Source organism: Garra rufa, chromosome 1 (assembly GCF_049309525.1).
Source record: "Garra rufa chromosome 1, GarRuf1.0, whole genome shotgun sequence".
NCBI lineage: Eukaryota > Metazoa > Chordata > Actinopteri > Cypriniformes > Cyprinidae > Garra > Garra rufa.
Window position 1 is genome coordinate 41,382,041 of NC_133361.1, and position 115,617 is coordinate 41,497,657.

The 115,617-nt window shown below is 36.6% G+C and overlaps 2 protein-coding genes across 2 annotated transcripts in view; both read left to right on the forward strand.

Annotated features, from left to right (window-relative positions):
* The window catches only part of LOC141295348 (protein kinase C and casein kinase substrate in neurons protein 3), a 23,610-nt gene extending 9,709 nt beyond the window's left edge, over positions 1-13,901 (forward strand). The window contains exons 3-10 of the mRNA XM_073826593.1: positions 469-625; positions 3,153-3,388; positions 3,565-3,720; positions 8,857-9,032; positions 9,128-9,248; positions 10,178-10,251; positions 12,318-12,397; positions 12,930-13,901. Coding sequence (XP_073682694.1) covers positions 469-625; positions 3,153-3,388; positions 3,565-3,720; positions 8,857-9,032; positions 9,128-9,248; positions 10,178-10,251; positions 12,318-12,397; positions 12,930-13,039 — 1,110 coding nt within the window. The 3' untranslated portion in view covers positions 13,040-13,901. The remainder of the gene's footprint in view (positions 1-468; positions 626-3,152; positions 3,389-3,564; positions 3,721-8,856; positions 9,033-9,127; positions 9,249-10,177; positions 10,252-12,317; positions 12,398-12,929) is intronic.
* A 27,056-nt stretch (positions 13,902-40,957) lies between these two features.
* syt3 (synaptotagmin III) lies at positions 40,958-108,850 on the forward strand. The gene is made up of 13 exons (XM_073840761.1): positions 40,958-41,095; positions 51,184-51,548; positions 51,691-52,114; positions 70,833-71,237; positions 71,382-71,490; positions 74,254-74,433; positions 82,594-82,720; positions 83,055-83,273; positions 89,003-89,123; positions 89,637-89,808; positions 97,184-97,313; positions 102,602-102,692; positions 104,220-108,850. The coding sequence occupies exons 3-12, from the start codon at positions 51,967-51,969 to the stop codon at positions 102,686-102,688; spliced, it is 1,698 nt and encodes a 565-aa protein (XP_073696862.1). The 5' UTR covers positions 40,958-41,095; positions 51,184-51,548; positions 51,691-51,966; the 3' UTR covers positions 102,689-102,692; positions 104,220-108,850.
* The last annotated feature ends 6,767 nt before the right edge of the window (positions 108,851-115,617 follow it).

A 115,617-nucleotide genomic window follows, 5' to 3' on the forward strand; every position in this document is an offset into this window, starting at 1 on the left:
TGTCATTATGTTCGCCCTCCTCCCTCATTCTCTCTCATTTATCGTGTTATTGCAGTTAATCAACCCTTTTCACTGCGCTGTCCATGTGATGCCCCACTTACCGTGGCCTGAATTCTCTCGACTCGTTGGTACTCATCGAGTCACAGATGTTTTTTTCGAGGGAATAATGTTTGAATTGTGCTCTGCTTTTCCACACCACATGTTGTCTTCAGGCGTTTATATTAAAAACAAACCTTACGCTATACTGATAGCTTGTCTAACAAACTCGGTGACCCTGCCGGAAAAGAAATGAGGCCATTCCCTCAGAGAAGAGAGGGACATTTTCCCTGTGTCGTTCAATAAATTCCTCACTCCTGACCTCTTAAACAGCCTATAAACCTTTAGCGCCAAGTCTTTCATTTTCTTTTCCCTCTATATTTTGCAGTTAACCTTACAGTTTTATCCATGTTCTGTCTGTCTTTTTCATAGCCAGGGAACTACCACCGGACAGTGAAGAGGACTGAAGATGCCTTTCAGGCATGTAATGATATAGTGGCGTGTTTCCAGGAAAGGGCCAGGGTCGAGAGACAGTATGCGCAGCAACTTAGTGAGTGGAGTACCAAGTGGAAACCCCTAGTGGATGCCAGTGAGTACTGCAGTTTTGATTAAAATGTTCTGAACGTATTGCTTCCTGCATACTGTGCATTATGTACTGTATATTGCGATTTTATTGAAAAAATTAGGGTAACACTTTACAATAAGGTGTCATTTGTTAAGATTAGTTAATGTATTAACTATTATGAATGAACAATACATTTATTACATTATTTAATAAGTAAGGGATAATGTACAGGCAGCCGGTAGTTATCGCAGAAATAAGCCCCGACAGTGTGATCAGGACCCGACGCGAAGTGGAGGGTCTTGTATCACACTGAAGGGGCTTATTTCGCGATAACTACAGGCTGCCTGTACATTATCCCGCTTATTACACGGCTACTTGCCACATAATGAAGAAAACTGGACATGAATATGAATTTGAAATCTTTTATTGGCATATTTGTTTTAAATTAACATTTTTATCCTTCCGCGAAACGATATAGTACCACGTGACTAACATTCAAACTATGTACGTTAGTAAGACAATTTAAATAGATTAATGTCGAAATTTTCCATTGTTAATTGTGTTTGTCACAAGATGGCGCCAAACGGTAATCTTTGTTGGCACGGAGGGATTTTAAACATACAAGTAGTACCGGCTATGCGTTATTACTTTGGAGCGGTGATTATTTGAAAAGAACGAACCTGCAAATGTCTCAACTGACCAATCAGAATCAAGCATTCCAAAGAGCCGTGTAATAATCTTTGTTAATGTTAGTTAATAAAAATAATCTTTCATTGTTCATTTTAGTTCACAATGCATTAACTAATGTTAACAAACACAACTTTTGATTTTAATAATGCATTAGGAAATGTTGAAATTAACATTAACTAAGATTAATCAATTCTGTAGAAGTATTGTTCATTCTTAGTTCGTGTTAACTAAGGAACCTTGTGAAATGTTACCAAAATTAGCATGCAGAATAGTAAATAATTGTAAATGATTTATGCCATGTTTACTTATGTTGTTTTCTTAGAACATTACAACAGTTCTAATTAAATGCTAAATTGTTTTAACATGACATTATATTATTTATTTCAAGTTGAGGTACAATCAATCAGTTTATTGATTATTTTATTACAAAAAAATTCTAAATAATACAAAAAAAGATTATTTAGAATTTTCAATCAGAATTTCTTATTGCATACTGTGCAGTATAGACTGTATATGGGATGTGTTTAAAAAAAACAGTATGCATAATAATAAATAATTGTAAATGTTTTATGTTTACTTTTCAACATATTAATAATGCTAATAGTATGCTAAATGATTGTGACATGACCTCACTGTTTTTTTAATTAGTATTTATAGAGTTAATATGCATTTACAAATTTTTATCTTATATTTAACAATAGTATGCAATAAATAACAGTAAGGTTATGTTTACATTTAATTAATAAACTTTGCTAAGCGTATGCTATAATGTTGTCATGTGACTTTACTATGTTGTTCAACGTTCATCAATAAGAATAAACATTTTATATACATTTTATTATTTAATCAGATTTTGTCTAAGAATAAGTTCAGTTTTGACAGAATGATCATATAATAAGTAAATAAAGAGAAGGAGAATGTATTTATTCAGAACACAAATTAAGATATTGTTGATGAAATTCGAGAACTTTCTGAGCCTGCATAGACAGCAATGCTATTACCATGTTTAAGGACCAGAAAGGTAATAAGGACATTAATAAAATAGTCCATGTGACATCAGTGGTTCAACCATAATTTTATGAAGCTACGAGAATAGTTTATGTGCGCAAAGAAAACAAAAATAACAACTTTATTCAACAAATCTTCTCTTCCCTGTCTCTGTCTGTCGCCATTCACAAGAGTATCACAACGCATGGTTGTGGCTGACACGAAAGAGAAGAAATTGTTCAGTAAATTCGTTATTTTAGGTTTTTTTTTGCGTACAAAAGGTATTCTCGTCGCTTCATAAAATTACAATTGACTCACTGAGAGGCAGTCCTGGCCCAATAGTTAGAGAGTCAGACTCGTAACCCGAAGGTTGCGGGTTCGACTCTCAGGTCCAGCAGGAATTGACGGTGGGGCGAGTAAATAACCAGTGCTCTCTCCACCCTCAATACCACGACTGAGGTGTTCACTACTGTGTATGTGCACTTGGATGGGTTAAATCCAAAGCACAAATCCCGAGTATGGGTTACCATACTTGGCCACACATCACGTCCTTTCCTTTCCTGACGTCACATGGACTATTTTAACAATGTCCTTACTATCTTTCTAGGATTTGAACATGGTAACTACGTTGCTGTCTATGCAGGGTCAAAAAGCTCTCGGATTTCATCAAAATATCTTAATGTGTGTTTTGAAAGGTTTCAGGGTGAGTGATTGACTTTTCATTTTTGGGTGAACTATCCCTTTAAGGAGCTATGACCTGCATTTTACATAAGATGCCCACGTCTTTAGTTTAGTTTCTGATGAAGACGTTTCTGTGATCTGAAATAGTCCTCTCATTTATTTGATGAATATGTTTGTCTTCATCTTTGTCCAGGTCCTCTCTACGGCTCTCTGTTACAAGCATGGCAGTGTTTCCTCTCTTCTGCTGACCGCCTCTCCTCACTGCACTCCTCCATCTGCCGTGCTTTGGTGTCAGAAGACGGAGATCGCATCCGGACGTGGCAGAAAGAAACTTTCCATAAGAAGATGTTTGGAGGTTTCAAGGAGTCCCAGGATTTTGAAACTGGTTTCTCACGTGCTCAGAAGCCCTGGGCCAAGAGACTGAAGAAGGTAATGCAAGCCTTGCAGTTCTTGGGTTAAAATTTCACTTGTTTTATTTGTTCTGTATTTATCTCAAGATAAATGTTTACATATGGTAATTGTTGGATGACTTACTGTTGAATTTTTGAAAATGAGTGAGACCTCTGGCCTACATGAAACTGACCTGGGTGTGTTTTTTGTGGCAGCTAGAGAAGGCCAAGTCAGCATTTCACAAAGCTTGCCGTAAGGAACATATGGCTCGTGAGCGGGAGGCCCATGCCCAAGGCAACCCTGACATTGCTATTGAGAAACAGAGGAAGATCCAGGAAGAGACTGAACTGGCTCACCAGGAGACAGAGAAAGTGAGTGCCGTGTGGGGGAGACAGAAAGAAAACAGAAAAAGAGAAAGAAAATAATGTTCAAATAGCCTTTTATCATTCGAATCAGTAAAAGGAAGCAGGAAAAACGTTGTTTACATTTACAAGCTGCGTAACGATGCAGTGAAACCTTGCAATATGTTGCACACTTAATGATCAAGAACTAATCTACAGCACACAACAGAAAAGAGAGGATGTGGAGAATCAACTCAGGTGCAAAGTAAACAAAACAGATGGCTGTACTTGTGTTCAGTAATCCATAGTATGTGTAAATCTAGTCTTATTTGTTGTGTGATTGGCATGTGTGTATATATATATATATATATATATATATATATATATATATATATATATATATATATATATATATATATATACAGTCGTGGCCAAAAGTTTTGAGAATTACATAAATATTGGAAATTGGAAAAGTTGCTGCTTAAGTTTTTATAATAGCAATTTGCATATACTCCAGAATGTTATGAAGAGTGATCAGATGAATTGCATAGTCCTTCTTTGCCATGAAAATTAACTTAATCCCAAAAAAAACTTTCCACTGCATTTCATTGCTGTCATCATTTCAGTAATCGTCTTGTTAACTCAGGTGAGAATGTTGATGAGCACAAGGCTGGAGATCATTATGTCAGGCTGATTGGGTTAGAATGGCAGACTTGACATGTTAAAAGGAAGGTGATGCTTGAAATCATTGTTCTTCCATTGTTAACCATGGTGACCTGCAAAGGAACGCATGCAGCCATCATTGCGTTGCATAAAAATGGCTTCACAGGCAAGGATATTGTGGCTACTAAGATTGCACCTAAATCAACAATTTATAGGATCATCAAGAACTTCAAGGAAAGAGGTTCAATTCTTGTTAAGAAGGCTTCAGGGCGTCCAAGAAAGTCCAGCAAGTGCCAGGATCGTCTCCTAAAGAGGATTCAGCTGCGGGATCGGAGTGGCACCAGTGCAGAGCTTGCTCAGGAATGGCAGCAGGCGGGTGTGAGCGCATCTGCACCCACAGTGAGGCCAAGACTTTTGGAAGATGGCCTGGTGTCAAGAAGGGCTGCAAAGAAGCCACTTCTTTCCAAAAAAAAACATCAGGGACAGATTGATCTTCTGCAAAAAGTATGGCGAATGGACTGCTGAGGACTGGGGCAAAGTCATATTCTCTGATGAAGCCTCTTTCCGATTGTTTGGGGCATCTGGAAAAAGGCTTGTCCGGAGAAGAAAAGGTGAGCGCTACCATCAGTCCTGTGTCATGCCAACAGTAAAGCATCCTGAGACCATTCATGTGTGGGGTTGCTTCTCATCCAAGGGAGTGGGCTCACTCACAATTTTGCCCAAAAACACAGCCATGAATAAAGAATGGTACCAAAACACCCTCCAACAGCAACTTCTTCCAACAATCCAACAACAGTTTGGTGAAGAACAATGCATTTTCCAGCATGATGGAGCACCGTGCCATAAGGCAAAAGTGATAACTAAGTGGCTCGGGGACCAAAACGTTGAAATTTTGGGTCCATGGCCTGGAAACTCCACAGATCTTAATCCCATTGAGAATTTGTGGTCAATCCTCAAGAGGCGGGTGGACAAACAAAAAGCCACTAATTCTGACAAACTCCAAGAAGTGATTATGAAAGAATGGGTTGCTATCAGTCAGGATTTGGCCCAGAAGTTGATTGAGAGCATGCCCAGTCGAATTGCAGAGGTCCTGAAAAAGAAGGGCCAACACTGCAAATACTGACTAAATGTCATGTAATTGTCGATAAAAGCCTTTGAAACGTATGAAGTGCTTGTAATTATAGTTCAGTACATCACAGAAACAACTGAAACAAAGATCTAAAAGCAGTTGAGCAGCAAACTTTGTGAAAAATAATATTTGTGTCATTCTCAAAACTTTTGGCCACGACTGTGTGTGTGTGTGTGTGTGTGTGTGTGTATATATATATATATATATAATATTTTTTTATTTGATACAGTAAAAAATTTTATATTGTCAAATATTATTATTACTTATAAATGTTTTCTATTTAAATATTTTTAATGTAATTTATTCCATGCTGATTTGGTGCTCAATAATGTTTTTGGGGAAAAGTGTTGATTATTTATTTATTTATTTTGTTCTAAAGAACAGCATTTGTATTAATTTATTATACAATCAATAATCATACACTATGAGTCAAAAGTTTTTTTTAAAGAAGCCTGCATTTATTTATTCCAAAGTACAGTAAAACATTTTTTTTACTATTTAAAAATTATTATTTGAATATATTTTATAATGTAATTAGGGGCCAAGCACCGAAGGTGCGATGGCACCTATTGTATCCGTTGGCGTTCTTATTCTTCTTCGTCCGTTTCTTCCGCCATTGCGTCTATGGCAGCCCATAGAACCGCTTGCGGGAAAGTTGTATAATTTGGCACACTGATAGAGGACAGTCTGAAATCTCACTGAAGCTAATTTGGAGTCACTAACTCAAACTCTCTAGCGCCACCACTTGTCCAAAGTTTCACTTTCTTTTTGGTAATAACTTTTGAACCGTAAGCCACAAAATCAAAATTCCTTTTTTTCTCTGAATCCTTGGGTCATGCCGAGTCGGATGAATATCAAAATCGCAAGGTTTAGTTTTTTTCAATAATTAATTGTTTGTAAAACCTACTTTTTCGAACTCGTCCTAGACGGTTTGTTTGATTTTCACCAAAATTGGCTCAGATCATCTTCAGACTATGCTGGCAAAAAGTTATGGAATTCAAGTTGATTGGACAAACCGTTCTTGAATAACGCGCTAATTAATTCTACAAAAAGCGTGCAAAAATGGATGTGAGGCCATATCTCCACAACGCTTTGGAGTATTGAGACCAAACTTGGTTTGTGTTATTACAAGCATGACTTGAGGCTACCTGCAGTGTTTCATCACACTGACACCTAGTTGTCAGGAGATATGAAAATTGGATATTTTTGCTTTTAACTTTGCAGTGCTTTGGCCAAAAATCTCGAAATCCGTGCCGTTAGATTCGGAGGAGCATGCCGAGTCGAACCATATCCAATTTTCCCATCTCAGCCATTTTGGGCATCAGCCATTTTGAATTTTGTTATAAAATGCTATATTTTACGAACGCATTAGTGTTTAACAAACTCTGTATGTATCTTTGTCACCATGCCCTGACAGTACTCAAAGTTTGGTGGCAAAAGTTATAAGGAAATTTCGAAAAATGCTAATAACTTATGTGAAAAAATGGCTTATTGTAATGTAATTGATCTCAAAATATTCCTTGGGTCAGGCCGAGAACATTGATACCAATTTTGCCAATTTTGGCCGAACTTCTTGTCCGCCATTTTGATTTATGTAAAAAAACCTACTTTTTCGAACTCCTCCTAGAACGTTTGTCGGATTTTCACCAAATTTGACTCGAATCATCTTCAGATCATGCTGACAAAAAGTTATGGATTTTGTGTCGATATTCGAAACCGCTTTCATTTAACGCATCAACGAATTTGCTGAAAAGATGCCAAAGTGCATCTGAAGCTGTATCTCTGCAAAGCTTTGGGATATTTGCACCAAATTTTGTACGTGGCATTATCACCTCACACTGATTACACCACATCAATTTGGTAACATCGCCACCTATTGGTCAAGAGTAATAAACCATTCATTAACTATCAATTATAAATTGTCCAAAAATGCTAATAACTGTAGATAGCATTAGCCTAGTGCAATGAAATTAGTCTCAAATTATTCCTTGGGTCATGCTGACAACATAGATACCAAATATGCCACAGTTGGTCAAACTTCCTGTCCGCCATTTTGATTTATGTTGAAAACCTACTTTTTCGAACTAGTCCTAGACCGTTAGTCCGATTTTCACCAAAATCGAGTCAGATCATCTTCAGACTGTGCTGACAAAAAGTTATGGATTTCATGTTGATAGATGAAACCGTTTTCGTACAGCGCCTTTACAAATTTTAGGCTTGATGCCAAAATGATTCTGAGGCTTTATCCCTGCAAAGCTTTGACATAATGACACCAAACTTTGTGTGTGCCTTCGACACCTCACACTAAACACACCACATCGATTTGATTACAGCGCCACCTGTTGGTCAAACTTAAAGAGCCATTAAATCATATCAGTAGGCGTTCTACATAATTTTTCTGTCGTTTTGACTAAAATCATCCTGAAATGGCTTCTTTTTACTTATTGTTGCAGTTGGTCTGCTGTTCCTGCCATCCTTAGCTCCTCATTTTCCCCTTTGAATGCTTGGCCCTGTAATTGCTGCTTGCAGCTATATTTTATCCCTGTGATTTTAAAGCTGAATTTTTAACATCATTACTTCAGTCACGTGATCCTTCAGAAATCATTTTAATATTCTGATTTGCTGCTCAAAAAACATTTATTATTATTATGTTGAAAACAGCTAAGTAGGTTAATTTTTTTAGGTTTCTTTGATAGAAAGTTCAAAAGAACAGCATTTATTTGAAATAGAAATATTTTTGCTGAATAAAAATATTCATTTCTATAATTTCTTTATGAGCTCCAAGCCTTTGAATGGTGTAGTGTATAATGTTACAAAAGCTTTTTATTTCAGATAAATGCTGATCTTTGGATCTTTCTATTCATCAAATAATCCTAAAAAAATTACTCAACTGTTTTTAATATTGATAATAATAAGAATAAAAGTGTTTCAGCAAATCAGCATATTAGAATGATTTCTATAAGATCATGTGACACTGAAGACTGGAGTAATGATGCTGAAAATTTAGATTTGAAATCACAGGAATAAATTACATTTTAAAATATGTTCAAGTAGAAAATAGTTTTTTAAATAGTAAAAAAATATTTCAAAATTGTACTGTTTTTGCAGTACTTTGGATCAAATAAATTCAGGCTTGGTGAGCAGAAGAGACTTTTTTTAAACATTAAAAACCGTAAAAAAAAAAAAAAAACTAAACTTTTGACTGGTTGTTATAGTTATCTATAAGAAGTTGACCATGCATTTTCATTGTTTGGAAAGTAACCACCTGGGCAATATGAAAATTGTTCTGAGATTCCATTTCCATTATCCATTTGAGTCTGAAGAGGCACATACACGACACATCTGACTAACTGGCTGAAAATTTCTGTTTGCAGGTGCGAGCCCGCTATGAGAAGGTTCTTGAGGAAGTGACGCGTTATGCTCCACGCTACATGGAGGAAATGGAGTCTATCTTTGACCAATCGCAAGAGGAGGAGAGGAAGAGGATAAGCTTCCTCAAACAGGCTTTCCTGTCCATCCACAGACACTTGGATGTCACCAATAATGAAAGGTGTGTGAAGGGTACTGGTCAAATCTCAGTTTCTGTGCATTTCAGTATTTCTCGCAATGAGTAAATTATACAAGTTCTTTCTCTCTCTTTGTTAGCGTAAAAGCTGTGTACAATGAGCTCCATAACACTCTGATGTCCATCAGCGAGCAGGAAGATTTGCGCTGTTGGAAGAATACACATGGGCCAGGAATGCCTACCGACTGGCCTCAATTTCAGGTGATTACGTGTGGTTCATATTGCAAATCAGCTAAAACTTAATTTTTAGATTTTCTAAAGGAAATCTGAGTGATGATTGCACAACTCACTGCCATGAGGTTATCGTATATGATAACAAATGTGACCCTGGACCACAAAACCAATCTTAAGCAGCACAGGTATATTTTTGTAGCAATATCCTAAAAGACATTATATGGGTCAAAATGATTGATTGAATCATTAGGATATTAAGTAAAGATCATGTTTCATGCAGATATTTTGTACATTTCTTACTGTAAATATATCAAAACTTAAATTAGTAATATGCATTGCTAAGAACTAGCAACTTTAAAGGCGATTTTCTTAATATTTAGATGTTTTTGCACCTACAGATTCCAGATTTTCAAATAGTTCAAATCTCGGCCGAATATTGTCCTATTTTAACAAACCATACATCAATAGAAATCTTATTTATTCAGCTTTCGGATTATATATATGAATCTCAATTTCAACTGGAATTATGACTGGTTTTATGGTCCAGGGTCACAAATATCATTTTGCAGTATCAAGCAGCAGACAGTTTTTGCACAGCTAAAATAAATGGAAGCAACTGACATCGGAAGCCTTGCATTCAAGTTACTAATGATCGCACCCGGTCTTATATTAAAAATACGGTGTATTATCTGCAATGAGAAATGTGCAGTAAGCCACATTCATATCACTCAGGTCTGTAGCAAAAACAAACTGTACCACTTTATGCTTCAGGTTTGTTTTAAAGTATAGTTTTGAGGTTAATGCATTCTTGAGGGTGTTAGAATGATGACTTTGTTGTTATCTGTGATATTTATGTATCTCACAGAGGCACTTCTTCAAATAGACTGTGTTTTGTTGTGCCAAAACCCACATTTACTCCTTCACTCACTCCGTCTCTCGCTCTCTTTCTATTTCAGGAGTGGACTCCAGACAAGAAGCATAAAAAGGGAAGGAAGGAGGTGGAGCAGAAAGCAGTAGTGATGGAGAGAAGGTCAGTTTACTACAGTGGTATTTGCTGTGGGGCTTCACAGCGCTAGGCTGCCTGACTATTATTCACTACAAACCAAACTGGACCTTTTTTGAACTTCAGGCCTTGTTATTGTTTGCTGGTGTGTATTGACCCATTGCAAAGCTCAGTCCCCTTGGTTACTATTGCTCAGGCAAGCTTGACAAGAGATGAGTTGGAAATTATACAGTGTGATTTGCAGTTAAATACAAAAGCAAACATTGATTGGATAATAATACTGATATGAGTTCTGACATTGCAAAACATTTCGGCTGTTTTCTTTACAAAAATCAATTTATGCAATATTGTGAATCAGATTTGAGGTACAGTCAACTTAAAGGGATAGTATACCCATAAAGGAAAAGTCTGCTATTAATTACTCATCCTCATGTTGCTCCAAACCCACAAGACCTTTGTTCATCTTCAGAACACAAATTAAGATATTTTTTATGAAATCTGAGAGCTTTCCGAGCCTGCATAGGCAGCAATGTAATAGTAAGGACATTGTTAAAATAGTCCATTTGGCATCAGTGGTTCAACTGTAATTTTATGAAGCTACAGGAATACTTTTTGTGCATGAAGAAAATTAAAATAGTGACTTTATTCAACAATTCTTCTCTTCCGCATCACTGTTCTCCAACATTATCGAGAGTACCACGATCACGATGCATGCGCATGCATTCTTCTGTTTGTTGTATTCTCAAAAATGGCCTAGGATGGTGACACAGAAAAGAAGAATTGTTGAATAAAATCATTATTTTTCTTTTCTTTTCTTTACTACCTTTCTGGGTCTTGAATGTGTCGGTTTTGTTGCTGCCTATACAGGGTCAGAAAGCTCTCAGATTTCATCAAAAATATTTTAATTTGTGTTTTGAAGATGAACAAAGGTCTTACAGGTTTGGAACAACATGAGGGTGAGTACTTAATGACAAAATTTTTATTTTTGGGTGTACTATCCCTTTAAAAGACATTATTTACATGTGATAACATTACATTAGTTCCTAATGTTTCTATAACACATTCACTAGGGTACTGTGAACCCTTTAATTGCCACCGAAATACAGTACAATAAACTGAATCAATATGTAAATCAAATTATGCTAAGATAGTAACATTAATATCCTTGGAACAAATCTTTATTCTGTGTATTATAAGTGCTCTAGCAACAACAAATTGTACAGTATTTTTGAATAAATTCTGTTTAAACCTATCCAAACACAGTAATAGTCCAAAATGTTTTAGTATTTGGTATCCTTTTCAGTCAGATGTGGAAAATTAGACCCTAAAATTGTCTTATGCTCATAAACTTATTTTACTATCCTTCTTTTTCTGGTCTAGTGTTTTACAGTATTAGATTTGTTATATGGTTATATGGTTCTTAAAATATATTTAAGAAATAAACAAACAGGCATTTCTTTAATGTATTATATAATGGAAGCCCATTCTTGACACATAAGGAAAATAGCATGCTTTGGTTAATCAAAATTATCACATAAAAAGTCAATTACAATTATGACAAACACACTGAATCATAATTATGAGTGAGAACTCAAAATGTAACAGTGGAAATTGTTAGATGAAAAGTCAGTTATTTGAAGATTTGTTTATAATTATTACTTGTTTTGTAGTACTTGTGACTTTTAATCTCAGAACTTGGACTTTTTATCTCTTACTTAAAGGGATAGTTCACCCAAAAATGAAAATTCTGTCATTAATAACTCACCCGCATGTCGTTTCCAAACCTGTGAGACCTTTGTTCATCTTTGGAGCACAAATTAAGATATTTTTGATGAAATCCGAGAGCTTTTCCGACAGGCCCAGAAAGGTAGTAAGGACATTGTTAAAATAGTCCATGTGACATTAGTGGTTCAACCATAATGTTATGAAGCTACGAGAAAACTTTTTGTGTGCAGAGAAAACAAAATAACGATTGTATTCAACAATTTCCTCACTTCCCTGTTATTCTTTGACTTGCGTTTACGACAGCACCGTGACACTTAAGATGGGGCTTGTTTTAGTGATTGTTTGTCTGTTTTTCCTCCTCATCTCAGTGTAATGATTGGAGGAGTGAGAGTCAGAGCTCTCTATGACTATGTTGGACAGGAGACAGATGAACTGTCCTTCAAAGCAGGTAAGCTGTCCTTGTTTATGTTTGTGTATTCATATATGTGACCCTGGACCACAAAACCAGTCATAAGGTTAAATTTTACAAAACTGAGATGTATACATCATATGAAAGCTCAATAAATAAGCTTTCTATTGATATATGGTTTGTTAGGATAGGACAATATTTGGCCGAGATACAACTATTTGAAAATCTGGAATCTGAGGGTGCAAAAAAAATCAAAATACTGAGAAAATCACCTTTAAAGTTGTCCAAATTGAGCTCTTAACAATGCATATTACTAATCAAAAATTACATTTTGATATGTTTGCAGTAGGAATTTTACAAAAAATCTTCATGGAACATGATCTTTACTTAATTTCTTAATGATTTTTGGCATAAAAGAAAAATCAATAATTTTGCCCCATACAATGTATTTTTGGCTATTACTACAAATATACCCCAGCGACTTAAGACTGGTTTTGTGGTCCAGGGTCACATATTATGTATGTATGTGTGCCAGCTCTGACACTTTATGTTTGTGTGTGTCTATGTTCAGGTGAGGAGTTTCTGAAGATCGAAGATGAGGATGATCAGGGTTGGTGCAGAGGCATGATGGACGGAGGAAAAGAGGGCCTTTACCCAGCTAACTACGTGGAGGTGGTGTAAAACCACAAGACAGCATCGAGCTCCAGCTCTGGGGTCCGTGAATGCCTACAGGCAACCAGGTTTAGGCCTGTTCCGCAGCCATGTTTTTTGAGGATTGCTTTGTTTTCTCTAAACAGATGACAGATGGTACACAGGTACGGTTGTAGAGTTGAATTAAGTGTGTTAAGTTGGGATCAGAACGAGAAAATGCTTCCAAAGTTCTTTCATTAAGATCTTACTTGAGAACATTGTAATGTTATATTTTATTGTGTGTCACATTGTAGCTTTAAGTCAAAATATGCAGAGGTTTTCATACGTTATAAGATGATTAGATACCAAGATCCTCTAATATATAGAGAGAAAGAATTTAAACTGCATTGTCTTGATGCTTGCATGAACCTACAGAGTATTTTAAGGACAATGTCTCACACCAAAGACTTCAGTGCTTATTTACGTTTTAGCGATGACATATTTCTTCTGACGAGAATTACGTTGTATCTGAAGCCTGTGTAAAAGGGGCCAGATGGTTATGATGCCAACTACAGCTGCGGATTTCACGCAAGGTGTTAATAGGTATGATAATATGCTATATTTTATCCGCTTTGGTCTTGTTGTTAAATGTCACGTGTCTCACATTTAGTAATTTTAGTTACACAAAGGCAGTACTAATCAACACCACTTTAAAGTGATAGCCATGGGACCCATTATGGTCTCTTCTTGTGTGTGTTTTAAGATGTCAATCTAACCAAAGAAAATGTATGCAAATGAGCACAATGTTTGTTTGTGCCGGAGTGCGAGTAAATTACATTGGATCAGGGCAGTATTTTATGCACCATCACTAATCTAATGCGAACGCTAGCAGTATTAAAAGGGATACATATTACTGTGAGTCTTGTTCTTATTAATCATCTTGAAAAAACTTTCAGTATGCACATACGCATTATTATACGGAGACATTTTATTTTTACTGTTCATATTTCACTGTGTTCACATCCTGAGGCCACATGCTGATGCAAATATATGGGGCTGTAAATAAATATTGGTGTGTGTGGGTGTAACTCTACACTGTAATTTGGGGACAATATTTTCTAAAAAGAATTCTAGAAAAAATGATCTGATGCTCACCAAGGCTGCATTTATATGATCAAAAATATGGTAAAAATAGTAATACTGTAAAATATCATCACAATTACAGTAACTTTTTCATTTTAAATATTTTATTGCATTTTATTGTATTTGATACAAGTCTCTTATGATCAGAAATACAATAAAAAAGTGTGATATTGCAATTTAAAATAACTGCTTTCTATTTTAATATATTATAAAATGTAATTTTTTCTTGTGATGGAAAAGCTGATTTTTCAGCATCATTACTCCAGTCTTCAGAAATCATTCTAATATGCAGATGTGCAGCTCAAGAAGCATTTATTAGCATTGTTCAGAAGCGTTGTGCTTAAAGGGATAGTTTACTCAAAAATGAAAATTCTGTCATTAATTACTCACCCTCATGTCGTTCCAAACCCACAAGACCTTTGTTCGTCTTTATATTTTTTAGTAGTTAATGACAGAATTTTTAATTTTTGGGTGAACTATCTTTTTAATATTTTGGTGGAAACTACAATCTATTTACAGGTTGTATGTGTGTGGACTCATAGATGAGTCAGTCTGCTCACGTATATCTCAGGATTTCAGCTCCACTGGACCCCGCAGCGCATCTTTTAATAGTGTCAGATCATTCAGTGTGTTGCCCTGAGTGGTTGTCGCACACATTCTCGCTCACATACATGCTTATCGTGCATCATGAGTACATGAGTCAGAAATGTTCCCGCTCTGAGCCTGATTCCTTTCCCACAGTTTTGAGCAACATTAATCTTTCCCATTTGCAAAAATAAGCAGAGCCCATAAATGTGCTGATTACTGCTGCCCGTCCGCATAAAATTCCTCACAGGGAAAATAATCACGCTCAGGCTAAGTAAATCTGGCATAGGCTATGAGTAGGTCAGTGACGCAACTAATTTCACCCCAAAAATGTGCTTTTACTTTAGAGTTACACAGACACACTGTTTGCCAAGCAGAAATTTGGATTTAAGTGCTTACTTGCTTTCACTGCATGTGTCACAGTAACTATAGTCAATACATACCTGAGAACAGTGATAAGGAGGATGCCTACTTATAAGGCCTAGTTTAGAAGCCAAAAGAAGAAATGTGCAGCAGGGTTAGAAATTTACTTTTTCATTAAGGGGCAATAATTACATTTTTACATTTGTGAGGGCAATTTGTATAATCACCTTATTATTATAAAAACCATATGTGACCCTGGACCACAAAACCAGTCTTAAGTCGCTGGGGTATATTTGTAGCAATAGCCAAAAATACATTGTATGGGTCAAAATTATTGATTTTTCTTTTATGCCAAAAATCATTAGCAAATTAAGTAAAGATCATGTTCCATGAAGATTGTTTGAAAAATTCCTACTGTAAACATATCAAAATGTAATTTTTGATTAGTAATATGCATTGTTAAGAACCTAATTTGGACAACTTTAAAGGTGATTTTCTCAGTATTTTGATTTTTTTGCACCCTCAGATTCCAGATTTCAAATAGATGTATCTCGGCCAAATATTGTCCTATCCTAACAAACCATATATCAATAGAAAGCTTATTTATTGAGCTTTCATATGATGTATACATCTCAGTTTTGTAAAATTTAACCTTATGACTGGTTTTGTGGTCCAGGGTCACATATGTTGTTTTTAATGTTAAATACTTCAATTTACCCAGTTACTTTAATCAGTATTTTAAATTGTTGTCATTAACAATACAGTTGAGGCTGTTTTTTTTTTTTTTAGTTTGTTTGTTTAGTGATTGTTGTTCATGAGTCCCATGTTTGTCCTAAACGGTTAAACTGCCTGCTGTTCTTCAGAAAAATCTTCTTTTCAAATTCTTTGGTTTTTCCGCATTTTTGTGTATTTGAACCCTTCCTAACAATGACTGGATGATTTTGAGATCCATCTTTTCACACTGAGGACAACTGAGGGACTCATATGCAACTATTACAGAAGGTTCAAACACTTCACAGGGAAACACGATGCATTAAGAGCTGGGGGGGTGAAAACTTTTGAACAGAATGAAGATGTGTACATTTTTCTTATTTTGCCTAAATATCGTATTATTTTCATTTAGTACTGCCCTTCAGAAGCTACAGAAGATACATGTTTCCCAGAAGACAAAATAATTTACCCTAATATTCAAATTCAAAAATGTTCACCCCCGGCTCTTGATGCATCGTGTTTTCTTCTGAAGCATCAGTGAATGTTTGAACCTTTTGTTTTGTTCATTTTTGTCCCTCATTCATTTCCAACCCTTGTGTAGAAACCATTAATTTTATCTATATTTGTTAAATCCCAGATGCCAGGACAATTGCCACCCTACTGGCTATCCTTATGTAGCACCTCCAGCACTGTGGTCAGTGCTAGCAGCACTTTTTGCTACTTTAAACCCAGCAGGACACTCAAGGGTTTGAAACTTCTCCACTAGCAGCTTTAGAGTTATTTTGAACAAAAAGGGCTTCTATTGATGGTAAGTGAAAGCTTTTTGAAATCATTTTCCTGCTGGTAGGTACATTTCTGCAGGGTTCCTGAGGAAAGAAGAAAATATGGCTTATTTAAAAAAAGGAACATTTACTGCCAATACTATCACTACAGGGTTTTACAAAGACATCATGAAAAACTGTATGTGAATACTACTAAAATTGGCTAAGATCATATTATTGTAATGCTATACTAATTTTGTACACATAGATGGATTACTAGTGTTACTTATGTTTTATATCTGTGACATGAATTCACACACAGATCATGAAGCTGATTGATATTCAAGGTCTTAATATTTATTCAGTGAGAACTAAACATCAAATAGCACTTTTTCTGCAGAACATGGCAATAATCACAGTCTAAGCAAAGAGAATTAAGGTATTTATATATGCTGTGAACGCTGTGTTCCGCTGTCTATCAGAAAGAACAGTGTATCCTAAACTAAGCCATGCTAGTCGTGGAAGGTTTTATAGATCGATATTATTTTCAACGGACATCAAGCGCCTCTCGAATTTCATCATTTGGCTGCCAGCATGTTCTCATAAGCCGATTATCTTACAATACTGATGTGCTCTATTTATCATTTCAAGTGGGTAATTGTTATGTAACTTCTTTAGAAATACATAGCAAGGCCTACATTCGGTGGTGTGAGCCAGTAGAGGGCGCTGTTGGTTTATGGAGCAATTAGCTCTGATGACTGATGGTTTGTTTCTGCTGAAGCCATAAACGCTGACATCTAACACAACTGGGTCTCGACCGGTTTTGCTTCGAGACCTAGATTTTATATTGGACATGCAACCCAGTATCATAATGTTTGTTTTTGAACAAAGGTAAGTAGATATTTTATTGAAAACAAACACTGGAATGTATAAATACAATCGTGAATTACTAGTAGGCTACCCAAAATATGCTAAACGATTAACTTAAAAAAAGAAAAGACTGAAAAAGAACACCGTTTTTGTAGACACACAAACAACAGAAGTGTAATTTTAGGCCTAAAATATTGAATTATCATTAGCCATATTTCTACGTGATAAATGAATCTGCTCCAAAATGCCAAGTTTTGTACCTATTTGCCTGTTTTATCTATTTGCTACACGCTTCTTGTTCTCGCTGTGCACAGTCGTAGCTCACTAGAATGACTAGATAGTAGAATCTTTTCATTGTTAGATTACACTGACCCATTTTTTTCCATCCACCAGTTGAAACACTGACACGTTAACCCTCGCACCGACAGACAGCCGCTTAAATACAGTCATTATATTTTAAACAGGATCACGCATCGGAGCACGTTGTTTTCAGAAAGCTTCTTGTCATGACTATGGAGGTCTATATTTATGTTTATTTCAATCAAGTCTACTAATGCTTTATGCAAACAAACATGCGTGGATGTATGTTGATGATTTGAATTCCATGCGTCTGTGATAAATGCATATAAATGTGTATGGATATGTGTGTGGGGGGTGACTCACGCTCTTCCAGCGAGGCGCACAGCATATGAGCAGTTCAGCAATCTGTCATTCACAGGCTCCCCCTCACTGTCGTGTGTGTGTATGTAAGAAAGAGAGAGAGAGAAATAGACCGACAAAAGGGAAACAGTCACCCAGAGACATGGAGATTATATCCTTCTGTATTTGAGTAGCTCTGTCTGAGTTGAACCAAATACTGTAGATATTTTAGTAGGCTATGTGTTTCTGTGTTACATTTTACACTGGCGCATGTTGCTAAATAATACTACTGCAAATTATTGCACTGATCTCTGGAACACTTGATTCACCCAAAAATGAAAATTCTGTCATAATTTACCCAAGTGGTTCCAAACCTGTATGACTGTCTGGTAGCTGTTGGACACAGTTTCTTTCTTCTGTTGAGCACATAATATTAAGAAGTCAATAGCTACCGTCAACTCTTTGGTTACCACCATTTTTCAAAACGACTTCTTTTGAAGAAAGAAACTCATACAGGTTTAGAACAACTTGAAGATGAGTAAATGCTGACAATACCTCTTTAATTGTGGCATTCAATTGATATGTGACCCTGGACCACAAAACCGGTAGCACGGGTATATTTGTATCAATAGGCAAAAATACATTGTATGGGTCAAAATTATCGATCTTTTTTAATGCCAAAAATCATTGGGATATTAAGTCAAGATCATGCTCCATGAAGATATTTTGTAAATCTTCTACCTTAAATATATCAAAACTTAATTTTTGATTAGTAATATGCATTGCTAGGAACTTCATCTGGACAATTTTAAAGGTGATTTTCTTAATATTTAGATTTTTTCTCATTTGTTCAATAGTTGTATCTTGGCCAAATATTGTTCTATCCTAACAAACCATACATCAATGGAAAGCTTCTCTTAACCTCTGGGCCATATGCGCACATCATGTCTTATTTGTTTCATGCAAACATATAATTGTGTCTCAATTACTGACTGTATAATAAAAATGACCTTGTTAGTATTAATATGACTAATATTGTTAAGAAGTGTTTATTATGTTGCTAGGCTGACTTTTTTTGTTTTTTTTTTACATTGTAGTTGAGGTCCTTTTCCGCCACTGAATACATTTTTTTTTTTGTGGCTTTATATCTTAAAATTCTTTTTTTTTTTTTTTTCAGAACTGTGTTATAAATTCACAATTGCGAGATATAAATTTGCAATTCTTAGAAAAAAATCACAATTGCGAGATTTTACACTTGCAAACCATAAGAAAAAAAGTCACAATTGCGAGACACTGAAAAAAAGTCACAATTGAGAGATATAAACTCGCAATCCTGAGGAAAAAGTCACAATTGTGAAGTATAAACTCACAATTCTGAGAAAAAAAGTCATAATCGCGAGATCTAAACTTGCAATTCTAAGAAAAAAGTCACAATTGTTAGATATAAACTCTCAATCCTAAAAAAAAATCACAATTGCAAGATGTAAACTCACAATCCTAAAAAAAGCCACAATTGCAAGATATAAACTCACAATTCTAAGAAAAAAATGTAAATTGCGAGATATAAACTCGCAATTCTGAGAAAAAAGTTACAATTGTGAGATATAAACTTGCAATTCTGAGAAAAAAGTTACAATTGTGAGATATAAACTTGCAATTCTAAGAAAAAAATGTAAATTGCGAGATATAAACTCGCAATTCAGAGAAAAAAAATGTAAATTGCGAGATATAAACTTGCAATTCTGAGAAAAAAGTCAAAACTGTGAGGTATATATAAAAAATGTAAATTGCGAGATATAAACTCGCAATTCTGAGAAAAAAGTTAAAATTGCGAGATATAAACTTACTATTCTGAGAAAAAAAGTTACAATTGTGAGACAAACTCTTAATCCTGAGGAAAAAAGTCATAAATGCGAGTTTGTATCAAGCAATTCTAAGAAAAAAATAATAAAATAATTTTAGCTTAGATCAATATTTCATGTCCTCATGTTTTTTTTTATTATTTTGTGAGAAGCCATGTAAGTGGGAATAATGTACAGTCAGTCAGTCATTATTGCAAAATAAACCTCTTCAGGGTGATACCAGGTCACCCTGCCTGGGCTTATTTTCCGATAATGATCAGCTGGCTGGTCATAACACCTCCTTACAGCATATGTTCATAACCCCATTCGGAAAAAAGCATAGTGACTAATCCAAAAAAAAATCTACCATAAGAAAGCTTTGAAATACTGAAAGAAAAGCTTCAATTTAAAGCAAGACATTAGTCTTCACTGGTGTACAGCAAAACTGCCTGACCCCTATCTGCTACCATTATTTAAAAAATACAAAAGATTTTAGGCTGAAATTGGCATCCAAAGAAAATTTCCACCAAGAGGACAAGTTCATCAGTCACCCTGACCCTGGAGCTGTGCAGAGAAAGAGAAGAGTTATAAGACTACGAAATGTGTCATCCAATCACACTTCCAGCATAATTCTACCTAGCCCAGTTAGGAGCAAATAAATGGTGTTGCAGGGGTGATTGAGATATCAGCACAGACATGATGAGTTTTCTGTTGGTTGTTTATTATTAGCAAATCTGTGACGTAAAGCCCACACTGATGGCAGGGAAAATACTGACTGGTTAACTCACCCAAAAACAAACATCCTGTAAATTTGTGTTACTCACCCTCATGTTATCTGAAACCTTAAACTTGGAACATATTGGCCTTTTTTGTTTTTGTTGCTATCCACTTTTGTTGGAGTGTATAAATGATGATTTGTTTCATTTTCCTTCAGCTGCAGAAAATTTGTAATGACCTCAAGAGAGCATTTCTCACCAGACATCCCAAAGATATTGATGAACGGAAACACTTTTGTTGAGAGGAATGGGGCAAAATTTCTCTTAATCTTTTTGTCTCTCAACAGCAATTACGAGAAACATTTTGTGGAGGTTATTGAGGGTCAACCAGTTATTAAATCTAAGGGTTCACAAACTTTTTCCACCCTGCACTATCCAACCTTTTCCTTTAATGCAGAAGACTATGGACGAGACTTCCGGTTCATTAGCCGGTACAGGAAAATAATGAGAAGAATAACAATGTGTGTTCATAATTAAGATAATAGATTAAAATAACATGGTAAGACACATCAATTTGCAATATCAAGCAGCAAAACGAGTTTTGTGCAGCTAAAAATAGCTAGATGTGGATAAGACCGGAAGCCAGGCCCATAAAATTTACAAATGGCCAGGCCCACTCTTACGGGAAAATAAAGGTGGATAAACCTAATTGCGGATATCTAATATGTGACCCTGGACCACAAAACCAGTCTTAAGTCGCTGGGGTATATTTGTAGCAATAGCCAAAAATACATTGCATGGGTCAAAATTTTAGATTTTTCTTTTATGCCAAAAATCATTAAGAAATTAAGTAAAGTTCATGTTCCATGAAGATTTTTTGTAAAATTCCTACTGTAAACATATCAAAATGTAATTTTTGATTTGTAATATGCATTGTTAAGAACCTAATTTGGACAACTTTAAAGGTGATTTTCTCAGTCTTTTTGATTTTTTTGCATCCTCAGATTTCTGATTTCAAATAGATGTATCTCAGTCAAATATTGTCCTATCCTAACAAACCATACATCAATAGAAAGATTATTTATTGAGCTTTCATATGATGTATAAATCTCAGTTTTGTCAAATTTAACCTTATGACTGGTTTTGTGGTCCAGGGTCACATATCTCATCCAGTACCATCTCTTAAGCTCCTGAATAGCCTTTATCTGGTGTTGAAACTATTAGTGCTGTTGAACTACCAGCAATACCACTGGATCGCTTAAATATCTGGATATGTAGACATCTAAAAGCCTGTGAATTGAGGAAGGTTTGGTCTGGGTCTCCTATCCTCGTTGTTTGGTTTTCCCCATACTTCAGAAATGGAGTCCATTAACTCCATGTGTTAAGGAGCTTATTGTGTCACATCATATAAAACCTCTGACAGAAAGAAGTGGAGCTTCAAGTCATCCTTCACACTAACAGCATGAGTGGGAGAGACAGCAAGAAAGTGTGTGTGTACTGGGTCAGTTGAGGAAAATGAAGAGACTTGTGCCGGCTTCATTTGTCTGCTCAATTCTTTAACGCACAAAATTATGAGTAATCAGGAAAATGGTTATTCTAGCTTTTTAATTAGCCTAATTAAATAAGAGTTTGGCTGGCCGCAGAGAAGAGGGACTTAATCTAGTGTTTGTGTGCGTGTGTGCAATATTCTGAGACGAGCTGAAGGCTTAGATGGGCAGTATGCTCTGATGGATATGTGAGTGTGTTTGCATGTGTGAACGTATTGGGAAAACTGGGGCTACATAGCACTCTTTTTAATTATTTCTCAGGGTAGATTTATTTTAAAAGAGTTCTGTCCAGGCACATACCCTAATGTCTTGGCTAGAAAAAGCGATTCCGCATTTCAGCTGTCATTGCCCCAAAGAAAAAGGATGCAGTTCATTGAACCATGCCATTCAGAAATGAAATGAGAATACCTTTTAATTTCCAATTAATTTCAATTTAATTTGAATCAAGGTAGCAAACAGAATGCAGAGTTGCAATTCACTTTTTAATGTAAGAAAATAGATTTTAAAATGCTGTAATTATAACTAATTTAAGATAACTAAGCAATGTTTGTAAAGATAAACTTTGGATGTTAGTTTGATGGGCTACTCTTAACATTTTGAAAAAGGTTTAAAAGTCCTCAAGGTTAGGTAGATAAATTAATGGGGGAAAGTCACTTGGTGAAATCAGCTTGGTGAAATTTAAAGTAAATCACTGTAACTGTGACCAATATTTACGCAAGCTTTGATGACTGATGAGCCAAAAAATTCAAAAATAGTTAAAGGTTAACTATTAAAAGAATAGCTGAACACAAATAACATATATTGTTTAAACTGTTACTGCCTCGAGTTATTATTTTGGAATAAATGTAAAATGCTTAACTACTACTATACTTGGCTTTAATAAATAGAATATTAATTATTTTGTTAATGTAAAAAAAAAAATCTGATTTCTTTTTCTGATAGTGTAAGTAATGTTTATTTAACCAAGAAAGTTTGGGGCATGGGGCATGCATTTACCTTTTTTTTTTATTTAATTTAATTTAATTTAATTTAATTTAATTTAATTAATAAATATGTGGACAAAGGATTATTTTCAACCCTCACTCTTAAAAAGGATGTGTTAAAAACAACACAGCCTGTGTTGTTTCTTAACACACCTTTGTGTCTAGTTAAGGACAACACATTTTGTGTTAGTTTTAACTCAACCAGTGTGTTATTCCAGCTAACACAGAAAATGTGTTGTTTTTTTCTACACACTATTGTGTTATAAATACACAATTTGTGTCAAGTATGTGTTATTTTTTAACAAATTTTGTATGCAATAAAGACACTGCAAACTAATGTATAGTAAACACAATTTATTAAACATGCTACTAACAATTACATAAAAACTCAAAAAAGTAAAAAAAAGAGAGGTAAACAATCGCAATACAGTCATTTCAACATTTTAATTGTTCCTTGAGTGAAAAGTCTCGTTCGTCTCCTGTCTCGTCAGTAACTGCCCCAAGCGCTTCAGGAGTGTCTTCCATTCAAAGCTGCAAGAGTAAAATAAAGATACTTTTGTTATTTATAGGCTACACATAGCGAATATTGTAAAATAGCGATAGCTAAAAAGGCAAGAAAAGCTTAAGCACCAGAGATTATGTTAGCGTTAGGGCAATTTGCACAATACATGGCACCACGAATGTTCATTTTCAAAGAGAAAGACGCGACGAACGAATGCATTTCCTCATGTGAAGCACTACAACGTGTCAATGATTAATTAAAAGCGGTTCTGTTCACAATTAATCTAACAAAAGAAACTATAATGCATGTTAAAATAAGCTCCCACCGTCGAGATGTGCAGCGGGCGCAGGCACAGCTCGCATTGCCATTCGTGAGGCAGTTTTCCGGCTATCATGTATATGTGCCAAATGCCCCTCGACCGTCTTCAAACCATCACAAAAGACATTTTAAAAAAGTATAATGGCAAATACAAACATTTCTTACCTTCACACATCGAAGTTATGTCCTGACGATGAAAACTTGAAGCACAAGGAAATTTGCTTGTCTCAGTAGAATAACGGCTCATGAAGTGAGGCAAGCAGCAATGTGATTGGCTGATATTTAACACATATTGTGTTGGACACACTGTGTTGGATATTTTCTTTTTTCTTTTTCGTTTTTAACACACATTTAACACAAAGTAACACAAAATGTGCTAAAATAGACATAACACAAATAATGTGTTAAAAATTAACACATCCTTTTTGAGAGTGCTCATTCTGACCCTCTGTCTCAAAACAACCTGTTTTAAAGGAGAAGTTGACTTCCAAACAAAAATTTACACATTATGTACTCACCTTGTCATCCAAGATTTACATGTCTGTCTTTCTTCAGTTGTAAAGAAATTATGTTTTTTTGAGGAAAGCATTTCAGGATTTTTCTCCATATAGTGGACTTCTATGGTGCCCTGAGTTTTAACTTTCAAAATGCAGTTTAAATGTGGCTTCAAACGATCCCAAGTGCGATTGTAAACGATCCCAGCTGAGGAAGAAGGGTCTTGCGTAGCAAAATGATCAGATTTTTTAAATTATTATTATAATTTATGTGCTTTTTAACCTCAAAAGCATGTCTTGCTCTGCCTGAACTCTGTGTTTTCCGGTTCATGACAGTTAGGGTTTGTTGAAAAACTCATCTCATTGTCTCCCTCAACTTTAAAATCATCCAACATCGCTGTTTTACCTTTTTTTTTTTTTTTGTTAAGGGTGTTTGATCTTCTTTGCATGCTCACTTTGCAAACACTTGAGTCGTTACTTCTGCAATGATGTAGGATGATTTTGAAATTATTTTTGAAGTTGAGGAACAAAATAAGACGGGAGTTTTTCGACATACCCTAACTGTCTTGAGGGCAAAGCAGGCAGAGCAAGACAAGATGATCATTTGAGGTTAAAAAGTATATAAATTGTAATTTAAAAAATAATTTTGCTAGATAAGATACTTCTTCCTCGGCTGGGATCATTTACAACATAATTTGAAAGAACATAATTTCTTTACGACTGAGGAAAGAAAGACATCAACATCTTGGATGAAAAGGAGGTGAGTACATTATCTGTAAATTTTTGTTCTGAAAGTGAACTCCTTTAAGGGGCTGGTCCTTTAAGGCTTTTCGATAATCAGACACTGTTATGATAGACTAAAGTCATTGCATAGCAAACAGCAGGGGCGTAGCAGCCAATTTAAAAGTGGGGGGGACAGTATGGTGATGTGACCCAAAGGTGATGTTCATACAGTATAATAAATTCTAAATAGAAGAACAATGGGCATTTTACAGCACCAAAGTGGCAATTTGAGGATGCCCAAGAGATTTGCGCTGTGATTGGTTAAGTGTTAGTTCACTCAAATCAAAGTAACAAATTCAGAGAACATGAGCGGAAATATTGGCGCTAGGTCAAAAAAGTGCAGGGGACAGAATCACCCCCCCCCCACACACACACACACCCCCGGTTGCTACGCCCCTGGCAAACAGTATCAACACCCCCTCATTATTGCATGTGAGTGTTTTGACAACATGATCCAAAAAAAAAGAGTCATTTCCAGACAAAGAATTTCGAAATCATTTCACTTACAGTTTGTGATGCAGCTGCAACCTGATGTAGTACTGCTTCTTCTTTCAACAAATGTTTTTCAACAGTGACACTGTGCCTCAATTACAAAAAAAAATTCTCAGATCAATCCTTAGACATGATCTGGGATGCCATTTACAATAAACTATCCACTTGTTCCTTTGACTTGCATCCTTCTAATATCTGTACAAACATGCAAACAGGCTGTTTAAACCAAATGCGTCAAAGTCAATGTTCCTTCACTCCATTTGTCCTATTGACGACAGACTCAAGTGTGTGGACTGTGTCCAAAAGCGAACGCACATTTGTATACTGTATCCAGTGTAGACAAGACAGCGGCAGTGGTTGTAGTTTCTATTTGCTTTTGATGTGTCACGACACTTGCATTCAGCATGTCAGCCGTTAAGCAACTGAATGCCAGTAAGCAGGGCCTATGGTGAGAAGATGACTGTTTGTCAATATCTTACTCCGGAGGCTGTTTATGCAAATATTTGTGCCCAGGTGACGTTACCTTGCACCTCAGATCCAAACGAGACGTTTTTTGTTGCTTGATTAAATAAATGCTTTGTTTTTAATGAGGAATACGTTTAAAGCTATATGAAACTTCCAGGATGTTTTAATGGTACAAAGACCTTGTATATGCCAAAAGATCAAGGCCAATTAGATTTCTCATGTCATGACCCCTTTAAATATCAACATTTAAAACACATGTGACAACTTGCCCCATCTGGACATGGGATAAAAAAACATCTGTGTTAAAAATCTAGCTCTGGCCTCCCCTATAATTACGGTTGTACACCCTTAGACACCCATCAGTTCAATCTCTCTGAGTGACCAGTCTCGGGTAGCAGCAGGAGGGGGAAGGGCCACAAGAGGGACAGAGAGAGAGGGAGAGAGAAATAGCCTCCATTAGCAGAGAGCTGGAGCGCTGTAGAGGTTAATCATTACTTCAGCATCACTTCTTCAGCTGAGAGCCAGATGGCTGAGTGGAACCCTCACAGAGACAGAGCAAGAACCGAGAGTAGCACCCCCTGCTGGACTACATGTACACAAACACACACACACACACACACACATAATACACACAAATAGACGCGCTTGTCTCCAGATTTCTGCTCCTCCACAGTGTGAGTGTTCCGCCTGAAGAGTGGAGCGCTCCCCAGCGCCGGGCACAACGGCTGACTGAGCATGTAGCTTATCCGCCACAGTGATGGCTCTGTTTCCACAACTCCAACATGTTAAGGGAGATATCATGCACATGGGTTTCACATTGACTGACCAACAGCACTCAGAGTGTTTGCATTCGGGTGGCCCTGAGGGCTCCTTGTTTACGGACAGAGATAAACACTCTAGCGCTTTGTTAGGTTTCCAGAAGTTTCTGTCTGTAATAATTACTTTCGGTGTTTTTTCTTCCCTAAAGCCCAACCATCTCCTGTCACTGTGCTTCCATCCCTCATCAGTATTTCTGTCTTTTCCCCATCCTCTCAGTCACAGTCTAATGGTCATGCTTAATTGGCAGCTGTCTAATTGCTTCTCATTAGCTTGTGAAACCAAACATCCCTGACACAACAAATAAACAAAGCCTTTTTTCATTTGCTTCATTTTTTTTTCTCCCAATTCCTTTAGGTCCCACACCACCCCGTCTTCTCCCTCCTTCTCCTTGAGATTTTTTCTCTCAAAATGTTTGTCTTTTATCTCCTTGGTTTTGATCTGTTTCTTTAGGTTCAACACAAAGACTCTTGTCTGCATTGCTTTTAATATGGCCATTTTTAGGAGTGTCCCGTTGTCAAAATCGTTCCAGTTCACTGGAATTGAAATTCCCAGAATGCACCTAAATAGAGAGACAGACGAGGAAACACAATTCCCAGGTGAGGGCTATCATTGTAGTGACGCGTGACGTGGGCCGATGACGTAAAACAGTAAGTGCTGTCAGTCGTGACTATGTATCGCAAGATAGACAGTGTCATACGATCTGCTTCGACTTTTTCACCTGGGTTACACAGTCTGATGAAGAGCAGTCATAAAGGACTCACATCATCAGAGAATTAGTGGAAATGATGTTTTATCCCTCATATGTATGCAAGAGAAACAATGCTGCAAACTGCAAAGTATTCTACAACAATTTGAGTTGCTAGATTAAAAGAGAAGACCAAAAATTCTCCTCACACATCTTTTGATTTATTTATTTTTTGTTCGTTTATGTATGTTCTGTAGTTTTATGTGTATTATATTTTATTATATTAAAGGGGTCATGAACTGCACTTATAATGTCAATAGTTTAACATAATTTAGCAATAATAGGCTATTTTCTGTCTTTTTTTGACCCCCTCATCAGAACGCTCTTTGAATAGTCGTGGCAAATTGACTCAGAAGTAAATGCCCACTGCAATGATTGGCTTACCGTTGTGTATGTTTGACAGCCTACATCCTTCACAGATGAATGCTGATTTAGGTTAAAAACACATAAATACTAGGGCTGCCCTCTACTAAAAATTAGTTGACTATTAGTTGCACATTTATTAATAAACCAAATAAATCATAATAATGAGCCTTTAATTGCCTACATAGTCTAATAAGCATTCAAGTGCACGCAAAAAAAAACTTGCCACAGTGCACCGGCAGATCTAATAATTATGAATGTGTCAGGGAAAAACAGCAAGGAGACTGCATTAACGTTTTAATAATTTATAGATAAACTAGTACTTTCTTTTTTTCGGCTTAAGAGATGGAAGTCGACGACACTGACTTGTCATCGCCAGTAGATGCGCCTGTATGCATGTTTCATATGGATTACATAATCTGAAAATATTTGTTTTCTATTTGAATTGGTCCATTTAAAAATAGGCATTTCACTCTTTATAGATATCATTTTTTATGTCTGTAAGGCAAGTATACACAGAGTTTTGAAGTTTTGTGCTCAAGTTCAGAAAAACAGACGGCAGAAAGTGCATCCTGTTTACTTTTAGTATTTTACAAAAGCACAACGTTTCATTGTTATTGTGAGTGCACAGAAATAAACCTAGAATCTTTACAGATTCGAAAGATGTATTATTTTTATCTGTGTGTCCAAAAATCTATTTTAAGAGAAAGTGACTGCACTGGCGCCTCCATCTGTAATGCAGTAAGCATGCTACTATTCAGCTTCCACACTCCACACAGATGCTTAAATAGTGCACATTTTTCTAGGTTAACATTAGATTGAGCAGCCATCTAAAGTTGCTACTACCTAAATACTTTTTTTATGAAAAGCCATGTCAAAGTCGATGAATGATAGGTGAGGGTTTGGATGTCCTGCCCGATGTATTGTATTACCACATAGACCAGCCTTTAATGACGTAAACTACATGACTTTGCCATTTCCTGTGGAAATTTTTTTTTGCAACTAAGCGACTAATAACATTGTCGTTGACCAAGCCTTTTCTCGTCGACTAACGGTTAGTCGACTATTAGAATCTGTAACTAGAACAATCTGTAATAACAGACAAAGCAATAGTGACCACAGAATGAAAACAGTTACTCACACTTGTGTGGTGCAACATTATTGTTGGATTCAATATAGTAGGCACAGCATTGTTTTTAGTTTCAAACTTTCTGAAAATTCTACATCAAATTGTGCCTTGTTTGTAAGCGAATCTGTGGTCAAAATGAAGTGAACAAAGGACAGAATTCTTACCTATGCGGCCTTAAGTTCATCCTTGTTCCTAATGTTGGGATCAGAAGAAAAAGCAATGCAAAGACTGTTTTTTTACAACATGGCACTGCACAGCATCTTCATGTCTTTATCCAAAAAAAACATCTTTATCGTTTGGTTTCTGTGTAGACCTACATTTGCCTCTCTCTCTATTTACACTACATGCGCAAATCAGTGGGCGGGGCCAAACAGGCAGTGATGTAGAAGCAGGCGTTGATCTTCCTCTGTTTTTAGGATGTTTTTATAGTACAGTGACCTGTCAAAAGATCCAGGGTATTTTAATTGCAGTTCATGACCCCTTTAAAAAATTCAGGATAAATGGCAGGCACACTTGAATGTGTTACTTCATAATGAGATCATGTGACATGAGAGCTCTAGTGTTTAGTAGATCAAGGCCCTCATAGCAAAAAGGGATGGTTGACATAAAAATGATATATCAGGATTCTTTGATGAATTGACAGTTCAAAAGAACAGCATTTATTTGAAATAGAAGTCTTTGGTCAAATTATAAACTTCTTTGTCACTCTTAGTCAATTTAATGCATACATAAAAAATGTAAAGAAAAAAATGTAGACCAAACTTTTGTACAGTAAATATTTAATTATTTATGCATGGATGCATGCACTGTATGTTCTGCGCTTTAGCAGTTTGTACAGTTTCAACCCTCTTAGACAAGTCGCATTTTTAATTTCATTCCCGTTAAGGCACCACACACAATCAGCTGGAAATGTCATGTTAAAAATAGTCTGGTTTAATAGACCCCTTCATTGTGTTCCATTATATTGCACTTTGTCTGCTTGTTTTTCTGGTTGTCTTATGATTAAGAGTTGAGTCAACCAACCGGCTAGTCTATATTTTTAAAAATATGTAGTTTTCCTTCTCCCTGCTTGCAAATTGGTGTTCACAATCTACTGATTCACAACACGGGCAACTAGAAAGTAGAATGCAACCCAGCCTCTCTCTTCAATCATCTACCTTCCTGCATCTCTTTGAATTTGGCAGTGTCTGAGTGTCTGGTAACCTGTGTCACCTTTAAATCTATCCTCTGTGTACTTTCATAGAACTCCCGATTCTAATTCCCTTCTCCTTGCAGAGTGCTTTAGCGGCCTGCTGGCCAACTCCATACAGTCAGCAATGCATCAAGCTTTAAAATGGACATCTGAACAGCAGAGCAGTTTAGCCAGAGCAGCGTGATATATAGAGCCCCTTGTTTCAGTGGTGAAAAACATCAGGCCATGCGAACGCAGACGCCTCCCTATGCCACCACTCTGCCTTTGCCACAGCGTGCCCCTGGGGTGTGAGAAATGTGTGAACAACAGTATTTGCTTTGAAGAGAGACGCTGAAGAGATGACTGCTTCGGGTGAAGTGCACTCGCTGGTTTTTTTAGCCACTCTATCACTCCCATGCAAACAGCCACATGCGAAGTATGCCAGAGGATTGAATATTCATCACTTTTCTCTTTAGCTTAAAAGGAAAGGGACATAATCCTGCCAAATAAGTCTGAGGGATGCATTCTCTATTTTTCTAACGCAACATAATGCAACCAGACAAGCTGTGTATTTCTTGTAGATTCACATAGGCATGACTTTTTTGCAACATAGGGTACTTTTATACTGTCATTTCGTGCATTTTAAACGATTAATTGTGATTCAATTTGGAATGCATTATCAGTTTACACTCGGCCAAAAAAATCTACTATTATATACTAAATTCTGAAGCAAACTTTTCAGTTCAACAATCTCTTTGCCCCATATAGCAATAAGCATTTACTGTAAGATTTGCAATTGCTCTATTCATGACTGCATTTCGAATGCAGTTTACGGCATTCCCAAACGTCCATATGGTGATGATGTTGATAATGCTAATGCCAGGCAGCAACATTTTTCACTGAAAGATTTCTGAGGCCCATAGGGCAAATAGTTTCATGCTTACTTCATTAGTGCATCTCATTCATGATTGCTCGTTCAAGTGTGTATTCTTCACTTACAGACTTCTGGATGGTGAAGTTGGGATTTTAAAAAGGCAGCTAATGTTCAGCAGTATTTTCATGTAACTGCACTGACACGTTTTAATGAACTGAACTATGGAACTGAATTAAACCCGTAAGACCTTCGCTCATCTTCAGAACACAAATTAAGATATTTTTGATGAAATCCAAGAGAAAATATTCTTGTAACTTCATAAGATTAACCACTGGAGTCACATGGGCTATTTGAACAATCTTCTTACTACCTTTCTGGGCCTTGATCGTGTCAGTTGTGTTGCTGTCTATGCAGGGCCAGAAAGCCCTCGAATTTCATCAAAAACATCTTAATTTGTGTTCTGAGGATGAATGTGTTTTACGGGTTTGGAACGACATGAGGGTGAGAAATTAATGACAGAATTTTCATTTTGAGGTAAACTAACCCTTTAACACTGTTATTGATATGAATTAAATAAACACTGAATCAACTGACTTTGAATTGAATCAACTGACAACCAAATAATGACACTATTGCCTTATTGAGCTTGTTTCATAATTGACACAATGTTTTCACAACCTGACACATTTATTGAATTGACACTTTCATTGAACTGAATTGAAAAAAAAAACACTGAAGTAAATTGAGCTGAATAATGTTATTATTGTCCTCTGTAGAGCTGCTTTACAGCTGAAACTGAATTAAATAACTACTCCGTTTTAAACAGTGACACTATTATTATTTTTCTGTTTATAAATGCAAATCTGCTTTGAAAGAATTTGTATTATATAAATGTGACTTGACTGAAGGGATAGTTCACCCGGAAATTCATTCAATCATTCATTTAATTCCAGATGTGCAAAAAGTACGAACAATCCTGTTTTATACAGGAATTGAAGTTGCTAAATTGCAAAAAAAAGGCCCTACATAAGTTTTCATTTTATTCATTTATGTAAAGTATGTTCTGCAGTTTTAGTAGTATTATTGTTAGAATGTCATTATATTATATCAGTTTGTTTAAAAATGCAGGAATTGAAAGCCATCTGGGATAAGTGAAGTTTACTTATGTCAATGTTCCATGAAGATAAATTTCCTTTCGTAAATGTATTAAAACCTAGATTTTTGATTAGTAATATGCATTGCTAAAAACTTAATTTGGACAACTTTAAAAGCAATTTTCCACAATATTTTCTTTCTTTCTTTTTTTTTTTTTTTTTTTGCACCCTCAGATTCCAGATGTTCAAATAGTTGTATCTCGGCCAAATATTGTCCAATCCTAACAAACCATACATCAATGGAAATGGAAAAAAAATAAATAAATAAAAATGGACCCTTATGACTGGTCCGGAGTCACATATATTTAAACTTCGATATGTTGGATCTTATTCCACTCAAACCACATCTGTTGGATTGCTATCTACTGTATCTTAATACATCTTGGAGGGCATTTACTTTTTAACTTTTTATGATTGGATAGCTAACTGATTAGTAAAAAGCTTGAAGTAAGTACTACCATAAAGAATAAAGAATAATCTTTTTTCCTGCTGCATGTTTGTTTTGATGTCAATTTAGGTGATGTATTTGATGTTTAATCTGGTAGAAACATATTTTTCACAGCTTTTGGTTATTGATCTTTGTCATTCTGCCAATAAGCTTTTATTAAAGTCTGTTTGGTTGCAGTTTTAGACAGACATTATGTCAGGAAGAAGAAGAGCCAGACAAAAAAAAAAGCCAAAAGCACCTCAGCACCCATCTAAAACTCTATATGGTGGAGATGTTTGGAATGAAGCATAAATATTTTATAGCAGACTGTAGTGAGGAAGACTGAACATAAATCTGTACCACATATTACAGTGGTACAGAGAAAGAGAAAAAATTGGGGTAAGCCTGAAGAGTGGGAACTGAGAGTCACAGTGATGGTGCAAGAAAGAGTAGGGGAATGAGTCGAGAAGACAGAAAGATGAAAGTCACTGCGAGGAAAGTAAAAAATGAAAGAGGAAAGGGAGCGAGAGATGTGGGCGACTCACTTAGAGATGGTTGTCATGGTAACAAAATAAAATGGAGAACTCAAAAAGGAGCAATCCAGCGAAAGAGGGCAGACAAACTGTTGCGGATGAGAGGGGTGAACTTGGGCAATGAGGCTTGAGACGTTATCAGTATTTCCACGGTGCGCCACCTTGCTGTACCTCTCAAGTCTGGTGCGAGATTTTACCGACAGAGAGTCAGGAGTCAAAATAGATAAAAATAAGGTCAAACGTCACTTTAGATGGCTCTTCACGCTTAACATGATTCACACAAGTAGGGCATGTTCTTGGATCAACATCACCCATTTATTGCTCTCTGATTTTAAAGGTGGTGTTGCGGCTATATTGGTAGACAGTAATCCTGTTCCATTAGCAATAAAAGATGTTGATCCAAGAATAGTGATGGGGAATTTAAGAATTTACATCATTCCAATTACTTGACAATTCCATTACAGATTCGTTTAGTACTTGAAGAAGGCCGATTCAGTCAGTGAGTCAGAGTCATTAGACTTAATAGAATCAGAGTCACATTACCGATGCTTTTAACAAATGACGACAGATTCAGTCAATGAATGGGTCGTTACACTCATTTATATACAAATTCTATGTATGAATAAAACAGTAGGGCAATTCAATCAGTCAATGAGTCGTTAGACTGGTTCACATGAGTACTATATACATTTTCATAACTCAAGAATTTAGAGCTGATTACTTTTTGACATAAAATGTGACCCTGGACCACAAAACCAGTCATAAGGTTAAATTTTACAAAACAGAGATGTTTACATCATATGAAAGCTCAATAAATAAGCTTTCTATTGATATATGGTTTGTTAGGATGGGCCAATATTTGGCCGAGTTACATCTATTTGAAAATCTGGAATCTGAGGATGCAAAAAAATCAAAATACTGAGAAAATCACCTTTAAAGTTCTCCAAATTAAGTTCTTAACAATGCATATTACTAATCAAAAATTAAATTTTGAAATATTTATAGTAGGAATTTTAAAAAAATCTTCTTGGAACATGATCTTTACTTAATTTCCTACTGATTTTTGGCATAAAATAAAAATCAATAATTTTGACCCATACAATGTATTTTTGGTTATTGCTACAAATATACCCCAGCGACTTAAGACTGGTTTTGTGGTCCAGGGTCACAAATAGTCTGGTCAAAAAGACTGATTCATTTAACAAATGAATGAGTTGTTAGACTGGTTATATACAGTATACAAACTCTATATATGAGTAACTGAACTTAATTAAAAAGAACTGACTTAAAAGAGTCATTCATATGAGTACTATATAAACTGAATCATAACTCAAGAGTTCAGGGCTGATTATTTGAGTCTTTTTGATCAATTAATCAAAAGTACAGACTTAAAATTGTGATTCAGACTCTTTTAAGTCAGTTCTTTTTAATTTGGGGGCAGTCATGGCCTAATGGTTAGCAAGTCAGACATATAACCCAGTGAATGTCAAAGTCAATCATATTGACTAGGGCTGATTATTTGAGTCTTTAAAAAATCTGACTTAAAGGAGTCAGAATCACAGACTATTGTAAGTCAGTTCTTTTTAATAAATTGGCCAAAAAAGACTGATTCTTTTTACACATGAAGACATATTCAGTCAATACATGGGTCATTAGTCTTGTTCATAAACAAATTCTATATATGAATAACTCAATAAAAAAGAACTGACTTAAAAAAAAGAGTAAGTCATTAGACTGATTCATATGAGTACTATACATTTAATCATAACTCAATAGTTCAGGGCTGATTATTTGAGTCTTTTTAAAGCTTTTTTCTAATTTATTAATTAATTACAAAGAACTGACTTAAAATAGTCTGTGATTCCGACTCTTTTTGCAAAGTTCTTTTTAATTAATTGGCCAAAAAGATTGAGTCACTTAACTTAATATTTTTGGAGATTAATGAAGACATATTCAGTCAGTGAATGAGTTATTAGACTGGTTCATATATATTCTATACATAAATAACTCGTTATAATTCACTTAAAAGAACAGACTAAAAGAGTCACCTAAAATTAATTTGTTACTTGAAGAAGAATTCACAAAATAAATGAGCTACAATTAAATCAACAGTGAACAATTTGAGCAATCAAGTCAACTGTTTGCAATTATTTGAAAAATTACTGAAGGAGTCAATCATATCAATTCCTTTGGTACTTGAAGGTCGATTCAGTCAATAAATGAATCGTTAGGTTCTTACATTAACTCATGCAATCAGAAAGTTATTCATTGGTGAATCGTACTACACTGGTTGAGTAGCATTGGTGGAGGAATGTAGACATTGAAAAAAAAATTTTGGAACAGAATGTCATGACAACTTTTGGTTCCAGTATTTTTTGTACCCATTTCTGAATAAGAATATCCAGGAACACTTCCTACTTGTATAAATCACATTGTGCAGCTCTTCACGGGCTCATTATTTTAGGCAACACTTTGATTACTGAACACCTCCCCACAGCTGAATTGTGGCATTTCCTCTGCCAGAAATGAGTGTCCAAGAATACGTACATCTCTGTGTGCATGAGTGTGTGTAAATATAATTTCCTAGTAGGAAACAGGAGCAGTGCCAGTACATGTTCCCTCAGTGACACAAACTCAGTAAGGACAGCGGCTGCCGCCTGAGGCCAAGCTTTCAGTTTCCTTTCTCTGAACCCTTTTTTGTCTCAGATCTCCTCTTCTCTCTAACCTGCCTCTCTCTCTTTTAGTCTGTCTTTAAGTCTGCCCTCTCCCTCCCTTTTTTTCTTGATAGCCTTGCTGCTGTGCTCCCTCGCTCTCTGCCCTGTCCTCTCCTGTTGTCTCCCTCTGTCTCTCAGTGTGCACTGCTCTGACAGTTAGCAGAGGCAGCTGTTTACACTCATTTATACCCCAATCATCGTGCTCAACGCTTCAGGCTACTTCTCTACGTGCCCTTTATTTCAACAGAATCCTCATCAATACTGTATATGATAGAAAATAAATCATCAGGAGGCATTCATGTTTCTGAAACAGCTTGATTACATGGATTCATAATGACAGCTAAACAGCTGCTACTATTGTATAAACTATTTGCAGTACTAAATAGTGTCAAAATGAGGGATTTCAGAGCACAGGCATCCTGTGCTTCACACTGTTTGAATTTTCAGTGCAGCTGTACATGTGTGAGATCCTGTCATCATCTCATCGATGACGGAATATGATCAGCCAGTTCAAGCAGCTGATTGGCTTTCCCAATAGCTTCAATAATCTCCGATTAGTACTGCATTGTATGGGCATTTGTATTCGTTGTGTGTTGACAGATGCTCATATTTCATTATTAGCAGGATTATAGCACCTTTAGTAATGATTATCATGGTGTCTGTAGTAATGCCCCTGGAGGACTGTAATATTTGACAAGTTTACACAGAGTGATTTGCATACAGGGTGCTCAGGTTATGCTGTACCCTAACTAATTTTCATCTGATCACAAAAATGCCTTTGGCTGTATGCTGAATATATTAATACAACCCACATTTTTATCCCATCTGAAATAATTACATAGGAAGTGTTGTAGTTAATGAGTCCAAATATAGGAGATTATCCTGTCAGTCTAATTTATATAATACAGGGGTATTATATAAATTAGAGTGGCAGGATAATCTTATATCAGTGCATCAATTATACAGTAATTTTCATGAGGTTGACTATTTTAGAGGGTAAAAAGAATTTTAAACATCTATTTATTTATAGAGGGTTTGCACTTACTGTACGTCACGGTTTGGTCAGTTACCCGGATGCGCAGCCATATTTGAGATACTCAGATGTAAACAACAGCATGGATTACACAGTTAATGTACTACTGAATACGTTGTTCTGCAAATTTATCTTGTCTAAACCATGTGGAAACTGCTATATCATATAGAGAAAAACTTAGTAAGCAAGAAAAGGGGGCAATATTTTGACAAACTGAAGTTAATAGGTTGTAAAAATACATAGAAGCAGCACACATTATGATATTAGCCTATTATTTCACCTACCTGACCGGAAATGATAAGAACAAACACAAATATTGTCAAGATTCTTGCTCTGGAAAGCCTGGTTGAGTTTGGCCAACCACAAACGGCTTTTGTTCCTCAGACAGTTTTTCGCACACTTTTCCTTAATTTGTTATAACTTATGGCAGTCTGTGGTACTCCAAATGTTTTTTACTGGTCCGATCGATTAGTACAGCTCAAAACATGACAATTATTGACATTATCAATAGCAATAATCAGCAAAATTCTGCCAATATGGCCAATTGATGATACGTCATGAAAAAACTCTTATTACATTTTTAGAGGGCAATCTGCACAGTAAGTGAAACATATATCTAAAACTATAAAACTAAATGCTACAACACTTTTTGTGATTTACAGTGAAGTAATAAATAAGGCCAGTAGGTCTATAGTGTTTCATCAGATAACCGCCTAAAGAAAGTCGCAAAAGAATGAGGCCTATGCAAACTGCTTTCTGTTGTTGTAGTCACCTATAGAGTGTTTTCATGACGTGTCATTAATCGGCCATATTGGAGGCACTGAATGTGAACATTGCCATTGAACTAAACGAAACTTGCATATTTTGCTGATTATTACTGCTGAAAATGGTCAATTGTTGTCATGTTATGGGCTGTACTAATCGGTCAGACCGGAAAAAATATTTGGAGTAATATAGACTGCCAAAAGGTATAACAAATCAAGGAGAAGAATGCAAAAGACAAGGAAAAGGCGTTACCTTGGTTGGCCAAACTGAACCAGGAATTACAGGTCAAGAATCTTGACAACATGTTTGTTCTTATAATTTCCGATCAGGTAGGTCAAATATTAGGCTAATATCTTAATTAATACTACTCATATGTATCTTTACATCCTTTTAACTTCAGCTTGTCTCAATATTGTGCCCCTTCCTGCTTACTAAGTCCTTCTCTATATGATTTAGCAGCTTTCACACATTTTTTTCCCATGGTTTAGACAGCATAAATTAGTAGAACAACGCACACATACACACGGAGACATCTATTTGACATCTACATTTACATCTGGAAGACATATTTTTAGAGTGTTTGCAGTCATCTGCAATGTCTATAGGATGTTTCCTATCAGATGTCAAATAGACATCTATTAGATGTCTTTAAAGGAGAACTCCGGTGTGATATTGACCTAAAGTGTATTGAATCATGATACCGAGTGTGAACGTACCTTGCATATCTCATCTCGGTTTGTGTCCTGCTGTCCGAAATCTGGGGTCAGTTAGCCGATGCTCACAACAGGTTGTCAATGAAAGTCAACAGGGCATCGGAATAGTCATGTAAATAAATCACTGTTTTACGCCATTTACGAGGCACAAAGTAGCTCCACACTTCATTGGTAGACTTCCAAGGACCCTGACATTTAAAACGAGACATTGAGAACTCAGAAAAAGCACCGGTAGTTTATTTACAAGAAGATTTATACAGACAGTACCTGGGAAAGAAAATAGGGTAGCCGCCATCCTGAACTTAGTCACGATAAGTCGAGTGTCGAGCACCAAGGAATTTATCAGGTTATCAACGTATCAGGTTGTAGTTTCCTTCGTGCTCGACACTCGACTTATCGTGACTACATTTAAGATGGCGGTGACCGGTCTGTTCCTGGTGGAACATGTCTGTATAAATCTACTTGTAAATAAACTACCAGTGCTTTTTCTGAGTTCTCAATGTCTCGTTTTAAATGTCAGGGCCCTTGGAAGTCTACCAATGAAGTGTGGAGCTACTTTGTGCCTCGTAAATGGCGTAAAACAGTGATTTATTTACATGGCTATTCCGATGCCCTGTTGACTCTCATTGACAGCCTGTTGTGAGCATCGGCTAACTGACCCCAGATTTCGGACAGCAGGACACAAACCGAGATGAGATATGCAAGGTACGTTCACACTCGGTATCATGATTCAATACACTTTAGGTCAATATCACACCGGAGTTCTCCTTTAAGATGTTCATGATTTAGAATGGATGTAAAACTGACATCTTACAGACGTCTTTCAAATGTTTGTACACAGCAGATGCTTTCCAGATCAAGTAATCTTTAACAGACCTCTTGCAGATGTACATGTGCTATCTGGGTAGAGTCAGACCAAAAACAAAATGGCCACGTGTGAAAATATATGCACTGACAATTAGTGTATTTAAACAAATATTTTGAGTAGACCATTGTCAGTCAAACAATCACTTTTACTTTTAATCATGTTTTTTTTTTTTTTTTTTTGCAGCGCTTGACTGTTTTTTCTGCCTTCATAAAGTAAACAAACTGGAATATTTAGTTTGTTGACATGGAACATCTGACAGACTGAACACAGGGTGATGTCATGTCATTCATTTAGTACAATCTTTTTCACAACATAAAGAGAAGGGTGGTGTAAGAATTATTTGAATAAAAAAATCTATTCAGTAAATAAATGACCCAGATAGCACAGGTATGTCTGCAAGATGTCTGTTAAAGATCACTTGATCTGGAAAGTATCTGCTGTGTATAAACATCTGGCAGATGTCTGTAAGATGTCAGTTTTACATACATTCTAAATCAGAAACATCTTAAAGACGTCTAATAGACGTCTATTCCCTGCTGAAAAAAACAGCATATGCTGTTGGGTAGGTTTTGGTGCTGGGATGCTGGTTTTAGCTGGTTTATGCTGGTCCTTTGCTGGTCCTTTGCTGGTTTATGCTAGCCATTTGCTGGTTTATGCTGGTCCTTGACCAGCAACATGACCAGCATAAACCAGCAAAGGACCAGCATTAACCAGCTAAGGACCAGCATAAACCAGCTAAAACCAGCATCCCAGCACCAAAACCTACCTAACAGCATATGCAGTTTTTTTCAGCATGGTTTGACATCTGATAGGAAACGTTCTATTGATGTATCGCAGATGAGCAAACAATCTAAAAAATACATCTTGCAGATGTAAATGCAGACATCAAATAGACATCTCTGAGATGTACCTGTGCTAGAGGAAGAAAAAAAAAGTGTGCGGAGAAAATGCTTATGAAGCTTAAACATTCTTTCTGTAGTATATTTATAGAGCGTTTTTTGTTTTGATTGTGAGTGACTTGTGAATCCTTGAGTGAATGATTCAGTAAGTGATTAGCTCAAACAAAAAGACTCAAAGTATTGCTACCTACTGGCTCAGCGATTAAACCTGCAAAAACGAGTGAATGAACTAATTATTAAACTATTCTTTTTATTGAATGCAGATTCGCGACACTGAAACTCCAATTCGCCACTATAGCTTGTAATCTAAATTGTATGTTTATTGAAACGTTTGAAGACGTTATAATTGTATAACTTGTTCATGCAATTGAATTAAGGGAGGTCTCACCCCTCCGCCCAATATTCTTCATCCATCCTCTCTCTCTCTCTCTCTCTCTCTCTCGCCATACATCAGTATGTGTTTAGCACTGCACGCACACTGGAGCCCGTGAGCGGAGACGAGGCTCGTTTAGTATTCCATGCACAAGGCGAAGGAGGGAGAAGGGAGGGAGGGCAGAGAGTGAAATAGAGAGAAAAAAACGAGGCTGTGAAGACAGGCGAAAACACAGAAAGAGAGGAGGAAGAGGGGAGCCGAGAGATACCTCCTCTGTCCCTCTCGGTCTACCCTTTGGCATCCGTCTGTCCCAGGTGCGGTATTTCAGCCTTTATCTGTCTTTGGGTGTGCGGGGCGGATGTTATGATGTTGCCGTTGTAACGCGTCGCATGAGAAAATTAATGTTTGGGATGAATGTGAGCTCGGGAGAGAGAGTGTGGATATGATGTAGACAGTCGTTCCGTTCGAGATCTGCATTGCTTGAAACGGTACAGACTCTCTACGGATTGTTGTGTCCAGGTTATCCATAATATATCTGGCTATTTGTGAGCGCGCCTATGTGGTGTAAAGGTCTGCACGTCTGTCCGGCATCGTCGTGCAGATCCTCTCAGCTGCTTCAGTAATCTTCATTTATTTACTGCAAAATCATGCATGGATATGTGCTGAGCATCGTGACCTCGCATTTTCAGATGTGCATATGTGTGTGTGTGTGCAACAATGTATAGAGGGATAATCAGTCACTTAGACTCTGTCACTTATGTAATTCTGCTCTTAACTTCCATATTTCCTACTCTACATGCTTAATCTGCATATGCATATGTAATTCATGAGGAAAGGATGTGAGATGTGCATATGAAGCTGCTTCCCTCCTTCTTCAACCCCTTATCAGTGTTCCTTCCCCTCCAAACCCCACCCCTCCCCACAGTCTTCAAAGGCAGGCTTACATGGGCTTCTATCAGGCACAGGACCATAATTATGCAAATATTAATACATCCATATGGAACCGTCACTGGAATCCTCTCCTTCGCTCACTGACAGCATATAACGACACTGGTAAAAGCCATATGAGGGGGCGATTCGTTCCCCCCACAATGTGACGGAGCGGGTGATGACGTTGCCTGGCTGTCGGGCTGCCGAGAGCTTCCCTCTACGTTCTATCTGTGTGGGAGCTGAATCTTAAGGGCTGGCACAGAGCGTCACCAGTATCCCAGGGTTCCTCGCATCGCTCACTGCTCTTTCTTTTGCCTGTGTTTTCCTGTGTGGTGTTATAGATAATTTAGATACTCTCAGGGCCTGGACAGCGGAGCCGAGGAGAGAGAGGATGGGAGGGGAAAACCAGGCCCACATGAAATCTGCAGATTTCCTCGGAACTGGGACACGTGTCATTCATAGAATTCTGGAAGTGTATTTGTTTATTAATCACTTGGGCTAATTTGATTATGCTTTCCACAGAATTCCCTGAAATCCGTGCTGAAAAAGTCTGCATATTCTGTCTGGGCCTGAGGGTAACTTGAAGCAGGCTTTGCAACCATTCTATACAGTTTTTGAATAGGACCGAACTCCTTTTAGACATTGAAAACAATGTTACTACATACTACCTCAGCTTGCAGCCACAAGCCGCAAAGGCCGAAAGTATCTTTTTTTTACAGCGATATGTAATATCAGCCCTGTCTTTGGCCAGCGGCGGAGGTCCGGTTGTGTAAATGACAGCAGACGTTGGCAGGGCAGTTTTGATGTGTGTTTAGTGGCCGGTGAATAGGCTGGACACCAGAGAGGATGGAGAAAGTGTCTAGGAACTCACAGATATGAGCAAGACGGTGAGATGACGCAGTGATCCGGCTGAGTGTCCGTAAGCAGAGGTTGTGACCGCGCTGAAGGCCGTTTAGCCTGGTTTCCTCTTCCAGTGCATGAGATCAGTGCATGATTTAAGGGAGTGGAATGGTAACAGGCGACAAAAGAGGTAGAAAAGGTTAGAAAAGCAAGAGTACGACGGCATTGGCGAGAGCTAGGGAGATGAAGAGAAATTGCTACACGAGTCTACTAAAACAGCGTTGTTATCATTTATTCATTCATTCCCACTTTGCAGGATGTCTGGAAACATTTTGCTTTGAAGCCAGAGGGGTAAAGAAAATTACCGTTATCTTCCAACAGGTTAAGAAAGGGAGGAAAAAAACGCAACAGCCTTACAGAAAACAAAAGCAGATTAGACTCCCGATGACATTGCAGATAAGACCACAGGAATGGAGGTGATACAGTGAGTGTGGGGGAAAAAAGAAGGAGAGAAAGAAAAACCACAACGGCTTCATTAAGAAATTACTCTAATATCCTATTGGTTATACTTAATGGATTTACATCCCTTGTCAATAGAAGTGTTCAAATTCATTGCCTCAGTAGAGAAGAAAAGGATTAGCCATCATTTTTCTTTTACAATTAGTCTCAGTCACATCTATCAATTTCAGGGGAATAAGGGAAGTTGTGAGGCAGGTTTCCATTGAGTAAAGAGGAAAGACGGGAAAAACTTCAAAAGGAGGGAGGCAATTGTGAAAACTACAATTGCTTTGTGGAACGTGTCTCAGATTTGCCTAGAATGTACATTTGTTATTCTCAATGTATCTTAAAGGTGCTTTAAAGGGACAGTACAGCCAAAAATGAAACTTTTGTCATTAATTGCTCACCCTTATGTCGTCTTCAATATTTCTGATGAAATCCAAGAGCTCTCTGATCCTGCATAGACAGCAGTGAAACTGAAACATTTCCAGGCCCAGAAAGGTAGTAAGAACATTGTTGAAATAGTCCATGTGACCTCAACCCTCAACTGTCTATCCAACAATTTCTGCTTGCGCTGTGGTTCTGTCGTGAACGTGTCGAAGACTAACATTGAAGAGAAGAAATTGTTGAATAAAGTCGTTATTTTTGCTTTCTTTGTGCACAAAAAGTATTGTCGTAGCTTCATAAAATTAAGGTTGAATTTTAACAGTGTCCTTACTACCTTTCTGGGACTTGAATGTGTCAGTTGTGTTGCTTTTTTATGAAGGGTCAGAAAGGTCTTGCATTTCATCGAAAAATATCTTTATTTTTGTTCTGAAGATGAACAAAGTTCTTACAGGTTAATTAATGATGGAAATTTCATTTGTGGGTGAACTCTCTCTTTAAGCTAAAACAAACAATGTCAATAAGCTGCCACATATACGCACATCACATTATATACTTAATGGATTTGTTAGAAGGGTTTAAATTTATAGCCTAAGACAAGTCTTATATATCTTGCATATCTTCTATGCAAAATGAATAAATTTACACATTTAATTTAGTTTGGTTTCATTTGGAAATGGATTACATGGATCAGCGTTGGTTAGCATCTTGTGACACCTCTGATTTCCATTACACAGCAGCTGAAACATTTGTTAAGACTTATATATCTGCATATTTAAACACTAGATTTGAGACTGGAGGATGGCTCAAAGTGTTGCAACACTGAAGCAGACTGCCAAACAAAAAAGCAACACATTTTATAAGCTATAAACTTTTATCATTGTGCATCCTCATTAAAATGTAGCATGGTTTGAGTGATGTGCATATATCTGATCCTGTGTATCTTCATGTAATGCCAGATTCTTTACGAGCAGAATGGAAGACCCTGCTTCCAGGCATGTCGAGGTTTGTCATCTTTTGCAGACTTTACAGCAACTTAACCATTAGCCTACAAACCGGACAACTTAAATAGGACATTGGACGTTGCCTGTGGGACAAAACGAATTGCATCATTCTTCATTGGCTTGAATAATTTCACCCCGGGTCCGAGGACGGAACCTCAGACCCATCTGCTCTCTGCTGTAGAAACAGGCAGTGACCTGAGCGACTGCTGCTGATCTGTGGTGTTGACGGACAGCCCCTCTGACAGATCTCGACTTAGGACACCTGACAGTTATGCAGCGAATGCCAGGTGTTTTATGTATGAACAGTCAGTGACATTATCATTGTCAGTAACTTGCCTCATGACTACACACATTTGTGAGTGTGGGCCGCAGTTATTTAGAGGTTATTAGGACCCGTTGTATTGTAGGACGGCCTCATTTGTCACGCTAGCTCATGCCCGCCAAAACGTCTGCAAATCCGCTTGAATGGATCAAACTGGTGGAAATAGACAGACTAATTACAAATTTAAAAATTCATCCACTCGGACATCATCGCTTTCAGTCACGTCCGATTTAATATGGACGTGAAATGATGATCTGTGAGCCATTTCTAGAGGACTAAATTAAAGCAGCACCTCTGTGCCTGTGACCTTTATTACGCTTGCAGTGTTTTACAAGGATTTATTGACTGATAGTCAAAAAAAGGTGATTATTAATGACATCTAACAAAAAAGCTAAACCAAAGTTGTTTTTGTATTGTATTGTTGTAATTATTATTTTTGAAGTACTAGAAAATGCTTTAACTGATTTGTTCATAAAATTAATTAACGTTTTAAAATATACAGTTGAGGTCAGAATATGCAAAATGTAAATTTTACCAAAATAAGAGGGATCTGACCTGAATAAAATATTTTACACAAAAGATGTTTACATATAGTCCACAAGAGAAAATAATAGTTACATTTATAAAAATGACTCTCTTCAAAAGTTTACATACATTAGATTCTTACTGTGTTGTTATCTGAATGATCCACAGCTTTGTTTTTTTGTTTAGTCATAGTTGTTCATGAGTCCCTTGTTTGTCCTGAACAGTAAAGACTGCCTGCTGTTCTTCAGAAAATCTTTCAGGTCCCACAAATTCTCTGGTTTTCCAGCATTTTTGTGTATTTGAACCCTTTCCAACAATGACTGTATGATTTTGGGATCCATCTTTTCACACTGAGGACAACTGGGGGACTTATAAGCAACTATTACAGAAGGTTCAAACACTCGCTGATGCTCCAGAAGGAAAAACAATGCATTAAGAGCCGAGGAGTGAAAACTTTTTGAATTTGAATATCAGGGTTTAATGCATGGTTTTTCCTCCTGGAGCATCAGTGAGTGTTTGAACCTTTTGTAATAGTTGCAAATCAGTCCCTCAGTTGTCCTCAATGTGAAAAGATGGATCTCAAAATCATACAGTCGTTGTTGAAAAAGGTTCACATACACAAAATGCTGGAAAACCGAAGATTTTGTGGGACCTGAAGGATTTTTTCTGAAGAACAGCAGGCTGTTCAGGACAAACAAGGGACTCATGAACGACTATCACTAAACAAAAAACACAGCTGTGGATCATTCAGGTAACAACACAGCTAAGAATCAAGGGGATGTAAACTTTTGAAACTCATTATTATAAATTCAACTATTATTTTTTTCTTGTGTAAAATATCTTATTCAGGTGAGCACTAAATAAACAGTAACATGCATTGTATGATCCCTCTTACAGTATTTTGGTAAAATAATTAACATTTTGCAGATTCTGAACCCTTTCATGTAAACTTCTGACCTCAACGGTAAATATTATGCATTTGCTTGTTGGTAGTGATTTTTTTTGTTTGGTGATAAGGTGATTCAAACTGATTACATTCATTTTGTGATTAAACAGAATTCACAAAGGATCATTTTTAGTTGTAATGTAAAATGTTGTTATTGATTTCGTTTTTATTTTTTATTTTTTGTCATCATCAAGTTCTCATCTGAGATCATCTCTCCTGCTTGGAATCGCTTACTGTTGTCCGTCATTCAATGACACGGCGACCTGATCTAGTCTTTCTGCTTTCCGGGTGAAATTGGACGTCTGGGTGTTGTGTGAGTTGTCTAGACACCAAACTGAGCTGCAACCTTCAAATGTTTCCGTACGTAACGTCAGTGCAATTATGGCCATTTTGATGGATGTCACTGTACATTGACCTTTCTGGTTGTTTGTGTCTGTGTGCATATCCGTATAATCATTGCATTTTATTATAGGTTTTCATTTCTAGTGTGTGATTGGACAGGGGCTTTTGTGGCCTTTATTGCTTGATTGGACTGTGGCAATTCCGTCTGGCTTGCGAGTGATTGGACAGTGACCATACAGGTTGCTGGGGTCCCTGTTGTGGGGTATTGCTTTTCCTGGAGATATTGATTGAGACCTGGGCAGTAGTCAATGGAATGTCTGAGACAGGTTTCATGTTCTGTTGTCCGCGTGTTTCATGTCGGTGTCACTTGCATGGATTTTACCACCACATTATGCTATTCCGGCTTTTTTCTGGCCTATAACGCCCCAGAGCGTCGGTGTAGTTTTATTACAGCATATCACTTGTAAATGCCTGTCCTCTAGACATTTACGCTTGCACCAAGACGCTTTGGGCTCCAAGGCCGCATGCTATATGCCCTTCTGACTTTCTTTTTTCTTCCAAGCATTATAGTTTATGTCTCGCTCTTGCTTTCTCTTTCATTGCCTCTTTCTTTCACCTGCTCAGTTCCTCTCTAACTTCGTTCTCAATCGACCTGGCATGTCTGGACAGTGACACTGTAGTTCACTGCCAGACGGCCATCTTTCAGATTGAGATATGCAGCGTTTTTAAGTCAAACTCAGACAGATTTACAGGCTGAACTGTGGTGAGGAGAGCAGACAAGAGTTTTGAGGGGGGAAGTGCTTTTTTATGAGCTAATCTAAGGCTCATTTTTACAATGGGCCGAAGATCTGAGATAGACAGATAAATGGACCTCATTCTGTTTGTGTTTCTTTTGAATGACGCTCTGGACTAATGGACCGCTTGGGCACGCTGATTAGGCAACTCCAAAGGAAGGATTGAATGAGTGTGTGTGGGTGAACATCTTGACCTGAGCCCTGCTCCAAAAGACTTATAGCTGTACTTAAGCCTTTGACTGATTGATTGATTGAAAAGACAGATGGAAAAGACACTAGCTAGAAAAAAAAAACATCCACAATGAAACTCCAATGACATTTTACAGACCTAAAAAGCATGAAAGAATAGTGTAGCACAATGATAGATGGACGATCGGCACAATAACAGGAGGTATCCTGTCGGAGAGTAATGGATCAGACTTCTTGGAGGGATTTAGCTGGCTTGAAAAACTCAGATGAAGGCAGGCGATCGTTGAATCGATTCAGATATTGATAGATTTGCTCACTTTTTCTGGGCTTGCACCGTTTCAGCTGACGCAGAGAGGGGTGGAAAGAAACACTTGGAGGAGGGCTGAGACAGAGCGAAAGAGAAGGGAAATGAAAGGTGGAGCTTTGACCTGGTTTTGTGAGACAGAATGAGCACAGAACAAAGGAGGAATACTGAGAGATCTCATAGATATAGAACTTCATGCTGACAAATTATACACACCCAGTCCCTCAGCAGATAAATAGCTACCATGTTTTTCCTCAGTGCTGTCTGATTGTTGAAAATAGATTTGTAACATATGTGACCATGGACCACAAAACCAGTCTCATAAGGGTCAATTCTTTGAAACTGAGATTTATAGATAATCTGAAAGCTGAATAAATTAGATTTTGCAATGATGTATGGTTTGTTAGGATATGACAATATTTGGCTGAGATACAACTATTTTAAAATCTAGAATCTGAGGGTGCAAAAAATCTAAATATTGAGAAAATTGCCTTTAAAGTTGTCCAAATTAACTTCTTAGCAATGCATATTACTAATCAAAAATTAAGTTTTGATATGTTTATGGTAAGAAATTTACAAAATATCTTCATGGAACATGATCTTTACTTACGGTTTTTCCCGATCATTTTGACCCTTAAAATGTATTTTTGGCTATTGCTACAAATATACCCGTGCTACTTAAGACTGGTTTTGTGGTCCTGGGTCACATACTGTATGTATTTTAGGTTATTTGTAATTCAAAAATCATAAAATTTTAATCATTCTAGACTTGATAGCAAAAATGTAATTACTGTGGTCTTTATGGTAACGCTGCATTAAAGTCCTCTTTATGGAAAAAGTGCTGGTAGCTAGCTGTGCTCCTTAGTGTAGATCTGACCTTTATTCTAATCCATTAACGAAAAGCTTCTTGGAATTACAAATTGATGAACTATGTCTAGTGCTGTGCTGTTGATGTAATAAAATGTTGTGAATATAGGCCTGCTTAACGTGAACCTTAAGTGCTTTTATCCTCTATGTGAGGGTTCAAAGGTCAATTCAAAAGCATGAAAAAGCAAGGTCTGTTTTCTTAGTGTTTTCTGTGCTCTTCGTCTGCAGTGTGCTGTGAGTGTGAGAACTGTTCTGTGTTGTGTCACGCCCTATTTTCACATTTGGTGTGGACAGACAAATTGCCTGTCACTAGAATCTTGTTGCGTTGCACCCGGTTAGGACACAGTGTTAACCTTAAAGGTGAAGTGTCTCTACCGAACTACAATGTTGAAATGCTGTCTTTGATTATTTTTTGCTGTTCTTTTTGGCAAGGATACTACCATATGGTGTCAGTGAAAAAAATATTAATGGCTTAAAATTAAAAATAAATGGCTGCTAAAAATTCAGCTTTGCCATCACTAGAATAAACTACATTACAAAATACAGTCAAATCAAAATTATTTACACATGATTCATTTTTGATATTTTTTTACTAGTGGGTGCAGGACACTAAAGTTCATTCATGTAATTGAGGATAGCGAAATAAAGTAAACTGTGACATATTATACCCCAAAATCCCTCATACAGTGGACTACCAGTAAACTTGATAAAAAAAATTTGGGACAGACAATTATTTAGACACTTTGACCTGTCAATGTTTTGCTTAAGTTTTTTTTTTTTTTTTTTGCTAATTTGACCTTTTTACACCACAGACTGAACAACATCAAGCATTGCTTGGTAATTGGCCAACAAAGTATTCATAGTTGTGTAAATATTGTCTGAATAATATTTGGTTGATTGTAACCCATTACATACCTTTCTATCAAAGTTATTTGAGATCAATATTATTTTTTTCTGACACAGTTTAACTGAGTTCTTGTCATATTTTATTACCATTTTCTAAACTATAGTGGATAAACTGTGATAATGTGAGAAAGATTAATGGTGTCTGAATAAATTTTGGTTTGGCTCTACATTAAAATAGAAACAGAAATATTTCACAATATTATTATTTCACCACATTTTTGGTCAAATAAATGACCTATTTCAAAAACATAAATCATACGGACCATAGTAGCATGTGTTTTGTCTGCAATACTTATCTGGATTGAGTATAATATTAATAAAACTAATCCCAGATTATAAAAAGGTATTATTATGTCAACCTGACACAACATTTTCACAGCCAATAGTGTGAGTTTGGGTGGGGCTATCATTAGTTCAGCCAAAAATGAAAATTACCCCATGATTTACTCACCCTCATGCTATCCTAGGTGTATACGACTTTCTTCTTTCAGACGAATACAATCTGAGTTATATTAAAAAATGTCCAGGCTCTTTAAAATCAGTTTATAATGGCGATGAATGGCTGTTGTGATTTTAGGTGAAATAAAGTGCATCCATCCATCATTAAAAATGCTCTACACAGTTTTGGTGGGTTTAATGCGTTTTTGTAAAAATACATATTTCTAAAGCTTGGAAGAGCCAACTCCGATTGAATTCTTCTGAAAGAAAAAAGTCATATACACCTAGGATGGCTTGAGGATGAGTAAATCATGGGGTAATTTTCATTGTTGGCTGAACTATCCCTTTAATCCCTGTAAAAACATTAATTATTGTGGTGCAGAAATTATACACTTCAGCTGTAAAGATACTAAACAGAATGGCAAAAAAAAAAGACTACCATAATTATTATTCAAACATGTAGCGCCGCCCAAACCTCACATCATTGGTTTAGCCGATGTATCGGGCAGCTCAAATTAACGTTACAAGTTTAGCATCGAAATTACTTGTCACCTTTAATCTTGAGAGTATCATGCAACAACAGCTTACTGTCAGGGTTTGTGTGCTGGACTGACGAGACGGGACACGAGATAACAAACAAAAGTGAAATTTAATGTAAATCTTCAAGTGTGACAAGCAGAACAGGCAGGAACATCCACACACACGTAAAACATCTAAACAATATAAAGACCGACAGGGACCTCAAGACAAAGACAGACTTATAAAGGAAGATAATTAATTAAACACAGGTGATGAGGATGACAGGTTGATGAGGGTGAAACCAATAATGACAAAATGACAGGGGGAGACCAGATGAACAGACAGGACTGTGACACTTACAAGATAAACTTGTTTTGTGGTTGACCACATCCTCATTCCCGAGAAGCGCTGTACAAGAAGAGCTGTTTGTCTTTGAGAAGAAACAGATAGGTTCTTCTCTGCATGCTGTTGAGCTCTGCGAGCCCAGCGGGTTGCCTTTATAATTTAACCATAATTTTACAGCAGTGTTTTTAATGATGTGTGCCTCATTTTCTCCCTCTCTCACACACTCTCCCTCTCTTCCTCTCATTTCAGGCAGTTTCAAAGCTCCTGTAGAACATTCCAGAAATACAGCCATGGACCACAATGAACAGTAAAGCTTGAATGGAGAAAACAAATAGAGAAGCCTAGTGGAACTAGACCGTACATCTCAAATACAACCCTGCCCTGATGCTGCTTTAAGGACTGAGTCTGCAAACACTTTCCTCTTCCCTGACTGATGATTTAACTGAGAGTAATAGCCCACGAAATCTAGGCTATGCTTTCTGAACAACAGACCTAAATATAGTCACACTGTTTATCCATTGAGCAAATTCTTAACATTTATGTGAATTGAATTGCTTTCGACCTTCTTCACCATGACAAGGACTCAGGGATGTCATTGTCATCCTTTATAACAAGTATGTGCACAAAAACATCTCGTAAGCAAAGCACATTCAATTCAATAATGGATTTTACATTATAAATGTATGCATTGTCTTCTCCTCCCTTGCTCTCATTTCTTCTTTTTTTCCCTTTCTCTTGTTTTTTTTCCCCCTCCAGGAGCCAATGTTATTATTGAAACGAGTGATTGTGGCACACTTACCAATGAGTTCAGCAACCATTAAGGCTTTCAATTAACGGTCATAAAGAGACCGTCTCTGCTTTTTGTCGAAACGTTGTCCTTCAGAATCCAAAACGACCCCCTGTATTGTTGGAAATCGGCAGAAAGTGGCCAGACGCACCCTCTCCGTTCAGGCGCCGTCCAGTTGGTGCGGGCGGTGAGAGCCGCACCTCGATTGGTTGAGTGCGGGCTGGGTGTGCGATGCGGATTGGAGGATGTCGGGGGACTGGGAAGACGACCTTTGTAAGAAGGCGTTGGTGCTGGTGGAGGAACTGTGCTTCCGATCTGGAGGCTTGAGCCAGAGCGCCAGCTGTCAAGAGTTCAGCTACATGATGAGAGGACCTAACAGACAGCTGAACACAGGTAAGAGCACAGCGCAACCTGGTTAAAGAATGACTGACCTGAAATTTAGCATTCGGACATCATTTACTCACTTTCATGTTGTTACAAATCAGGATTATTTTACTTGCAGAATAAAAAATTTCCTTATAAATTACTCACCCCATGTCATCCAAGTTGTTCATGTCTTTCTTTCTTCAGTTGGAAAGATTTGAAAAGGTAAGTTTAGTAAGGATAACATTCAAGGATTTCTCTCCATACAGTGGACTTCAATGAGGATCATTGGGTTGAAGGTCTAAATTGCAGTTTTATTGCAGCTTCAAAGGGCTCTACGTGATGCCAGCCGAGGAATAAAGGGTCTTATCTAGTGAAACGATTGTTCATTTTCTAAAAAAAAATGTATATACTTTTTAACCACAAATGTTTGTCTTGCACTAACTCGACTTCACATATTACATAGTCATGTTGAAAAGGTCTCTCGTTTAAAAAGCGAATACACAAAGAAAGTCAAACGTCCTTTACAAAAAAGGTAAAACAATGATGTTGGATGATTTTGAAGTTGGAGAGGAAAATGAGATGGTGTTTTTTGTCCTTTTAGATAAGACCCAGTGTTTCCCCTAGGTTTACAGCTTTGGGGGGTACCGGTAGCCAACGGTATTTTTTTCAATACTTTGTGTAATAACGAAAACATTTATTTCAGTTAAAAAAATAAGTCTAAAACTCTCAACTTCAACATTTTGAACAATAGGGCCCTACAATCTTTTTCTTTTTTTTTTCAGAAATTCTTGTGCTTAAATTTTTCTGATCATTTATTTATTTTTTCTGATAAACATTTATTTATTTTTAATCAAATGAAAATGAAACCCTTTTATTTTCTGACAAACAAACAGAGGTTTACTGGTAAAATGTATACATTGTTTGAATATTCAGTTAAAAAGTCTTAATAATATTTTTTTTTCTACAGTTAAAGGCTGTATCAGCGATTCTAGGCTGAAACATAAAGTTTCACATTCAGCTGACCTTTCTTCACGGTCCGCTCGCTGCCTGCCCCATAAATTGTCTGTAAAAAAAAACGTGTCTCTGTGGTCAGCCTAGGCTCCGAGGTAAGGTTGGTAGCACCGATTGTTTTTTTGGCATATCTCGGACTCTAGGCTGACCACAGAGACACGTTTTTTTTTACAGGCAATTTATGGGGCAGGCAGCGAGCGGATCGTGAAGAAAGGTCAGCTGAATGTGACACTTTATGTTTCAGCCTAGAATCGCTGATACAGCCTTTAAGTGATTCATCTTGTTGTAACATTTATTTTTTATCATTTAATTGTTGTATTTAAATTAGCTAGAAATAGAAATATATAAACACCTACATTATACTGTACAAAAATAATATGACTAATATAGTTCTGTTACATTTTACAAACTGTTACAAACTGTTAAATTCGCATGAAGTGACACTCACAGCAGCTCTGGAGATTGAGATTATCTGTGAGGCAAAGGCTGAAAATCACCGGGAGCATAACGCTTGCTTCAGTATGTATGTAGTAAACAAAACCACCTCTCCGACATTCATACATACAGAGGCAAACGTAACATGCAGTATTCATGTTTAAACCATTTAAATATTTAAAGCATTTTAATATTCACAGACACTAGTGCATATCGCGATTCGAATTAAGTGACAGACCAACTTTAGATTTATTCATCCTAAAAACGACAAATTCAGTGGCATTCTGTGCTATAGAGTAAATTCCATTTTTATTAATGGACTCTGTGATCCCATCAGTGTTTTTGTGAAGGAGAAATTGTAGACGCGCGACCATGTAGAGACAGAAATGACATGTCGACATGTAAATAAGATATATAAGAACCAGGTATAGACCTGTTCGTTAGAAACGGTAACCTTAAATTACTTCTATTGTGATCTGGCACTATATAGAAAATAAAATTAACTTGACCTTGAATGGCAGGGGAAACACTGAGACCCTTAATCCTTGGCTGGGATCATGTATAGCCCTTTGAAGCTGTGTTGAAACTGCAATTAGGACCTTCAACTTGTTGTTTTAACCCCATTGAAGTCCACTATATAGAGAAAAATCCTGGTTTTCCTCAAAAACCTTTATTTCTTTTCAACTGAAGAAAGAAAGACATGAACATCTTGGATGACATGGAGGTGAGTAAATTTTCAGGAAATTTTAATTCGGGAAGTTAACAAATTCCTTAATTGAATACAAAATGAGCCATTGTACCAGTCGCTCTCCCGTCCATGCAGTAACAATGAATGGGGACCGGAGCTTTCAAACTGCAAAATGGACACAAAGGCATCATAAAAGTGATCCATATGACCTTAATCTAAATCTTCTGAAGTTTTACTGAAGAAAGTCTTACAGGTTTGGAATGGCAGGAGTGCGAGTCGTAAATGATGACAGAATTTACATTTTTGGCTCAATTGTCTCTTTAAAGCTTATTCAAAGCATGAATTGCTATGATTTATGCCTGACTTCTAACCAAAATATTGACTTGGACCTGACAAATGGCCTAAAAGGGTAATTTTCATCATCAACCCACCTCAGTGAGTCATGAGACCAGAAAAGAGCCTCTCTGGAAAAAGCTGCTCATTCATGTAATTGCGCCTGGCCGTTTTGTATTTGTATTCACGCCATGCCCACCACAGGTGTTATGGCTGGATGCTGTGTTCAGAGTGAGACTGTCCTGTTTACAGATTTAGTCATTATTGTTTAAATTCCCAAGTGGCCAGTGATTGAAATGGAATTGGACTTGCATTCTCTTTAATATGAAATGGCACAACCGCAGGTAATTGAAATGGCTCTAAGCTCCTTGTGAAAAGAAGGAGAAGAAATGAAGTTGCGTAGGCTTTCTTTCCTAGGGTCTCCAAACGCCCAACAATCACACAAATGGAGGAGGCTGGCGGTTAAAACGAATCAGTGTTTTGCTTACTTAAAGGGATAGCTCATCCAAAAATGAAAGTGTTTTCATTATTTACAAACCTGTTTGACTTTATTTCCTTGGTGGACACCAATGGAATTTTTTATTGTCTGTATCAACAAAGTCAACGGGAGTCTATTTTATTTGAATGGACAAAAACATTTAAAATATTCTTTTAAAAAAAAGAATGTTTTGTCTTCTGCTAAAAAAAAAAAAAAAAAAAGACAGAAAAATGACAGAATTTTTATTTTTGGGTGAACTATCACTTTAATAATAAGTGCTTTTTGTTTTTAAACAATTTTTTAAGTGCAAGCAAGCATTTGTAAACTCATGCCAAAACCACTGGTGAAGTAACTGTTTTAGTGCTTTCAAGATGCTTTGCATCTGTTTATTCTAATAAATACAGCCATTTTGAATGAATTCAGGACATTTGCTTACATTAACAGGTTTTGACATAATGACTAAATGTCGGTCATTACTTATTAAGGCGGTGCTGGATTGAATCCTGCATTTGCTATCATGAAAGATGCTAGAAGCAGGGTCCAAAATTGCATTTACATGTTACATTTATTCATTTAGCAGAGGCTTTTAGCCAAAAGCGACTTGTGAATAACACAAATGTGAATAACACAAGCAATTTGTCCAAGGAAGAACGCAATATAAATAGTAATACTATACCAAATTTCCTAGTAGTGCAACACCAGAGGAACACTAGAGGAAAATTATCACTCTGCAAGCACCAAATGCAAGTAAAAATGCCACTGACACGTCAGTGGCTGTAACTTTATAAGGGACTGCAATATAATACATGATTTCAAATCGATTGTGTGAGTGATAGTCTGACTCTCACTTATGTAAGCAAAGTGAGCAATTCAAGTCAAAGACATTCAAACCATCTGCTAAAGAAAACATCTGACACCTTGGTGGTGATCAAAAGCTGGAAAGCACTAATGTAGCTGAGGGAAACACAGTTCATGATGTTGTTTTGCTGAATGCATTGCAAAACAGTGACATGCATAGCTGAGCAGGAGGGGCAGCTTACCATAGTATTAATTAGTGGGAAATTGAGGGAAGCTGCCTTAGGCTCTTTAAACTCCTCTGTACTCACAGTATGGCCCATATGTGCACTACAGCTGAAGGCTAGTCATGCTGTCAAGCATAGTGTAACAAGGTGAAATAGACTATTTTTAACCCCAAGTCTCTGTGTAAGCCACGGTCAGTTACCGCTTAGTTGTAAAGCAGGATTGAACATTTCGATTTGGATTTGTGGCTTTATCCGAAGACATTTTGCCACTCTCTATTTTATATTAAAGTGCATTTATTAGCAAGCTCAGGATAAAATCCCGAAAGTGACTCTCATGTTTGATTCCTCCCAAACTGCAGGGTGTTAAGTCAAAGTGAGAATAAAATTGTGCGAATGCCTATATTTGCTGATGGAATAAAAACTAAAGATTAGACAGACTGTGTTATGTGCGTAAGCTACAGCTTCGCCTAATTTTAGCATAGAGGAGCACTAAAATACTTAGCAAATTACTCACTACTAAATATCTGTTTGTGATAACGGCCTGAGCAGTCACAAGGAGGATCAAAATCACAGGACCGAAGTTGGCATTCAAAAAGGGCGTTTATTTCGAGCAAATGTGCAAATATGTACACTACCAATCAAAAGTTTGTGAACAGTAAGATTTTGTAATGTTTTTTAAAATAGTCTCTTCTGCTCACCAAGCTTGCCTTAATTTGATCCAAAATACAGCAAAAACAGTAACATTTTGAAATATTTTTCTGAATAAGATATAAGATCCTGTGATTTCAAAAGCTGAATTTTATGCCGCGTTCCAGACAACCCGTAACCCGTGTTTTTCCGATCTTCTACCAGTGAAAGTGCACTGGAACGGCAGTCAAACCCGTGACTTCCCACTCGTGAACTCGTACTAGATCAAAGTACTCCCAGTTACGAGCTCTGACGTAACATAGCCCGCGAAACAACGTCAGCCCTAATGGGTGCGGTGTTTATGCAAGTGGCACACGGTGGAAAAATAGAGCTTAGGACGATATAACGTTGCAATCAAATTAATAATAAGATAAAAATAATAATAATTCATAAATGTGCCCAGGCAGTTTGGCGTGACTTGCCTGGAACGCTACAAAGTCGTGACTCGTGGTTTGAAGTGGTGATTTAACAGTTAAAAAACCTGCCTGGAACGCAGCAATAGCATCATTACTCCAGTCACATGATCCTTCAGAAATCATTCTAATATTCTGATTTACTGCTCAGAAACATTTATTATTATTAAGATGTTTTGTTTTTTAAAGAAGTGTCTTCTTCTCACCAAGCCTGCCTTAATTTGATCCAAAATACAGCAAAACAGTAACATTTTGAAATATTTTTCCTATTTAACTGTCTTCTATCTGAATAAGATATAAGATCCTGTTATTTCAAAGCTGAAATTTCCACATCACTACTTTAGTCATATGCTCCTTTAGAAATCATTCTAATATTCTGATTTGCTGCTCAGAAACATTTATTATTATTATTATTATTATTATTAGTAGTAGTAGTATTAGTAGTAGTAGTAGTAGTATTATTGTTAATTGTTTTCAGGTTTCTTTGATGAAAAAGACAGAAAGTTCAGAAGGATTTATCTGAAAATTTATCTTTAAAACATCCTTACTAATAAAAAGTATTAATTTCTAGCATTTCTTTCCCAAAAAAGTAAAAAACATAAAGATAAGATCTTTGGATTTTTCTATTCATCAAAGAATCCTGAAAAAAATGTAATCAGCTGTTTTAAATATTGATAATAATAAAAAATGTTTATTGTACAGAAAATCAGCAAATTAGAATGATTTCTAAAGGATCATGTGACACTGAAGACTGGATTAACGAAGCTGAAACTTTTGCTTTGATCACAGGAATAAATTACTTTTTAAATATTCAAATAGAAAACAGTTATATTAAATAATAAAAATATTTTACTATATTACTGCTTTTGCTGTATTTCGGATCAAATAAATGCTGGCTTGGTGAGCAGGAGAGACTTCTTTAAAAACCTTAATACTTATACTGTTCAAAAGCTTTTGACCGGTAGTATACACATTTTCCTGTTTTTACAAATCGGAACATATGTTTTTATCAAATAAACTCTTGTCTTACAATATGATTTATTAATGAGAATAAGGAACTAGATTCAAGTCAATAAATTAGATTAACTCCAATAAAAAGAGGATGGATAAATCAAAACATTTGCACAAACATTTCCATATATTAGTTAAAATTAGCTTTGCCTCAAGTTTGCACTTTTTATTGCAAGCCCACTCAGCTAGATCAGGACATACATAAATATTTTAACAACAGACCAGAAGCAATAAGAACAGAATAAAAACGGTGATGGAAGAAAACTTTAAGATCTCTCCATTGCACTGTTGCAAGTTCAGGAACAGCAGGATTTTTTAAAAGCTTTTATTAAAGGGATAGTTCAGGCAAAAATGTAAGTTCTGTCATCATTTATTCACACTCCAGTTATTTCAAACCTGTGTGTAAGTATTGTATTTAGTATTGAAATATTATGGAAGTCATTGGCTACTTTCAACTAATAATTCCTCAGAAATTCTTCAAAAAATGTTCAGCAGAAAATAGAAACTCATACAGGTTTGAAACAGCATGAGGGTGAGTAAATGATTCCTATTTCAAAATAAATTCTGTTTTTAAAACCATTATTTTTCTGTTTTTAAAACCAACATTTTTCATAGTTTCCACCAAAAAGCACAACTTCTGAAGGTTCATGTGACACTTAACACTGGAGTAATGACTGCTGACAATTCAGCAAATTCAGCTATCACAAATTCAAATTACTTTTTGAAATTATATTTAACAGTGTTACTGTTTTTACAGTATTTTGATCAAGTAAATACAGCTCTGGTGAGCACAGACTTATGTTACTAAAAATCTGGCACAAAAAAAGTACCTAATATAATATGTTTCTATTAAAGCTCCAGTCCATAACTTTTGGCGCTTTAGAGGTTAATAAACAGAACTGCATGTGTCTTGCGGATGAACATTGTAGCCATAGCTACTTCTTTCTGTTTATACTTCTTATCCAATTTCAGTGACGAATCACACAGGTACTGAGCTACTCCGCAGCGGTTCCTACCAGAGCCAGTCTGAAATAGTCAGAATATAAAAACTTATTATACGTGTACAAAAATTATTCAGGATAAGCCAAAAACATGGTTTGGAAAATAAATTTATGATGTACTCGCTTATTATATAAATTTGACATATTTTGAACACAAAACAAGTTACGGGCTGAAGCTTTAAATGTATATTTCTTGAATATTCATTATTTAAAATATTTAAATCGGCATTATGTACTACAGTGCCTTGCAAAAGTATTCACACCCCTTCATTTTTTTCACATTTTGTTTTGTTGCAGCATTATGTTAAACTGCTTTAAATTAGTTTCTCCCCACATCAATTTACACTCCATACACCATAATAATGACAAAGCAAAAACCAGATTTGCAAATTTTACAAATTTATTAAAAATAAAACACTGAAATAAGTACATTGCATAAGTATTCATACCCTTAACTCAGTACATAGCTGAAGCACCTTTACAGCCTCGAGTCTTTTTGGGTATGATGTGACAAGCTTTGCACATCTGCATTTGGCAATTATCTGCCATTCTTTGCCTCACCTTTTCACCTCTCAAGCTCTGTCAGCTTGGATGGGGGCTGGCAGACATTTTCTAGAGTCCTAGTTGTTCCAATCGTCTTCCATTATGGATAATGCTTCTGTCAACCTTCAATGCAGCAGATTTTTTTCTGAACTCTTCCCTAGATCATTGCCTTAACACAAGTCTGTCACTGAGCTCTACAGGCAGTTATCTTGACCTCAGGACTTGGTTTTTGCTCTGATATGCATTTTCAGCTGTTAGACCTTTTCTGAGAGGTGTGTGCCTTTCTAAATCAGACTCATTCAAATGAATTGGCCACAGTTGAACTCCACTCGAAGTGTAGTAACATCTAGAAGCAATATGAATGCTCCTGAGCTAAATTTTGAGTGTCCCAGAAAAGGGTATGAATACTTATGCAACGGGATCTTTTCAGTTTTTATTTTTAATAAATTTGCACAAATATTAAAAACCGATCTTTGTCATTATGCATGGACAGCTTACGGATTACTGTCCGCTCTTGCTCTAAGAAGAAATGATGCAACCAAATTAAGTACACAGTTAAGAGTCTGTGATGGGCTGCTGCAACCCTAGCCATCTCTTTAGGAGGTGGTGGTGATGGTGTGGAAAAGTCTATGAGACAAGATGAAATGAAAGCTTAGCGACGGGGCAGAACGCCGATCCTCCTGGTTCAGCCAACCCAGAGTTTGTAGATCAAACTCCCTCCCCAGATATACTGCTTCCGAACAGTCTTTTTTCTTTGCAAGCAGATCAATACATTAACCTTTCTAATCCCAAACCCCTCCCGTGTTTAGTTCTCTCTCCATCAGTGTCCGTTTGTTTGGCTCCACATCTTTCATTCCTGCAGTTCCGCCTCTCCCGCACCAGCCATCCTTCTCTCTCTCTCTCCCTCCATCACTGTCCACTTTTTTTCCAGGCCTGTTTTTCTCACAGGGGAACGCTTGCGGACTTTATTAACCCCTCTCTGGCGCTATCTCTCTCTTTTCCTCACCTTCGACGTGTGGAGTGAATGTGTTATCTTGACCAGTCAGCCGATGTGTCTGCTTCAACATGTACACTAATCTGTTAGCTCCTTCCAGGCCCCTCCCCCCTTCCTTTGATATGTCCTTGTTTTTTCTTTTCATTCTTTTCTCTGTCAGCTCCCTGCTAGAAAATCCACTTAAAACTGGCAGCTGTGTTTTGGGACATGGTAGCAGTTCTGTTGTCTGACTTCAGTAGCATAACTACCTGCCATTGAACTATATGCCAGTGAACCTAAATGTTCAGTCCACTGTATTCAAGTTCATTAGCTACAAGATATTCATTTCAGTGAAATATGAACAATGCACAAAATTATAGATTGCTACAATCCAGCCTCAAGTTACAAGACTACAAACTGAAAATGATTGATATACTACTTAAAAATTCAGGTAGCTGTTGTTTCCTCCCAGACCTGGAGTGATGTGTTGTCCACAATTTTTGTTTTACTGCTGTCCACCAACAAAAGTTTGAGATTTTGTGAACCACTGAAGGATGGAAAAAGCAGTGAATATGTTTTAGGTGGTTTCTAATTGTCCCAAACTGGAAATTCAGGGTGTCCGTGGGTTCTTAAAAAGTCTTAAAATGTCTTAAATAGAGTTTTCCTAATAAAAGGCCTTTAAAATGTCTTAAATTCAGATTCGATGGGTCTTAAATATTTTTTGGTCACATTACCGCTACAATAATTAAGTATAATGGACCTAATGACTGTTAACAATCATTGGATAGACCGAAAAAAAGTAGCACGTGTCATCAGACAGAATCACAGTAGCACAATACAGGTCAAACTACCTTTTTTCTGTATATAATGTTCTCAAAAAATAAAAATAAAATAATAATACATATAGGACGAGCTACAGCTAGCTGACCACCAGCTTTGTAGCTAATTTAAAATGTTTTTGATGTTTTTTACTTGCCCGACAAACAAACAGCCCAATTAAAACTTGAGTAACAATGAAATAACCAGCAAAGCATTGAAACACAAAAATGATTCTTCTGATTCAAATACATTTAATGTAAACAGCGACTGATAATAGAAAGTGTATTTCTGGTATCAAGGTCGCACCGTCTCTTTGTAAGAGACTTCAAAACAAATGAGCGTAACAGCACACATAAAGAATCTCAGAAGAAACAAACTGCGGTAAATATTTTAAATGTTTAGTTTATTTATAACATGATATGTGACCCTGGAGCACAAAACCAAAATACATTGTGTGGATCAAAAGTATAGATTTTTCTTTTATGCCAAAAATCAAGTAAAGATCATGTTCCGTGAAGAGATTTTGTAAATTTCCTACCATAAATATGTCAAAACTTATTTTTTATTAGTAATATGCATTTCTAAAACTTTAATTTGGACAACTTTAAAGGTGATTTTCTCAATATTTTGATTCCTTTGCACCCTCAGATTCCAGATTTTCCAAAACAAAATTGATTACACCACCAAAAATCTCAGTGATGTGTACTTTTGTGGGGATATTTAGTGTGGAATATTGTCTGCTGATATGAAAAGTTCACTGTAAATTGTAGTAATAAATATCATTAATGACATTGATGAAATTTAGTTTTCTTTTTACGTTAAACACAGTAAATATTACATATATGTACACATTACATATGTGTTTTTTAAATACAGGTTTAGGTCTTAAATTTCATATAAGGTGGTATTAAAAAGGTCTTAACATGTCTTACATTTCAGTTGTTTGTATTTGTAGAAACCCTGAAATTTGCTGGTCCTAGCTGCTCATTTTCTTGGTTTGAAGTGGTCATGTTGATTTTCGGATCATGGTTGCTATTGTCAACAACTGATGACCAGCTTGCATTAACTAGTGACTGATTTATGACCAGCTAGAAACGGCATAAAACATAGTAAGGACTTTCACAGTTTCTCAGTGGTCCTCAAATGTTTTCAGCTGGTGGGCCACAATAAAACAAAAATTGTGGCCCACCTAACACTCCAGGTCTGGGGAGAAACAACAGCTGCCTGCATTTTTAAGTAGTATATAAATTATTCTCGGTTTATAGCCCTAAAACTTGAGGCTGATTTAAAATAGCCTGTCTTTTAGCAATCCATAATTTTGCCGTTGTTCACATTTCATTAAAATTAACGTCTTGTAGCTAATGAACCTGAATGAAGTGGACTGAACATTTACATGCACTGGTAAATGACAGGTAGCAATGTTATTGAAAGTGATACAACAGAAATGTTACCGCAGTTTTAATACAATTAATCACTGTTATGAGTTTATTATTAGTTAAAGGAGAAGTTCACTTCCAGAATGAAAATTTCATTTCATCCAAGATGTTCATGTCTTTCAGTCTTCAGATGCAAAGAAAGTTTTTTGAGGAAAACATTCCAAGATTTTTCTCCATATAGTGGACTTCAATGGGGATTGATGCATTAAAGGTCCAAATTTCAGTTTAATGCAGCTTCAAAGGGCTCTACACAATCCCAGCCGAAAAATAAGGGTCTTGTCTAGCGAAATGAGTCATTTTCTTAAAAAAAAATTTAATTGATAGACTTTCAGTACTTTCGGTTCGGTCTGTACTTCTGCCTACGCATGACCTTTCTAATGTGACTATGTAATGCGCATAGTCGAGCTAGTGCAAGATGAGCATTTGTGGTTAAAAAGTATATACATTTTTCTTTTTCTTAGAAAATCAGATCATCAGACAGATCATTTCACTACATAAGACTATTTTTCCTTGTCTGGGATTATGTAGAGCCTTTTGAAACTGCAGTTTGGACCTTCACCTCGCTGATCCCCATTGAAGTCCACTATATGGAGAAAAATCCTTAATTTCTTTTCGACTGAAGAAAGAAAGACATGAACATCTTTGATGACATGGGGGTGATTTTCATTCTGAAAGTAAATTAATCCTTGAAATAATTTTGGTGCATTTTGTCATTTATATTTAGTTTATTCGCTTCTTTTTTAAAATCCTTTACAAACTCAAGTGACCCGCAGATCACAGATTGAGAACCACTGCTTCATCGCCATTGTCTCCGCTTCCTCCATTCACATCTCTGATCTCCTTTCCTGTCTCACTCTCTTCCGTTTTCTCCTCCTATTTACCTTTTTTCTCGCTCTCTCTATCTGCGTCTTGTTCTTCGAGCTGACAGATCAGTCCCTTCTCTCCTCCCTCTGTCTCTCTCTCTGATCATATCTTTGAACAAGTAGTGATTAATGACATACAGAGACTGATAAATTATTCACCAAAGTGAGACGGAAAGTACAGAGAAAGGAAGAAGAGAAACAGCAAGAGGTGAGGGGGGTGGAAGGAGAGGAGTAAGATGGAGGGGTAGAAAGGAGGAGGGCATAGCAGAGGCGAAGGCGACAAATGGTGAAGGTGCATGGTGTAAGGTGAGGATGGAAAGCATGATGTCTTTCCTGAGAGAAGAAGAGATTGTGCCTGTATGCAGTCATGCAAAGGTTTCAGAAATGAAATCAAAATTTCATAATTGTTGGCTTATAGTATGGCCCATATGTGCACTATTACTGAAGGGTATTAATGCTGTCAAGCGTACAGTAATGAGGTGAAACAGAAAAAATGTACTATTTTTAACCTTAGGATTCTGTCTAAGACATAGGGTTTTACATTGTAAAAGACAGCTGATAATTCAGATTTGGATTTGCATCTTTTTACAATCTTTATACATTTACTGCACTCTAAAAAAATGCTGGATTAAATACAACCCAGAGCTGGGTTAAATGTTTAATCCAACCTTCTGGGTAGTTTTATTTAACTCAACTGTTGTTTAATAATTACTATATGGCTGGCTTAAAATAAAGGTAAAATAGGCTATAAAATAAAAATCAGTCACATAATTACTAGGCATCAGAAATAATCAAAAGGTAAATATTTATTAAGCAATATAAAATGTGTAATGTGTATTAAAAATGTTTGTTATTTAATGATTTATTCAACCTTTATAAAAAGGTTAATTTATTGTACATATTAATGGTAAATTCCAACCTATTTGGGGTTCATTTGAAGCAAGAAATAAGGTCATTTTTGTGAGTGGAGCCTGTTTGGTGGAAGAAAATGACCGTTTTCAAGTAGCAGTCTATGGAAGCCGAATAAAAGAATAAAAAATAATTTGAGTTTATAGTTCAAAATTCTGACTTTATTCTCACAATTCTGAGATTATATCTTATAATTCTGATAAGAAAAATCAACTCAACATTCTCTTTTTTTTTCATTTATGTCCCACACTTTTGTTTTTTGTTTTTTTCTTAGAATTGACAAATTTACTATTGTTGAGTTAAATCAAGCTATAAATCCAACTAGGAGATATAAACTAAATATAAAAAATATAAAAAAAGTCAGAATTGTAGGTTAATATAGGTAAATGTTATGTAAAATGTTACAGGTTTACATTGTATTTCATGCTGTACTGTAGCGCTAATATAATATGTCCTATATGAACAGCATATGTGAATATTATGTAGGCTAATCATAGCATATCCATAGTTCATATACAATTGTAATTTTACATAAAAAAATATATAATTTTAAATATTTTAAATGTAAAACTATAACTGTATATTAAATATATGTGCACAAATATGAAATATTAAAAAGAGATTTTTACAGCATGTTTTACAGTATGATCATAACCTAACTTATTTAGAATTTGTATATGTATTACTAAATTAATGCATTATAAACTGCTCTCACGTTTTGAACCGTGGTGAAAGAGCGCAGTTTCTCACGATATTCAGATTTACCAAAGGCTTCCACGTGCTACGTTTTTTCTTCTTTCTCATTTTATGTTGGATTACTGAAATCCCTCTGTTTGCAATCCAAAGAATTTTTCTTCCTGTTATTCCAGTTTAACTTCCATTCCAACATCCTGTGAGACGTAGCCAATTCAATTAAAATTCTAAATTATAAATTGAATGCAAGCCAATTCTGAATTTTGCCCAGCCCAGACTGATTCTTTGGAGACCTGCGAATGTGTGAGCAATGCGTGGAGGAAAACAGAAGCAAAGATGGTGGAACAAAAACTGAGAAAGACGGCACGACGGAAAGGAAAATGAAGGGCGAGCTGATAGTCATACGATATAACCTCCTTACATAATAGAAATTACAGAGTAGCTCAAGGTAGAACCACCCCGGGGGCTTTTAGAGCTGGTGGGAGTTGCGTCTGAGGAAGTGAGTGCAGGGTAAGTGGAGGAACTCAGTGGGTGTGAGATCTGAATAGAGCTCTGGAGAGTCAGGCTGACAGACAGGCCCTTTGTTTTCCTTGATTGGCAGGCACTTGTTTGTCCCTCCTTGTTGGAGAGTAGCTGTTCTCCTCAGTCTGGTGCTGAAACGGAGTTGCCAGAGTCTCATTTTTTCAAGTGACTCACTCATGCACACACTTAGAAATTGTTATTAAAGGCCGCATGATTGAAAGCTCATACTCTGTGAGAGACAGAGTCATAAGGCTTAATCACAGTTTAGAGGACATCTTTGTGGAAATTGTCATTGGCATTGACACTTTTTCTGCTTGGAAATAAATCCATCGTTTTCTTGGCTTTGTATTCAGATAAGAGCTAGTGAATGTTGGGAGAGCCGGTGGTAATTTACAGGCACAATGCACCATCTCCTTTCCTTTTTCTTCTTCTGATCCTTTCTCTCACGCTCTCTCTCTCTCTCTCTGCACTTCCTTCGGTTTCTCCCAGTCATTCCCTAAGCGCAGCATCTGTCTGCCAACGCTACCTCATTTGCACATTTTTCTTTTCAAATGTCTCTGTGTTCATCCTCCCAGGTTATGCAATCAAGCTTGTTACCTAGAGTTGGGAACTGAGAACTAACTGAGTTGCATGTTAAAAAATACCGTAACAGATTGATTTCCATGATGCTCGTTTCCATTAATGGTTCTTGAACGTCTGCATTCATCTGAAGTGCTACTGAATCTACGGTGCTATAAAAAAGAAATAAGGTTATTATAGCAGAGTTATGAGTTTGCAATGTGAATTGAATGTGATGAGAGAGAAAGGTGGCAAAATTGTACACATATAATAAATAGACAAGAGAAGTCAAAAATAAAAGAGGCAGCATGTATAAACAGATACTGCAGGTTTTTTTTTTTTTTTTTTCAATCAGGCACTCACTCGAGTACCCAAGAGAAGTTCTAATATAGCTTTGGGGTCCCAGCAGGGTAGGATTTTTGAGAGCAGGATGTAGTCACAAAATGTGTTCTTTATAATGAACTGGTCAAAAAGGCCAGTGAGTTGTCAGTTTGAATCAGTCTAATGACTCACTCACTGACTGAATCGATCACTGAACCACAACTCGACATAAACCAAGAATGCCTACTGTGTGCTTGTGGTACGTAAGTAAATGGAATAGCAATCTGAAATTTTGAAATATCAATAACTATTAAATATAAATATTTCTAGTTATTACAAATTGCTCTAAAGGATTAGTTTTGTGCACATGTTTTTGTATGCATTGTATATGTTTTACTTTTGACATTCTGAGTAGAGCCCTGCATTTGAGCCCGAGCCCGTCGGGGCCCGACTTTTTTTTGCCGCTAGGGCCGGGCTTCGGGCCAATTTTCACGTCATAACTTGCACGCATATCGGGCTTCGGGCCTGCTTTAGAAAAAAAAATTAAAAAAAAAAAAAAGTTTAATGAGATTTAATGCGTGCGTCCCCGGAAGCGCCAGTGATGCCTAACTCGCGCATAGCAGAGTATGAGCGGAGCGCGGAGTGGAGCGGTGTGATTTTGAATGGAGGAAAGAGCGGATTTTTTTAAAAGTCGGAGCGTCATGGTTTTCACTCTCTTCAAGAGCGCCCCACCACCGCTCCATCATGAGTACAATTCATGCCAATGGTCCATAATATAACTGCACATTAAGCAGGAAATCATATGTTAAACGTGTTCAGCTTGATAGAGATGGATCACTCAAATCAGAAATAGTGTGATCTGTAGGTAAAATAACTGACAAAACGTATTATTTTCATTACAAACTTTGCACTGGATAAAGCAGCATACTCTTTTAATGCTGACAATTATCAGCTGTGGTCGCTGGTCGGAACAAATATTGCACACTATGTTTGAAAATCTCCTGTTATTTTATTTTATTATATTTTATGAACAGGACTGTTACATTTCACACATACTTATTTATTTATTTATTTATTTATTTTTTGACGCGGAGCGGTGTTTCTGATATCAGTGAGCGAGGAGTGGAGCTGGAGCAGAGCGATTATTAAATGCAAGGAGCGCGGGGGGAAATTGTTGCCGCTCCACTCCGCTTACATACTCTGCGCAGCACAGAGATTTTCAGCCACGTGGTAAAGTTGTGTTTTTGAAGTTTTCTATATTATTATTTATTCTTTATATATTTGTTCATTATTCGTTTACTTTACCACTGCGACTTTGTATGTTCCGGTTTTGCGCAGCAGAGCTGCCTGCCCAGTTTGAAATGCCTTTGTTCTGAGATGGTGATAATAAACTTTAAATCTAACATTGCGATATATTGATGTTTGTTTTATATCTGTGGATTGCATTGTAGACTAGTCAAGTGTTGATTTGAAATATAGGTTAAATTGAGTAAACTCACTGTGGACCACATACCGCTTGGATATCGATGTCACTTAAAAAACTAAAACTTACATTTAAAAAACAAACAAACAAACAAACAAAAAACTCCAAACATTTCTCTAAATTGTTCTGATAAAAAAAAAAAAAAAACGAAAAAACATAAACTTTCTATTAAATACGAATCTGGTCTATTTTAATGGCTGTAACAGTATAAGCTGTTTGGCGGAAAAAAAGACGGGCTTCGGGTCGGACTTGGGCCAAAATTTTTGATAAGCTGTCGGACACGGGCCGGGCTACAGCCTGTGCGTTTCGGGCCAGGGCCGGGCTAGGGCTTAGATTTAAGGCCCGTGCAGGGCTCTAATTCTGAGCTGTTTTGAAAGGAACTTTATTTAAAAAAACTAAATGTTACAAAATTAATAATAACATTATAAAACAATAACACACACACACACGTGTGTGTGTGTGTGTGTATTTAATATTTTTTGATTTAGTATATTTGCTTTGTATATAGTTAGGACCAATTATTCAAGTACTAAAAGTATCATTAGAATAATTAAGGAACCAGAAGCGTTCAGTGCAATTTAACCCAGAATCATTAAATTTCTTACTTTTTCTATTTAGTTTTAGTTTTGTCTTTAGTATATAGTTAGGATCAATTGTTTAAGTCTTAAAAAATCATTGCTGTAATTATCCGGAACCAGAAGCTTTTATTAGAATTTGAACCAGAATCATTAAATGTCTTGCTTTATTAATAAATAGTATTTAAGCTGGGTTTTCATTTAATTCGATTACGATTCACAAGCTTGCAATTCGATTTTAAATTAGATTCAATATTGATTATTTTTTAATATAAATCAGATACAGTATATGCCAAATGTTCTCAAGGTTAAAGGTTGAAGGTTAAAATGAGCTGATTTGAAATGAAATGCTTAAATTACACTTAATTACATTTTTATAATAATACAGTTACAATTACAAAATTACATTTTTAGTCCATTTCATTTTTTGAAATATAAAATAGTGGCTGTCATAAAAAACTGACGTATTTATTCTCACATAAATTAAACACTGAAGAACAGTAAAAATTTAAACAAATGTTATATGGTATATATTTAGCTCTCCAAAGTTAATTTTTCTAGCCGACTAATGAGTTTACGGTCACTTAATATGTTTTTTTCTGAGGTAAATGTGACGTTATGTGACATTGTTTACAGTCTGTTGAAACACTGATTAAGTGATAACATGAGACAGGATATAGTTTTTGGTTTCTTTTAAAATGCCTTCAGATGTTCATTCATGTTTATTTCATGCTGAAACTGGTATTAAAGCTGAGGAGATGATCAGTTATATATGAACAAAACCCTCTGTAAAAACCATCAAGATACAGACAGGAATAAAAATGTAAAGTTTGGTGTAAGTGCTACTGAAGAGGAGATTTATGGCTCAGTGTAGGAGAAAAAAAAACTAATTTTGAGAAAACGGCCTTGTAATTGAAATATATTGACACAAAAAGATAAAGTGCAATAAAAGAGACACTTAACAGTGTCTTTTAGATGTTTTCTTTTAAAGTGTCTGAAAAAACACTTTATGAAAAACTAAAAAGCCCAAAATCTCAAACTTGACAGGTGCATGAAAAAACTGCATTTTTGCCTGCAGTGTTAATTTCTTACTTTTTTATAACTAGTAGGGCTGGGTTTTCACACTAAATTTATATATATTGGATATATATCAGGAACAGTAAATGGCAAAAAAAAAAAATCTCTCAACTAATGCTGTAAAATATACATGAGAGTCAGTTGGTACTTAAGCAATAAGGTACGAGAGGTCGTGCTGTATCGTGAATAAATCACGGCTGAAGGGCGTTGTTAGGCATGACGCGAAGCGGAGCGCCTGCAACCCCTTCAACCTGTTGAAACACTGATTGAGCGATTACATGAGACAGGATACAGATTTCAGTTTCTTTTAACATGCCTTCGGATGTTCATTCATGTTTATTTCGTGCTGAAACTGTATTAAAGTGGAGGAGACGATCAGTTCACAAGCAACTTCTCTTGAACTAAAGCGCTACAGCGATATGTCACTCTACATTAAACAGTGCCAAAATGGCATTTATTGTTTGAATACTGTAATAAAATGGACAGAATTGTAATTCTAAGACTTTGTTTTATATCAAAAGTAACAAAGCACAAAGCTTATTGCGATTTATTGGATGGGATTGCGCTACAGTGTTCTGTTCATTAACTGAAAACAGGCTAGACTAATCGATTCTTCATTTTAAGAATATCATTTCGTAAAAATGTGAATCAGTTAAAATCAAGAAATCAATATTTTTACCCAGCCCTAAAGTATATGTGTTTAGTATATAGTTGAGACCAATTATTCAAGTCCTAAAAGAATCATTAATGTAATTATAAAGGAACCGGAAGCATTCATTGGAATTTGAACTAGAATCATTAAATTCCTTCGGATTTTTGTTACTTCTCAAGGTTGTAATAAATCAAACTCTCTCTCTCCTCTCCTCTCTCCCTCCCTCTCTCTCTCTGTTTCAGAGATCTCAGTGAGTCTGCTCTCCGTCATTGTAACCTTCTGTGGCATCGTGCTGCTCTCTGTCTCTCTCTTCGTCTCCTGGAAGCTGTGCTGGTTGCCGTGGAGAGATAAGGAAGGCGGGGGTCTGAGCTTGACGTCGGGGCTCCTGCCCGGCGGGGCCAGTTTGGGTGGGGTCGGAGGTGGAGGGAGCTCTGCACTCCTTCCTCCCCTGTTGCAGAGGAAAGATACTCACTCCTCTTCCTCGCTGTACCCCTCGCTCTCGCAGCATGGTCAGCATCACCCCCATTTCTCCGACCTAATGGGGGTGGAGGCCGGAGGGGGGCTGGTAGTGGGGGGTGTGGTTGGGGGTCCGCAGGAGATGCAGGAGCATTCTTACCTAGACATGGACTCTTATCCCAACAATGCTGGTGAGCAGACGTCTGCTGTGTACTCAGAAGCACTATTTTACCCTTTGTGAGACCTAAGAGGCAGTAAATTGTTGTTAATTATACTCCATTCTCTAAACTACCCCTTTCATCTTTTCTATGGCTTATGGTTTCCCTCTTTTTCAGCAAACCTTAAGTTGAGCCAGACGTCTCCCGAGTTGCCCCCAGCAACAGAAGGAGGCTCAGCTGCGAAAGACCTGCCCAATGCCCACTCCCAGCAGCAGGTCACCACCAGGTCAGTGACCTTCTCTTCTTGTTCCTGTCTGTGCTTTCTATTTCTGTGTGTGTATGAGTGTGTTACAGGATGATGGAGTGAGTGTGTGATTTGTGTCTTGCGGTATGTGTGCCGAATTGAATTGAAGTAAAATTTAGTGTTTTTTTCTTTTCAAAATGCCTGCTGTTTAAAGTCTGTGTAAAGGCAATTCTGAGAATTGTTTCTAAACACACCCCCAGCATTTGATTTTTTTTAAACATTATTTAACATTATTTTAATGTTATTTAATTTACTTAGCCTTTTTCAACATTCAAATTTGGCTGGGTGGTTAATAACTCATTTTTCTGTGTGGCAAACCCAGAACACATACACTACCAGTCAAAAGTTTTTGAACAGTAAGATTCTTTTTTTTTTTAATTCTCTTCTGGTCACCAAGCCTGCATTTATTTGATTGAAAATACAATAAAATCAGTAATATTGTGAAATATTTTTACTATTTAAAATAACTGCTATCTACTGTATTGGACTATATTTTAAAATTTATTCCTGTGATCAAATCTAAATTTTCAGCATCATTACTTCTGTCTTCAGTGTCACGTGATCCTTCAGAAATCATTCTAATATACCGATTTGCTGCTCAAAAAACATTTATTATTATTATTATTATTATTATTATCAATATTTAAAACAGTTGAGTAAATTTTTTTTAGGATTTAGGAAAGATGTAAAGATCAGCATTTTTTATGGGAAAGGAATTATAGAAATTAATACTTATATGTGACCCTGGACCACAAAACCAGTCATAAGGTTAAATTTTACAAAACTGAGATGTATACATCATATGAAAGCACAACAAATAAGCTTTCAATTGATGTATGGTTTGTTAGGATAGGACAATATTTGGCCGAGATACAACTATTTGAAAATCTGGAATCTGAGGGTGCAAAAAAATCAAAATGCTGAGAAAATCACCTTTAAAGTTGTCCAAATTAAGTTCTTAACAATGCATATTACTAATCAAAAATTACATTTTGATATATTTATAGAAGGAATTTTACAAAAAATCTTCATGGAGCATGATCTTTACTTAATTTCCTAATGATTTTTGGCATAAAATAAAAATCAATAATTTTGACCCATACAATGTATTTTTGGCTATTGCTACAAATATACCCCAGCGACTTAAGACTGGTTTTGTGGTCCAGGGTCACATATAGCAAGTATGCCCTAAATGCAAAAGTGATTCAAAAGACATTTTTTTTATAATGTTACAGAAGGTTTCTATTTTAGATCAATGCTTTTATTCTGAACTTTCTATTTATCAAAGAAAACACTTAGCTGTTTTCAACATTATAATAATAATGTTTTTTGAGAAGCAAGTCAGAGCATTAGAACGACTTCTGAAGGATCATGTGACTGGAGTAACGTTGCTAAAAATTCAGCTTTGAAATCACAGGAATAAATTACATTTTAAAATGTATTTCAAAATAAAAATATTTCAAAATGATACTGTTTTTGCTGTACTTTGGATCAAATAAATGCAGGCTTGGTGAGCAGAAGAGACTTCTTTAAAAACATATCTTACTGTTAAAAAGCTTTTGACACATAGTGAACGAAATATTGCTTTACACAGACTTTAAATGTTTTTTTATGATATTGTCTAATATTGTGAAATACTATTGCAGTTTAGAATAACAGTATTATGTATATTTTAAATGTTTTTTCAAGTGTATTTTATTACTATCATGGCAAAGCTGAATTTTCAACATTATTACTTGAGTTTTAAGTGTCACATGATCCTTCAGAAATCATTATAATATGTGACCCTGGACCACAAAACCAGTCATAAGGTTCAATTTGACCATCAATAAATAAGCTTTCTATTGATGTATGGTTTGTTAGGATAGGACAATATTTGACTGAGATACGTCTATTTGAAATCAGAAATCTGAGGATGCAAAAAAATCAAAAAGACTGAGAAAATCACCTTTAAAGTTCTCCAAATTAGGTTCTTAACAATGCATATTACAAATCAGAAATTACATTTTGATATGTTTACAGTAGGAATTTTACAAAAAATCTTCATGGAACATGAACTTTACTTGGTTCCTTAATGATTTTTGGCATAAAAGAAAAATAAATAATTTTGACCCATGCAATGTATTTTTGCCTATTGCTACAAACATACCCCAGCGACTTAAGACTGGTTTTGTGGTCCAGGGTCACATATGCTGACTTAATGCTCAGAAAACATTTATTATTAGCAATTGTGCTGATACAAAAGCCTTACTAGGTGAATTTCATGAAAGCATGGTTATGACCCCACATTAAAAAAAGAAAGAAATGTATAAATAAATTATATTGTCATATATATTATATATTGCATAAAAATAAAATAAAACAGGCTTTATATTGTTATACAATTAAACACATGGCTATTTTACTTCCGGGTTTTGTGAAATTTGTCTTTCATTAGAAGACACTACAGTATTTTTTTGTAACATACTATGGTAAAATTATAATTTCAGTTAGCTTAAATTAAAGGCAATGCAACAAATATGCTTGACATTTAAATATATATATTTTAATTTGCATTATTTTTTTTCCCTTTTAAAATTAGTAATCAGAATTATTTAAAAATTAAAATGCAATGCAATGCACTGCAAAAAAAATTAAAAGGTTCAATTAGGCCTTGTTTTTATTCTTGGCTGAACCCCTACCAGACACTATGTTTGTCTATACATGCGCATGTGTGAGTGTGTTCACCCTCTGGTCTCTCTCCAGGCCTAAGCCCATGACTCACCAGCTTTCCAGCCCTGATTTCCATGGTGAGGAGAAGAGTGAGCAGCTGACCAGCATCGGGCAGATCAAACCAGAACTTTACCGGCTGCGCCAGGGAGACCAGGGGGATGGCAAGCAAGACACCTGCGGCAAAATCAGCTTCCTCCTGCGCTACGCCTTCAAGTGAGTCCGCTCGGATCCATCCCGTCATTACCTCCTCTCCCCACAGGGACGCATCTCGTATGGAATTGTCACACAATGTGGATCCATGCCTCTCAATACATCAGTGGGTTATAAATAGATCTCATCGGCAGGGCTCACAATTGAAAAGGCGAGCTGGAGAAAGAAGCAGGGGAGTTGCAGTCAGCACAATGAGTTATAGTCAGGCCGGTCGTGGGCAGCCCTCGCACGTCAGGCCGGGTCCTTTATTTTGCCGTCACGCAGAGGGACATTAGAATGGTGGAAAGTGCTGATGTTTGAGAAATGAAGGAAGGAGAGGCTGTTTCACTCATGAATTATATATGACCAGCCACTTTAAACAGCACAGCCTGTCAACACATAATAACACAGCACTGTGTTACGGCCAGAATTACAGAGGAGGCCGAAGGAGAGAAAGAGATGAAGATGGGTGAGTTGAGATTGATATCTCATTCCTTACACATAAGGAGTAGTTCAAATAAATGATTTGACACCTCTGTCCCTGTTCGTTACATTATCGCTCTATTACGTTTTACTGTGAGTGTCACGATTGCTTGTGTGCGTCGAATGGAAAGCTTCTAAATTAAAGAGATAGTTCACCTAAAAATAGGTGTTGTCTCAAACCTTTTCTTTCTTTCGTCTGTGGAACAAATAAGGAGATGTTTAGGAGATTGTCTAAGCTGCTCTTTTACATATAATGAACAGCCGTGGTCACCCTTCACTTTCATTTTACAGAAAGGAGCGACTTAGACATCCTAACATCTTTTGAGCTCGGTAGAAAGAGGGTTTAAAACAATCAAGGTGACCTGGGGATGGGCAATATTATGGTAGACACGATAAACTGGTAGAACTTTGTCAATCTAGATTTTGTCCATTTAGATTTTGGATTAGCAGACACTAAAATAATGTTGCAGTCACATTTGCATATTTTTTAAGCCATACCAGTTAAAGTGATAGTTCACCCAAAAATTTAAATTCTGTCATTTATTACTTATCCTCATGTTGTTCCAAACCTCTAAGACCTTCGTTCATCTTCAGAAGACACATTAAGAAATCCGAGAGCTTTCTTACTAGGGGTGGGGGAAAAAATTGTATCTGTCAAAATTATCGATTATCGAAGTAAATAGCATGTTCCATGCAAGGTTATTTTCGTAAACAAAAGATAAAGCTAAGATGAAAACGATTGAAAACATTTTCCTAAACTGAAATAAAATAAAAACGTCAAAATAAATGAAAAACTAAAACAAATCTAAACTAACAACTTTTATTGAAAAACTAACTGAAATAAAATAATAATTATCTAAAATAAATAAACATTTTCGAAATCATTTTTTTTTCATCACATGGCGGAAAAATGATAACAGCACCCGCATTAAATCAAGGCTACTTCATCAGTTTTAGGCAAAATTATTGATTTTTTTTATGGAACACTAGCAATCAAACCAATATACTATAGCTGATTAATTGTTGAAAGATCGAGATTCATAGATTGTCTATTAAACTTTTAAAAAGGTCTTACTGAACATTCAAATCTGCCGCTGACACAGAGACTAAAACTAAAACTAAACTATATAAAAACTAAATAGAAATGTGTTCACAAAATAAAAACGAAACTAGATTTTATTGCAAATTTGAAAACTATATTAAAATAAAACATATTTTAAAGGTCCCATATTGTCAAAATCAAAATTTCCTGGCTTTTTTCATGATAACTAAGGTCTAGGGGCTATGTAACTACCATATGAGTTTCAAAACAGTCAATCCACAGTAAACTGCACACAGCCTGCTTAAAGTAGCTGTTCATTTTCATGAGCTGCTGTGACTTCCGTAACGATGTGACGTCCGATCGACTCAAGTCACCGCCCCGAGCGCCAACCACCGTCCCACCCTCCTTTAGTCAAACCCAGACAACAAGGCATCCATTCCTTTATTGAGCAACAACAACACGAAAACAAGTGGAGAAAACCCTGTTCAGTCGATAGATGTCAAGCTACGATCATTACACAGGCTTCAGAACAACATGAATATAAGAGACCACTGGCACATCAACTTCAGCCTCTTTCACACAGCGATTCCGGTAAATACACGGATAATGTGTCCCATGATTTGTTCCGGAGTTGTTTGATTTGGTTCATTCACAGTTGTTTTCCGGAATCTGTGCGTGCTTTACACACAACCCATAAAGACATGTGACGTTTGGATGTGAGATGTAATGCGACGCGTACGTTTCACTAAACTGAAACTAACCTGAACAAACTGCTTCAGCGCTGATAGTGCGGAGCTGGCTCTGTCCGATCGCCGCTTCATTCCACTTTGCACATATTTTTTGTCGTGAAGAGTCGCTTGATAACGTGCATCATCACTACAACACTGCCTGTATGTCTCTGGCTTTTGTTCACACAGCGCTCGTTCCCGTAATTTTCCAGAATCAGCGCGCATTGTGAAAGGGGCTTTACTGAAGCAACAGTTATGTAGCTTACTGCATTCGGTGTTTGAAAAAGAAAAAACATTAATGATCATTCTGAAATATCCTGTTGAGTATCAGCTCTCTCTATTGCTCTGAGCTCGCTTACAGCATACATGACCGTAGTTACCTGTGATTGGCCTGGTTGTGCGTCACTCAGAAAACAACAGGCCAATCAGAAGAGAGGCTCATGAATATTAATTAGATGGGCCAAAATCGACCTGTTTTTGAAAGAGCTCCTAAAAAAGGAGCTGTAAAAATATATTGAGATGGATTTTGGCACTTATACCGCAAATATATATTCTTAAGGACATCAACAACTAAAATAAACCTCCAGAAATGTGTACAATATGGGACCTTTAAAAAGCAAAACTATAATAACCTTGGTTCCATGAAGATATTTTGTAAACTTCCTACCATAAATATAACCAAAAACAGATTCCAGATTCCTCTGCCAAATATTGTCCTATCCCAACATACATCAATTTAAAGGTTATTTTTTTCAGCTTTCAGATGATGTATAAATCATGAATTTCAAAAAAATTGACCTTTGTAATTGGTTTTGTGGTTTAGGGTCACACATCTAAATAAATAATATATATATATATATATATATATATATATATGTGTGTGTGTATATGTGTGTGTATATGCCTACGGCGAATCACAACCGTGTCGATATACAGCCATATCTCAAGTCTACTCGTGTGATATTGCTCATATATATATATATATATATATATATATATATATATATATATATATACACACACACACATGGGTATTTTGTATTTTTATATTTGTTAAATTTGTCTTTCATTAGATTTCATCATTATAGCAGTATAGTATTTTTTTGTAACATTGATTCACAAATTTCAAAAAAGATGTTCTAGTTAATATAATAATAATAATAGCATGATGTTGTCGGAACAAAACAGCAATAGCAATTGAGGACGAAAAACAAAAACATCCTGCCCCATTTTCAGCGAGGGCAAGTGTTTGGAAAAATATTCTATTAATAATTGATCTTTTGTTATTATGGGAAGTAGGGATGTACCTAAATAGTAAATCCGTATTCGGAAAGGCTCGGAAAACGAACAACGCATTATTCGGAGCCTCTAGAGAGACGTGGTTATCCACTTGCTAGCAATAGCCTGTTACATTAGTGTACATAATATATGTTTCACTGCCCACATAAGGACAGATGACTGATAGGGGCGATGTCGATTGATCCTGAACACCACCGACAAACATCTAATCTTGAAAAATATATGTTCCCAGCCCTATTTCTGACCATGCATACACTCTTAAAAATAAAGGTGTTTTAAAAGGTTCTTCAAGCGATGCGAGGAGAACCCTTTTTGGTTCCACAAAGAACCGTTCAGTCAAAGGATCTTTAAAGAACCATCTTTCTTACCTTTTCATAATCTGAAGAACATTGTTTCGCCACAAGGAACCATTTGTTAAACAGAAAGGCTCTTCAGATGTTAAAGGTTCTTTGGCATCATGAAGCACCTTTATTTTTAAGAGTGTAGACAGCAATGCAACTAGCATGTTTAAGGCCCAGAAAGACATCAATAGAAGAGTCCATGTGACATCAATGGTTCAAATTTAATTTTATAAAGATATGAGAATACTTTTTGTGCACAAAGAAAACAAAAATAACAGCTTTATTCAACAATTTCTTCCCTTCCGTGTCAGAAGAAGAAATTTTTGAATGAAGTCGTTGTTTTTGCTTTCTTTAAACACAAAAAGTATCCTCGTAGCTTCATAACATTAAGGTTGAACCAAAACATTTTTTGGGTTCTTTTCGCCCACCTCTAGTATGAGTAAACAAACAGAATTCCGATTTCTTTTATAAAGCGAATACAAGCGGAAATGTTACTCAGCGTTTGCTAGCGGCCAAGATTGTTTCTCGTCCCCGTGTGTGTTTAATTGACATCATCACACCTCCTGCTATGCTGTTGCGTTTGCAATACATCAATGCGAATATGTCACAGCTACAACCATTTTGGGAATAGCAGGCAGGTTGACACTGTCAGTCAGAGTCGCATCCGGTGGGACGTAGCTTCCTATCAGCGCAGCAGTAGGCCGATAGCACATGCGGAGCGGAGGGAATAGCAGCTATTTCTAACCCATTGTCTGTGAGGGTTGGAGCTGAATGTTGTTTTATTATTATTTTAATTTATCCATCTATTTGTCAGATTCCAGCTGAGTGCCGATCATTGCATTTTCCGGACGAGCGCTTTCAGACAGCATGTGCATGACTTTTGTTTGAGGTCTTGTTTTGTTTCGCAGTGATATTGTAAAGATGGGGGGGAAGGAGCCTGTCACTGAATAATGAAAAGCCATTGGTGCAACACATGACTGGGGTGGGGGGGTATGGGGTGGGTTTAAATGCTCACTCTAATGTGGGCAAGACAGAGCCTGTCATTTTCAATTATAGCCCTGAGTGCTAATGGCACTGTACGTTTCTAAAGACCAGCCTGATTTAAAGTGTGCTGTTGTGCTGCATGCCACTTGCCGTGAGATTCATTTCTAATTCCGCTAAACTGATATAATGTATATTAGACTGGACAGCTCAAAATGCATCTGGGATTATTTTCTCGAACTTGAAATGTCAACAAGTATCTTATTTTGCAATCTGATGTAATTTTACTATTAGCAAGTATGTCTTTTGGGCCGCACATGCTGACAGCGATTAAATCGCAGGAAATTTCAGTGTCTCTGTGTCGTTGGTTGCTAGTAGATGGTCCGGCTCAACCGCTGTCCACTGATTTCAGAGAGTGAATCACTGTTTGCACCTGCAGTGGTGATTTCTGTGCTCCTCATGGCATCTGTATCATGTTTAAAATGTTCATTTACACAACTCACCTGACCATATTGCCATTATATCTCGTGCCCGTCATTTGATTATCAATTGATGAGATTTGTTTACCACCTACTTTCTGTGGACGTTAATAGAATTACATTAATTATGCTAATTATATTTAAAAAAAAAACTCCACAGAAAGTTTGGGTTCAGTTAGAATTTTAAATAGTATTAAAGAAGTCTATTATTCTTATGTAGGTTGGAATTTATTTGATCAGATTACAATTAAAATGACAATCAATTTGATCAAGTTACAATTTAAAATAACTGTTCTCTGTTTTAACTTATTTGAAAAAGTAGCTGTGACAGCAAAGCGGAATTTTCAGCAGTCATTAGTCCAGTCTTCAGTGTCCCATAATCCTTCATAAATGATTCTATGTTAATTTGCTCCTCATGAAACATTTATTATTATTATTACAGTTAAATGAGAAGTTCACTTCCAGAACAAAAGTGTACAGATAATGTACTCACCCCCTTGTCATCCAAGATGTTCTTTCTTTCATCAGTCGTAAAGAAATGATGTTTTTTGAGGAAAACATTTCAGGATTTCTCTCCATATAGTGGACTTCTATGGTGCCCCTGAGTTTCAGCTTCCAAAATGCAGTTTAAATGCAGCTTCAAAGGGTTTTAAACGATCCCAGCTGAGTAAGAAGGGTCTTATCTAGCGAAATAAAACGATGTTCCTCACCTTTACCTCAAATGTTTGTCTTGTCTAGCTCTGTATTCCGGGTTCATGACAGTTAGAGTATGTAGAAAAAACTCCCATTTTCTCCTTCAACTTCAAAATTGTACTACATTGCTGCAGATTAGAAGTACCGACCCAGTGTTTACAAAGTGAGCAAGCAAAGAGAGTCAAAGAGAGTTTTACAAAAAAAGGTAAAACAGCGATGTAGGACGATTTTGAATTTGGAGAAGAAAATGAGATGGGAGTTTTTCGACATACCCTAACTGTCTTGAACTGGAATACACTAGAGTTGATGCAGAGCTTGACAATACGAGCATTTGAGGTTAAAAAGTATATAAATTGTAGAAAATAACCAATGGTTTTGCTAAATAAGACCCTACTTACTCGGCTGGGATCATTTAAAGCCCTTCTAAGCTTCATTTAAACCCCATTTTGGAAGTTCAAACACACGGGCACCACAGAAGTCCACTATATGGAAAGAAATCCTGAAATGAAAAAGACATGAACATCTTGGATGACAAGGGGATGAGTAAATAATCTGTAAATTTTTGTTCTGAAAGTAAACTTCTCTTTTAACTGTAATAATAATAATAATACATGTTTGTTGAGCAGCAAATTAGCATATGATATTAGAATCATTTATGAAGGATTTGGGACTGGAAGGCTGGAGTAATGACTGCTGAAAATTTCAGCTTTGCCGTCACAACTTCTTTTTAAAATAAGTTAAAACAGAGAACAGTTATTTTAATTTGCTTGCTTAATATTTTTTGTGGAAATTGTGGTGCATTTCTTGTTATGATTCTTTAGTTATTGTTATATTAGTTGTTCATGAGTCCCTTGTTTGTCCTAAACAGTTAAACTGCCTGCTGTTCTTCAGAAAAATCCTTTAGGTCTCACAAATTCTTTGGTTATCCTGCATGTTTTGCGTATTTTAACCCTTTCCAACAATGACTGTATGATTTTGAGATCCATCTTTTCACATTGAGACAACTGAGGGACTCATACGCAACTATTACAGAAAGTTCAAACGCTCACTGGTTCTCCAGAAGGAAAAACCATGCATTATGAGCCAGGAGTGTATAAATCAACTATATGACACATACTGTTTATTTGCACAAGTCAAGCTCTGCTTAGCTTTATCACATCAGTTGGGTTGCTGTCGCTTGTATTGCTGGAAATCGCCAGCTGTCCTTGAAAATGAATCTCCTAAAATTGCTGTCAGCGTGAATAGCCCTTTAATCCTTGTCTCGATATGATTGTACAATAATGAATGATTAAATTTGTCGCTTACAAATTGGACGATAATACCTCATGATGAATTTATTTACTTCCATGCTGATTGGTTGAGATTTGCACCATGTCATCGCACATTCTTCATGATCGACATGTCAGTCTGAGTCCGTATTGGATTTCTGCTTGTGTTCTGCCTCCCCCAGTGTTGCTGATTTGTTTAAGTGTCCTAATGAAAGGGTGACGCATTTGTTAACACTGAGAGACACATTCTAACAAGGCCTGATTAGCAACCACAGAAGTTCCCCCGCCTCTCTTATTTACATCTGCACAAACACTGGGTGAGCCTCGTGCTTCAGAAGTTCACGGTCGTGCTGTGCTTGGCACCAGACCGCAACAACCCCGCTGCAGTCTAGCCATGAAATGACCTATGGTTTGCTTCGTAATAAGCTCTGGATTATTTATAAAGTCCGGTGTTGGAGGCCACAGTCATTGCATTACGCATCAAATATTCATGTCTTTATATTCACATTAGGGATGTATTATCTCATATATTCACGTTCGTACAAGATCCATTTAGCTAGCGCAGCACAAGTACGGCTCCGTCCATCTGTCAATTAATTCCAAGCCGTTGAGCCGGGTTGTACAATTGGCACCCCCCCTTTTTTTCCCCCTGTTTTCCTGAACCTGACACCCATTGAGCCTCACTGAACTCAGGGCTGCAATGCCGTCCTGATACTGGCCTGGATGTCAGCCTGTTTCAACATAAACCGACGCTCTTGTCATTGCCGGTTAGATGACGCTGAAATGAACTCACGCCCAGGCCAGCGAGCGCAGAAATTTTCCAGATAGTTCAAAGCGAATTATGGTGACATTGACATGTCTTTCTTGCAGCACGGAGCAGCTGGTGGTTAAGATACTGAAAGCTCTGGACCTCCCGGCGAAGGATGCCAATGGTTTCTCCGATCCTTATGTCAAGATCTACTTACTGCCTGATAGGAAGAAGAAATTTCAGACCAAGGTATCTTTTTTTATCCTAGCGAGGCAGCAGTCAGCTCTCTGCTTTTACAATAATCCACTGTTCAGATGGCAGACCCTCTTAGGACTCATTAAGATCTGGTTGCGTTTCTCAGCCGCCTGCCTGTGGATTTTTTTTCCCAGTGCCCTAGTTCATCTAAAAATACATCTCTATCAGCCAGTGCATTTTGAATTAACTTTATGCATTTGCAGTTTTGATGTTAACCAATCTCTTGTTCGCTCCCTTCACTCACTTTTTCCTCTCAGCTCCTCTACTTATCTAATTTCCTTCACTTTCTCTCATTTCCACTCGGCCTTTCTGTGGCTCTGGTTTACAGGTGCACAGAAAAACCCTCAACCCGGTTTTTAATGAGACGTTCCAGTTCGGCGTGCCCCTGGCTGAGCTGCACTCGCGCAAGCTCCACTTCTCCGTCTACGACTTCGACCGCTTCTCCAGACACGACCTCATAGGTCAAGTGGTGGTGGATAACCTGCTGGACTTCAGCGAGGGCACCGGGGAGAAGCCAATTTGGAGAGACATCGTAGAAGGAACTGCGGTGAGATAATGACACAAACATATATTAAAGGTTCATTAGACCTTAAAGGGGACATCAGGTGCAAAATTCACTTTCACGTGGTGTTTGCATATAAATGTGTCTTAGCAGTGTGTGGACGCAACACCCTACTATGATAAAATTCCATTCAGTTCTGTTTTTTTAATCCCAGTCTCAATTATCAAGCCGTTTTGATACTACTCAAGCTCCACCCATGACCGCTGATGGACTGTCCCGTATTAGCATATTTCTGTCCTCAGCCAGTTGTACACTGTCCGCCATTTTCACCGCACTTGAGCAGCTGTAGCAACAACATCTTGTAAGCAATGCAGGTGTTTTGTAGTTGGATGTAAAAGTGAATGTAAGAGTTTTACTTTTCTCCCGACATCAGAGCCACTGAGGACGCAGTGCATTAGTTTTGTATTTGATGGTAAAGTGCCACCGAATACACAAAAAACAGAAGAGGGGTAGCCTAGAATCTAGACGCGCCCCTAGCGGCAGCAAATTACATTTGCTTCCAAGGGCAGTCTAGTAACTCTCCGTTCACTTGAGATTTCCAAAAATCCAAAATCGACCGGGCCAATCACGAGTCGGTGGGCGGGTTTAACATGATGACGACTGACCTGCGACCATAAGTTCCGTCAGTCTATGGTTCCGTCAGACGTTCTCTGGTTCCGTGAATTACGCGTGAGAGAGAGAGCGATGGCTGCTGCTAGCGAACAACTTTCTTTCGAATCGGCTTTGGTCGCCACTCTGAAAGACTTTAGGCTTTTCACAAGAAACTGCACTGAGGTCGTTCTTACAAAAGAAGGATGTATATTTGGAGTTGACTACGTCCAGAGCCATACATACTCTCTGACTGCGTCTCCTCCTTCGTTGCTCTGATTGGTTGTAGCGCTATCCTATTGCGTGGAGAAGGAGTTTGAAAGACAACCGTTTATCCCGCCCCTCCGGTTGAGCGCTGTCTATGGAGAGTGCCCAGACCCTACATTTATGTGGGTCTGGCTTGTCAGGCCAGAAGAGGGGTGGAGTGAGCAGTAGATTATTATCATTTAAAGAACCATGCACCAAAACGGGTCGCTGTGAACAGAGCTGTTTTTGACAAGGGTGTTGTTTTACACGACCATTGAAGAATCAAAGTGTGTTACAGACATTTCATGAAGACCCTAAAGAATCATACTAACTTGTGGTAAATGGGCATCCAATGTCCCCTTTAAACATAAAGGGAGTTGGTGAGAGTGAGTAATTGGTAGCGTTGTGTATTTGCATATGTTTTAGCACTTTTTTAGCATTTTTTTCTAAAAGATTTATGCAAATTAGGTAACGCCACAAATACGCCACAAAAGACGGTTCTGAGTGCTAGGTTGTGAAGGATGCAAAACGCTACACCTCAACAGATGTTCGACTATCATGATCTGACACTATGCTGGGACTGTGCAGCAGGGCTATTCAGCTTCAGTCTTTGACGGCCGCTGTCCCGGGGAGTTGAGTTACAACCCCAATCAAACACACCTGCGTGTATTTTTCAAGAAATCTTTCACCCAAAAATCGTTCTAAACTGGTATGACTGAATTTCTTCAGCAAAACAAAAAAAAAAAGTATTTTAAAGAATGATGATACCCAGTCTGTTTTGGTGCCCATTGGCTTCCATTATGTGGACAAACTTCTTTAATGTTCCACAGAAGAAAAAAAGCCATACAGTTCACCCAAAAATGAAAATTCTGTCATTAATATTCACCCTCATGTCGCTCCAAACCCGTAAGACCTTTTACTTTTATTTTCAGAATGAGTCATTGTTATTCTTTGCGCACGAAATGTATTCTCGTAGCTTCATAACATTACGGTTGAACCACTGATGTCACATGGACTATTTATCGATGTGCATGTCAGTTGCTTTACTGTTTATGCAGGGTCAGAAAGCTTTTGGATTTCATCAAAAAATATCTTAATTTGTGTTCCGAAGATGAACAAAAGTCCTATTGGTTTGGAACAACATGAGGGTGAGTAATTAATGACAGAATTTTCATTTCTGGGTCAACTATCCCTTTAAATCTAAACCGTGTAGGAAAAGTGGCCATCCAGGACCTGAGCTGAATAGCCATGCTGAACAGCAATCCGTTTTTATTGCCATACCCAGTAGTAGAGACAGGAAGTCAAGGGGGGAGAGGGGAACAGGATGGCAACATGACCTGGGCCAGACTCAAACCCGGGTCTCTTATGAGCACCACCACTTAATGTGTCAATGCACTCGCACCGAACTTATCGGCATCATGCCAACACCTCAATAAGAAATGCTGGAAGTGTGCTTGAGTACAGCAAACTTCTGGATGTGTGCCAAGAAATAACAGCCTTTTCCTTTACTTGATCATTTGATAAATTACTGCTGTCATCAATAAAAATATGCACAAATGTCTCTTTTGAGCAAAATTGTTTTCCCTGCCTTCCCTAGGCAGCACATACACAATGTTAATTATGCAAGACAAATAGCGCTGAGCTTTGTGAATAAAGCATCTTCACTGAGTGTACACTAAAATATTTTTAACATCTAAATGAACTGTTTATCTCCTGAAATATTCACATAAACAAATAAAACACATTTTAATGGATTAAATGTGACCCTGGATCACAAAACTTCTTAAGTAGTCTTAAGTAGCACGGGTATATTTGTAGCAATAGCCAACAATACATTGTATGGGTCAAAATGATTGATGAACAGATTTTTCTGTTGTGCCAAAAACATTAGGAAATTTCATATTAAAGATTATGTTCAGTAAAGATATTTTGTAAATTTTCTACCGTAAATATATCAAAACTTAATTTTTGATTAGTAATATGCATTGCTAAGAACTTCATTTGCACAACTTTAAAGGCAATTTTCTTAGTATTTAGATTTTTTTGCACCCTCAGATTCCAGATTTTCAAATAGTTAACAAACCGTACATCAATGGAAAGTTTATTTATTCAGCTTTTTTGACCTTTATGATTGATTTTGTGGTCCATTTTACATATCAAGGTGGCATGTTTGTCCGTTAAACTTTTTTTTTGAGTATGTGATTTAAGACACAACACGGTTTAAAAATTGCGGTGAATTTCATAGGAACCTTAGCCAGGACAGATTTTAAGATAATGCTGGTATCTTTTATGGTACTTGCATATCTATGTTAAGTGGAGTTGAAAAGCTCATTTTATATTCATGAGACGTTTTTCACAATTGAAAATCATGCGTGATTACATGCTAAGTCGATGATGATGATGATGTGTCCTTGGGGATATTGGCAGGAGATGTGTGAGGAGGAGATCTGGTGATGCATGTGCTCGTCCTTCCCGAGAAAATTACATGAAATTAGTGAAGGTCAACTGTGCAAAGGAGCCTTTTTTTCAAGAGCCCTTTAGAAATTGCCACTGCATCTTAATGAAGTGGTTTTTAGAAACATTTTTATCATCAGCGTAGAATATTGTTATTTTAAAATGTGTTTGTACCTTTGGAGAACAGAGAGAATAAATCAAATCAAACCCAAGTCGCAGTGTGCTTAAATGAGGTAGATGAAATTTTCCACAGAGCGACTAGGTCAAATGAAGGAAAGAAGATACATTTGGCAGCCAAGACACATTTAAACATGTGACATGTGAATGGATGTAAATGAAATGTTTACACGCAGGATGCAGCCAATCGGCCACTTAGGTGGCATTAGCGGATTTACCTACTCAGCTGGTTCCAAAAAAATTGACTTGAGGTATAATTCATTTTTCGAGGTGCTGGTGTGTAACAACAACAACACTCACATAACGCAGTATTCACATCACGTGTACGGACCCAGACCTAAAGCTGGCATCTCCTATAGTTCTTGGAGATGTACCACAGATGCTTGACGTTTTTGATTAAATATTGCAGCTCTTTTTGTTTGCCTCTGCTACTCTTGTTCTTTTTTCATCATCGCTGATGATTAATTCGGTCTGGCAGAACAAGAACTTGAGAGAAAGATGAAAGGTTCAACAAAGAGTGTAACGAAAAAACAGGCCTAGCATCTCAACACATATACTTCAGATAGGACAATCCATCTGTCTGATTTCTTTAAACTCATACAAGTGATAAGACAAATGTAAACACATTTTTAATCTGAATTAAACATACACTATACATACACAGTTTTGTTTACTACACACATACTGAAGCGGACATAACATTCACAGTGTTTTCAGCCTCTGCTGCCTCAATATATACATGAATGCTTAAATATAATCTCTAGAACTGCATTGAGAGTCACTTAATAAGCATTTTACTGTTTCTTTTGAGAAATAACTATGATATACAAACAGAAACTTAAATATAAAAAGTTTGGTTTAACTTGAAGAAACTGTGACAGAAATATATTACTTAATATAATGATACATTACAAGTACTACTACTAATAATAAAATGATGACACATTTTTTAAATAATAAAATGTATTAAATAAATCATATATTTTATATATTTGCCAGCATTTATTTACCAGAAAAATACAAACACAGTATTTCTGAAAAGAAAGAAAGAAAAGGAAAAAAAAATTCTTTATAAAAATCAATTAATTAGACATGCTTTTAATGAAATTAAAATTGTAATTCAGAAAATGAATTGACAACACAGAATTTGTTAAAAATGAAACTGAGTTTAAAATGTATTTCATAGGTTCTTAAAAATTTAATTTCTGTTGAACTTTTAATAAATTGCTATTAAACTGTGTAAGTTTCACACCTTCAATTAATTAGACATGCTTTTTGATTAATATTTGTAATTTAACTATTAAAATAGTCTGGAAAAATAAAATTGGATTTCATTGGGCCCTATAAATGGTATTATTGGAAAGTGGAAGTGTTTAGGAACATTATTAATTTTACTTACCAAAGATGCATTAAATTGATGAATAGAAAGAACAGCATTTATTTGAAATAGAATTACTTTGTAACATCATAAATGTCTTTGCAGAAAATCACTTTTATTCAAAGAATCCTGAAAATAATGTCTTTGTTTCTACAAAAATATTATCGGGCACAACTAATATTGTAATTTTTAATATTGATAATAATACTAAATGTTTCTTGAGCACGAAATCAGCATAATACAATGCTTTCTGAAGCATCATAGCTACTGAAAATCCATCACAGGAATAAATTACATTTAGATATGAAAGATATTAAAATAAAAACAGTTATTTAAAATGGTATAATAATATCTCACAATAAAGCATTAAAACCTTATAAAAATTATACTGACCCTAAACTTTTGAACCTACATGTAAGCTGTCCTTTTGCAGTAGTCTTGCTTTCTAAGTGTTTATCAGATTTGCATGGTCATGACAAAAAAACGTGTTTTTAAAGTTTATCGCAGTGTTTTCAATGTTTCTTCCATGGTCTTTCATTGTAAGCACATTACTGTAAACACAATTTTCATCTTGTTTGTACAAATTCAAGGATGAGTTTAAATGAATTCTGTTGTAATCAACAGCAGGCCAAAGATGCCGTCTATAGAACTGGGTTTGAATTATAACATAGAGCAATCTTTTCAAAATGTTTGATTCATTCAGTTTATCCTTGCGTAAGGACAAATAAATTATTGAAACATTTCAATAAAGACGGTGTAATCATTACCATGAATTTCATGTCTTTTGCATTACTTTCATCATTTGCATTACTCACAGTCTAGCTTCAAAGTGACTTTTGGACCTTTCTGTGTGTTTTTTTCATGTCTGCAGGAGAAAGCTGACCTGGGCGAGCTGAACTTCTCACTGTGTTACCTGCCAACAGCTGGCCGACTGACCGTCACCATCATAAAGGCCACCAATCTGAAAGCCATGGACCTCACTGGCTTCTCAGGTACCTGGTCCCGCTCGTGGTCCACCGCCATCCCTCTAATTCCCTCATAATTAACAGCGATACCTCATTAGCGCCTCAGACACTGTTAACATTGAGACGTGCTGAAACTGCCGCTCATTAATAACCTTGGAGTAACACGTCCAGCGTGTGAATAATGAAATAACATTAAAGGTCACGAAACCATCAGTTCTGAAAGTTGTGAATATCAAATAGCACCTCTAAAAAGTTGAATGTCAAAACTGAATATGTCTTATAAAGGTATCAACATCACAGTCATAAGGACAAGAGACATCTTTAATTAGTGTTGGCTTATTTAATTATCACAGCAAGGCTTAAAAGTAATGTAATAAAGATTCCTCTCATAGGACTTGATTATGTTGCGCCATCGCGGTGCATTATGGAAAAAGTAATGCTAATGTATCGTTATTGCTGGCGCAATTATTATTGATGCCGTTATTAGCATTCATTTTAATGTTGCCGAAGCGTTACGTCCTGCTGTTCTTGCTTTCTCAGATCCCTACGTAAAGGCATCTCTGGTTTGTGAAGGTCGAAGGCTGAAAAAGAGGAAGACGTCCATAAAGAAGAATACTCTCAATCCCACGTATAATGAGGCTCTGGTCTTTGATATCCCCAACGAGAACATTGAGAATGTGTCGCTCATCATCGCCGTCATGGACTACGACTGGTAAGATCATGACTGCTTTTTTCATGCTGTGATGGGCTCTGAGACATGCTGCAACACATCAGGCTCCCTGCCGTGATATGAGGCTTGACAGGAAGTGCCCACTTGTAACTTTAGGCGTGCTTACAGGCTGTGACTCACAGAATTTATTCAGGAGCGCATGGATTTTCCATTCATTGAAAGAATAAAGCGTTTACGGGAGGTCTGTGGGAGAGCTTCAAATTAGATCTACACAGAGTCCAGTTGTGTAAATACGTTTTTATCGTAATATTTATGTAGTGTAATATACACTACCATTCTAAAGTTTTGGGAATTTTACCATTTTAAAGAAATTTAGAAATTTATATACCATTTTAATTAATACTTATATTTACAATAAATGTATCCAAAGTGACAGTCAAGACATCTATAAAGGCTATATAAAAGACTGTTCTTCTGAACGTCCTTGAATCTTGAAAAAGTGTATCACGGTTTTCACAAAAATATTAGGCAGTAGAACTCAAATCAGCAAATTAACATATTAGAATGATTTCTGAAGGATCATGTGACACTTAAGTAGGGCTGTGACTAGCGATTATTTGGGTAATCGAGTAATCTGACGATTAATCGAGTAATCTGATGATTAATCGAGTAATTGGATAATTATAATTATTTAGTTTGAGGTAATAAAAATAGACCTGAGCAAACAATAGCCATTAAAATGACTTAAAATACATATGTAATAGCAATGAAGTCATAATAATTAGTTCAGATAAAGTATCAATAGCAAGTAATCATATGGTTTTATTAAACAAAACTGTTAAATACATAATGTATTACAAACAATATAGCAACAGTATGTATATTACGCATTATAACAAATAACTGCAGAGGGCACTAGTAGCCTGACGATTGTTTTTACACTTTACTGCATGATCTAATGGTTGTTTAATATTGACTAAACAACATTTAATTCAAATGTCCTCCTAATCTTTAATATTTGGCCATTTCTTGACAACAGAATTGCTACAGCCACTGTCATTTCTTGTATGTGCGCACATCAAAACGTATAAAATCAAACATATATAAAAGCGAGGGTTTAAATGTTTATTTTGAAACCATGATGAACAGTTAGCATATCGAGAAAGATATTGATGTATTCTCCTGTGTTTGTATAGATTTACAAATGATTTACCTTACAAATCGGATGAAATGGCGCACACTGCGTTCCCAGATGAAAGTTATAAAAAGCCCAAACTCACAACAATATGCAGAGATGGAGTTTGAGACGCTCCACACACGTTAAGGATAACAGTTTGTGTGGATTCTCGTCTGTGGAAATCACCACTTTCCGTTATTTTGCTCGTTTCTCGACACAGGCAAAATGCAATCAAGGATTTTTTTAATTCGAGTGCTCGATTTGAATTGAGGAATCGTGACAGCCTTACACTAAAGACTGCAGTAATGATGTTGAAAAATGAGCTTTGCCATCACTAAGCTAATTTTTCAACATCTGTATATTTCTATAAATATTTTTCTATAAATATATTAAAATAGAAAACAGTTTAAATTGTTATAGTATTTGACAATATTCACATTATTCTTTCCCTCAACAAATTGTATTACCAGTATAACAATTTTGAGTGAGCATGCAGTACTCAAGCTCCAGGAGTACTTGAAACACTTGAACTCCACATGATTTTAGATGATCCAAAGAGCATACTGAACTTCAGCAGAAGCAATTACATCAAGAGTCCCGTCTTGATCAGTGTGACAAATTTTTCTTATTTGATTAGTGATCTAGAAATAGAATCTGAAATATTTCTTATAATATTATAATATTATTATAATTTTGTAACACAGTGGTGTATGGTGGTGTTCTGAATTGAAAATCTTCAAAGTTTAAAAAAAAAAAAAATCATATGTACATTAATTTCCCAGTCACATTTTCGTGATGAAATAAATATTACTTACACTATGAGAGAGAGAAAAAAAACTGTTCCTTTTTAATATTTTTACATTAACAATGTACTCAATATTTTATTTATTCAAGCCAAGTATGAATCTCATCAAGTTAGTGTTTTTAAGCATTTTACATTTATTCCAAAATAACTCAAGACAGTAACAATTTAAACACTATATTTTATTTATGAACGGATGTTCAGCTATTCTTTTTAATAGTTAACCCTTAAAGACCTAGAACATTTTTGGGGCACCTGAGGAACCTGTATATTTCTTTGTTTTTTCAGACCTATTCTAGCATTCAGCATCAATTGTCATATGTCATTTTAAACATAAGAACTTGAACTTTACGTCTAGCTAATTTAAAATTACAATTTTCCTTTTATTTTCTCTAAAAATTAGCGAATTTCCAGGATTTTAGGGAAAACGCTAGCAACAATCGGGTGTTTTTTTACTGTGTACTCAAACAAAAACTCCTGAAGTTTGGATTTTTTTCTTTAGAAATTTGTATTTAGGTGTTTTACACTTCCAAATAAAATGTTGTCTATATATAACATTCCCCAAGCAAGTTATAGCCATTTATTGACAATATAGACCTGTCCAAAAACGTTTCAGGAGTAAAGTCATAGACGAAACAGTGCAAATAATCTTTAAAAACTATTTAAGAATTAGTCACATAATATAACAACCAAGTAGATTGATCTGTTGGCTGTAGTCTGCGTCCCAATCTATTTTACCGGGAGATCGCATAGTGACGTGAAAACCTAAATTCCAGTGCTTTATCCGATATCTACTGCTGTTTTTAAAGCATTCAAATTGGATTAGCAGTTCAAAAGTTATTAAACATTTAAGAACGATAGTTACTTTTAGCCGCGGGCGGCTGTCTCGGTCTTTGAGGGTTAACTTTAACTATTTTTTATTTTTCAGATCATCTGTCATCAAAGCTCAGTAAGTATTGGTCACAGACAGAGATTTACTTTAAATTTAACCAAGCTGATTACTCACTAAAAACTCTCACAGATCATGTTTTTAGGCCGTTTTAAGTCTTTTGACGTAACAAATTGGTTATATCTAAGTGTTGTTTACTTACTTTTTTTAAATTAGTCTTCCCATTAATGCTGTTATATTGTTCATTCAGACTGATTCGCAAACACACAAACACAAGAGGTGGGATTTATCGCATGAACCAATCACAGCCGATCACAACCAGTCATATCCAGTCATATCATGATAGAGGCATTGCCTCCTTTCACTTAACTTTTTCTATTACCCCCCATCAAACTCACCGCATGCTTTAGAAGGTCTGTTAAAACTCAATGGGCTCATGGGAGGAGAGAGAGATGCTGACTCATACTGTAACTTTACCTGCTGGTGTCGCTGTTTGACAACGTTTCTTTAGGAAAACGATTGATTTACACACTCTTTAATGTTATATTTTGTAATATTTGCATTGCGTTTTATTTTTGTACTACACAATTTTTTCTCATCCAGTATTTTGAGAAGGCACTGTCTCCCTTGCCTCCTCTGAGCAATCACCCCTGGTGTAATATGATATTAAATATTAAATTTTCTTATTAAATATGTAACATTTGTAATGTTTACAAAATTTATAGAGATAAATAAACTATAATGAAATCAATAAATCGATTAATTTAATTACAGATTTCAGAATAGACCAAAATAGTGCCCTTTGCTACATTGTTGAGAATTCAGTAATGGAGAACTGAAAAAAGTATGATCTATTCGTGTATTTAAGGACCTCCATGACTGATACTGATGAGATAGTTTGTTGTTTAATTGGTGAATTAGAATTCGTGTTGCACATATTTGTATGTGTATGCGCTCCACTGAACACAGGGCCTTATGCCCCTATGTGTCAGACTATTCCTGGTAGACGTCTGCACTGTTTTGCATAAAGACAGACACCTCATGAATATACATGATGGCCTAATACTAATGGAAGTGGTGTCTGGTGGTGAGACACTCTGTAACACAGCCAATGTTTCTTGTCTGCTGGACACACCTTAAGTCACCTCTTCAGTGTGTGTGTGTGTGTGTGTGTGTGTGTGTGTGTGTGTGTGTGTGTGTGTGTGGCTCTTCTTGCAGTACGATAGACCTTCCCAGTGGCATTTATGTCTAGCTTTTGTATTATTCTGCATATTTTTTACTTTTTGAAAATCAAAGTATACATACCACTAGGTGTGTAGTGTCATCTAATCCCACTTTTATGGAAATATTTTGTGTGCTTTTGTGGAACAAAATATGCCTTGCAAAAATCAGGTGCATACAAATTATGTATCAGATTCTATTTTAAGAAACGCTTCGGATCTGAGGAAATCCACATCCGAGTTTCCCAAATGCGTGTTTGTCGATGCACTCCGTGATTTCATCTCTTCCCAATGGCACGCGGCACACCAGCAGCCCCTCCTAATGAAGCAGCTCATCTGTGAGCCGCAGATAACGCCTGATGAATTGCTCTTAGCTTTGCTGCATGCCATCTGTGCTAAACGCTCCATTCAGAAGCATTATCAGCTGGATAATAGTCATTTCTTACATATATCTGACATGCTAAACAATCCATTTTGCAATGTTTTAGCGTTTCTCTATTTAAAGCGGCATTACTTTGGATGACGTCACACAGGTGCAGGCAAAGCAAGTTATTTTGGTTTGAGATGAAGAAATGTTGTTCATGGCATGGAGACTGCTTCATAAAACTGATGTTATTCATTTAATTTCAGGCTTTTTGCAAAACAAAGATTATGTTTCAAGTCTTCTCAAGCTTAATTGACGTTTCACTGCTGAAAAAAAACAATTGAAACCATCAGAGATATTCTAATGGTTTCCACTACAAATACCATTACAAACCATCAACTTTTAACCATGGTTTCCTGTGGTGTTTTTGAACATTTTCCATTAGGATGTAGTGGTTTTAACAAGCCACCGAACAGACCAACAGAACATGACCAATTACTAGTAGAGACCAACAGGCACCATTACAGTTTATATTAAAACCAGTACAATTATTACACATTCTGTGATGGTTTCTGTTCTGTTTTTTTTCAGCAGGGTTTTTTTGGGCATTATTGTTACCAAAATAAAGGCAGGGCATAAATCCTGCTGGCAGTCATTTTTGTTGGTGTCGCTGGAGCTACTTTGAATCTGTAGCTTCCTATGCTGCCGTTTAAAAAATAGTTAAAACTGCTAACAAAAAGTAGCTACATTGAAGCTATTTAAGCTTCATTCAGTTTAATTGTGTAACTATCAAAGCTGTATCTGTTTGGCACAAAATTAAGATCTGAATAATGATGACAGCATTAAATTAGCTAAATAGATTTACACTAAAAGCTGAATGATTAATATAAGAGAGTAAAAGCAGTGCAGAGCAGTATTTAACTCAATATTTCATTTTGAAAAATAGACACAAGGGCTCAAGTGAATCGGTGACTCATTAATTTGTACCTCTTTGTTTGAATTATCGGAACAAATCATATCATTTTTACTCAAATTATTTGAGAGGACAGTTTTATCTACTCTACCGTTCAATCTTTGGCGGTCAGTACATATTTTTAAAAAGATATTAAATTTTTATTCAGTGACATTAAAAACATTTTTACAAAGTTTCAAAATATGTAAATCAATGCTATTGCTTTTTTTAATTTTCAATTTATTAAAAAATCCTGAAAGAATGTATCATGGTGTCCACAAAAATATTCAGCAGCACAACTTTGTTAATCAATGATAATAACAAATGTTTTCTAAGCAGCAAATCAGTATATTCAAATGATTTCTGAAGGATAATGTGATGCTGAAAACTAGAGTAGTGACTGCTGAAAATTCAGCTTTGCATCACAGGAATAAATTATATTTTAAAATACATTAAAATATAAAACAGTTCATTTAAATTGTGATAATATTCATGTTTTATTAATGTTTTCCCTGCCTTTTTGATCAAATAAATGCATTCTTGGTAAGTGTAGGAGACTTCTTTCAAAAACATAAAAAAATCTTGGTCTGGACGACATGGCCAAAAAATTATCACAAGTTTTTCATACTCAATATCAATAATTTATTTCTTTCAAGTTTTTTTCAAGCAGATTTTTTTTTTAACCAGACCGTTAATCTTAAGCAGAACAGGTATATTTGTAGCAACAGCCCAAAATACATTGTATGGGTCAAAATTACAAAAAAAAAAAAGAAAAATTAAGTACCAAAAATCCTACCAAATATATAATAATATAATATATCAAAACTCAATTTTTGATAAGTAATATGCATTGCTAAGAACTTCATTTGGACAACTTTAAAGGCGATTTTCCTCAATATTTCGATTTTTTTTTTTGCACCCTCAGATTCCAGATATTCAAATAATTGTATCTCGGCCAAATATTATATATTATATATTATAAAATTGACCCTTATGGCTGTTTTTGTGGTCAAGGGTCACATTTTTAAATTCTTTACACTTTTCCAGTCATTTTTCCTAAACAAAATAAATATCTTATAAAACCCTAAAAAATAAAAACCCTAATAAACTTTTTACCAGTAACGTGTAGATAAAACACTGTTGCAGGGTCTCATAATTCTTCTGAAATGACTTTCGTTATTAAGTGTGTCATCCCTAATGCCTCTATACAAATCCAGGCCTGTCACATGACAAAACTACACTCTGGACTGCTTTTTTCCACCAACTCCTTCTTCTCGGCAGTAAACAGTATGCATTAATGCCGTTTATTTTCTGTCCTTGTCTCTAAATAAACAATAAATGCAAGAGGAAGGATTTGTTTAAGTTCCACTTATTGAACCCGCTTGTTATTTCACTTTCACTTGAGCGGCTTTTCATACTCACTTTTCTAGTAATTAAGTGATTACGACACCTCTCTCTCTTCTAATCTTCTCTCTCTCTCTCGTTTTCTTTATCTGGGTAATCAGTAGACCTATCATAAGCGACTACCCATCTGTCCTTAGTGACAAATTTTCGCTCAAATCAGTGAATCCGCTCCCTGTGCTCTTGCCTCATTTTGTTTATCTCAGTAATTCAATAATTGGAATGTACCTCTGTCTCTCTCCCCTTCTGTTCTGTGTTTGTCTGTGTAATTATGTGATCTCTCAGTCTGTGTCTACGTAATTAAAGGACTGCGTGTGGAAACTCTCTTGGTGTGTCTGATTGTGTGTGTGTGTGTGTGTGTGTGTTTCTTAAAGGGCAGGTTGCTATATGACACAAAGGTCCTGTCTGCATCTTTCTAATTATATGATGCCGATTAGACCTGCTTTTTTATCTTGTTACTTTGTGCTTTCAAGCTCCTCATGTTCTCCCGTGTCTCTTTTCTGTCTTTCGTTCTCTGTAATGGATGCACTGTTCTGTGGTTCTCCTTCATTTCTTAGCTTAACTGCATTAATTCACTCTCTCCCTCCCACTCTCTCTCTCTCTGTCTCTCAGTATCGGTCATAATGAGGTGATCGGGATGTGCCGTGTGGGCAGTGATGCTGATGGACCGGGAAGGGAGCATTGGACAGCCATGCTGGCGAATCCCCGCAAGCCTATTGAACACTGGCACCAGCTGGTGGAGGTAGACAGCGTGACCGCATGGAGTGTGTGTGTGTGTGTGTGTGTGTGTGTGTGTGAGCAAGCATGTGAAAATCAATCAATGTGCGCTGTGTGATGTTGTCTATAGACAGTGTCCTTAATACAAGCCAAGTCCTTGTTAAAATGCCTTTGACCTTCGCACCTGATACCTGTTTGTCTTTATAAGTGTACACCATTCAAGCTGCTTCACTTTTCAAAAGTATATATTTAGGTTTTTCAATTTGCCTGCATGGCCTGTAAAATCCCCATCTGGGTGAGATATTAATGTATACAGTTAGTTATGTTCTAAGTGAATGTAAACAGACGGGACAAACAATGGATGTGTGCATTAGAGCTTGCAGTGTAAATACAGTATAATAGAGCTGCTGCTGTCTATTATGTTGACAGCGTTAATCAGAAAACATTAGCACGAAAAAAGAGTACAGACCGCTTACTTGCTGACTGTTGACGTGAATAATTAATTGAAGCAATGCTTGCTTAATTGATGAATACTTAAAACTACATTAATAATAATAATTATTATTTGCATTTTATTTTTTAACGTGCTTTTCTTAAACCCAAAGTGCTACAACAGAATAAAATAATAACAATACTAACAATGAGTAATAACAAAGTACACCAATTACAATATACAGCTTTAAAAAAAAGTGAGTCTTTAAAGACTTCTTAAAGGATTACTCCACTTCTAAAAAATTATAATTTACTCACCCCCATGTAATCCAAGATGTTCATGTCTTTCTTTCTTCAGTCGCATAGAAATGAGGTTTTTTGAGGAAAACATTCCAGGATTTTTCTCCATATAGTGGACTTCAATGGGGATCATCAGATTGAAGGTTAAAAATGCAGTTTTTAGAGCAGCTTCAAATGACTCTACACGACCCCAGCCATAGAATAAGTGTCTTATCTAGTGAAATAATCATCGTTTATATAATTTTTTAACTTCAAATGCTCATCTTGTCTAGCTCTGCGAAGCACATGCGTAATCTGTGCACTCCAGTTCAATGCAGTTATGTTGAAAAACTCCCATCTCATTTTCTCCTCTAACTTCGGAATCATCCTACCTCGCTGTAGAAGTACCAACCCAGTGTTTACAAACAGCAATGTAGAATGATTTTGAAGTTGGATGAGAAAATGAGATGTGTTTCAACATACCCTGTCTTGAACCGGAGTGCATGGAGCACGCATGCGCATCACAGAGCTAGACAAGACAAGCATTTGTGGTTAAAAAGTGTATAAATATGAATTTATGTAAGAAAATGACCAATCATTTCGCTAAACAAAGACCCTTATTCCTCAGCTGGGATCATTTAGAGCCCTTTGAAGCTGCATTGAAACTGCATTTTTAACCTTCAACCTGTTGAGCACCAATGAAGTTCACTATATGGAGAAAAATCCTGGAATGTTTTCCTCAAAAAACATAATTTCTTTGCGACTGAAAAAAGAAAGACATGAATAGATATTCATATGGATGATATGGGGTGAATAAATTATTAGAAAATGTTTATTTTTTCTGAAAGTGGAGTAATCCTTTAAAACAGTCCAGTGTTGGAGAGTGTCTAATTACTAAAGGAAGATCATTTCACAGACATGGTGCAAAAACAGAAAAAGCTTGACCTACCATAGACTTTAAAGGTATAGTGCCTGTATAGGAAGCCAATGCAAGGTATGAAGTACCGGAGAAATATGCTGACGAGCAGTTGTATACGTCAGTACCCGAGTGCCTGAATTCGGAATATATTGCAGTTCCTTTGTAGACTTATCAGGGAGACCAAAATAAAGTGTGTGTCAATTATCAAACCTCAATGTAATAAAGGTGTAAATAAGCCTTTCTGCATCAGGCTGTAATAAGTTTGAAATCTGGTGATATTTCTTAGATGGAAAAGCACAGTTTTTGAGACCATTTTAATATGGGCATCGAACATCAGTTGGGGATAAAAAAAAAAACACTAAGACTGTGCACTTGCAAGGATGGAGTAATTAAATCATAATCAGTAGTCAAATTTGAACTATTAAATTTATGCAAAGCCGTTGGCACACTGACAAATAAAATGGATCTCAAAATTTCACTCCCTGACTTTTAATGCATTGTGTTTCCCTCTGAAGCATCAAGTGAGTGTTTAAACCTTCTGTAATAGTTGCATTTGAGTCCCTCAGTTGTCAGTGTGAAAAGATGGATCTCAAAATCATACAGCCATTGCTGGAAGGGGTTCAAATACACAAAAATGCTGAAAAACCAAAGTATTTGTGGGACCTGAAAGATTTTTCTGAAGAACAGCAGGCAGTTTAACTGTTCAGAACAAACAAGGGACTCATGAACAACTATCACTAAATTAAAAAAAAAAAACACGGCTGTGGATTGATCAGGTAACAACCAGTGTTGTTTTTGACAACCATCTTAGATTTAGTCTTAGTCTTAGTCTTTTGGACTAAAATGCTTCTTAGTTTTAGTCAAATTTTAGTCACTTCTATATGTGATAGTTTTAGTCCAATTTTAGTCGACGAAAAGTCAAAAAGGTTTTAGTCTAGTTTTAGTCGACGAAAAGTCAAAAAGGTTTTAGTCTAGTTTTAGTCAAAAAAAGGGAAAAAAGTAGTCTTTTAACAAATTAATGTAGGTCAGTAAGTATTTTGCTGTTGGGTAGTGTCACTTATAAGTTCTGAAAATAGCAGATCTATAGTTCAACACAATGTGAGCTTCCGGATCGACTATTTTCACCAATAATTACAATAATGAAGGAATGTTTTAGAACATAAAAGACAAACAAGGATGGAATGCTAAAACGGCTTGCCATACTAGTATAGCAAAGAGTATTTAATGCTAAAACGGCTTGCCATAGCGTCAGATACTTTTTAAGTTTTAATTGGCATGCACAATAAGCGGAAATGTCATGCATTTTAAACGTCTGACGGACCACCCACTAACATTTTCGTCTATTCTCGTCTCGTCAACGAAAACTCACACACGTCTCGTCATGTTTTAGTCATCAACTAGCCATTTTTATCTCGTCATCGTCTCGTTATCGTCATGAAAAAAAGTGGCGTCAACGAAATGATTTCGTCATCGTCATCGTTGACGAAAACAACACTGGTAACAACACAGTATTAAGAAACAAGTGTATGTAAACTTTTGAACCGGGTCATTTTTATAAATTCAACTATTATTTTCTCTTGTGAATTATATGTAACCGTCTTTTATGTAAAATATCTTATTCAGGTCAGTACTAAATGAAAAGTAACATGGGATTTGTATGATCCCTCTTATTTTGGTTAAATAATTAACATTTTGTAGATCCTTCAAGATGTATTTAAACTTTTGACTTCTGCTGTATATGCTAAACAAGATGGGCCCAAGCACAGAGCCCTGTGGGACCCCCTGCTAAACTAGTGTTGGTTCAGATTGATTTTTCCCCAGACATACAATCTAAAATTGATTAATAAGATTATTTTGTTTTAATTTAATTTGCTTACAATATTACAAAAAAATATAAAAATTGTGTAGTAGATTTTCACTGGTACTAACTACTACTAAAATATAGCTTTTCTTCGGATAAGACGTAAAGAAATCTTGAAAGAAAGGAAACCTAAATCGAAAAAGAAAGCCTCTCCTCTTTCCTCGAAGCCAGTATATGCATAAAAATAAAGGTATTTCTAATGCACGATAATGCATTTATAATGTCCAATAATAGACCTTATAATCTTAATTAGTATAATACTTACCTTTCTCGTGGTTATATAAAATAAGAGCTTCATGTAAAGGCTAATGTATTACATATTAAATCTCAACAGCAGGATCAGGACCCCTGAAGCGGTTGATTTTGCAACTGGCTGCACATAATCTTTCCTATTACGTGGCTACTTACCAAATAAATAAATAAATGAACATTAAACATTATTTTTCTTTTTTGTATGTGAGAAGGATACATAGGGCCAGATTTAATAACAGCTTGCGCCAGCACAAACCCTCTTTTGCCGTAAAAAAATATACTGTCAGGTTTTAGTGAAACATTAGCGTTTGAAAAGGCATGGACACAGTTATTTTTGACCTTATTGCATATGCATTTGTGGAAGTTTCCCTTTCAGATGCAAAATTTATGGTAGGAAAGTATTTAAATCATGCAAGGTGATTTACTAAGGTTTATGGTAGTCGGTTTACTGATATTTGCACCATTATTTAAAACTCCAGAAAAGCCTGTCTTAATCCATCTGCTTGTTAAGTTGTGACAGAAGGAATGCTGTTTTCAGGTCCAAGCCTTTTCTTGTTTGACTTGAGAATACCATCTCAACAGCCGTTTATAGGCACTATTTATTTGTATTACACATTTAAGCTAAACATTTAAAAACTTACACTACACTACAGTCTCTATGCTCACAGTGTCTCAGACAAATATTTTAACAATTTATAAAAGATGAATCACTGTCTGGCCATCTGGGATTTTAGCATGGAGATAAAGGTTAGGATTATCATTTTTGGAAGTGTTATGTTGCATTCTTAGTGCTAGTACCATTTGTTGTTTTCTTGTGCCATGTGATTTTCTTGAGCATTTGGACCTGGAAGCAGTACTTTTACATTAGTTTTTACCTAAAACTTACCATACTGATATATATAAAAAAGGTAAAGAAAAATATATGTATAAAAGTGTATATAAATACACTTTCCATTGATGTATGGTTTGTTAGGATAGGACAATATTTGGCTGAGACACAGCTATTTGAAAATCTGGAATCTGAGGGTGCAACAATTCTAAATATTGAGAAAATCATCTTAAATGTTGTCCAAATGAAGTTCTTAGCAGTGCATATTACTAGTCAAAAACTGAGTTTTGATATATTTATGGTAGGAATTTTCCAAAATATCTTCATGGAACATGATCTGTTCTTAATATCCTAATGATTTTGGCATAAAAGAAAAATTGATCATTTTGACCCATACAATGTATTTTTGGCTATTGCTGCAAATACACCTGTGATACCTAAGACCTAAGGTGGTGCAGAGTCACATTTCATACATTGTCTAATTCAGTGGCTCCCAATCCTGGTCCTGGATAACCCCAAACACTGCACATTTTTTCTCCCTAATCAAACTAACCTGATTCAACTAATCAGCTCATTAGTAAAGACTCCAGCTCATAAACCAGTTATAAGTACTCAATCTTTGGAATCTAATTACGTAATCCAGATCAGTTACTCCCTAGCACTGATTACTTTATAATGCATTATATGAACGAAATCACCTTCTGAATAATCATGTATGTTCATTGCTGTTTACTTTCACAGGAGAAATCCATAAACGCATACGTGTCAAAGAGTGCCGCACCCTCCCCTAAGCCACACATAGTGGTGGACAGCCCTCACTCTGAGTAGAGATGTGAGTACACACACACACACACACACACACACACACACACATAAACGTGCTGCAAATAGAAGGGCACTTCCTCACGTATGGGATCTGTGTGGGTGAATGCATGAAGTGTTACACTGGAGTACTTCAGGTTTCAGTCATGAACTAACACACTGATAAAAGCATCAATGGCTATGTTTACACATCAGCAGGATATGGCTGTTAGGGGCCGTTCACATGTAGCGTCTTTTGCGCGTTCAAGTTCGTTATTTCAAATGTAGACGCGCGACTTGCGCGCGCATAATGGAAGCGACGCGGTCGCGACGCGCACGCGGTGCGACGCGCTCGTTTTTTCAGGCGCGTCCGCGCCGCATCGAGATAAAAACATCTCAACTTTTCAAAATGTCGCAAGCGCACCACAGGTCATGTGACATGAACCAACCAATCAGCTTCCTCGCGTTTTTCCGTTACATTGAAACCTCAGCAGAAACATGGAGGAGCAGCTCATCATTGTGGTCCAGGGATTTCCTGAACTTTATGATTTGTCAAGCCCCCATTATTTTGACGCTAATAGAAGAAACAATGCATGGAGACGCATAGGCTTGGAGCTAGAGCGCAGCTGATGGTTGCTTAGAAGCGGCAGACGCTTCCTGAGCGCAAGCGCCCGAGCGCTTTGTTGATAAGGAAGAAAGCGGCGCGCCTAGCGTTTTCCACGCGTTTTAGGCGCGACATGTGAACGGCCCCTTAGTCCTGTTTTAGAGTGTTAAATATGGTTGCGTTCTTACAGTTTTGTTATTAACACTGTAAAAAGTTGTTTTAACTTAAAATTATTTGTTACCCCACTGACTTAATTTTTTTTAGTTTAGTCAACTTTACATTTTAAGTTACTTAATGTTAATTTAAGTGACAACTGGAATATTTTAGTTGACTGAACTAAACATTTTAAATCAGCGTGGTAACAAATACATTTTTTTTTACAGTGAACTGCATTCTATAACCAAAATTTTAAGGACTCAAAGCTAAATTTTAAGAGCGAGTGTGCATAAAAGATTAGTTAACTTCCAGAATAAAAATGTCCCTATAATTTACTCATCCCCCTGTCATCCAAGATGTTTATGTCTTTCTTTCTTCAGTCGAAAATAATTTTTTTGAAGTTTTTTGAGGAAAACATTCCAGGATTTTTCTCCATATGGTGGACTTCAATGGTGCTCCATGGATTGAAGGTTAAAATTGCTGTTTTAATGCAGCTTGAAAGGGCTCTACACTAGGGCTGTTCGATTCCGAACTTTTTGGAATCGGTTCCGATTCCTGGTTCTGGAATCGGAATCGATTCCTCACTGTTGTTTTCAATTGTTTTTCGATTCTTGTTTTTTAGATTGGAGGAAGCTAATTTTAATTTTCTAATATTGAATGCAGTTGTCAATCCCGTACACTGTATGAATGCAGCCATCTGTTCACTGGAGCTCTTTGTGATTATGTTTCTTACTGTTTGTGTTTATATGGTTAACAGTGTTTTTGTTCTATGTCTCTGTTTCTTTTTCTCATCCTCAGGTCAGCATTATCTTTTTAGCAACAGAAATACATTCTTTCTTTTCACCTGTGAATAATTATTCATCAAGAAAGAACCAGAGAAGAGACTGTGCTTGTGTTAGTGCTATTCCTCTAAATCAACCCTGCAGAGCCAACACAATATATAGAAAAATAACTAGATCACACACTTACACACACACACAAACACAAACAGACATACTCACACACACATGGAATCATAACAAAACAACTGGCATGGATGGTTTTGCTTCAGGAATGATGTTGAAGTCAAAATATGTCATGATTTATTCAGGGGAAATATGACAAACATTCCCACTTTAAATAGATAACCTTTATTTAGTTATTTGAAACTGAGCCTACAAAGAAAAAAAGAGATTTTAATTACTAAAGAAAAAAAAACTAAAAATAATCAGGAGAGACCTGATAGATTATGGACCACGAATGTTTCTGTGTATGTGTGAGCGCATGTGTGTACGTGAGTTTGTACGGGTGTCTGTGTGTAGCTATAGAAAATCTCTACAAAGGTGTTTTCAGTCAGATGCAAGTAGCTGCAAGTTCTCGGAGTGGTCTTCTCTGCCAATGCAGAATCCTTGCAACTGTTTCCCGTTTCTCTGGAGAGGAGGACTACTTTATGACCGTTCCCATCTGGAGAAATCAGGACGGATACATTGGCCAAATCGTGTCGTGCAGTATTGAAATGTGTCCCTCTGCCTTTTACATTTTTATCACCTTCTGCTTGGAGCTCACTGAGATCAGCAGTGTTTTTTTTTTTCGTTTGTTTACTAGTCCAGCCATTCTTCTTGTTCTACCAGATACTGATTTGAGAATATGTTTCCCTGACATGGACACACTGGCGGACTGAATCCCATTGAGAACTCTTCCAAAGGGAGCTATCATTGATTTCGAACAACTGGGACGGACCTTGGATTTGTGTGCACTTCCTGGAAACATATCCTACGGGGAAAAGATCTGGCCATAGTATTTTATTTTTATACCACGCCAGGTTTTTGTTTCCCCACTTAGACATTTTTAATTTCAAGAGGAGGTGTGCTCTCCATCATCCTTCTGCCAAGAGGACCGCTTTGGAAAGACACACACATCCATTCTCTTTTCCCCCTCCCGTGTATCTATGTGTTTGTAGGAGTGCTCTTTTGTGTCGATACACGTTTGCTCGTCGGTTTGTGTGTGCGCGTGTATGCCTGTGTGTCGGTATATGTCACTGTGACCCCGTGTACGTCTCCACCTCCCGTCCTTTGTCCTGCACAGAGAAAATCTCGTTTTTGAACAATCAAGTGTCTCCTGTCCTGTGTCTTAGAGGAACTATTTCTTGTGTAGGACCTGTTGCACTTGGTAGGGACAGGGCCTATTTCTCAGACGCGCGTTTCGGTCGTTCTCCGTCGAATGTGGTAGTGACCTGTCTCTGTTGTGTCCCTAACCAGCTCGTCACTGAAACGTGTCCCTAGCCTGATCTGTGTTCTCGTGTTGGGTGTGCTCTTCTTTTTTTGTAAATGTGCTCTGTGTGTATGAGGGGACAAACCTGGTGGCCACAGCTGTCGAGGAATAAAATGTTGGAAGCTTTTCATTGTATTTAAAAGAAAAAGGGGTAAAAAAAAAGACAAACTGGTTCTCTTCACCTCTTTTGAGCATTCCTTGCAAACAGAGACAAAGAGGGGGACACAGCTTTTATCGCTTTAGGGCCACGGTTACTTATAGGATTTAACATTACTTAAAATACAATGTCTATTTTTTTTTGTATGTGTTCAGTAAGGTCACTGCTTCTATAGTCAGAAACATTATAGTGGCCAAAGCGCTAAATTCACACACCCTTGATATCCAGGGTCACTGCCTGTATTAAAGGAATAGTTCAGTAAAAAATGAAAATTCTGTCATGATTTATTGACCGTCATGTTGTTCCAAACTCGTAAGACCTTTGTTCATCTTCAGAACACAAATTAAGGAATTTTTGATGAAATCCGAGAGCTTTCTGACCCTGCATAGATAGCAACACAACTGATACATTCAAGACCCACACTGTAAAAAGTTTTCACCAGTTTCAACTTAAAAACGTAAGTTTAGCAGCTGCCTTAAAATGTCAAGTTAAATCAACTTAAGTCATTTCAACTCACAAGGTAAATTAACTCATTTTTATTGTAATAAGTTAAAATGACTTGTAGTTTTAAGCTGATTTAACTTAAAATTTTAAGGCAGCTGCTGAACTTAGGTTTTTAAGTTGAATCTGGTGAAAACTTTTTACAGTGCAGAAAGGTAGTAAGGACATCGATAAAATAGGCCATGTGACATCAGTAGTTCAAAAAGTTTAATCTGGATCAGAACGATCTGGATTTGGAAATCCCATGTTTTGCTATTCAGGTAACCCATCTTACTTTTGTGCTGGTTTTTCAAAGCAAAATTGGATTTGATCACCCTGATCCAGATATACACTTCCAGATTTCCAAATCTAGATTACTACTGCTCTCAAGAGCCCCTAAAGGAACATGGTGTTGAAACAAAAATGAGATGGGGGAAAAAAATTTCAATGTTTTGCATTGCATTTATACAAATAACTAATTCTGACTGGTCCATCTCTAAAAAAAGAAAAAGAAAAAGAAAACTTTAAAATAAATATAATATTTTTGTTTGATATTGATATTGACAGCTGTTTGGGGATATATTGTTAAAATGTTGTATTTTTTGAACTAGTTTTAAAGTTTTATTACATATTTTTTTCCTGAAATCCACCCTTCTTTTTTATATATATCAAAAGTGTTTCAATCGTATTAAAACGTCTTGAACAACACAAACTAAGGATTTAATTAGATTTTGTGATCTAATCCCAATTCAGAATCCTTTTTCTTTTGAACAACTGGCCCCAGTGGGTCAACCTTAATTTTATAAAGCTACGAGAATACTTTTTGTGCACAAAGAAAACAAAAATAACAACTTTATTCAACAATTTTATCGACGCACACGCATGCATCGTGATACTCTCATGGATGCGCGTCAAAGACTGACAGGGACGAGTTGTAGTAGCTGAATAAAGTCGTTATTTTTGTTTTCTTTGTACACAAAAAGTATTCTCGTAGCTTCATAACGTTATGGTTAAACCACTGATGTCACATGGACTATTTTATCGATGTCCTTACTACCTTTCTGGGTCTTGAATGTGTCAGTTACATTGCTGTCTATGCAGGCTCAGAAAGCTCTGGGATTTCATCAAAAATATCTTAATTTGTGTTCTGAAGATGAGCATAAGTCTTGCGTGTTTGGAACGACATGAGGGTGAGTAATTAATGACAGAATTTAAATTTTTGGGTGAACTATCTCTTCAAAAAGAATAATTCACCCAGAAATGAAAAATCTGTCATTTAGTCAACCTCATGCCGTTCCAAATTTGTAAGACCTTCTTCTGTGGAACACAAAATCCATTTTATTTCACAAAATCCTTTCAGTGAAATCCAATGAGTTGCGATACTGTTTTTAGACACCATTGGCCTACATGTTAAACATTCCTCAAAATATGATCTTTTGCAGAAGATAGAAAGTCATGCGGGTTTGAAACGACACGAGGGTGCATAACAGATGGCAGAATTTTCAATTTTAGATGAACTATCTCTTTAATAACGCAGTATAACCACTGCCAATGCTACTGCACACATCCCTCAATGGAGGAATACTGCATTACCAATCACTAACGCTCATGTTATTGAAATGTACATCAGTATAATTATTTCCCACCGTACCCCCCTGAGCTCATATTTTCTGCGTTTCCATTATTAATCACACGCCAGGCCTTGGACGAATGCACACACACTCTCGCCGGTGTGTGCTCAGTCCTCAGTCCGTTATCGTATATCAGCTCTTGTTGTTTTCTAAGAGGCCATTGATTCCGTCATACACGTGGATGTGGTATCGACCCGCAGTCTTCAGCTCCTGTCTCCAGGCCCATCTTTTCTGCTGCCTTAGATCTTACACTGTGGAGGCACGATCCCTGTAGAGTGACCTCTGACCCCCCCCCATCAGCTTTCACGAAATACAAACTCTGGCGATAGCTTTCTCTTCGGTTCACCCCAGGCCATATTTTTGGCTCCCTGTTTGTCTCCCCTCTTTCCTCTGTCTCTCTATGTCAGTGCAATTCTGAATGATCCTGAGGAAATGTGTTTGCATGCTTATATTAACATGGATGATGTCAACTTGATGCAACGATAATTTAATAAGTGATGCTCAACACAAAAAAACTGACGATGAACTTGATACTAACACTACTAATGACAAACATGTTGACCTAGCAACCTGTTGGATATCATCAAAACACTGATGATTAATGTTGTTAATATTGTATATCCTCTTTGAGATGATATTACAGTTTCTGGATATATTTTTCTTTGTTTGTTTGTTTGTTTGCTTTTTTAGTTTTCTTCGAAAAGGTTTACTTTTTTATATGTTCAGATTAAGCTGAGACTTAGAGCAAGATAAAAATGAAATGCAGTCAGGGCGAGAGAACATTTCAGCTGAAAAAAAAACAAAATTGAAAAAAAGAAAAAAAAAACTAGGAGGATGATTATGTGAATGATAAGACGATGATTCTAAGGCTGGAGCGATGATGGCTGAAATAAAACATGTATGAAAAATCATTGCGGTGTGTTTGCATGATACAGCTGTTTGCGTTGTGAACTTGTGAATCATCCTTATCTTTTTGTCTACCTCTTACTTTGTCTCTCACTCCCTTCCCCCTCCTGCTGTGCATTAACCTGTGTGTAATTATTTAGTTACCATCATAAATTCTTTATCGTGAGCCCACTTTATATAAACGCAGTGCAGAGCATTGCATTCATATGGGTCGAAGACGTTAAAACGTCGAAAGAAATTTACAAAAGTGATTTTATGTCCATAGAAAGCACATTAAATGCACGTAAAGTGACTACTTTTAAGGTTTAAAATTTTTGGGAGAATGAAATGTCAAAATTTGGTTGAAATAATACATACATTAATATTCAGTGTAACACAATATTTGTGTAGAAATTCAAACAACATGTTTATTCTGACTTGTACTTATTCAAATATATAAAAGAATAAGGGAGCATATTCAATTTTATTGTGTTTTAAATGAGTAAAAAATTCTTACTGACAAATGGGCAAAACTTGGGATTGTGGCAAATTTAAAAAAATGGGTGAAAGTAATTTGTCTTTTAAATTAAATTAAATAAAAACTTTTTAAATTTTTTTTTTTTTTTGAAAAAACAACCATTTAAAGCAGTATTAGACTTATTGTTTTTATGCTTAAACCCTTTTTCGTCTTTGACCCGTATATGCTTCTGTTTTTCTGTATTTCCATAGGCACGCAAACACCCTCACAACCACACTTGTCATATTCATAAATCAAGCCTGGCCTTTCTCCGCCTCAGCCTCGTTCTTCAAAATCAGCTTGTGTCTTTATGGCTTTTCCGGTCACAAAACTTCCTGGCGTTAATTGCACCCGTGTGGTGTGATTCTTAGAGAGTTCGATTTGTTACTGCCGGATTCTTCGGCATCCATCTTGGCTTCTTAGAGTCACATTCATGTGAGTCTAATGCACTGTTCATCTGAGCCTCACTGTACGCAGAACAGCCGGAGTCAGCACTTTCTGACACACACAGATACAAGAAGAGAGACAGAGGTGCAGGGAATTAGCACATGTGGTGAAGACTACAAATGTGCTACGGAGAAAAGCAGGGGGTAAAGCTTGACAAGAGAACAGGAGCCAGTTTCATTATCACAGCCATTATGTTAAGATAGTATCTTAAGAACTAGTCTGACCAAAATGATCAAATTTGATTTGTAAATGCTCTGACTTCAAAAAGTAATGACTTGTCTTTAAAAAAAAAGGATGACTGACTTATTATAGTCTAAGCAGTTCATGCAATTTGCCCAAGGCCAAACAATAGAAAAAGAGTGGTAAGAGGATAAATGTTTGAGAATAGCTAGAGAAAATCTATTAGGGGAATAGAATTGAATGACTATCCCTTAAATTCAGGTTTAATGCAACTTAAAGGAACAGTTCACTCAAAAATGAAAATTCTATCATTAATCACTCACCCTCATGTCGTTTCCAAAGCTGTAAGATCTTTGTTCATCTTCAGAACTCAAATTAAGATATTTTCGATGAAATCCATTAGCTTTCTGACCCTGTATAGACAGCAATGCAACTGACACGTTTAAGGCCTGAAAGGTAGTAAGGATGTCAATAAAATAGTCCATCAGTTGTCCTTAATTTTATGAACTACAAGAATACTTTTTGTTCACTAAGAAAACAGACCTAATTTAACAATGTCTTATATTCTGTCTCCTTGCAGGGTCAGAAAGCTCTCAGATTTCATTAAAAATATCTTAATTTGTGTTCCGAAGATGAATGAAGTTCTTACGGGCTTGAAATGACATTAGGGTGAGTAATTAATGACAGAATTTTTTAATTTTTGGGTGAACTATCCCTTTAAGCTCAACTGACATGTGGCATAATGTTCACTACTAAAATGATTGTAGGGTTGCAGACGCAGTGACTGCACTTACAGTAAATATGAATGGGGTCATGCAGTAAATGTTAAAAGTCATGCAATTGGAAATTTCGCCTGAGAGTGGAAGATTTCCACAAGCAGATTTTCCCACTTTGACCAATTCCAGCAGGCACACAACGTCATAAGATGTTGATATTTGGTTACATTTCCATTGTGACGCTGCATGACCAAAATTCAATGTCAATTCAACATCTAATGTCAGGGCTAATTTGATGTCCAGTACTGACGTAAGCTGACGTTGATATTTTGTTTTTAGGATGTGTAACCAAAATCCAACATTAAGTCAACATCAAATTGACGTCAAATACTGAAGTCAACCTGGCCAGGCTGGGAAAGTGGCCAAAAATCCTCTAAAACCAGCCTGCTGACCTGCTATGACCAGCTAAAACCAGCCAACCAGCCTATGTTGGTTTTAGCAGTTTTTTTCAGCAGGGTTGGCAGTGTGTGTACACAAACACCCTATAATGAAAATAAATCCACCCAGCAGTTTTTATTTAATCTGTAAAAACAATTTCCCTTTTTCAAATCAAGCCATTCTCAGCATCTTGTCTATGTGACATCACACTGACAAATAGATAGATAGATTGATTGATTGATTGATGAATTGATCGTATCCCACGATAGATTGATTGACACGGCCATCTTACCTTAGACCCAACTTGAATGAGCTGTAACAGTCCGATCTCCATTGTTTTGATGCCGGAACAGGGACAAAGACAAGAATGGCTCCTAAGCGATTGAGGGGTTCTGTTGTTGGATGTAACATAGCAATCTTCATTTACTCCCGACATCTGAGCCACTGAAGACACAGTGGACGACTTTTGTTTGTGAAGGGAATGCACCTTCCTATCTACATAAATGTGTCTATGTTCACGCGAATCATTTGTGGTTCCAGCTTCACTTACAGCAGAAGTGAGTATAAGGGTTTTTTAATAAATCTTTGCTATCGCCTTTCGTAATAATGTGCTAGTTAGCAAGTTTTGTGGCTAAACATGTCTAAAGTAAACAGGCTCGTCACTCCACAGAGAGGGGAGAAGGGGCGAGCAGAGCTCATTAGCATTTAAATCTATATCCACCAGAAAAGGTTGATTTTTGCAGAGCTGATTTTGGCAAGGTAAAAAGGGTGTTTTTTTACACTACTCTTGAGAAATTTGTTATAGATTTTTCATTAAAACCCTAAAGAATCATATCAACTTAAAATGGGCATCCGATGACCCCTTTAACCATCATACAATGTCTGTCAACGTTGGGGTCCAACGTCAACCTAACGTTGTATTGGCGTCCGGTGCCTGCTCGGATGACTGAAATGGCCAATCAAAACAAAAGGTTTACAGTTCACAGAAGCAGAGCGTGAATTCCAGTCCAAAGAAACAATTTTAATGCTGTAAGAGGTAAGATAGCGAAACATTTAATATTTGACAACTACAATAAAAACGTTAAATGACAGACAGAAATATCCTGATGTAAACTAGGCCTATTCAACTTTTTTCTCATATCCACGGTGCCATGATGGATTCTAACTTCCATTTGGGTGCTTTTGTGTTCCGGTCTCCACAGAAATCCATGTTATAGCGGGGTAAGAAAGATCGACTGAATTTCAACTTTTTCAATATAACTAAATACAAAAATGTGTGCAGGTTTAACATTATTTTATCGACTCGGAAACACTAGAGACCGTAAATGTAGCCTAAAGCACAGCTCCAGTCAGACGAGACTTCTGCATTCAGGAAAAGGTGGATATGAACTTGAAATTATTATTATTCATTATGTGATTTATGTAATTCTTTACTATGAAGAGACAAGAAATATTTAGCGTTTTTGACATTTTAGGCAAACAGAAAAAAGTAGCCTATGTGCGTATATTTTAAAATATTATTTGCAAATCATTCAAAATGATTACTTTCCAACTAGATTTAGACCTAGAAATTCTTCACTGTACTGTTTCTTTATGCTTCATTTAAAGGGGTCCAATTATGCTCTTTTACAAAGTCTTTATTTTGTTTTGGGGGTGCGCTAGGACATGCTGTCATGCTTGGTGGTTCGAAAAACTCTTTATTTTTCACATAATTTACATTATTACAATAGCTTTCTCTCCAGGCTGGCACAAATGGCTTGATTAGGTCCGGGTTTGATGAAAGTCTGCCTTCCAAAAAACAAAATGTGTTGTGATTGGTTAGCAGTCCCAAACAGCTTAGACGATGTTTCAGTACTGCCACTCCCCTTCTCAAAGCAGCTGTGTGTAACTGCCCAAGCTAGATTAAAGTTAAAGTGATTATTACGTTTTAAATATGGATATTTTTCTTACAAAAACACATTGGATCGCTAAAGGAGGCTTTTACTGACCTCTCCGGAGCCATGTGAGGCACTTTTTGTTATGGATTGACTTGTTTTGGATTGATGGAGAGAAACACCACTGTATGCCGTTCTAAAGCTTGGGAGTGCCAGGATAATTTTTAATATAACTCCGATTGCATTCGTCTGAAAGGAGGAAGTCATATACACCTAGGATACATGGAAGTTACGCTAATTTATTTAATTATTTACATGCTGGGAACTAGCTCCAGTGTAAGGCTAGTGAAGCTATCTACACTGTATAAATAAATCTCTTACCACACACTGCACACGTCTACGGCATGACCGATGATCGTCACTCTAGTCAAGGCTTGTGTTTACTTCAGCTGCGGCTTGCATGTGTTTGACCCTCTGTACCACACACGTCAACGGCGCGGCTCCAGCACGGCTACCGGAGCAGTTTGCGGACACTTTAGTCAATGCTCGCGTTTATATGAGCCGCCCTGAGGCTCGCTGAAGCATCCAAATGCGCTAGACAGCTAAAGTGTAGCTAAAGCGAATCCCCCACCCGTCAACCGATTTGAATTTCCGTAGGCGGGATTTACTTTGCGACCTCATAGCATGCAGAAAACAAACGCTGTAGTCCAAAGGAGCTGTTTGTTGTAGTTCTTGAAAAGGGATTTTTTTTAAACCAAGTATCTACCTTTGGAGTGGACTTTCAGATTTGTAACTTTGTAGATGTTGTTTATGCCCAAACATACACACCACACACTGGCTAAAATTCAAAAAGTGACAAAGCATAATTGGACCCCTTTAAAAAAGGTCCCCCATCAGCGCCATTTATTTCCATTGTGTTTCACCATTCATTCATTCATTCATTCATGCCACAAATGCTACCAACTAAGCTTGCATTGAACCTGGGACATTCAAGGATTCTGTGCAGAGTGTGTAATGACAATATAAGAACGAAGGAAAACAAGAGGAAGAGGTGGACCGATCCGGTATACAAGCACACCGAGACGTGTGTGCACCTGCAACACATCGGCCCTATGAGAGCAGCGTGAGAACCGCACAGCCGGAGACGCTGCTGAGGTGAAGACATGCCAGTTAGCACAACTACCCATTCCCCAATACACAGGCACGCGTACGCGCGCACTGAGGGGTGGGGGTCGGGGGAGCTGCAGTCTCCATGGCAACGTTCCCACAGTGCAAAAAAATCATTTAGTCAGAAAGATATTTCACCCGGCTCACTGAGCTGAAAGAGAGATGGGGGATAGCGAGCGAGAGAGAGAGAGATCAGAAGAGAAAAACTTGAGGAGCGGGCGTGGTGTAGAACTGTTTTTATCACTATGGGAAAAAATGATCGAGTGAAATTAGTAACATGGTGCAATTATCATTACTGCTAATAGCTGTGACTGTAATAGAGAATGCTATGTTCATTTTCACAGCCTCAGGGAAAGACATCCATTTCGAGATGGAGATTCATTTCTGTAATGACAACCGTGAATATTCTGGGACAATGTTAGTCTAATGTAAGGGTGCTTGTGTGTGCATGTGTACGTGATCACGCACCTGTTTTTCCTCACCTGTGCCCTGTGAAATGTACCTTGGAGGCATATTATTGTAGTCCCAGTGACCCAGATAGTGTATATATGGGCGTGTTCTGTCCGCTCCGGTCGCCCGGTGTGAGTTCCAGATGGCTCCTGTCTCCCAGCAGAGAGGACCAGTAAAGGCTTCGTGTTTTAATCAGTGCCACCTGGAGGACACCTCTCCTGAGAATAATGTCGGACATCCGGAAACAAGACAACATTTTGTGGGATTTTGAAGTGGAATGCATAAATTCCCTGGGTGATGCGGAAGAGCTAATAGATATGTACACTCTTAGACAAAAAGGTACAAAAGATGTCCCTGAGGACGTACCCTTTCAAAAGGTACTAATATGTGTACCTTTTAGATATGCACTCTTTAGGTACAAACACTCAAAAAATAAAGGTTCTTTATTGACATCAGTGGTTCTATGAAGAACCTTGAACATCCATGGAACCTTTCAAATGCTGGAAGGTTCTTTGGGAAACCAAAAATGTTTTTTTTTTCTATGACATCACTGCAAAAACACCCTTTTTAAATCTTTTATTTAAATCATTTATTTTTATTTTTAAGAGAGAAGGTGTGCATTTTGAAATGGTACCGCGACTGCTTTTGTACACCTCAGACATGCCTTTTCGTTATTAAAACGCACATAAAAGTGTTGATCTTAAGAAAACAACAGCAAATTAGCATGCATGATTTTTGGTTTTTGGTGGGAGAAAAATTCACATTATAGGCAAATAACATTAATTTTATAAGGTGATACATTTTCAGTTATAGGTTAACATAAATCTTCATTAATTGTGCATGAGAGCATCTACATTTGTGTGTGCAGTACAAATGAAAAGGAATTATGGGCCATCTCATTCATTACAATAGTATTTTCCCCTTTGTTTATAATAACAGTTATTCACTTAAAATCAAGCTGAGGAGTTCAACTGGGAAAAGTAAACATAAACATAAATATATAT

Coding starts and splice junctions, on each gene's coding strand:
- syt3 (XM_073840761.1), top strand. CDS start 51,967: ATGTCGGGGGACTGGGAAGACGACCTTTGTAAGAAGGCGTTGGTGCTG. Junction 89,809..97,183: donor GCCGTCATGGACTACGACTG/GTAAGATCATGA, acceptor TCTGTCTCTCAG/TATCGGTCATAATGAGGTGA. Junction 97,314..102,601: donor ACTGGCACCAGCTGGTGGAG/GTAGACAGCGTG, acceptor TTACTTTCACAG/GAGAAATCCATAAACGCATA.